Source organism: Hippocampus bargibanti, linkage group LG11, assembly GCF_051943395.1.
Source record: "Hippocampus bargibanti isolate YZ-2025 linkage group LG11, ASM5194339v1, whole genome shotgun sequence".
NCBI lineage: Eukaryota > Metazoa > Chordata > Actinopteri > Syngnathiformes > Syngnathidae > Hippocampus > Hippocampus bargibanti.
The window spans coordinates 20,273,341-20,398,902 of NC_142744.1; the positions used below are offsets into that span (position 1 = coordinate 20,273,341).

The following is a 125,562-nucleotide window of genomic DNA, read 5'->3' on the forward strand; positions in this document are numbered from 1 at the left end:
GATGGGAGCGGCGTTCGAAATCCACGCTGCCGAAGCTTGACGAGAACGCCGGCTCGCTTCCCCCTCCTACGCCGGCGTCTCAAAGCTCCGTACAGAGCTGCTACGCCGCTCGCGAGCAGCCCCGAAAAACCTTGTAGATTTTGGTGTGTCTGTGAAAATAGTCCAAGAGTGGATTCCCCAATGCTCAGTAATTCTTCCCTCGTGTAACTGAGTCGCGTAGGATCGCAAAAAACAAATGAAAATGACAAAACCAGGAACAATACTAGGGAGCGTGTGACCGAGGCTGCCATCCGCGGCGCCATCTTGGAAGGGGGGGCCTTCTTCTTTTCCTTTCGGCTTTTCCCCTCAGGGGGTCGCCTCAGCGAATTAATGTTCCTCCATCTATCCCGGTTTTGTGCATCCTCTTCTCTCACACCAGCTACCTTCATGTCCTCTTTGACCACATCCATAAACCTTCTTTTTGGTCTTCCTCTCTGTCTCCTGCCTGGCAGTTCAAGGCTCAGCATCCTTTTCTCGATATAGTCACTCTCTCTCCTCTGGACATGTCCAAACCATCTAAGTCTGGCCTCTCTGACTTTCTCTGCAAAGCCTCTCATATGAGTTGTCCCTCTAATATACTCATTCCTGATCCTATCCAACCTGGTCACTCCCAAAGAAAACCTCAACATCTTCAGCTCTGCTACCTCCAGCTCCGCTTCCTGTCTTTTCTTCAGTGGCGCTGTCTCCAGTCCAAACATCATGGCTGGTCTCACCACTGTTTTATACAATTTTCCTTTCATCCTAGCTGAAACCCTTCTATCACACATCACACCTGACATTTTTCTCCAGCCGCTCCAGCCTGCCTGGACACGCTTCTTCACCTCTTTTCAACACTCCCCATTGCTCTGGACAGTTGACCCCAAGTACTTAAAATCCTCCACCTTCTTTATCTCTTCCCCCTGTAGCATCACTCTTGCACTTGTATCCCTCTCATTCACACACATATATTCCGTCTTGCTGCAACTGATCTTCATTCCTCTTCTTTCCAGGGCATATCTCCACATCTCTAGTTTCTCCGCCACTTGTTCCCTGTTCTCGCTACAGATCACAGGGGTGTTGTACCATTGGAGGATGTTTGTGCTTTTCCATGAGTGTTTAAACACTGAAGAATTTGACCACGACTTGCAAGTTGACCTGGATTGTGATTTAGCCTAGATGATAAAGGCACTCAGAAGGAGGAGGAGCTCACTGTGGGATAAAATTGGCTTGGAAATTAGGCCTGAACAATTCTGAGAAATAATTTAACAGCTTTTTTTCTCCTTCATGTTTGTGATTGTGATTTAATAGACAACTACTTTATCTTGCATTTTTTATCAAACACAACCGAGGCATGAATATGCATAAAATAAACAATATCTGATTTGTTATAAAGAGTATGAAGTTTGGTCTTGGGACAATGTTAAAATCGTCAAATGAACCATAGGATGAAGAAAGGTTTAATTATCTACTTCCATGAGAGTTGTTCACTCACCCAACCCTTTAACTTCCAGTCTTTTCAGCATTCACTAAGGCAACTTCACAAAATTCAACCAAACGTGGGATCGTCTGAAAGGACAACCGACGTCTCCGGACAAGTTATGTCCATAATTTGTAAAATGGCTTCAAATGACTTCAACTGGGCGTATTTTAATAAGATTCCACCGCATATAGCTATATTTTACGTTTTAAGACTCGCGCTGAACATTCAGGAAGTCTTGTTTTTGAGTTGGTGACGAGTCCGTACGCGACGTCAGAAAAGGACCGCCTCCTCACCATAAAAAAGACGCAAAAAAAACTTTCACACACATCAATGTATTTTGCTGTACTGTTTTTTTTAAACCATGTCTTACACCCAAAAGCCGCCAGCAGAGGGAGGCAAACTCCATGGAAAGATAGTATCAGCCTGTCGAAACGAGCTGATTCATTCCTCACCGGAGCTGGTCGCCATTTTTCTGCCGTCTTATTGGGTGAGACATTACCCCCCGCCCGTTTGCCTCAAAATGGCCCAAATAAATTCTTTAATAGATTGCAAACCTGTATGCTTTGCTCATCAGGACTATTTGAATCATATTCATAACTGGATGTGTAACAAGAAAGCATATTCCCCGAATCTGAAGCCATTGTTTCACAAGCAATGCAAGACGTCTTGGCGTGACGTCACGAAAGGGGGGCGGGACTTTCTGAAAATGCCCAATTCACAGCTCATTTTTTTGCAGATTTTGGACACTTTCAGTCATTTTTATTGGTGTTTTGCATTTGACAAAAAATATCATACTGCATGTTTTGGGTATTTTAGATGCTATAAAACGTTTTTCTGGTGTCAGTTAAAAAACAAAAAAGTGACGTCGGTTGTCCTTTAAGTAATAAGTCCAAAATCAGATGTGGGAATTTGTCACTCTCTATTTCCACAAATGTGTACTGCGCTTAGTAAGGACCAAACATACTGAATGTGGCATACAAATAAAAGTGTATTGCATTGTACACAATCTCAGAATAAACAAACAAATAAAAGATGTTTATCCGTTGTTTGAAAAAAATATTGAGTGACTGAGATGAAGCTTGTTTTTCCAGATACCATCCTTAGCCACTTGCGATTTGATGAATTATTTAGCTCAAATGTAAAAGAGCCCCACTGTTACATAACGGATGACACTCTCCCAGACACATTTGCAGTAATTCCTCGATCACCAAAAGATTAACTTGGTTCTTTAATTTCACACTTCATAAGTGGGCAGGCACTCCATAGACCCAATTTTATACATGCAAGCCATTTTTTCTGTGTCCCTTTGAAATAGCAAGAAGGCTGTGGTCTCTTTTGCAATCACACATAATCTGTCTGCAAGTCTCCTGACATCAGTCAGCAGCTACTATTAGGATGTTGCCTGTGGTTTCAGGACATTACCCATTTCCTTCTCTGCATATCAAAGCCCACTCCATCCCACCTTCCCTCTGCACTAATTCACTCCAGATGAGCACAATGGGACATTTGATTCATAACGAACAGAGACACATGTATACAGCTGTGTCAGACATGCCTCAACAGCTGGTTCCACAGCCCCGTGCACCACTCTTAATCACACATTTGTTTGCGGCATTGGATGACTTTTAAGCGGATGCCCAAGAGACTCGGTAGGCCTTGTAGCAAAACTGATAATTGTTTAATCCTGTCAAGTGCATGATCTAAATCATGCGTAGAGGGATCAACCGCCTGAGCGAGTGTCAGAACAAATTTGCTCATTTTGTTGTTACTGAAAGACAATTCTTATCATTGTGCAATTGAGACTCAAATCATGGCCTGATGGAAAGACACGATCAATGTGAGTAGTCCCTCTGTATCCTTCTTGAATTTCACATATACATTTTAGGCCTGCAATCTTGCCTCTTAGCTTATAATGCCGCCTGCCTGGTATCCTGCCCTGCCGACGTGTCACAGGCCATGAAGCAAATCCTCATGTGACGTATGCATAGATTGAGTTTGGCTGCGAGCGCATCTTGGAGGCAGAAAACACACACTTTTGCATCATAATAATCTTGTCAGAATAAAAAGAAAACACACAGAGATCCAGTGTTTTATATAATGCCTGCTGGTAAACATAATTTTTTTTAAAAACTGCGAAAGTTATGGTCACAAGCTTGACGACGTGAGAATTGGATTGAGGCTAGGATGCCTGTTTTTGAAAACAATGGTGACGTCATGAAAATGTGTGTGCATCTTGGAGGCAAGGTTTGCAAACATTGAAACTCATACAACTCCACATTTTTAAAAAGTGGGAACAATAAAGAATGTTTGTGTCAGGTTTGTCCTCCTACAGAAACCATATTAATATATCGATAAAAAGCTTTCTTCAGTCGTCATCTGTACTTCCTGTCATATATCCCTAGTAGGGATATATACAGTAGGGATTCCCTACTGTCCAGACATGGTGGTGACGGACTCTGCTGTACGACTAAGAGCTTACACAGACGCATCTTAAAATTAAAAAAAATATTTGCCTCCCCATCTTTTTCCATTTTCTATATTTTTTGAAAAAGCCCCAGGGAGCAGCTATGTGGCCCTAAAGAGCCGCATGCTGCTTGGGAGCAGTGTCTTGGCAACACCCGGGTTATTCTGTCAGCCTCACAGTGCTGAGGTGCGCAGTTTGATTCCAGCTACTTCTTGTGTGGAGTTTGCATGTTCTCCCGATGCTGGTGTGGGTGTTCAACAGCCACTACAATTTCCTCGCACATTCTCAAAACATGCATAGCAGGATAATGCAATAGTTGAAACCAGATATGGGCAAACTACAGCCCATGGGCCAGATCAGGCCTGTTGGTCTTTTTAATCCGGTTTGCCAAACGGTTGGTACACAATTGAGGATTGATATGAATGATTGCATTCATTTGATTTGGACTATTAATGACAGGCATTTGATCTCCAGGTGACGCAGTTTCATTAAGTTGCCGAGCACAGAAAAGGAGGGTGAGAAAAAGCTAAAAGGAGAGAGATTGAGGAAGAAATCTTGTATAACACTTGCGGAACTTTTTTATAGACCCCATTTTCTAGTCCGCTTATCCTCACAAGGGTCATGGGGCATGCTGTAGCCTATCCTAGCTGTTTTCGGGCAGTAGGTGGTGTCCTGTACTATGCTGTAGTTTTTGGGCAATATATTGTTGCCCGTTGTTGCTTGCGTTGTCACACTGGGACGTTCATACATGACATATACTTGACCATCGCTGTTTCACGATTCTCATTATTGTATCATTATTGTATGTTAATAGCTTTATGGTTTTGTTCTGTTGATGTTTGTTATGTATTGTCAACATATGCAGTTTTTATATGTACTGTATCTTGTGCTGACCCAGCACACCTGTCATTTTTTTTAAATCAATGCGTCCCCAAGCCAAAAGGTTTACCCACCCCTGGCCTAATTGTCCATACAGTAGGTGTGATTGTGACCATGAATGGTTTGTCCATTGATCTGTCCCCTGACCAAAGACAGCTGGGATAGGCTCCAATACCCTCTGCGATCCCTGTGAGGTTAAAGGGGATGGATCGATGGATGGATATTTTTCAACATCATGGAAATGTTGCCCACCGGAAGGAAAAACCATCCCCTCTATAATTCAAGCCAATGGACAATATCAAGTCTTCCCCAAAACTAACATACATGTCTTTAAAATGTGGACAGACAGAAGACGAGGGAAAACATACAAAAAGTTTAAATTCAAACCCTGAATCTCAGAACTGTAAATTGGACGTGCTAACAGCTACTGCACCATAATGCGCTGTCTAAAAAGTGGGTTGCTGAAAAGTTTTCTTAAATATGTGAAATGTCTCGGGTGTTAGTGTAAAAAAGGGAGATACGTTTGAGGTTGGCAAAGTCATTCTCATCAATGATGCTGTTCAAAGCATTGTGTCGGTTGAAGAAATAATGGAGAGAGAAAGTCAGAGTGAGCAAAGATAGCTTCTTATTCATTCATTCATTCATTCATTCATTCATTCATTCATTCATCTGAGGGAGAGTAAGTCATTCTCTTTGAAGCATGGCCCGGCAAGCAAGATAGAAAAGAAAAAAAAAGAAACCAAATGGAGAGCAGCTGGCCAGCTGGGATGAAAATGACTTGTTGTTTACTGAAAAAGTAAACAGGAAGGAAGCTAAAACCAGGACATAAGAGTGAGAACAGATGCTTCGTGTAAGAGGTGATCCATGAATGGTGTCGGAAAATATATCCGTGTTTAAAATCCACACTACACAGTACAAGTTTTCTCCAAGTAAGTAATCATACTGGAATGTAATGCACTTTCCTTACATTCTCAGCTATGCCTTCATGCCGTCCAGGGAAAGAGTATTCCAGAATCCACTGAAGTTCCATCACCCATGTCTTCAAAACTGCTTTCCGAAAAGACTCCCCACCCCTTTTCTTTTGAAAGAGATAACCATCAGACGTATCAGGGATGGCTGATTGGGGAGGTTGCTCTGTGACACTGCTCCTTCTCAGTCATGAATTCTTTAATGATCCGAACATTGTGAGCAGCAATGAATGCCCCACCTCAATAGTCGCCTCTTCTCATACACTGAACAAAGCCACCTTAGGTTCGTTTTATAGATGTGCTGTTGCTCTTCCAGCCACAGAAGAAAAACTCCTACAGTTTGAGTTTGAAATACATATTTTGCCACACTAGTCCGAGAACAACTCTGACACATTTGATGTTCTGTTTTCCAATCTACTGTCTGGTATGCCTTTTTAATGGATAGAAAATCACAAGAACTCCTGCAGGCGTGCAAAAACAATGACACTTGTAATTGTAAATCTATCTTTCTAACGATCTCAGTATTTCAGTTGCAACCTAGCTGCTGATGACATTGTAACACTCAAAGCTCAATGGCCATTTCAATCTGATAAGTACTTTTTGAGGTATCACAATAGAAAGGTGTTGTTGATTGTTTGGTGTTGTCTTGGTTTTATGAGATCAAAAAGTGAAGAGCATGATGAGGACAGCTGCTTAAACACCACCTCGAATTGAATCAGGACGTTTATTGGTCGATTCAAAGATCAAACGCCTGCTGTGTATTTTATCGTTGAGTTCTTCATGAGAGAACAGCAACATGTGGAAAAAGTACTGAAACATTTAAGAGTTGATCGTATGAGTGCAAAAGCTTTAAAGATCACATTAAGTTCATCTGTAAAGGTATGAATGTATTTGAGACTCGTCCTGAAATTTCAGCTAAAAGCCAAATACTGTATGTCAAACTTTTTATGAGCTGTGTAACCTATGTAACTCTTCTTCTTTTCCTTTCGGCTTTTCCCTTCAAGGGTAACCTATGTAACTGCAGCTCATAAAAGCCACGTAGAATACTGTATCAGGATGGTGAACTGACAAAAACTACAATTGGGTTTTGGTTCACAATTGTACAAGAGAGATTTGCTGCTCCCTGGTGCAGAACCGAAGAATTACACCACCCGACGCTTGGTGGAATTTTGTGGAAAAGGGCCCAGTGTGGAAGACCAAAGTCCGCCCATCAATCCATTTTTTCCAAAGAACGGGTGATGATAACCAAAGAACATAGAATTGCATAGACCAGGCATAGTTACTTAAATCTTGGATGTGGGCTCCCCAATTCATCATCGATGACACTGTGGGGCCACATAGTATCATGCACTTTATTCACCAGATAGATGCATGACAAAAATACTATTGAAACGTGGACAAAATAGTTGCATACGTGCAAAATGCATGCACTTAATGAATGTCATTTTTGGTAATGCATACATAAAAATTCACTTTACTAAAAAAAAACAAAGGGTTTGAAGAAGACAACAAAATAACTGCACATTTAATGTTTTCCAGTGCAAAGAGTTTTCTTGCGTAAAAAAATAGATTTGATTAGCCTTTAATAGTCTCACACAGGAGAAAATTACATTTCACAGCAGCAAAATGATGAAAGGAAGAGGGAATGAAATAAAGGAAAATAGCCTTCAAGAATGGCACAAAACAAGAAACCAACATTAAATGCTAAAACTCTTGCAACCGGCTGGTGACCGCCTACTGTCCAATGACTGCTGGGAAAGGGATCAGCATTCCCACGAGCCGGATTAGAAAATCGGTGGATGTTAAGGACAAAAACTCATCAAAAAATAAGAAGGGCAATGAGCTAGTATGTATATACAGTAAAGTCTCGTTATATCGATATCGGATATATCGATAGTCCTGGTTATATCGATACTATTTCTATGCACGCACGGAGAAAATTACATGCAAACAGGGTCGGATATATCGATAGTCCCGGTTATATCGATATTCTTTCGGACTCCCTTGAATATCGATATAACGAGACTTTACTATATATATATATAAAAATCCTCGTCTCACCCACCATGGGTGGTGTCTGTCCCCATTTCAGCTCGGGTCCTCTACTAGAGGCCAGGAAGCTTGAGGGTTCTGCGCAGTATCCGTGCTGTTCCCAGCACTGCGCTTTTCTGGACCGAGATATCCGATGTTGTTCCCGGGATCTGTTGCAACCACTCGTCGAGTTTGGGGGTCACTGCCCCGAGTGCTCCGACCACCACAGGCACGACTGTCACCTTTACCTTCCAGGCTCTCTCCAGCTCCTCTCTGAGCCCTTGGTATATATATATATATATATATATATATATATATATATATATATATATATATATATATATATATATATATATATATATATATATATATATATATATATATATATATTGGTATATATATATATATATATATATATATATATATATATATATATATATATATATATATATATATATATATATATATATATATATATATATATATATATATCATCTCATTTTCCGTACCGCTTATTCCTCATTAGGGTCGCGGGGGTTGCTGGAGTCTATCTCAGCTGTCTTCGGGCACGCGGCGGGTGACACCCTGAATTGGTTGCCAGCCTATCGCAGGGCACACAAAGACATGCAGCAGTCACACTCACACCTAGGGACAATTTGGAGTGGTCTGCCATGCATGTTTTTGGAGTGTGGGAGGAAACCGGAGAACCCGGAGAAAACCCACGCAGGTCCGGGGAGAACATGAAAACTCCACACAGGGAGGCCGGACCGGGACGCGAACCGGCGACCTCTGCACTGTGAAGCCGGTGTGCTAACCACTCGACTACCGGGCCGCCCTTCTTCTTCTTCTTCTTCTTCTTCTTCTTCTTATTATTATTATTATTATTATTATTATTATTATTATTATTATTATTATTATTATTATTATCTTCATCATCCTCACCATCATTTATATTATTATATTAATCCAGCCCCATTCGTACAAAACATTGTTTAAATGTTATTTTATTTATTTATTTTTTCCGCGTCTCACCCACCATGGGTGGTGTCTGTCCCCCATTTTAGCTCGGGACCTCTACCAGAGGCCAGGAAGCTTGAGGGTTCTGCGCAGTATCCGTGCTGTTCCCAGCACTGCACTTTTCTGGACCAAGATATCCGATGTTGTTCCCGGGATCTGTTGCAACCACTTGTCGAGTTTGGGGGTCACTGCTCTGACCACCACAGGCATGACTGTCACCTTTACCTTCCAGGCTCTCTCCAGCTCCTCTCTGAGCCCTTGGTATTTCTCGATTTTCTCATGTTCCTTCTTTCTGATGTTTCCATCACTTGGGACCGCTATATCCACGACAACGGCTTTCTTTTCCCCTTTATCTATGACGACGATATCTGGTTGGTTCCCACAGGATCTTTGCTCTGTCATTCTCCACCACCTTGGGAGGTGTTTCCCATTTTGACATTGGGGTTTCCAGTCCATACTCCGCACAGATGTTTCGGTAGACTATGCCAGCCACCTGGTTATGGCGCTCCATGTAGGCTTTCCCGGCCAGCATCTTACACCCTGCAGTTATGTGTTGGATTGTCTCAGGTGCCTCTTTGCACAACCTACACCTTGGGTCTTGTCTAGTGTGGTATATCCCTGCCTCTATGGCTCTGGTGTTCAGGGCCTGCTCTTGGGCAGCCAGGATGAGTGCCTCTGTGCTGTCCTTTAGGCCAGCCCTCTCTAGCCACTGACAGGACTTATTGAGATCAGCCACTTCTGCTATGGTTCGGTCGTACATCCCGTGTAGGGGCTTTTCCTCCCATGATTGTCCCTCTTCCATCACCTCATCCTCTGTTCCCCATTGTCTGAGACATTCTCTGAGTACATCTCACACTCACTAGTCCCCGGCCTCCTTCCTTACGGCTTGTGTACAGTCTCAGGGTGCTGGACTTGGGATGGAACCCTCCATGCATGGTGAGGAGTTTTCAGGTCTGAACATCCGTGGTCTGAATCTGTTCCTTTGGCCACCTTATTATTCCTGCAGGGTATCTGAACACTGGCAGCGCATAGCTGTTTAGTGCCCGGGTCTTGTTCTTGCCATTGAGCTGGCTTCTGAGGACTTGCCTAACTCGCTGGAGGTATTTGGTCGTCGCCGCTTTCCTTGTTGGTAGTTCGAGGTTGCCATTGGCCTGTGGTATACCAAGGTACTTGTAGCTGTTTTCAATGTCTGCTATTGTTCCTTCAGGGAGTGAGACCCTTTCAGTGTGGACTACCTTGCCCCTCTTAGTCACCATCCGACTACATTTCTCCAGCCCGAATGACATCCCGATATCACTGCTGTAGATCCTGGTTGTGTGGATCAGGGAGTCTATGTCCCTTTCGCTCTTAGCATACAGCTTTATGTCATCCATGTAGAGGAGGTGACTAATCGTAGCTCCATTTCTGAGGCGGCCCCTGAACAATACCAGAGGTGCTATCAGATGTTTTTTCTATTTGGCCTCCAGAAAAATCCTTTTCCAAGTCAAAGGTCAGTTTTCGATCATTATCTGTTCCTATTTTAATCAATGCATGTTGTTTCTAATCGTGATTGAACAATACAAACACGCCTGCTCACAATAGAACCCTAAAGGAGTCGGTCACAATGCAAAGCGACACAAGAAAGTGACGTATGAGGAAATTGAGGGGAGTCCGGTGGTACATTCAGGTCCGCTTAGTTTGGCACTCTATTTGGTCCCAGACCCGTTTTCTTTTGTAAACCTTCCTGTCAAAGAGTGTCAGAGATATGACAGTCAGACACCGTGGACAGAGACTCAGAACCAGAAAGATTGTCCCCACTGCCGGCAGGAGATCCAGTCATCAGATGACATACGTCTGAATTCTGCACCCCTCTGCTCAGCTATTTATTGAGAGTATATGTAAATTAAAGTGATATATTAGTAAAACACAGTTTTCTTGATTATAATGCCACGCCTCTGGGCGTTCTGAGCACCAACAGCTGCAAGCAGTAAAACATAAAACATTTTCATTGGTTGACTTTTCCAAGAACTGATAAGTTTGTAATCTGCCGCTTGTGCAGGATGTTTAAGCCGTAAATAACTTTGGTGAAAAAGGAGTATCTCAAGCCCTAAATTCTGTGCAAGGCCGGACCTTCTAGAATCTAGATGGAGACGACAGTTCACCTTGCCGTGTCTGTTTCACTCAGATTTACTGTGGCCATCTGTGCTTTGACTGTAGGCCCATTGTTTAGTTGGTCAGCAAAGCACGGCACTTTTAAACATGATAAATTATTATTCTCCATCAAAAAGAGAACGGAATAATGGCAAAAAGGTTAGGTAAGAGGAAAAATTGATTCAGAAATCAGGGTATTTAACCTGCAGTGGACAAACGATTATTTTTATGTTCAATGCAAAGAAAAGGATGTTTGTCTCATCTGTCAACTTCAGGCGCTGGCACTATTCAAAGAATACAATCTTCGCCGAAATTATGAATCCTGTCACAAAGACAAGTTTGATAGCTTGCAAGCAATACGTCTGTGTAAGCTCTCAGTCGTACAGGAGTGGTCCATCGATGAAAAAGTTTCTTCAGCCGTCATCTGTACTTCTTTGAAGGTTTCGGATGTTTCGCTTCTTATCCAAGAAACTTTGTCAGCAGGAATTTTGCAGTAAGACTTTAGTTTGCTGACGAAGTCTCTTGGATAAGAAGCGAAACGTCCGAGACCTTCAAAGAAGTACAGATGACGTCTGAAGAAAGTCTGTCGGGGAGTACAACCACCAGACGCGGTGAAGAAATCGGGATTAATGTATATGCCCAGCTGCAGTAGAAGGTGAAAGAATGTGACTTTTTTTCATTAGCACCGGATGAGAGCACGGCCGTGCAAGACACAGCACAACTGCTCATTTTTATTTGTGGAGTTATCGTAAACTTTGAGATATGCGAGGAGCTGCCAGCCCTCCAAAGTCTCAAAGCGACTACCACGGGAGAGGATATTTTTGACCAAGTGTACCAAACCATGAAGAAGTTGGACCTGAGTTACAGAACTGTGATGTTCTGAAAGACGCATTCAAGCCCAACAGTCTCATTGACTTCTATGCCGCCCTCCCAAACGACATATATCCAAACATCAAAAAACACGCAATGAAAATGTCCACAGTTTTTGGCAGCACTTATATCTGCGAGAAAAGCTTTTCTCGCATGAAACTGCTGAAATCTCTGATGAGATCAAGACTGACAGATGAACATTTGCATCAATGCTTGAGACTGGCTGTAACTAGAATGGAACCTGATATTCAATTTCTGACCAGCCAGATGCAGACCCACAGTTCACACTGATGAACATACATAGGTAAGCTCACTTTTCTGACTTGAATGAGTCATTCTGAGCATAAACAAATATAATCATAATAAAATCTACTGGGATAAAATCCATCTTTACAGCCATACTGGTAGTGAAATGTATTGTGCTGTGTAGGTGCTGTATCACTTAGTTCACTTTCTCAACCTGCTTCCTCTGTGGTTTTCACAGGGACGTTGATGAGAGAGAGCTGCAAACAGCGGCGTCTCCAAGCCTACTGGAACCTACAAAAGAATTATAAGGAAGGAACACAAGAACTTTAAGAGACTGCTCTTATGTGTCAGAGAGATTCTGCTCTGACAACTGAGCTGAAGTTTTATCTGTTAAGATTGTGCATGGCACAACAGAAAGTTAATGTTCCATGGCTTTTTTTCTATGAAGAACCCAGAGAGAGTTATTTAGTTATTATTTATTTCATAAATAGTGTTATTTATTTGCTGATTTTTTTATGTGAAGAAGTCAAAGAGGGTTATTTAGTTATTATTTATTTCATTAATAGTGTTATTATTTGTTTCCTGACTTTTTTTCTGTAAAGAACATGGAAATGGTTATTTGGTTATGTGTGGCATTCTGGAAAACATTTTTTTAAGCTCCCTACGATCGTCACACTTTTTCTGTTACAAACTGACACCGGCCCCCCATCACAGAAGGGAAAAGTTATGTGGCCCTCACAGGAAAAGGTTTGGGGACCCCTGGTGTAGGGTGAGATCTTGCACAGCCACCTGCATCAGTGCTCGAATGGAAGTCATGTTAGCTGTCGGCGAAAATGTCTCTCTATAGTCAATTCCTTCCACTTGACAAAATCCTTTTGCCACAAATCTGGCTTTACAAGTCTCAGATCAATCTGGGTTTTCTTTCACCGTATTCACCCAGCGACCTCCCACTGCTTGTTTGCACTTCGGTAGCGGGGTCAGAGTGAAAGTCTCATTTTCTGTCAGGGATTCCATCTCCTCTTCCATTGCAGTAGCCCACATTTTTGACTTTTCAGATTGCATAGCCTCTTTAAAAGTCCTAGGTACACCATAAGTTACTTTGTAGAAATAGTCAATATTTTCGGTTTTGTCATCATCACACTTAGTTTTACATATGTACTCCTTTAAATATTCTGGAGCCCTTTTTTGTCTTTTAGGAAACTTCCTTCCCTGTTCAGTCTGAATATTGCCTGTTTCTACTGATTGTCCCACAAGTCACAACCCGTTTGAGTTTTACCATCTGTGTTGTTTTTCATTAAAAATTTCACCAGTCTATGCTTCAGGACTTTTCTTGTTTCGGGGTAGTACACATTATAGGCTGGACTATATTTATCATATCCTACGAAAACCCCCTTCTCACATCTGAAATCTAACTTCTTTTTGTCCTGTTTAAAAACGTAACATTCACAGTCAAATATTTGCATGTTAGAAAGGTTGGGTGCCTTTCCTGGAAAAGCCTGGTAAGGTGTCTGCTGTAGCCGCTTATTGTAGCATCTGTTGCGAATTTGAGCAGCCGTTTGTACAGTATATGTACATAATTTCTTGGGAACGTTACTTTCCAACAGCATGAATCTAGACATCTCAAATAGTGTTCGTCAACCTCTCTCGGCAGTACCGTTTTGATGGGGCGAATAGGGTGCCTTATCCCATTCTTTCTTTAAAGATTGAAACTCTTGCCCAGTGAACTTGGTGCCGTTGTCGGATCGGATGCATTTTATTTTTCCATATGGGGCTACATCGGCTATGAATTTTTTCGTAGCCTTTGTCGTGTCAGCCTTTGCCTTTATAAAATATGGAAAAATCATCCCGCTGTGGTCATCAGTGAATGCTATTGAGTACCTGGAGCCATTTCTATCTGTCGGTTCTATAGGACCGCACAGGTCTGTGTGCAGTAGCTGTAGCACAGTTGCAGCTTTAGCATCTGCATATCTGTTCCTGCTCTGTGTCAGCTTGCCCTGTGTGCATATTTCACAGTTTTGATTAGGCTCGTGTTTCCCTGTAATAGACATTCCTTTAACCACTTTTTCTAATTTAGCAACATCTTCTAAGTTAAAATGATCCAATATTTTGTGCCAAGTTTGGATATCATAACAACCATATGCTTCATCGACATTTTTCTCTTCTATTGTGTTTAAGTAATACATTTTACCAAATACCTCCATTTTGAATTTTGTCCCATCCCTGTCTTTGAAGCGGACCTCTGCTCCACTCGCTGTTGCTGCTTTGACGAAGAATATGTTCTGCGGTAATGCTGGGATGTAGAGGGCTTGCTTGAGTCTTGTCTTCACGCATCGTCCCTCGCTGTCCAGCAAGTAGACCTCAGCTTCTCCTCTCATCTTTGCCATTCCGCTCACCTTGGTTCCGTCTGCGAGCTCAATGATGTGGTCCTCAGGTTTGAAGCTCTTGTCGACTGTTTTGAACTTCGTTGCGTCGTTGACCATATGTGCTTTGGCGCCACTGTCGACCATAAAGCCTCTCTTGTTTCCACTTGGATTGGAATGGATTGGATTTGCCTTTATTACAGTGCTCTCACAGTGGAGAAATTTACATTTCACAGTAGCAAAGTGATGAAAGGAATGAAAGTAGAAAAACAAAATACATGAGCTGCTGGAAAGGCAGCCACTCTCGCCGTCTTGAAGTCAAAACAATGGATGGTCGGATGGTCATTTAGACTGAAGAAGAATGTGTGCTCTGACTCGATTTCGTCAGCAGCTCCCTTCATGATGTCGCAGCCTCGTCCTCGAACGCGTCGGCCTTGATGTGGCGTGTCCCACCTTCTTTCCTCTCTTCTCGGGTGGGAAGCGCGAGGACATGTCCTGGCTATGTGCCCTCTTTTACAGCAGGTGTAGCACTCGATATCAGCCAGGTCCATTTTCCTTCCTCTCCCTCTCCCATGCGGTTTTGTATTCCCGCTGGTTTTCATTACGTTGTCTTCGTTGGCACTCTGGTCACTCAGTTTTGAATTCGCCGAAAGTCATTCTGTCATTAGATTGGGTGTCGTGCACAACGAACGGTTTGTAAGAGTCAGGAAGCCCTTTTAGCACCATGGCTATCTGAAGCTCGTCGCTAGTGTGCTCTTCTGCTCTTCTTAATGAGGTGAATACAGCCTCTGCTCGGATAACATAGTCTGTGACTGTCTTGTAGCTACCTTTTAGCAGTGAGGAAAGTTTGCAATACAAACTCACCACCCGTGGTTTGTCCTTTCCAGCATAATGCTCACGGAGAATCTCCAGTGCTCTTCCCCCGTCACGTCCTCTCATGACCAGCGATAGGTTCTTATTGTCCAGACATTACACCAACTCTGCATATACCTCTCCATTCTTAGTCTGGTCTTCGGCGAGAGCTTCTTCGCTGTCTTCCTCAATGTTCAGGACACCCAAAATAACGTCTCTGATGCCTCGCAACTCCACGTGCGCCAGGAACCTCATCTCCCAGAGCTCGTAGTTTTTCTCATCGCCATCGAACAAAAGTCTAAACCATCTTTGTCCTGTGGTACTGGGACCATAACCTGTTGCGCTAGTCATTCTGGCAGCAGTCCTAGCGTTTTAATAGTAACAAAAATGGTAACTTTTCATAGAGATTGAAAGTACTCACGAGAGAAAAATGATGCACAGCCGTGTCAATCATTGGTTTGGGAACTCGACAAACATTTTATTCTGCGTATGCTCTTAAAAAGGCTTCACATTTTCCGGGTATCATCACATTTCCCCAATCGTGTCTTGGCCTCACACACACATTTACATACGCACACTCAACAAAAGTAATGTAGTTTATTCAATACATTGTAAAAATGAAAATTGTAAAGATCAATACATAGGGGAGACTAAACAAATTCTCAAAAAAAGACTATCAACATTGCAGGGATAATACTAGTGGGCCTCAATCGGCAGTACATATGCACATAAAAGCTAGCAACCACTCATTTGACGACAATGAGGTTAAAATCTTAGCAAAAGAAAATAGATGGTTTGAAAGTGGAGTAAAAGAAGCTATTTTCATAAAACAGTAAAATCCTTCCCTTAACCGCAATGGTGGGGTGAGGTTCAATTTGGATCATTCGTAAAATAGACTGTTTAGGCAAAATAGCATTAGTCATGCTGATGAGGTGATACCATGGCCAATTGGGCAATCAGGCCAGTCGTCAGTCAGACCAATAGAAGCTATCAGTGGAGCTGCTCCCCCCAACCTGAGAGCAGGGACCTATCATAGCAGTGTTTAGCACCGCCATGTCTGGACAGTAGGGATATATATATATATATATATATATATATATATATATATATATATATATATATATATATATATATATATATATATATATATATATATATATATATATATATATATATGTGACGGGTGTCACAACAGTGACTGTCTTCATCTCCACGATGCTGCCGTATTAATGAAGACGAGACGCGTGGATGTGTCTTTTTATTTCTTTTATTTCTGCAACACAGTATGGCAGAAGGGATGGGTGAAGTTGCATGGGTTTCGTCTTGTGATTAACCTGAATCTCCTCGAGATTGTTCTCAAATGCAAAACATTGTAGATAACAAAACAGAATTAACAACGTGTGATCGTATAGTGGTTATTTACAGAAAAAGAGAATACAACACAAGTTCATTGTTATTTACAAGATGTCCCTGAACGCATCATGGGCGGAGACTCGGCAGAACACGCGGTGCGCTTGTAATGGCTGGCGCACAGTTCAACCCGCCACGGACACTCACGGGCAAATGAAACACGACACAAGAAACTAAATATTGTTCAATAAAAACGAAATGAAACAATTATTACCTGCAACACAGTATGGCAGAAGGGATGGGTGAAGTCGCATGGGTTTCGTCTTGTGATTAACTGCGCAATAGAAAAGCACATGTGCTCCAAAGTTCCACTCGACAAAACGTGAAGTAAATAATGACACAAAAAGTAATCTGGACTCGAAATGAATAAGGGAACTAATTAGATGGAAACTATGGGCGGGACATAGTGCCACACTGTGCGCCGTTGCGTCACTTCCTTCATAATTTAATAATCTAAGCGCACAACTCTGTTATATATATATATATATATATATATATATATATATATATATATATATGTACTTCCTTCATAATTTAATAATCTAAGTGTACAACTCCGTTACACATATATATATAACGGATATATATATATATATATATATATATATATATATATATATATATATATATATATATATATATATATATATATATATGTTGTGCGCTTAGATTATTAAATTATGAAGGAAGTGACGCAACGGCGCACAGTGTGGCACTATGTCCCGCCCATAGTTTCCAGAACAATCTCGGAGATTCAGGGTGAGTCGCAATTTTCTGTTGGTCTTGATTAACGCGCATTTTCATGACAATATCTTATTTTGTTTCCCCTTTTTTACTGTCTAGTGTTATCTAATTAGTTCCCTTATTCATTCGAGTCCAGATTACTTTTTGTGTCATTATTTACTTCACGTTTTGTCGAGTGGAACTTTGCTTCACATGTGCTTTTCTATTGCGCAGTTAATCACAAGACGAAACCCATGCGACTTCACCCATCCCTTCTGCCATACTGTGTTGCAGGTAATAATTGTTTCATTTCGTTTTTATTGAACAATATTTAGTTTCTTGTGTCGTGTTTCATTTGCCCGTGAGTGTCCGTGGCGGGTTGAACTGTGCGCCAGCCATTACAAGCGCACCGCGTGTTCTGCCGAGTCTCCGCCCATGATGCGTTCAGGGACATCTTGTAAATAACAGTGAACTTGTGTTGTATTCTCTTTTTCTGTAAATAACCACTATATGATCACACGTTGTTAATTCTGTTTTGTTATCTACAATGTTTTGCATTTGAGAACAATCTCGAGGAGATTCAGGTTAATCACAAGACGAAACCCATGCGACTTCACCCATCCCTTCTGCCATACTGTGTTGCAGAAATAAAAGAAATAAAAAGACACATCCACGCGTCTCGTCTTCATTAATACAGCAGCATCGTGGAGATGAAGACAGTCAATGTTGTGACACCCGTCACATTGGTGCCGTGACCCGGATCACAAGTGACTCTCCACTTCGGACTGGGACCGCGATGCTGCACAATGAAGACGCTGTGCAGTCCCATCACTCGGTGGACGGTGTGTCGACCCCCGTTTTGGAAATACATGTAGTGTGTTAATTGTCTACCTGCTGTTTTGCAATTAGTGTGTTTTTTTTTTCATGTACGTGTTTTTGTGTGTTAAGGCTAAGAATGAGCTCCTTACATGTAACAAGTAGCACACCTTTGAATGAGTGTGTTGCTAGAGGTAGAGGCTTCCCAACCGTGTAACAGTTGTGTAGTGTAATCCAGAGTGGTGTAGGTTGTACAGAGGGGAATGGGCAGGTTCAAGCTGAGGCCACTTATGTTAGTGGGGACAGAGTTCCTTCCCAGACCCAGTGCAGTGCATCTACGACGAGCGCACAGACAACTGATACACCAGCAACAGATACCTTTCTCCAGTCTGTCACAGTTATGTAGTGCTATGCAGGGTGATGTAGTTTGTACAGAGGGGAATGGGCAGGTGCGAGCTGAGGCCACTTATGTTAGTGGGGACAGAGTTCCTTCCCAGACCCAGTACAGTGCATCTCCGACGAGCACACAGACCCTGACACACCGGCGACAGATCCCTTACTCCAGTCACCTGACGTAGTTGGTCAGATGAGTGACATAATTAGACAGCATTTTTGTACATCCTTGCCCGATAACCTTGTCTATTGTGCCTGTTGGTCTTTCTGTTGTCTTCCGTGTGTATGTTGCCTCACTTCTGCATAATTTAAGGGGGGTGTATGTAACGGAGTTGTGCGCTTAGATTATTAAATTATGAAGGAAGTGACGCAACGGCGCACAGTGTGGCACTATGTCCCGCCCATAGTTTCCAGAACAATCTCGAGGAGATTCAGGGTGAGTCGCAATTTTCTGTTGGTCTTGATTAACGCGCATTTTCATGACAATATCTTATTTTGTTTCCCCTTTTTTACTGTCTAGTGTTATCTAATTAGTTCCCTTATTCATTCGAGTCCAGATTACTTTTTGTGTCATTATTTACTTCACGTTTTGTCGAGTGGAACTTAGCTTCATAGTGCTTTTCTATTGCGCAGTTAATCACAAGACGAAACCCATGCGACTTCACCCATCCCTTCTGCCATACTGTGTTGCAGGTAATAATTGTTTCATTTCGTTTTTATTGAACAATATTTAGTTTCTTGTGTCGTGTCTCATTTGCCCGTGAGTGTCCGTGGCTGGTTGAACTGTGCGCCAGCCATTACAAGCGCACCGCGTGTTCTGCCGAGTCTCCGCCCATGATGCGTTCAGGGACATCTTGTAAATAACAGTGAACTTGTGTTGTATTCTCTTTTTCTGTAAATAACCACTATACGATCACACGTTGTTAATTCTGTTTTGTTATCTACAATGTTTTGCATTTGAGAACAATCTCGAGGAGATTCAGGTTAATCACAAGACGAAACCCATGCGACTTCACCCATCCCTTCTGCCATACTGTGTTGCAGAAATAAAAGAAATAAAAAGACACATCCACGCGTCTCGTCTTCATTAATACAGCAGCATCGTGGAGATGAAGACAGTCACTGTTGTGACACCCGTCACATATATATATATATATATATATATATATATATATATATATATATATATATATATATATATATATATATATATATATATATATATATATATATATATATGTTGTGCGCTTAGATTATTAAATTATGAAGGAAGTGACGCAACGGCGCACAGTGTGGCACTATGTCCCGCCCATAGTTTCCAGAACAATCTCGGAGATTCAGGGTGAGTCGCAATTTTCTGTTGGTCTTGATTAACGCGCATTTTCATGACAATATCTTATTTTGTTTCCCCTTTTGTACTGTCTAGTGTTATCTAATTAGTTCCCTTATTCATTTCGAGTCCAGATTACTTTTTGTGTCATTATTTACTTCACGTTTTGTCGAGTGGAACTTTGGAGCACATGTGCTTTTTTATTGCGCAGTTAATCACAAGACGAAACCCATGCGACTTCACCCATCCCTTCTGCCATACTGTGTTGCAGGTAATAATTGTTTCATTTCGTTTTTATTGAACAATATTTAGTTTCTTGTGTCGTGTTTCATTTGCCCGTGAGTGTCCGTGGCGGGTTGAACTGTGCGCCAGCCATTACAAGCGCACCGCGTGTTCTGCCGAGTCTCCGCCCATGATGCGTTCAGAAACATCTTGTAAATAACAGTGAACTTGTGTTGTATTCTCTTTTTCTGTAAATAACCACTATACGATCACACGTTAATTCTGTTTTGTTATCTACAATGTTTTGCATTTGGGAACAATCTCGAGGAGATTCAGGTTAATCACAAGACGAAACCCATGCGACTTCACCCATCCCTTCTGCCATACTGTGTTGCAGAAATAAAAGAAATAAAAAGACACATCCACGCGTCTCGTCTTCATTAAGACTGCAGCATCGTGGGGATGAAGACAGTCACTGTTGTGACACCCGTCATATATTTATATATATATATAAATGTGAACTTGATGAGTTTCACTGTTTGCAAACCTTGCCTCTCATATGCAATTATCATTTTTGGCACGAAACCAATCAAGCACCAAATAAAAACTATGGTAAACTCAATTGAAAGAGAAATACTATGAGAATTCGTTTCATGGATGTCCGTATGTGTGAGTGCGAGTGTGAATGGTTGTTTGTCTCCATGTGCCGAGATTGGCTGGCATCCAGAAGGAGCTACACAGCCATTCTACTCGTGTCAATAACAGTCTTTCAAAAGTGACGCCCGTTTCTCGTTTATAGAAATCGTGTTTATCAAATAGTGTAATCAACGCAACGAAAGTTAGTTGTGGCGTTTTTGACAGATTCTGGAATCGGAGGTTACAAGCTGGTCCGGCTCGACGAGTGGCGGGCGGTGGGAGCGGTCCGGGCGGGAGGTGGGCGACACCAGTGACCGCTAGCGTTAGCTTACAAGGCGAAGGGGGTCCCTTCCACGGGTTAGGGGGAAGACGCCGGGGCGACAGATGAAGAGTGACGGGCACAGTTGCTCGAGGACTTTGCTCTATTTTTGTCTGTAGCAGGAGAATATTTAATGAACACATTTCTATTTTGTTTGGGTACATATATTAAACGCGATCCGCGACTGCTATAGAGAAGCTAGCTATCAAGCTAGCTAGCCATTCGCCATCTCCCCTCTCTCTCTCTGTCGGGAGTGATCGGTCGTGTGTCTTCCGCTATGGGGAACGCTGCCACCGCCAAGAAGGGCAACGAGCTAGAGAGCGGTGAGTTCAGTCCGGCCAATGTTCGCCCTCGAGTGGCTGTCGTAGCTTGTTTCGTCCGTTAAGCACGAACCCTGGATGCGGAGCTATGTAGCTGAGCCTACTAGCCCATGGCGGCAAATAACTGTCCTGTTATGGCCAAGCAAGAAAGGGCCATATGTCACGCGTCACTTTTGATTAATATAACAGCCCAATCTGGAGTGCTTGCTATTTTGGCATACGCTTCCGTTAGTGTGATTTATTTGGTTACTCTCGCCAAGCCAGAGACAAGAGGACAGGTGAACCACAACAAAAATATCTCCCGTGAATGCAAGCAAATAGAGAATAATGACAAAAAATAATGACGCCATATTCAAAGGGTTGCTTTGCTTTTACATTGGCGTTAGAAGAGAAACGTGTCATTTCAGCCCCCTTGATAGTGTGAGGCCTTTCTTTCTCTGTATGTATGTATGTATGTATGTATGTATGTATGTATGTATGTATGTATGTATGTATGTATGTATGTATGTACGTATGTACGTACGTACGTACGTCCTTGTTGCTTCCTATTTGGTTGTTACACATGTATCACCTCATCGTCTCTATGTTGTAGATGGATTGGAACAGAAAAAGAAAAAGTCACGCTAATAATTGAATAAAACAGCTATAAACTTTCAGGGTGAGGTTTGGTGGTTCCACCCCTTGGGGCCCCACAAACAGATTTTTATTCTGGGTTACACAAACAAAGCCCAGGACTCAGTGCAGTGACCAAATATGGCCAAGAAAGCATTCATCAAAGTAGTGCTACATGGTGTCTCGCTCCCCTCCGCAGTTGTCCCCAATCTAGCATTAAGCAGGTTCAACATGAGGCTGGCACAGAAGTGGTCATTGACCAGAGCAGGCTCGTCATCAGGCCTTCGTCAGAGGATAAGGAGCATTACAAGCTTTGAAAGCTTTGACGTAACTTGGCAACTCATCATCATCTACATACACACACCTACACACGATTAGGAAAATAAAATATTTCTAATTTTTTGGGGTGTTTCAACTGAAACAAATTTTACAAGCGTGATGGAAAGTGAGGCACAGCTATTGCCTGATCCTATGGATGAGTATTAAGCAGTGGTAAAAATAACATAAAATCAACTTGAAATATTACAGTTTGTGCGCAAAATAAATTACAAAGGTGTAAAATAAGAAGAAAACCCTTTATTTGTCTTACAATGGAGAAATCCGTACTTTACAGCAGCAAAAACTATGACAAAGAGATAATAGAAAAAACAAATGTTTGCATGCACCCAAAAAAACATTATTTGAAAACAAAACAGTTTAAAAACGAATTGTACACAGTACAGAGTGAAAAAAATATGATAGTAATTTTACAAAGCTGAATTTTAGACAAATTAGTCATAATAGTATGATAATACATACAGTCACAATGTTCCAAAAAATGTCATCAAATTGTCGCAAGAATTACATTATTATGAGATATAGTGGCGATATTACAAGAAGTAATTGAAAAAGTATCAAGACAAAGTTGGCGATAATTAAATTGCAATCTACAAGTAAAAGTTTATAACGGTAGAATAATTTGTATTCTAGAAAGAACGTAGTTTTCATGTTGTGAGAATTAAGTTGTAACGTTACAAGAAAAATGTGGCGATTGTTGGAGCATGATGTCCTTTTGTCATGAGCATAAATGCCGACCTGCTGTTGTCATTATTCTTATAAACTTGACCAACGTGGAGTGAAATATCAGTATGAGATGTTAAATGTGAGATTTATGGAGACATTCACAACAGTCCACGTATCTGGCAGTGTTTGTTTCCCGGTAGTGTTGCTGGCTCCTTAATGGTTTTAAAGCCTTCTAAGATGACACATTCTGCTCCACGCACTCTCAGATTTGTCTGGAGGGCAGCCGCTCTGACGAGACACCCTTGTTACCTACATTGCTGAATACACACACAAGATTACCTTGTGCCTACATAGCTTGAAAACATGACACAGTCGCGGCGGATTACCAGATTGACATCGTCATCATCCAGTTACGCCGGCGATGTTGAACTCATTTTTGGCATGGGCCACATTAGAGGGACGTTAAGACAATGAAACCGTCGGAATGTTTATCTCATCTTGCTATTGCATAGACATGACCAAAAAAATTATGTATTACTATTATGTTAATCGCCCAAGTTAACTGTTTGTTGGTTGCTCAATTATTGTTCGAGTGTAATCAATGTGACAAAATGATTGCTAAATGTCAATGTTATTGAATACACATCACAATTTGACGACTATTTGCTCCGTGTTGTGTTGTATTATTTTATGTTCGTATGGCAGGCAGATTGACCACTCCAAATTGTCCCTAGGTGTGAGTGTGAGAGTGACTGTTGTATGTCTTTGTGTGCCCTGCGATTGGCTGGCAACCAATTCAGGGTGTCCCCCGCCTCATGCCCGAAGACAGCTGAGATAGGCTCCAGCAACCCCCGCGACCCTAATGAGGAATAAGCGGTACGGAAAATGAGATGAGATGAGATGACTTAAAGATTTCCTGTGTGACTGTCTGCCCTTACAGCAGCTCCTATATCTTTTGTGCTTCTACATTCTTCCTTTCATAACTTTGCGGCTTTAAATTGGAATGTCAAACAAAGCCATCATTACTGGCACAGTTTGTTTCCAATTCTACTGGCTCCCATTAATTGAGGCGCTCACCAAATGGATTTTGGCAAATGATATTGTGCGTATGTCTATTTTCAGTAGTGCACATTGAATTATTAATACTCTTGGTTACTCCTTTTGAAAAACAAGGTACTGTACAGTGATACCTCAGCTCACAAACTTCCCAGAAAGTGTGTGTAAGGCTAAAAGTTCGTCTGCCGAACATTTATTTCCCCTAAGAAACCATTACAAATAAGAATCCGTTCCAATGTCTCCATAAAACATAAATTTCTACGAAATAAGCCTTAAAACGACACAAAATATACCTTATTTTCAGAATCAGAATCTGAATCAGAATACCTTTATTCGTCCCACAATGGGGAAATTTGCAGTCCACAGCAGCAATTAAAAAGGGATGGGGTTGGGGTGTGGTGAAAGGATAGAAAATAAGATATTCTAAGCATAACAAAATAAAAATGTCAACTGTATACAGTGCAAATGTAAATGTGCAAAACCGTTCCATAAGAGAAAAAAAAACTGTACATAGTGCAGAATCAAGAAATGCATTTTGATATATTGCAACAACCCATATTTACAAGTGTCCAGTTTTTTTTTCCACATGTGATCATTGAGAATTGTGATGTGTGTTTATGTAAAATAAATGTGCTATTGTATTCTAATTAAAGAAATAAACTACTGTATAATGAAGCCGTTTTATTTACCTTTGTGTTGGTTGTTGGTGTAGTTGCCTCTTGAGGATATCCGAGTGAAGTTGCTGTGCTTTCTCTGCGATAATACCCTCACTCACACTGTCCCCTGCTAGCTGCTTTTCGTTACTCCAAATCAACAGAGGTTTTTCAACCTCTTCTATTGCATGAGACTTGCTTAGACAACACAGAAACACCCTTAGCCATACGTAGCAATGGTCGACTTAGCATACTGGTACTGGGACGCTAAGTCACCAAAACGCACACCTTGTTTGTGTTTTTCGATGATCTCCTGCTCGACCGTAATTTTCTTGTGTGTCACACTAGCCTGTGGTTGGGTTTTTTTCTGTCCCATAATAGATAAAGTACTCCACTCGATAACAAATCACGTCTGCACTCAAAGAAAGGGGGTGACAAAAACTTGTCCGCCAGCCACCGTGGCGCAGTTCGACCGTGTGGTTTGGTGTTCATCCGCCGAAAACTATTCCGCCAGCCAACTGTGGGGTTTGGTTCGTCCGCCAAAAACTAGTTCGTCAGCCAATACTATATGCTCGCGAATTTAATGTTTGTAAGGTGAAACTTTCGTGAACTAAAGTGTTTGTAAGCTGAGGAATCACTGTATATAAATTGCTTAACTTGTACCTCTCACTTCAGCGAGATGCATTCATATAGAATCGGAATTTTCTTGCTCAAACAGAAAATAGTGTATTCATGTGGATCCATCCTGAAGCCAAAATATTGGGATGCCAAACAAAATGAGTTTCCATATTACTCCAAAGCTTAAATAAGAACAAACATATTTTGGTGTCCTTAAGTGTTCCGTTCTGGATATAAATATAAATATCAACTGTGTGTATTTTTTTTATTTGCTGTTAAGTATTTACAATTTTTCAAATTGTATTTCTTCTTTTGAGTGAAATGATTCAATTAGTATTTTTATAATTATTTCAATTTTAACTAATAGTTGAACTAATACCAAACAAAACACATTTGAGCGTGTTTACCTAGCAGCTGTTATTTCACTGTTTTTTACTGCTTTTAATTTTTAACATTTTATTGGATTGGATTGGATTGGATTGGATTGGATATGCCTTTATTAGTCTCACAGTGGCGAAATTTACATTACATGTAATAATGTAATAATGTTTACATTATTGTTTCCTTTATTTTACTTAAAATGTATTTTTTTTTTACAAATCAGCTAGTTATGACTGTTTTCCTAATGCATAGCTGTCCAGCATTAAATCAACTTTATTTTCATTGTTGCTGTCACACCACATACTGTATGTTTGTTGCTGTTGCTTTTATGTTTTTGTCTGACATAAACACTTGTCTTTTCTCTTTCTTTTTCTTCCGTAACATTTCCATCCGTGTGTTGATGGGTAATTCTTCCTGTGAAAAAAAAAAAACACCTTCGATGATCAATAGAGACATTTGGTATGCACCAAACAAGGATGCCTGCAAATTTTTGGTGTGGGCCCCATTGTGCGAAACATGCTCAATGTGATTGGTGTTGTGTGCTTTGATGATACTGAGTGTTTTTTGTTTTTGCTTTTTTTGTCACTCACAATTTCCATCTGGATGTCTGCTCTTTTTGGGTTTGTCTTCACTTTTTTTCCTGTGTTTTTTAGCCTTCCCCTTGAAAACAAATGGTGCCCCAAGTAAAAATTTCCCATTTGAATGTTGTTTTTCCCTTGACTTGAGACCATGACAGAAAATCTACTCATCTGGCATGCATCGCTTGTCTGTTTTTATGTCCTTGTGTTTGTGTCATGTAATTAACATCCAAATAAGAGTTCCTCTTACAGCCTGACTTTACTGTGCCCCACTGATGTCCCTAATTTAGTCATTGTTTGCATTCCTGCCTAAAAAAAGAATAAATAATGTTTTCTAGCCTATTATTCTTGAATGAACATATGCTAATGTATGTGCGCATGTTTTCACCCTCCACAGTTAAAGAGTTTCTAGCCAAGGCCAAAGAAGATTTCTTGCGGAAATGGGAATGCCCACCACAGGTCAGAATACTTTTGAAGGTGGCATTTAACTAAGTGGTACATGCTTGCATATAGTGTAGTGTATTTCCGAATGTAGCATATCTTTTGGATTTTCATCTGGTTTGTTAAAGGTGAACATTTTCACAAGCCTTTCACTGTTTTTCTTTAGTTCAGAAGTGTCAAACTCAATTTGTTGCGGGACAGTTTGGGGTTATGGCTTCTCTCAGGGGCGTTACGGCATTTAAGCAAAAGAGATGTTTATATATTATTGCTTGTGAGCAACAATTTGCTGGATTACTATTTTCGAAATCAGTTAAATCAACTACAGGGGTTTGTCGATGAAAAGGTTTCTTCAGCCGTCATCTGTACTTCTTTGAAGGTGTCGGACGTTTCGCTTCTTATCCAAGAAACTTCATCAGCAAACTAAATGTTTACTGGTAGTTTAGGCCCTATATATACTGTCCAGACATGGCGGTGCCAGACTCTGCTATGATAGGTCCCTGCTCTCAGGTTGAGGGGAGCAAATGACTACTCCCTGCGGCTCCACTGATCGTTCCTATTGTTCTGACTAACGACTGGCCTGATTGCCACACTTCCTCCGGTATCACCTCATCAGTATTACTAATCCTATGTTGCCTAAGTAGGCTGTTGTATGAACGATCCAAATTGAACCTCACCCCACCATATCGGTTTAATGAAGGATTTAGCTGTTTTATCAAAATTGTTTCTTTTACTCCCCTTTCAAACCATCTATATTCTTTCGCTAAGATTTTAACCACATTGTCATCAAATGAGTGGTTGCTAGCTTTTCGGTTCATATGTACTGCCGATTGAAGCCCACTCGTATTCTTCCTGTGAAAGAATCTTAGCGGCACCGCCATGTCTGGACAGTAGGGATATATATATATATATATATATATATTGTGATATCATGAGAGGCTTGCTCTCAGCGGGACGGGACAAGAAGTGCAATGGACGACAGGTTTGGATGCAAAGAAAAAGGTTTTAATCACGGGTTCCGGGGGGAATTCACAAGCAACAACGGTTTGAATAGTGTCTCTTCCAATATTTATCAAAATAAAGTCTCTTCTGCTACTTAAATCCAAATAAAGTCTCTTCTGAGGTAAAAACTGAAGACGGGGTTCTTTACAAGAGTCTCTAGGCCTCACCCCTCTTGACGTCCTCGTCATGTAGCCTCGCCACCTTAGCTAGGTTCAAATCCAGTATCCAGTCGTGTGGTCCCAACTGGCAATGAGTTCCACGCAGCAATCAACTTCTCCACAGAGCACAGCAATCGAGCTTGTCTTTCCCCAAGCTGCACACTCAAAGGCTCTCTGCCTTAAGAGCCCTGCTTTCCAATCAAGCCCTGATCAGCCGCAGGTGTGTGGGTTTAATTGCTGCCTTCCACCAGGTGGGGCCAAGACTCTCTCTGGGTGGAGCCATCTTCGGGGGATGTATTTGCCCTCCAGGACACAGCCTCTCGTGACATCACAATATATATATATATATATATATATATATATATAGTAAAGTCTCGTTATATCGATATCGGATATATCGATAGTCCCGGTTATATCGATGCTATTTCTATGCACGCACGGAGAAAATTACATGCAAACAGGGTCGGATATATCGATAGTCCCGGTTATATTGATATTTTTTCGGACTCCCTTGAATATCGATATAACGAGACTTTACTGTATATATATATAGGGCCTAAACTACCAGGAAAAATTTAGTTTGCTGACGAAGTTTCTTGGATAAGAAGCGAAACGTCCGAAACCTTCAAAGAAGTACAGATGACGGCTAAAGAAACCTTTTCACAGATGGACCACTCCTGTACGACTGAGAGCTTACACAGACATACAATGGTTTGCTCAATTATTGTTTAAGTGAGTGTCTTCTTCTTTTCCTTTCGGCTTTTCCCTTCAAGGGGTCGCCACAGCAAATCAGTGTCCTCCGTCATTAGAGGTTTGATCCGCATGTTTGTTTTGGCCAAGCTTTTACGTCGGATGCCCTTCCTGACACAACCCTCTGTATTTATCCGGGCTTGGGACCGGCACAAGAAGACTTATGTCCCTTTGTGGCTACAGAACAAGCAACCCGCTCAGTAAAAGACTCCCGAACACAAAATGGTCATCAGCTAAACTGTAGAAATTTAGTTCATATACTATAAGCTTTTGAACACTTTAATAGTGATATACAGAGGGACAGCAATGCGGTCTCACTGCAGAGCAAGCCAGCACAGTTAGCATAGTGACATCCTAAAAAGTTTCAAACCAACACCCTAAATCACATTTTTAGGCCTGCAATCCCCTGAGACCAACGGCAGTGACAAAAAAAGAGTGTGAACTGAGTAAAAAAAATGTGCCAAATCTTAATGTTCTTTATGATATACGACAATTTGACATTTCAGTACAGATTTTAGGAAGGTTCATGGCACCCGTGATTTGTTTTCAGACATGTCTTTTTACCTAGACACAACGAGAAAAAAAAACATGTCTTTACGTAGGCCATATATGGCCTCTGGGCCTTGATTTCTCACCTGTGCTTTAACGGATCAAACTCTGAAAAGCATTCTCAACCCTCGCAAGCATTCACCACCCAATGTGACATGGGCATTTGAGTAAATAATACAGTATAGCAACATACTAACATGCAATTCTTTTCCTGCAGAGCACGACGTGCCTCGATGACTTTGACAGATTAAAAACTCTGGGCACAGGCTCGTTTGGGAGGGTCATGCTGGTGAAACACAAAGGAACAGAACAATACTTTGCCATGAAGATACTGGATAAGCAAAAGGTCTGTTTTAAAAATATACAACTTAGACAGAACACATGAAGCCATGGTCGTGCGCCAATCCCCAAATCGCATAGAAATAACTACGCAGGCGTCACACTAAGTAGTAGTCACAGCACATAACTAAATAATAGCATGCCAACAATGCAAATATGAAATGTTGCTGACCGTTGAGTCAGCCTCTGTGATTTCAAGGAGGATAATCTGTGTATCGTCCCTTTGTTTCATTGACCTTTCTCCTCATCGCTGAAAATGAATAGCGGCGATCGGTTTCAGCCCAAAGGCATTGGCTTTTGGTTAATATTGGACTGGCCCGCTAGCTTCCAATGTTCATGAGTGAGCGATGATGTCTTACACTGGCAGAAGAACACCATTTCTTGTCAAATACACTTAGCAATTGTCTATCAAGTATTTTTTGCACATTTTTACCTTTCTGAGCTATCTGACACAACCAACCTAACCATGTATAGTCCCGTGATTCTTAGAATAAAATACGAAAAATCTGTAATAGTTGGCAGCTTTGGTAATTCTTTTTAGTACCTGATGGGCTTTGTTGTTGTCACAGCTTTCCAGTTTAGCAGTAGTGTAAATGTATTACTGCGAGAGTTGTTTCTCTCATTTAGATGCCAATATTCCAAAACAGACTCAGTCTCCCTGACTTACTTTTTTCTTCTTTTATGTCAGGTGGTGAAACTTAAACAAATAGAACACACCTTAAACGAGAAGAGGATATTACAAGCCGTCAGCTTCCCCTTTCTTGTCAAACTTGAGTATGCCTTTAAGGTAAGGTAAACACCTGTGTTGCATTGTTTTCTGCTTTCATACATGATAATAATAATAATACATTTAATTTCAAGCGCCTTTCAGAACACTCAAGGACACTTTACAATCACACACACACATACATATATATATATATATATACACACAGTAAAGTCTCGTTATATCGATATTCAAGGGAGTCCGAAAAAATATCGATATAACCGGGACTATCGATATATCCGACCCTGTTTGCATGTAATTTTCTCCGTGTGTGCATAGAAATAGCATCGATATAACCGGGACTATCGATATATCCGATATCGATATAACGAGACTTTACTGTGTGTGTGTGTGTACTCTCAAGTATACTCTACAGTCACCGTATAATGTAAGTTTACCTTTTGTAGCGACACAAATTTTGTTAGCTTCTTTTGAATCTTTCTTCTGGGGCTGAGGTTCTGTGCATCTACTTTGGAAAATGATATGCAAATGCATGACCTTATAACGCTTGGGAAAGTCCGAAGCACGAAGCAGGCTTCTGATTGGCTGCTGTGCTGAGTATGCAAATTTCAACTGCCGGTAGCATATGTCTGTGTGCTTGGCAACGATCCACGTGTACTGTTCGCGCGTGACGGCGAGGGCGTCCGTGGCGAGTTTGTAGAGCGCGCGGTAAGGATAATCCATCCATGATTTTGCGGAATTTAACACAAGTAGGTATTATTGAGCTTGAGTATTTCGTTGTGTGATAATATGTTTTGAATGTTGAAAGTGATTCAATTTTTCAATAAATGTTGATTTCTTTAAAGGACAAGCGACGTCACTTTTTCGTTTCTTAACTGACATCAGAAAAACGTTTTATAGCATCTAAAATACCCAAAACACGCAGTATGTTATTTTTATTCAAATGCAAAACACCAATAAAAATGACTTAGTGTCCAAAATCTGCAAAAAATTGAGCTGCGAATTGGGCATTTTCAGAAAGTCCCGCCCCCAGTTCGTGACGTCACGCCAAGACGTCTTGCATTGCTGCAGAATCAAAACAATGGCTTCAGATTCGGAGAATATGCTTTCTTGTTACACATCCAGTTATGAATATGATTCAAATAGTTCTGAAGAGGAAAGCATACATGTTTGCAATCGATTAAAGAATTTATTCCGTGCCATTATGAGGCAACATTGAAGGTAGATGTCTCAACGAAAAAGATGCACAAAATGGTGACCTCCTGTGGCCACCTCCGTTTCCACAGTCTGATAAATTCCTTATATGGAGCTTGGGCGCCCTCTTCTGGCTGCTTTTGGGTGCAACACGAGGTCCCCAGACCAAACAAGTACAGTGAGACCTCAACTTACGAACTTAATTGGTTCCCAGACAGAGTGTGTAAGGCGAAAAGTGTGTATCTAAAAAAAATGTCCCACAGGAAACCATTAAAATGGGAATAATCAGTTCCCGGGTTTCCATAAAATATACTTTTCAACTCAATAAGCCTTAAAACTACACACAACATACCTTATTCTATGTATAATAAATGTACTATTATATTGTAATGAAAGAAATAATCTGCATTGTATCATAAAGTCACTTTATTTACATTTGTGATGGTCATTGATGGCTTGATGGAATGGCGTTGGATGTCAAAGGTCAAAGGGAATTGCTGTTTGGAAAGAGAGGCACATTACATGAGGACTGTAATTAAAGAAATAAACTGCTGGTAGGTAAAATAAAGTTTTAAAAAGGTTTTAATCAAGGGTTCCAGGGGGAATTCACTCGCAACAAAGGTTTGAATAATGTCTCTTCCAATACCTAGCAAAATAAAGTATCTTCTTGTACTTAAATCCAAATAAAGTCTCTTCTGCTGTAGCCTCGCCACCTTAGCTAGGTTCAAATCCAGTATCCAGTCGTGTGGTCCCAACTGGCAATGAGTTCCACGCAGCAATCAACTTCTCCACAGAGCACAGCAATCGAGCTTGTCTTTCCCCAAGCTGCACACTCAAAGGCTCTCTGCCTTAAGAGCCCTGCTTTCCAATCAAGCCCTGATCAGCCGCAGGTGTGTGGGTTTAATTGCTGCCTTCCACCAGGTGGGGCCAAGACTCTCTCTGGGTGGAGCCATCTTCGGGGGATGTATTTGCCCTCCAGGACACAGCCTCTCGTGACATCACAATATATATATATATATATAGTAAAGTCTCGTTATATCGATATCGGATATATCGATAGTCCCGGTTATATCGATGCTATTTCTATGCACGCACGGAGAAAATTACATGCAAACAGGGTCGGATATATCGATAGTCCCGGTTATATCGATATTTTTTCGGACTCCCTTGAATATCGATATAACGAGACTTTACTGTATATATATATAGGGCCTAAACTACCAGGAAAAATTTAGTTTGCTGACGAAGTTTCTTGGATAAGAAGCGAAACGTCCGAAACCTTCAAAGAAGTACAGATGACGGCTAAAGAAACCTTTTCACAGATGGACCACTCCTGTACGACTGAGAGCTTACACAGACATACAATGGTTTGCTCAATTATTGTTTAAGTGAGTGTCTTCTTCTTTTCCTTTCGGCTTTTCCCTTCAAGGGGTCGCCACAGCAAATCAGTGTCCTCCGTCATTAGAGGTTTGATCCGCATGTTTGTTTTGGCCAAGCTTTTACGTCGGATGCCCTTCCTGACACAACCCTCTGTATTTATCCGGGCTTGGGACCGGCACAAGAAGACTTATGTCCCTTTGTGGCTACAGAACAAGCAACCCGCTCAGTAAAAGACTCCCGAACACAAAATGGTCATCAGCTAAACTGTAGAAATTTAGTTCATATACTATAAGCTTTTGAACACTTTAATAGTGATATACAGAGGGACAGCAATGCGGTCTCACTGCAGAGCAAGCCAGCACAGTTAGCATAGTGACATCCTAAAAAGTTTCAAACCAACACCCTAAATCACATTTTTAGGCCTGCAATCCCCTGAGACCAACGGCAGTGACAAAAAAAGAGTGTGAACTGAGTAAAAAAAATGTGCCAAATCTTAATGTTCTTTATGATATACGACAATTTGACATTTCAGTACAGATTTTAGGAAGGTTCATGGCACCCGTGATTTGTTTTCAGACATGTCTTTTTACCTAGACACAACGAGAAAAAAAAACATGTCTTTACGTAGGCCATATATGGCCTCTGGGCCTTGATTTCTCACCTGTGCTTTAACGGATCAAACTCTGAAAAGCATTCTCAACCCTCGCAAGCATTCACCACCCAATGTGACATGGGCATTTGAGTAAATAATACAGTATAGCAACATACTAACATGCAATTCTTTTCCTGCAGAGCACGACGTGCCTCGATGACTTTGACAGATTAAAAACTCTGGGCACAGGCTCGTTTGGGAGGGTCATGCTGGTGAAACACAAAGGAACAGAACAATACTTTGCCATGAAGATACTGGATAAGCAAAAGGTCTGTTTTAAAAATATACAACTTAGACAGAACACATGAAGCCATGGTCGTGCGCCAATCCCCAAATCGCATAGAAATAACTACGCAGGCGTCACACTAAGTAGTAGTCACAGCACATAACTAAATAATAGCATGCCAACAATGCAAATATGAAATGTTGCTGACCGTTGAGTCAGCCTCTGTGATTTCAAGGAGGATAATCTGTGTATCGTCCCTTTGTTTCATTGACCTTTCTCCTCATCGCTGAAAATGAATAGCGGCGATCGGTTTCAGCCCAAAGGCATTGGCTTTTGGTTAATATTGGACTGGCCCGCTAGCTTCCAATGTTCATGAGTGAGCGATGATGTCTTACACTGGCAGAAGAACACCATTTCTTGTCAAATACACTTAGCAATTGTCTATCAAGTATTTTTTGCACATTTTTACCTTTCTGAGCTATCTGACACAACCAACCTAACCATGTATAGTCCCGTGATTCTTAGAATAAAATACGTAAAATCTGTAATAGTTGGCAGCTTTGGTAATTCTTTTTAGTACCTGATGGGCTTTGTTGTTGTCACAGCTTTCCAGTTTAGCAGTAGTGTAAATGTATTACTGCGAGAGTTGTTTCTCTCATTTAGATGCCAATATTCCAAAACAGACTCAGTCTCCCTGACTTACTTTTTTCTTCTTTTATGTCAGGTGGTGAAACTTAAACAAATAGAACACACCTTAAACGAGAAGAGGATATTACAAGCCGTCAGCTTCCCCTTTCTTGTCAAACTTGAGTATGCCTTTAAGGTAAGGTAAACGCCTGTGTTGCATTGTTTTCTGCTTTCATACATGATAATAATAATAATACATTTAATTTCAAGCGCCTTTCAGAACACTCAAGGACACTTTACATTGGTAAATATCCGTGGCTGAAGATTTTGCTCCAGTTGTCGTTTGCCATCATTGTGCACAATGCATTGTTTGAGCTGCGTTGTCTCCTACAAGCCACTGAGCGCCTTTCATAACTCTCAAGTATACTCTACAGTCACCGTATAATGTAAGTTTACCTTTTGTAGCGACACAAATTTTGTTAGCTTCTTTTGAATCTTTCTTCTGGGGCTGAGGTTCTGTGCATCTACTTTGGAAAATGATATGCAAATGCATGACCTTATAACGCTTGGGAAAGTCCGAAGCACGAAGCAGGCTTCTGATTGGCTGCTGTGCTGAGTATGCAAATTTCAACTGCCGGTAGCATATGTCTGTGTGCTTGGCAACGATCCACGTGTACTGTTCGCGCGTGACGGCGAGGGCGTCCGTGGCGAGTTTGTAGAGCGCGCGGTAAGGATAATCCATCCATGATTTTGCGGAATTTAACACAAGTAGGTATTATTACCTACCTTTTTGATGGTCGTTGATGGCTTATGGAATGAGAGTCACCTTCCATAAGGACTGTTGGTAACTTAACCTCTTGTGTGTCTTCTCTTCTTTTTTCTTTGGAGACTCCTCATCATTTTTGCTGATAAAAAAACCTCTTAATTGACACCTGTTGGTTTCTGACTTCTAAGGTCTTACAAAGCTGAGGCATCACATTATCGTTCATCATGTTTATGATTGTCATAGCCACAGTCTTTTCTGGATGGAACTGTTCGGTAAAAGACTGCACATCATTCCACTTTGCCCACATTGCCTTTATGAGCTCACTTGATGCTGCAGCCATCTCCTCCTCGCCCGCAGATGTTCTCGAACCATCCGTTACTGGCTTTAAAATCCTCAATAAGCGCCAAACTTCCAGGTTGGCGCATGGCGATATCGGCGTGAATTAGCCGTGCTTTCTCGCATAAAATAGCTTTACTCACGCTGTCGCCGGTTCGCTGCTTTTCGTTAATCTAAATTAACAGTTTTTCAACTTCTTCGATTGCCCGAGACCGTCGCTTTGAGAGCACGGAAACACCTTTTGCAAGAGACGCACCTTTGATGGCTTTTCTATTCCGGAGAATGGTAGCAATGGTTGACTTAGCATAGCCGTGCTCGGCCACTAAGTCAAGTTACACAAACGCACACCTCGTTCGTGTTTTTCAATTATCTCTTTCTCAGCTACGCTGATTTTATTTTGTTTCTTCTTGGGCTGAACACGAGCCTGTGGTGTTTTTTTTTTTTCGGTCCCATCATAGTAAAATTATCCGCAAAAAGCTCCAAGTAGGCGATCGACGTGTGCTTTCAATGAGAGGGGGTGTGGAAAGTAGCGCCGGCTGGAGCGCTGTTCAGTCGTGTGCTTCCGCCGAAGATCACTCAGCCAGATCCGAAGGTCGTGTGCTTTGGTGTTCTTCTGCCGAAGATTACTCCACCAGCCGTGGTGGGTGTGTATTATGAAAATAGTGCTTATTATAAGGTTTAATTTTCATAAATTTGACGTTCGTGAGACGAAAAGTTCGTAAGATTAGGTGTTCGTAAGTTGAGGTCTCACTGTACAGCAAAACACATTGACGTGATGAAATGACCGCTACAATGTGTCTCTTTTACGGTCAGGGGCGGTCCTTTAGTGACGTCACATACGGACTCGTCACCAACTCAAAAACAAGACTTCCGGAATATTCAGCGAGTCTTAAAACGTATAATATAGCTATATGCCGTGGAATATTTGTAAAACACACTCAGTAGAAGTCATTTGAAGCAATTTGACAAATTATGGATACAGCTTGTCCAGAGACGTCGGTTGTCCTTTAATGCTTTAGTACAGGGGTCGGGAACCTATGGCTCGCGAGCCATATATGCCTCTTTTGATGATTGCATATGGCTCGCCGCTAAAACTAAATACATATTCTCGTTTTTTTCGCCGTTCATTTCTCATTGGGGCTGCAGTTGGCGGAAAGCGCAATTTTGATTGGATGATACTGGCCGTCATGTTGAAACAGGTAAACGGCCCTTTAAATGAGCCCAACGTGTGCACTTCAGCTTGAATGCACCGGAGCATTAGCCTTTGAGGAGAGAAAATGTTCTGATTCTAATTTGTAATGAAACAATACCATCGATGAAACAGTCGAATGTCAGTGACATTTTAACAAGCCCCATGTTAACGTTCGCATCAACATACTTCTGCGAGAAGTATATTGCAGATAGCAAGTGCGGAAGCTTATGAGCCGTGTGTAGGCTAGCTAGCAGTAACTTCCCCTCTTGACCGGCAAGTTGAATTTCATTCTGATCGTTTGCCTGGATTTTTACCAATCACGAGGAACGGAAAACCATTCATGTTAACGGTGAGTACTTTCACAAAGTGATTTTAAGTAATACATTCTGATATTTTATTGAAAATTGGCCGTGCGTGCGTGTGCGCGCACGCCTGTGTTTGTGTGTGCTCGTGCGCACGTGCGGGTGGCTCTCACTGAAATACATTTCTAAATATTTTACTTTTATGGCTCTCTTAGTCAAAAAGGTTCCCGACCCCTGCTTTAGTATATCCGGCCCAAAGACTCCCTCCAAATGCTCCTGGCCCAGCCCCTCTGTCAAATTTTAGAACCCACTGTGGCCCGCGAGTCCCAAAAAAACTAATGGGGTTTGAGGTGAGATTTGAAAGTATGGAAGGATTCAATATTGGGTGGAAGTGAGTTCCAGAGTTTGGGAGCAGAGCGGCTGAAAGCTCTGCACCCCATTGTGGTGAGACGGGCAGAAGGGAGGATGAGGATCTGAGGGACGAGAGGGAACGTAGATTTTAAGCAGTTTCAGACAGATAGGGGGGGCAAGGTTATGGATGGCTTTGAATGTAAAGAGAAGTATTATGAATTCAATCCGAAGTTTAACAGGGAGCCAGTGGAACTGCTGGAGGACAGGGGTGATGTGGAGAAAGGAGGGGGTTTTAGTGATGATCCGGGCTGAAGAATTTTGGACTAGTTGGAGTTTATGGAGACATTTTGATAGACACTGAAGAGAAGTGAGTTACAATAGTCGATGTGGGAGGTGACAAGACGGTGGATAAGAATTGCAGCGTTGTGAGGGGTGTTTTTACGGTCAGGGGCGGTCCTTTAGTGACGTCACATACGGACTCGTCACCAACTCAAAAACAAGACTTCCTGAAGATTCAGCGCGAGTCTTAAAACGTAAAATATAGCTATATGCGGTGGAATCTTTGTAAAATACGCTCAGTAGAAGTCATTTGTAGCCATTTTACAAATTATGGACACAACCTGTCCGCAGACGTCGGTTGTCCTTTGAAGTGTGCTGAAACTGCAAAAAATCAAAACCGGAAGTGGCCAGTTTCAGAAGGTCTCGCCCCCTTGTTCGTGGTGTCACGCCAAGACGTCTTGCCTTGCTCGAGAATCAAAACAATTGCTTCAGATTCGGAGAATATGCTTTCTTGTTACACATCCAGTTATGAATATGATTCAAATAGTTCTGAAGAGGAAAGCATACATGTTTACAATCGAATAAAGAATTTATTCCGTGCCATTTTGAGGCATGGGGGGGGGGGGGGGGTGTCGCAACCAAAAAAAGGCAGAAGATGGTGACAAAGCTCCATGTGGAAATGGGTCAACATTTTTGTCACACCACACAAGGATTCACCATCGCGTTATTTATGTTTTCCTTCTAATTTCGCCATCAACACGAAGTTTTCAGACTAGACAAAGTACCGCAAAGTACATTGACGTGATCAAAGGACTGCTACAGTGTGTCATTTCTCGGTCAGGGGCGTTCCTTCAGTGACGTGACGTGAGGACTCGTCACCAACTCAAAAACAAGACTTCCGGAATATTCAGCGAGTCTTAAAACGTATAATATAGCTATATGCCGTGGAATATTTGTAAAACACACTCAGTAGAAGTCATTTGAAGCAATTTGACAAATTATGGATACAGCTTGTCCGGAGACGTCGGTTGTCCTTTAATGCTTTAGTACAGGGGTCGGGAACCTATGGCTCGCGAGCCATATATGCCTCTTTTGATGATTGCATATGGCTCGCCGCTAAAACTAAATACATATTCTCGTTTTTTTCGCCGTTCATTTCTCATTGGGGCTGCAGTTGGCGGAAAGCGCAATTTTGATTGGATGATACTGGCCGTCATGTTGAAACAGGTAAACGGCCCTTTAAATGAGCCCAACGTGTGCACTTCAGCTTGAATGCACCGGAGCATTAGCCTTTGAGGAGAGAAAATGTTCTGATTCTAATTTGTAATGAAACAATACCATCGATGAAACAGTCGAATGTCAGTGACATTTTAACAAGCCCCATGTTAACGTTCGCATCAACATACTTCTGCGAGAAGTATATTGCAGATAGCAAGTGCGGAAGCTTATGAGCCGTGTGTAGGCTAGCTAGCAGTAACTTCCCCTCTTGACCGGCAAGTTGAATTTCATTCTGATCGTTTGCCTGGATTTTTACCAATCACGAGGAACGGAAAACCATTCATGTTAACGGTGAGTACTTTCACAAAGTGATTTTAAGTAATACATTCTGATATTTTATTGAAAATTGGCCGTGCGTGCGTGTGCGCGCACGCCTGTGTTTGTGTGTGCTCGTGCGCACGTGCGGGTGGCTCTCACTGAAATACATTTCTAAATATTTTACTTTTATGGCTCTCTTAGTCAAAAAGGTTCCCGACCCCTGCTTTAGTATATCCGGCCCAAACACTCCCTCCAAATGCTCCTGGCCCAGCCCCTCTGTCAAATTTTAGAACCCACTGTGGCCCGCGAGTCCCAAAAAAACTAATGGGGTTTGATGTGAGATTTGAAAGTATGGAAGGATTCAATATTGGGTGGAAGTGAGTTCCAGAGTTTGGGAGCAGAGCGGCTGAAAGCTCTGCACCCCATTGTGGTGAGACGGGCAGAAGGGAGGATGAGGATCTGAGGGACGAGAGGGAACGTAGATTTTAAGCAGTTTCAGACAGATAGGGGGGGCAAGGTTATGGATGGCTTTGAATGTAAAGAGAAGTATTATGAATTCAATCCGAAGTTTAACAGGGAGCCAGTGGAACTGCTGGAGGACAGGGGTGATGTGGAGAAAGGAGGGGGTTTTAGTGATGATCCGGGCTGAAGAATTTTGGACTAGTTGGAGTTTATGGAGACATTTTGATAGACACTGAAAAGAAGTGAGTTACAATAGTCGATGTGGGAGGTGACAAGACGGTGGATAAGAATTGCAGCGTTGTGAGGGGTGAGATAGGGACGGAGACGATTGATATTACGGGGTTGGAAAAATGCAGACCGTGTTATGAGATAATAAAGTGATTGTTTACTCTTTTTAGGACAAATCCAATTTGTACATGGTGATGGAGTATGTTCCCGGAGGCGAGATGTTCTCACACTTGAGACGAATTGGGAGGTTCAGGTGAGGCCCTCAGGAATAAACACTGTTCGTATCTTTAATTTGTTTTGTTGTGATCATTGGTATAGCAGGCATTGATTTATGTTTTTTCCCCTCTGCTTCCTCTCTAGCGAGCCGCACGCACGCTTCTATGCCGCCCAGATTGTGCTGACATTTGAATATCTCCATTCGTTGGATCTCATCTACAGAGATCTGAAACCTGAAAACCTTCTCATTGACCACCATGGCTACATTCAGGTAAATGGCATCATAGTTTCACTGCAACTCTTTTTGTGACTGCAATATCCTCACATGATCAATTAAATTTCAAGGTGACTGACTTTGGATTTGCCAAGCGAGTAAAAGGCAGAACCTGGACGTTGTGCGGAACACCAGAGTACCTGGCCCCAGAAATAATTCTCAGCAAAGTATGCCATTTCAGTACATTCTTCAAACTCTCCCATCTTTATTTGAACTCTCCAGCCATTTTCTAATAATCTAACCTGTACATCTGCACTTACTGTATAGACAAGCATGAGGTTTGACAGTTTACTTTGAGTCTAATATTTCTGCAAAAAATGTCCAAAGAAAATACTCACCATTTAGGACATTCACCATTCGAAGCTCAGGTCCGTGTAACTTATTATCATCTAGTACATTTGAGTCGACTGCTTGGATCAAGTTTGAGTGGTAGATTTTATTTTGTTTTATCCCTTCCAATGAATCATTAGGTGTGATGCCTCTTTCAGGGCTACAACAAAGCTGTGGACTGGTGGGCCCTAGGAGTCCTCATCTATGAAATGGCGGCCGGCTACCCTCCGTTCTTTGCTGACCAGCCCATTCAGATCTACGAGAAGATTGTCTCCGGAAAGGTAGCAGCATGTGTCATCAAAGTCGGGCAGTGTGATATGGCTGAAATGTAATATCCCATTAAATAATTTTGCCAAATATCTCGAGAACGATACAGTAACGGTCTTCCTCTGGGTCCAGTGAAAACTCGGCATTAGAAAATAAATATAAAAAACAAATATCAATCCAAAAAGGAGATGTGCAGAGTTGTACTAATTAAAGAGGAATTAAGTTGATGAGCCATACAATGAAACTCTGGGAAAGAGTAGTTGAAGCTAGACTAAGAGCAGAAGTGAACATTTGTGAGCAGCAGTATGGCTTCATGCCAAAAAAGAGTACGGCAGATGCAGTGTTTGCTTTAAGAATGCTGATAGAGAAGTACAGAGAAGGTCAGAAGGAATTGCATTGTGTCTTTGTAGATCTGGAGAAAGCGTATGACAGGGTGCCCAGAGAAGAGCTGTGGCATTGCATGAGGAAGTCTGGAGTGACGGAAAAGTATGTCAGAGCGGTGCAAGAAGATGTATCATGACTGTAAGACAGTTGTGAGGTGTGCTGTCGGTATGACTGAGGAATTCAAGGTGGAGGTGGGACTCCACCAGGGGTCAGCTCTGAGCCCCTTCTTGTTTGCTATGGTGATGGACAGGCTGACAGACGCTATTCGACAAGAATCTCCTTGGACCATGATGTTTGCAGATGACATTGTGATCTGTAGCGAGAACAGGGAACAGGTGGCGGAGAAACTAGAGCTGTGGAGATATGCCCTGGAAAGGAGAGGAATGAAGATCAGTCGCAGCAAGACGGAATATATGAGCTCGACAGCGCTACAGAGTAACAAATGACACGGTGGAAAGTGGATGTTTTTTCCAATTGGTTTGCTCCAATAATATGGTGATTGCTCTCTTTCACCAGGTGAGCTCACAGTTAGCATGCAGTGTGACTAAATGAATAAACATGCATCAAACTTTCGCTATCCAAGCGCCGAATCGCTAACTCTGGTTAACTTCCTCGTTCGCCTCTGCTGGTACTCTACTGCTCTGGTCCGTGGTAAATGGCTGTTTTGTCCGCTGGGAATTTGTGTAAACTTACACCTTATTTATGCGTGTTACCGCAATTGGCTGCCACACAACGATTCACCATCATATTATTTGTGTAGTTTTCCTTCTAATTTCGCGATCAACACACTGTTTTCAGACGAAAAAAGTATCCAAAATGCACTGTGTGTCGCTTTGTCAGTCAGTGGCGTACCAAATGTGACGTCATGTCCGGCATCGACATCAACTCGAAAACAAGACTTCATGAATATTCAGTGTGACTTTTAAAAAGTAAAATATAGCTATATGTGGTGGAATCTTTGTAAAATGCGCTCAGTATAAGTCATTTGAAGTGATTTTACAAATTATCGACGCGACTTGTCGGGAGGTGTCGGTTGTCCTTCAATCACTTTTTCTCATCTTCTCAGGTGCGCTTCCCCTCCCACTTCAGCTCGGATTTGAAGGATCTGCTTCGGAACCTGCTGCAAGTTGACCTGACCAAGCGCTTCGGTAACCTGAAAAACGGTGTCAATGACATCAAGGGCCACAAATGGTTTGCCACAACAGACTGGATTGCGATCTACGAAAGGAAGGCAAGACTTTGTTTTCTGCCATGATAGCATTATTGCTGATCTGAAGAAATTGCTAATTTTATCACAATAGTCAGTAGTGCACTTTTATCTGCTTTAATTACATCATATGTGATCCAAAGCGCTTTTTGCAAAGAAATACCAACATGGAAACAACCAAGCTGACGATAACATCTGCAGCTGCTACAATGTACTTTACAGAACACTGAAAGGGCCACGTCCAAGAAATCATAACATTTATCCATTTCAGGCACTTCGGATTATGTGGTTCACGTTCAGCTTTTGATGAAAACTAAATGCTTCTCAATGCCACTTGTGGTGTGGAAGATACGGTACTTCAACCCCCAGGATCCCCAACCGCAAACCGCCGAACAGTCTGTTTTTCCATCCATCCAATCTTTATCTGTCACATTCATCCTTTTGGACTTATTTTACATCACTTTGCTTGTCTTCAAGCTGCTATCTTGTACTAAGCTTGTCAAAGTATTTTCGTTTCCTCCCCTGCATAAAAATTGCCAAACTCCATTTGTATGTCGCTGATAGATGCCAGTAAAGATGTTCAGACACTCTCACTCGCATCAGTGACAGCTTAAGAGTTGCATTTAATGCTGAATGGATGGCAACAAAGAGTAAGCTTGCTTAAATGTAGCCACTAGCCTGGCTTCACACAGCATATGCGATCTTTAGATTGTTTCTTTTCGGTTTTAACTCATTTAATTCATGTTCTGAATCTGATTTTGACTCAGATTGGTTTGTTACCAAAAAAATCACACTGAAGGCATCATCAGCCTATCCATCAATATCTATGCGTTGACGGCTTGATTTTTCTCAGTCATTACCAGCCATGTAGCCTTTCTCAATGTTTTGCAAGGCTCGGCAACTTGTTGTGCTCTTGCTCAATCAAACGATCAAAAAAAAAGTTACCAAATTGCAGTCGTTGCATCTGTTCAACCATGACTGTTGCCCCCCCCCCCCCCCCCCCCCCAGCCTTTAGGTCAGTACAGGACATCCCGGCAGCCTAGTGAGATGGATGAAATGGTTGGATTGCGCTACTACAGTAAAGTCTCGTTAGATCGATATTCTCGGGAGTCTGAAAAATATCGATATAACCGGGACTATCGATATATCCGACCCTGCGCGCATGTAATTTTCTCCTTGCGTGCATAGAAATAGTATCGTAATAAGCGGTACTATCGATATAACCGATATCGATATAACAAGACTTTACTGTATATCATATTCACTTGGTGCAATATTACCGTAATTTCCGAACGACAGAGCGCACCTGATTATAAGCCTCACCCAGTACATTTTTAAAGGACAAACCATTTTGTACATACATAAATCGCATGTTTATTAAGAAAGACGGGACACAGAAAATGTTTTCAAAGTTTTAATGGTATATCTTAAAGGACAACCGACGTCTTCGGACAAGTTGTGTCCATAATTTGTAAAATGGCTTCAAATGACTTCTACTGAGCGTATTTTAATAAGATTCCACCGCATATAGCTACATTTTCCTGAATATTCAGGAAGTCTTGTTTTTGAGTTGGTGACGAGTCCGGATGTGACGTCACTAAAGGAACGCCCCTGACTGAAAAAAAGACACATTGTAGCAGTCCTTCCATCATGTCAATGTATTTTGCTGTACTTGTTTGGTCTGACAACCTCGTGTTGCACCCAAAAGCCGTCAGAAGAGGGCGTCCAAGCTCCATATAAGGAATTTATCAGCCTGTGGAAACGGAGGTGGCCACAGGAAGTCGCCATTTTGTGCCTCTTTTTTTGGGTGAGACAGTTCCCCCCAAAGTTGCCTCAAAATGGCCCGAAATAAATTCTTTAATCGATTGCAAACATGTATGCTTTCCTCTTCAGAACTGTCACGTCCACTCGAGGAGTGGTGACAGGACTCGAGGCACGACGAAAGATAGTTAAGGTCGGACCCAAAATACACGGTGGAGACCGTGATTCCTAAAAAAGTCTTTACTGAGACACATGTGGCAAAAAATAGAAAGTCAGGTAAGGTAGGAGAGCAACGACAAAACAGACCTGCGTGCGGTTGGGTGACAAGAATACACCAATAACAACAGAACGGTAAGTGTGGCTTTTATAGCCAGAAGGTACAATTAAGGAAATGGGGAACAGGTGCGTGAGTCCGGAGAGCCGGGAGGGGAGCGGCCCGCTCCAGGAGCAGAGGAGGAAGAGACAGGAGGGGAGGGGCACGCTCCTGGCGTCGACGAGGATGTGACAAGAACTATTTGAATGATATTCATAACTGGATGTGTAACAAGAAAGCATATTCTCCGAATCTGAAGCCATTGTTTTGATTCTCCAGGAATGCAAGACGTTTTGGCGTGACATCACGAACTGGGGGCGGGACTTTCTGAAAATGCCCAATTCACAGCTCAATTTTTTGCAGATTTTGGACACTTTAAGTCATTTTTATTGGTGTTTAGCATTTGAATATAAACATCATACTGCATGTTTTGGGTATTTTAAATGTATAAAACGTTTTTCTGATGCCAGTTAAAAAACAAAAAAGTGACGTCGGTTGTCCTTTAACTTAACTCCCTTCAAAACAGTGCCTGTTACAGCAACACAACATGCATTACGGTAGTAACACAGCCCGAACAATGCTGGTAAAAAACATACCAAGTCACTGGGACACGGAAGAAATACGTTAGCAAAAGTTGCTCTTCGTTTTGGTAAACGATTTCCCGCCGCTGGATATCCAAGCCTCCGATTCAACTCGGAGGGCCACTTTAAATGCACGATTCACACGCGTAGTTACCGTAGTTACATTAACTTGGGTCGTCCTCGGCACATATGTCTCACTCTTAACTTTAGTGCTACGTGCGGCCCATGGCGGCCGTTACAAAAATGCGTAAATTGGCTGCATCGTTGCATAAAACGCAGGGTTGAAAGCTTGTGACAAAAGTCGCGTCTTATTGTCCGATTTTACAGTACTCAGAATGAATGAATGAATTCTGTTGACACTTTTTACTTTGCTGTATCAGGTGGAGGCCCCTTTCATACCAAAGTGCAGAGGCCCTGGGGACACCAGCAACTTTGATGACTACGATGAAGAAGAAATCCGTGTTTCCGTCACCGAAAAATGTGTGAAGGAGTTTGCTGATTTTTAAGGACCGAACAGAACGGGATCTGCCACAACAAGATATGTCAGGGAAATAAAGGGATCTTTGCACTCTTCTGAGGACTTGGAAATTAAGCAGAGATGACATTTCATCACCCCGTCCTATTGTTCCCACTTGTACCACACACCGCTCAACGAGGTTGCCATGATCTTTTGGTGCCGATAAACTCTCACTGTTACCTACGTCCGCACATTAAAGCAGACTCACCACCTTTTTTTTCTTTTCTTCAGTATACTTTGTATTTTGTTCTTTTTAAAAGGAGAGTATTGGTCATCACCCTCTTTTTAAATAGAAAAGGAGTAAGGTGACATAGTAGATGGACTCGTGTTACATTAGTGGCCCGGAAAGGGGAGGTAACAGATGTTATTTGTCCTGTTTTGTGAGATGCAAAGTTTTTAAGAGGGTGGCTGAGCAGATTTTCTTTTCTTTCTTTGCTTTTTGCCCCATAAAGAATGAGAGGGAAAGCATCAACCTCAGTTTTCCCAACCCCTGGCACCGAGAAAAAAATCTTATGTTATTTACACATACATTGTCACTCTGGTTTTTGTCCCAGTGTATACTACATATGTATTTACTCTTCCCTAGATTTCAAGTCTGTTTCAAACAGACTCTGTTACAATGCAATCTGACTGGTCTACATTGAAAGAGTGAAAAAAATTCCGTTTGAGATTTTCTAAATTATGTCTAGTATGATGTGAAAAGGCCGACGTGAATCGGTGCGCCTCGGCGTGTTTAGTGCAAGAAATACAGACTCCATCATTTATAGTTTTAAACTTTGTTTTAGTTAACACAACATGTTAACCCAGCTGGATTTATTTGTTACCAACCATGAAGGGTTGATTTTGTTTCATTCAAATGTTATCAAGGACAGTGGATTGCAAACTTATTCTGTGTGCATATTTGAATGCCTGGATTTCGAGGTACTGTTTTTTTGTCACCCAATACACTGTATCACAAAAAGCCCTGTTCATGTTCAGCTCCTCACATACGTATATGCGTTGTTTCATATGTTTTTATTTATAAACATTCGAGATGCTATTAAATTTTATTTTTAAAAGTGTTAAATTTGTGAAAGTGCCCTTCGATCTTCTTCTTTTCCTTTTGGCTTTTCCCCTCAGGGGTCGCCACAGCGAATCAATGTCCTCCATCTATCCCGGTTTTGTGCATCCTCTTCTCTCACACCAGCTACCTTCATGTCCTCTTTGACCACATCCATAAACCTCCTCTTCGGTCTTCCTCTCGGTCTCCTGCCAGGCAGTTCAAGGCTCAGCATCCTTCTCTCGATATAGTCACTCTCTCTACTCTGGACATGTCCAAACCATGTCAGTCTGGCCTCTCTGACTTTCTCTCCAACGCCTCTAATATGAGTTGTCCCTCTAATGTACTCATTCCTGATCCTATCCAACCTGGTCAATCCAAAAGAAAACCTCAACATCTTCAGCTCTGCGACCTCCAGCTCTGCTTCCTGTCTTTTCTTCAGTGGCACTGTCAAACATCATGGCTGGTCTGACCACTGTTTTATACACTTTTCCTTTCATCGTAGCTGAAACCCTTCTATCGCACATCACACCTGACATTTTTCTCCAGCCGCTCCAGCCTTCCTGGACACGCTTCTTCACCTCTTTTCCACACTCTCCATTGCTCTGGACAGTTGACCCCAAGTACTTAAAATCCTCCACCTTCTTTATGTCTTCTCCCTGTAGCATCACTCTTGCACTTGGATCATTCACACACATATATTCCGTCTTGCTGCGACTGATCTTCATTCCTCTCCTTTCCAGGGCATATCTCCACATCTCTGGTTTCTCCGCCACCTGTTCCCTGTTCTCGCTACAGATCACAATGTCATCTGCAAACATCATGGTCCAAGGAGATTCTTGTCTAATATCGCCTGTCAGCCTGTCCATCACCATAGCAAATAAGAAGGGGCTCAGAGCTGACCCGTGGTGGAGTCTCACCTCCACCTTGAATTCCTCAGTCATACCGACAGCGCACCTCACAACTGTCTTACAGTCATGATACATGTCTTGCACCGCTCTGACATACTTTTCCGTCACTCCAGATTTCCTCATGCAATGCCACAGCTCTTCTCTGGGCACCCTGTCATACGCTTTCTCCAGATCTACAAAGACACAATGCAATTCCTTCTGACCTTTTTTTAGTCCGGCCCGCCGAACTTGTCCAAATTACATTGATACCTGGGTTTACGAACTTTTCGGTTTGCGAACGTTACATTTATGAAAATTTTACCTTGGCATACAAACTTTTTTTCGGGATACACACGGAGCTGCCACAATGAGTGATGTGTCTTTTGCGAACGAGCCCGTTCTTCTAACAACAAAATGGCAGTCGGCTTGTTTGGTCCTCTATTCCCGCCCCCAGTCTTCGGTTAAAGACACATGATTGGTTAAGAACGCAGTAGTGAGGGGAGGTGGTTTAAACATTAAAGAGACAGGCAGACAGTGAGAGAGTTTCAACTTTGATAGTTCAACGGCAGAGTGTAGGCTGCAAGGTTAAAATATCCCATCAATCAGGCTCCACAACAACCCGCACAAGCCATCTGTAATCTTGATGCAAAAAGCTATCAACCCAGCTAAACAGATCACAATTGATGAACTAGATGAAATTATCACAGAGAAAGCACCGACAAGGGATCATTCCTCAAGATGGTGAAATAAGAAGGCTACGTTCCTCATCAAGTGTTTAATGCTGATGAAAGCGGCCACTCCATTCCATCGAGCCATCAACGACCATCACAAAGGTAAATACAATGACTTTATTATACAGTACAGTTTATTTCTTTAATTATAATACCATAGCACATTTATTATACATAAAATAACGTATATTTTGTTTATTTTTAAGGCTTAGAAAATTAAAGTAGAAAATTATGTTTTATGGGGACCTGGGAACGGATTATTCTCATTTTGGTAATGGCTTAATTTATTAATTTTTTCGTAAGCCAAGGTAACACTATAGTAAAAACAGTATCTGAAACTCATGACACAAAGTTCGCGGACACAAGGCAGGCAACTTTTAAGAGACCCCATTTTTTACAAATTGAAACGCAATAAGACGACTGTTGGGGTAATTCGCCATACAAACATCTCTAAGCATCGCTCTTTAATCTTTGTTTACATTTTGGACTTCCTGATATGTCATATCCTGCCTTCCTTTACATGATGTCGCATTTACATTACGTCACATCCTATCGCGTCACACACTGTGCGCCGCATAAATACTCCCGCAGTCTCACTCTCTCACGCTCTCTTCAAGAGCTGTCTACGCTGTCTTCATGATTTATCCATCCTCTTCCATCAACACCTGTCGAAGCAATGAACCAAGGGCGAACGATGAAAATAATCCAACAACGACAAATAGCAAAAAAAAAAAAAAACGGCCACAAAGATGCCTGCCCCATTTTTCACATCTTGGAACACAATAAGATGACAAATGGCAAATAAACCATTGTTGCAAAGTATATCGGATTGTTTAAAAATTAAGGATGTACCTCCCACAAATGCTCCCTTGCTTAATTTACATTAAATATCCCTTGCTGAAGATTTTGCTCCAGTTGTCGTTTGTCCGCAATGCAAAGTTTGAGATGCGTTCTCTACTACTGTCACGTTTTGCAAGGTGGTGATGGCGGGTGCGGATCCCAAAAAGCAGGCAGGAGGGAGCAGGAGGTTGTTTGACAAATTGTATTAAAATAAAGGTCAGCAGGAACAAAATGTAAAACATCAGTATCAAAAGAAGACCAAAAGTAAAAGTCCGCCAAGGTTAAACAAACACATGCACAGCATACACAATGCATGCAACAAACAGCAAACGATGAACCGACACTGGATGGTCGTGCCGGGTGTCCTTTTAAGTGTGATTAAAACGACCAGCACCTGCGAGGCTGCAGGCAGGGCTGACGTCGCTACCCGTTGGTCGCCCATCTGATCGGGACGACCAGCACCTGTGCAGGTGCAGGCGGGGCTGACAGCGCCCCCTGTTGGTCGCCAACCAGATCATGACAGCTACAAGCAGACTAAGCGCCTTTCAAAACTCTCAAGGACACATTACAGTCACTGTATAATGTATGTTAACGTTTTGTAGCGTCATAAATTTTGTTAGCTTCTTTTGAATCTTTCTTCTGAGGCTGAGGTTCTGTGCATCTACTTTGAAAAATGATATACAAATGCATGACGTTATAACGCTCGGGAAAATCTGAAGCAAAAAGCAGGCTTCTGATTGGCTGTCGTGCCAAGTATGCAGATTTTAGCTGCAGGTAAGGATATTTAATACAGCCGAAGTCTGTGTGCTTGCAACGATACACGTGTACTGTTTGTGCATGAAGGCGAGGGCGTCCGTGGTGAGTTTGTAGAGCGTGCGGTCAGGACAATACATCCATGATTTTGCAGAGTTTAACACAAGTAGTGTGATGTCACGAGAGGCTGGGTCCTGGAGGGCAAATACATTCCCCTAAGATGGCTTCACCCAGAGAGAGTTTTGGCCCCTTCTGGTGGAAGGCAGCAATTCAAACCCCACACCTGTGACTGATCACGGCTTGATTGGCAAGCAAGGCTTTTAAGGCAGAGGGCCTCTGAGTGTGGAGGCCAGGGAGACAAGCTCCATTGCCGTGGAGAAACTGATTACTGCATGGAACTCATCGCCAGTTGGGACCATATGACAGAACACTGGATTTGGACCCTTGCTAAAGGTGGCTAGGCTACCTAGGAAGGACATCAAGAGGGGTGAGGCCTAGAAACACACGGAAAAGGACTCCGTCTTCAGTTTCACCTCAGAAGAGACTTTATTATGATTTAAGTATTGGAAGAGACACTATTCTTGCCTTTGTTGCTTGTGAATTCCCCTTAAACCCTTTATTAAAACCTTTGTTTGCATTCAAACCTGTCGCCCATTGCGCTCCTTGTCCTGTCCCGCTGAGAGCTAGCCTCTCATGACATTACATATTCTGGAGAATGTGGGCACTGGACAAGCGTTAATAAGTGCATGGACATAGATGGTTTGTGTTGAGTTTTTTTCCAAATTGAAAATATCTTCAATTACAGACAATGCTAGAGATGCGGAGAGACGGGACACATCTCATGGCAGTGTGAAAAACCAACAGAAAAGTCCATGCTGACCGCTGACTCTTCCAGTGCCCACCCTGCTCATTATGCGTCCCTCCTGGGGGGGAGTGACAGCTCACTAACAAGACCCCCACCTGTCCAGTGACAGTGAATCAACAGGATGTTGAAGCCCTGCTGGACTCAGGAAGCCTGGTCACCTTGGTACGCCAAACGCTGGTGGATCCAACCAGGTTGTCTCCAGAGAAAACCCTTCCAGTCTCCTGTGTCCATGGAGACATGACCACAACCAAGTGGTTGACTCTCTCCCTGTCCCCCTCCTGATTGGACGCGACTGCCAGGCCTTTCACCCACTGTGGAGAGAAACACAGGAAAGACTGGCCCGACTACCTCGAAAGGGGAGAGGTAAGACGCGTGTAGTGAATACTCAAGTGTACCCCCCTGATTCACTCTCCCCAGCCTGTGCTGTCTTAGGGACAGCAAATGCACCACCGGAGACGGAATCTGGCCCAGAGACAGCCGAGGAGACTTCAGCCCCAGAAAATCTCTCGGCTTCCAGTGTTACTGAGAAACCAGGGACCCAGAAGCTGCCTCCTCTAACAGGCGGGTATGGTACAGCCCAGTTACAGGATCCTACCCTTGCCAACGCCATGAAAAATGTGCAGGTTTTAGACGGTGTCGTACTGGGGGCAAGGACAAGTCCCATATACCCCCATTTTGCTGTTGACCGGGCGCTAATATACAAGGTAACGAAGCAAAATGATGAAGTACGTGAACAACTTCTCGTGCCACAGCCACACCGAGCTACAGTACTGGACTTGGCACACACATACCTGCTAGGGGGACACCTAGGGGTAGAAAAGACAAAAATGAGAATCTTGCAACGGTTCTTCTGGCCAGGGGTGCACAAGGATGTGGAGAACTATTGTCGTTCTTGCCAACAGGTGGCGCCAAATCCCACATACAGAAACCCGCTCATTCCCTTACCCATCATTGAGACCCCTTTTCAGACGCTTGGGCTAGATATAGTCGGACCTCTACCAAAATGTGGTAGGTGACACCAGTATATTTTAGTTATGGTCGATTATGCCACTCGGTTTCCAGAGGCTCTTCCCATCAGAAAGGCTACCACTAGGCAGTTTGTAAAGGAACTGTTTGCTCTCGCCAGCAGGGTGGGAATCCCAAACGAGATACTGACAGACCAAGGAAGCTCCTTTATGTCCAAGGTCATGAAGGCCCTATGTGCCCTGCTCAAGGTCAAGCAACTGAGAACTTCCATCTACCACCCACAGACGGATGGGTTGGTAGAACGGTTCAACAAGACACTCAAGGCCATGATGAGGAAAGTTATCGAAGAAGATGGCCGAAACTGGGATCGACTGCTGCCGTACTTGTTGTTTGCTGTGAGGGAAGCACCACAGTCTTCTACCGGTTTTTCACCCTTTGAGCTGTTGTATTTTTACAGACCCCGGGCACTGCTGGATATCGCCAAAGAGGCTCGGGAAGAGCAGCCGTGCCGACAGCGTACCCTCATCGAGCATGTGGGAGACATGAGAGAAAGAATGAAGGCCATTTATCCTATCGCGCTGTTCAGTTGTCTTCCCTCCAGCAAAACTAAGGAACCGGCAAGAGAAGAAGTTCAGATGGGTCCAAGTTCGTCCCCACACCAACGCCAGCTGACCCTCGCATTGGTCGAGCGTAACCAAGACATCTTCTCCTCCATACCTGGGCACACAGAGGTGGTGCAACATGAGATATGCAACATACCTGGAAAAACAGTACACCAGCGTCCATACCGTGTGCCGGAGGCCCGTAAGGTAGCTATTCAGGAGGAGATAAGGAAGATGCTGGAACTTGGAGTAATTGAGGAGTCCCAAAGTGCCTGGGCAAGTCCGATCGTATTGGTTCCCAAGCCAGACGGGTCAATACGATTCTGCAATGAGTATCGGAAGTTGAATGAGGTGTCTAAATTTGATGCATATCCAATGCCTCGTGTTGATGATCTCATTGAATCCCTGGGACAGGCACGCTTCATAACCACTCTCCACCTCACAAATGGTTATTGGCAGGTGCCCCTGACCCCGGGCATCAAAGGAGAAGACAGCCTTCGCCACACCAGAGGGACTCTACCAGTACACCAGGCTCCCATTTGGTCTCCATGGAGCACCTGCCACGTTTCAGCGCCTGATGGATAGGATTCTCACCCCCCACAAGAGGTACGCAGCAAACCCGAAAAAGTGCAGGTTGGCATTTGACAAGACCAACTACCTGGGCTACACTGTAGGCTGGTGAAGCCTCAAGAAGCAAAACTACGGGCTATACAAGATTGGCCCCAGCCCCTTTCCAAGAAGCAGGTGAGGTCGTTCTTAGGCCTGGCTGGCTACTATTGACGCTTTATTGCTGACTTTGCTACTATAGCAGCCCCCATGACCGAATTGACGACCAAAAAACACTCCCGGTTGGTGAAATGGAGCCCAGAGGCCGATATGGCCTTCATCAATCTAAAACAGGCGCTGTGCTCGAGTTCGATCCTGGTGGCACCAGACTTCAGCAAGGACTTCATAAAGTGAGCCTCCACCTCAAGCAGACCTTTGAGGCCGCTGTGATGACGCAGCTCTATCCGTGCTCTCAGATCGACATTTACGTCAAGGTAGTCCAGTTGGATGTTGTTTTGTATTTTACTTGTAAAGGTGACATGTACATTTTTTTCATTGTTGTATTATGTATTGTGCATGTTCGTAGGAATCTGTATTCAGACCTCACTTTGACAGAGTTACATTTGAACTATATGATGTAGAAATAGAGTAAATATATCTTATCAATGTATACATACTTAAAAGACATTGCAGCTCACATACTTGACCACCCCTGGTCCAAATAGTTCTAGTCATAATACGCACAGTTATGCGTCACGTTTAAATACAGTGAGACCTCAACTTACAAACTTTTCGTCTTACAAACGTCAAATTTATGAAAATTAAACCTTATAATAAGCACTATTTTCATAATACACACTCACCACGGCTGGCGGAGTGATCTTCGGCGGAAGCACACGACCGAACAGCACCAGAAGTTAAGTTACCAACAGTCCTTATGGAAGGTGACTCTCCTTCCATATGCCATCAACGACCATCAAAAAGGTAAATAAAACTTTATTTTACAGCACAGTTTATTTCTTTAATTACAGTCCTCATGTAATGTGCCTCTCTTTCCAAACAGCAATTCCCTTTGACCTTCGACCTCCAACGGCATTCCATCAAGCCATAAATGACCATTACAAATGTAAATAAAGTGACTTTATGATACAATACAGTGTATTCCTTTCATTACAATACAATAGCACATTTATTATACGTGGAATAAGGTATGTTGTGTGTAATTTTAAGGCTTATTTAGTTGAAAAGTATACTTTTTGGAAACCCGGGAACGGATTATTCTGATTTTAATAGTTTCCTATGGGAAACTTTTTTTGAGATACACACTTTTCGCCTTACACACTCTGTCTGGGAACCAATTAAGTTCGTAAGTTAAGGTCTCACTGTACTTTGATTGTGCGTGTGTGCGCGCGCGCGCGCGTGTGTGTGTGCACGTGCGTGCGTGTGTGTCTGTGTGTGTGTTTTCTACGGATTTTGACCAATCACGTGCGACTTTAACCAAAGGAGTTGCGGATTCAGCTCCTATAAGCGGCTCCCTAATAAGAGCTGCATCCAGTCGTTCACTTCGGAGAGTCGTCTTGAAGAGCCGGTTCGTTCGCGAGCGACACCTCACTAAACCTTTTGCATTTTGGTTCAGTGGAAACATGGCAGGTTTGGAGCTGTTGTCTGACCAAGGCTACCGTTTGGATGGACGCAAAGCCACCGAACTTCGCAAGGTTCAAGCCCGCATGGGGGTCTTCGCTCAAGCCGACGGGTCTGCATATTTAGAGCAGGGAAACACCAAAGCTTTAGCTGTCGTTTACGGTCCACACGAAGTAAGTAGCACTGGATATTAGCCCGATGCTAACTTACACCAACGGTAAATCTTAGCATATGGTTAATTAGAAACTTTAAAATGTTAGAAAGATTTATAAAACGCATACGTTTTTCATGACGAAGTAACTAATAACATACTCTTGCAATCCGAAAATATCGATGTATGTTACATTTAAAATATGTTTAGATAGTTATCCTGGTTTTGTACTAAGAAAGAGTTAAAGTAAGAAGAACTGAGACACCGAGATGACCAAACAAAGTAGACAGGAGTACAGGGAGATAAATGGCAGGGTGAAAGTCTCTGGTGGGGAAGGCAAACAAGAAGCCTACGATGATTTGTATGCTAGGCTGGCCCGCAGGAAAGTAGTTATTGATCTGTTGGCAAAACAGATACTGAGATGGTAAGGACGTGCAGCAGGTTAGTGTGATTAAGGATCGAAATGGCAAGAGAGTTGATGAATGAGGAAAAGGAGAAAGAACAAAGAATAGAAGATGTGACTGTTGTGGACTAGGACGCAGCAAGATGAAGATTATCAAGAATGAAGAGTGGAAAGGCACTCGGGTTCGATGATTTACCATTAGAGGTATAGAAGTGTCTCGGAGAGATGACAGTCGTGTTTGCTGGGTTCAACAAGATCTTAGATAGTTTGAAGATGCCTGAAGAGTAGAGAAGTGTACTGGTGCCCATTTTTAAGAACAACGGATATGCGAAGAGTTGTAGTGGTGTGGAGCTTAGACAGGCGAAGAGTTGTAGTAACTGCAGAGGAATACAGTTGATGAGCCATACAATGAAATTATGGGAGAGAGTTGTTGAAGCTGGACTTAGAGCAGACATGAGCATTTATGAGCAACAGTGCCACCAAAGAAAATATAGGTGGCAGTGCAGGGGGTAGCAAAGATGAAGATGTTGAGGTTCTCTTTGGGAGTGACCAGGTTGGATAGGATCAGGAGTGAGTATATCTGAGGGACAACTCATATTAGATGTTTTGGAGGGAAAGTCAGAGGGGCCAGAATGAGAAGGTTTGGACATGTCCAGAGGAGAGAGAGTGACTATATCGGGAGAAGGATGCTCAGTCTTGAGCTGCCAGGCAGGAGACTGAGAGGAAGACCAAAGAAGAGGTTTATGAATGTTGTGAACGATAGCAGGCATGAGAAAAGAGGATGCACAAAACAGGGTTATATGGGGGCAACTGATTCGCTGTGGCGACCCCTGAAGTGAAAAGGAAAAAAATGGTTCATGTTACAAATAATACTTTTATTGTATATTTCCATATCCAATCCAATCCACCTTTATATGCTTATACATTATACTGTAGAATTGCACCTGTCTAGATTTATTTCATCATACATAAGTATTCAAATTTGTTCTAAATATTGTATGACAGCTATTTGCAACTATTATGTACATAATATACTAAGTTGATATCTAAAATTATCAGTCACTTTTATAATTAATCAAATATGCATAATTGTGTGTGTGTGTGTGTGTGTGTGTGTGTGTGTGTGTGTGTGTGTGTGTGTGTGTGTGTGTGTGTGTGTGTGTGTGTGTGAGGTAATTCGAGAAATTTTCCATCTTTGGAAGTGTACATAATATAGAGTACTCATGCATCGTTGTCCTTTAGATGCGAGGCTTCCGCAGTCGAACCCTTCACGACCGGGCAGTCATCAATTGCCAGTACAGCATGGCTACTTTCAGCACGTCGGAGAGGAAGCGGAGGCCGCACGGCGACCGTAAGTCCACCGAGATGAGCCTCCACCTCAAGCAGACCTTTGAGGCCGCTGTGATGACGCAGCTCTATCCGCGCTCTCAGATCGACATTTACGTCAAGGTAGTCCAGTTGGATGTTGTTTTGTATTTTACATTTTTTTCATTGTTGTATTATGTATTGTGCATGTTTGTAGGAATCAGTATTCAGACCTAACTTTGACAGAGTTACATTTGCACTATATGATGTAGAAATAGAGTAAATATACAGTAAAGTCTCGTTATATCGATAGTCCCGGTTATATCGATACTATTTCTATGCACGCACGGAGAAAATTACATGCAAACAGGGTCGGATATATCGATAGTCCCGGTTATATCGCTATTTTTTCGGACTCCCTTGAATATCGATATAACGAGACTTTACTGTAGCTCATCAACATACTTAAAAGACATTGCGGCTCACATACTTCACCAATACTTTTAATTTTCCGAAATATATATTTTTTTCTGAACAGATCCTCCAGTCTGATGGAAGCAACTACAGTGTGTGTGTGAACGCAGCCACCCTGGCCGTGATCGACGCGGGCATCCCCATGTTGGACTACGTGTGCGCCTCCACCGTGGGGTTCGTGGATGAGACGCCGCTGGCCGACTTGTGCTATGCCGAAGAGAGTGGCGGTGTGAGCTCCTTGGCGTTAGCATTGCTGCCCCGCGGCGGGCAGATTGCACTGCTGCAAATGGATGCCAGGCTGCATCAGGACAACCTGGAGGCTTTGATGGACGCCGCCATGACTGCATGCAAAGGCGTGAGCAAAGTGCTGGACCAGGTAGTACGTCAACACCTACAAGAGGCTTCGCTGGCCACTGGAGACTGACATATGCCCTTGATCAGTTATTTTGAAATTACAATACTATTTCCAGGACTCAACAAGTGGAGGATCGCACGCTTTTCTACATGTATGACATTGTTTTCCACAAAATATCATGTACATTATTGTGTATATGTAGGAAACAATAAATATGTGTGCTGTCTAAGATAGGTTGCTTGTTAAATTGGAGTCACACCTATCGATTTGTAGTTTTCAATCAGCCTGTTTTGGGAATGTGGGAGGAACCCAGAGAAAACTCGTGCAAGCACGGGGAGAACATGCAAACCTCACATGGGTAGGTCAGAGCTGGAATTGAACATTGAATTGTACCTCTGCACTGTGAAATTGACGTGAACATTCGAATCCTGTGTGTGTGTTCCCTTGCAGTGAATTCATTCAAAATTTTCCAAAAGTGTGAGGGTACCCACAGTTAGTGAGTGCTCTCCTTCTTGGATTGTAAAGTAATTATAAAAGAGGACAGAGCGCTAAAAACAGAAGTCTGTAGGAAGGCTACGCACACTGGCCAATACTTACTTTTTGACTCTAGCCACCCTTTACAACACAAATTAGGAGTTATCAGAACCCTCCAGCATAGGGCTAAACTAATACCAACTAGCATTGAAGGTAGAGAAAAGGAGTCAAAACATATCAGGAGAGCACTCACTAACTGTGAGTACCCTCAGTGATCATTCAACAAATGTCAGAAAGAAAGAATAGGGAATGAAACCAATAATTCTCAAGATACAAAAAGGAGAGGAGTAGCAGTACCTTACATTGCAGGAGTTTCGGAAAAATTACAAAGGGTCCTTTGGCAACACAAAATTCCTACTTATTTCAAACCGATAAACACGTTAAGGCAAAAATTAGTGCATCCAAAAGATAGGCTACCAAATGAAAAACAAAGTAATGTAGTTTATTCCATACATTGTAAGAATGAAAATTGTAAAGAGCAGTACATTGGGGAGACTCAACAAATTCTCAAAAAAAGACTTCATCAACATTGCAGGGCTAATACTAGTGGGCCTCAATCGGCAGTACATTTGCACCTAAAAGCTAGCAACCACTCATTTGACGACAATGAGGTTAAAATCTTAGCGAAAGAACATAGATGGTTTGAAAGGGGGGTAAAAGAAGCGATTCTTATAAAACAACAAAATCCTTCATTAAACCGGTCTGGTGGGGTGAGGTTCAATTTGGATCGTTCATACAATAGCCTGCTTAGGCAAAACAGGTTAGGCAACATTCGTCATGCTGATGAGGTGATACCGGTGGGAGTGGGGGTAATGGGCCAGTCGTTAGGAATGTAGGAACAATCAGTGGGGCCACAGGGAGTGGTCCTCTGCTCCCCCCAACCTGAGAGTAGGGACCTATCATAGCTGTGTCCGGCGCCGCCATGGCTGGACATTAGGGATATATAAATAGGGCCGATACGACCAGTCAGACTTTAGTTCGCTGACGAAGCCTCTTGGATAGGAGGCGAAACGTCCGAAACCTTCAAATTTGTACAGATGACGGCTGAACAAACCTTCTCATCGATCTCTATCCTTAATTACCCGAACCTGCTGCAGGTCCTTACCATCTTTGTCTCTCTGTCTCGCCAGCCTGTAAAGATCAGTCTCACCTTCCTTGCTGTCCAGCCGAGCATACAAGTCATCATAGGCCTCTTGTTTGGCCTTTGCCACCTTTACTTTAACCTTGCGCTGCATCTCCTTGTACTGCTGTCTACTCTCGTCCGTCCTTTCAGTGTCCCACTTCTTCTTTGCTAACCTCTTTCTCTGTATACACTCCTGCACCTCCCCATTCCACCACCAAGTCTCCATATCTACCTTTCTTCCACTCGATACACCAAGTACCTTCCGACCTGTGTCTCTGATTATGTTCGCTGTAGTTTGCCAGTCATCTGGAAGGACCTCTTGCCCACCCAGTGCTAGTCTTACCTCCTTCCTAAATGTCACACAACATTCTTCCTTTTTCAACTTCCACCATTTTGTCCTCACTTCAGCCTTTGGTTTCTTCATCTTCCTCACTGCCAGCGTCATCCTACACACCACCAACCTATGCTGTCTGGCTACACTCTCACCAACCACTACTTTGCAGTCACTGATTTCCTTTAGATGGCGCCGTTGACACAAAATGTAGTCTACCTGTGTACTTCTGTCTCCACTCTTATAGGTCACCCTATGTTCCTGTCTCTTCTGAAAGAAAGTATTCACAATAGCCATTTGCATTCTCTTAGCAAAGTCAACCACCATCTGTCCTTCAGCGTTCCTCATCTGGAGTCCAAACCTGCCCATCACCTCCTCATCATCTTTGTTTCCTGCGCCAACATGTCCATTGATTTCTCCACTAGTTACAACCCTCTCACTTCTCGGGATGTTCTGTATGACTTCATCAAAGTCCAACCAAAATTTCTCCTTCTCCGCCAGCTCACATCCTACTTGTGGGGCATACCCACAGACAACATTGAACATCACGCCTTCAATTTCTAGCTTCAGACTCATCATTCTATCTGATACTCTTTTTACTTCTAAGACATCTAACAAACTCCTCTTTTAATATAACCCCAACTCCATTTCTCTTTCTGTCTTCACCATGATAGAACAACTTAAACCCTGACCCTAAACTTCTAGCCTTGCTCCCTTTCCACCTGGTCTCCTGGACACACAGTATGTCTACCTTCCTTCTCTGCATCATGTCAACCAGCCCTCTACCTTTACCTATCATTGTTCCTACATTCAAAGTTCCTATTCTTAGATCTATACTCTTGGCGTTCTATTTCTCTTTTCCTCCGGGCACACCTCCCTCCAATAGCACATTTATTATATTAAAAACATATTTTGTGTAGTTTTAAAGCTTATTTAGTAGAAAATTACGTTTTATGGGGACGTGGGAATGGGTTATTCTCTTTTTTTAATGGTTTCTTGTGGGAAATAAATGTTTGGCAGATGAACTTTTCACCTGACACTTTCTGGGAACCAATTAAGTTCGTAAGCTGAGGTATCACTGTACTCAGTTCATTTGCAAGGTGAAGCGAGCAGTTGAGGAAGGAGAACACACGATCGACTGGAGTACGTCTTTATTCCAACTGCTAACAAGTGGATCTAACTCAAACAGACAATGCAGTGCAATATTTGTAACATAAACCCACCCCCTCCCGTGCACGTGCTGGGTGATGTAATGATATGAGCAAATCGTATTTGCATGTTCTACTAGTGATGCCTGGCTATAGATCAAAGGAGCATGCGCGCTGCTGCAAGTCAGTCTGATGAGAGCCACACATGTCAATTGCCTTCTCCCTCCAACCAACACAGCCGTCCGAATAAAAAACCTCAACTCTATCCAGAAGTTGTATCATTTACCGAACCTGCTTACATAAAGCAACACATGATGTCAGAATCAGTCTGGAAGACAAGAGGACGATAAAAGGACTTGAAACGGAAGATTTCACGGAGGAAAGACATTGAGCACAACCCCCGGCAGAAAACGACAAAAATGGAAGCTTTACGTCGACCCACAGCTCTGCTAACAGGTAACGTGGCTGAAAACTGGAAGATTTTTTTAATCAACATTTTGAACTGTATTTGTCTGCAATTGGAGCTGATGAAAGCCATTCAAAGATGAAAGCATCCATGTTTTTGCACGTTGTGGGAGAGGAAGCTCTAGAGGTCTACAATAACTTCACATTTGATGCTGAGGATGACAAGATGAAGCTTTCAAAAATAATGGAAAAGTTTGAAGCTTACTGCATTCCGAAATGCAATGTGACATTTGAAAGGCACAGATTCTTCACATGTGTACAGACAGTTGGAGAAACTATTGACCAATATGCAAATGAGCTAAGAAACAGATCAAAGACATGTGAGTTCGGTGGATTAACAGAATCACTGATCAAAGACAGAATAGTGTGTGGCATTACAGACAATAAACTGAAAGAAAGGCTTCTCAGAGAATCAGATCTGGACCTGGAAAAAGCCTTAGCACTGTGTAGAGCCGCTGAGACTGTTAAATCACAGGCTAAAAAGCTGCTAAATGATTCTAGCTGCAATGTGGATGCAGTGGAAGGAAATGCACACAGATTCGACAAAAACAAGACTGCTGATATGAAAGCAAGAGTGAGACAACCCAACAAAAATAGGACATTCAAACAAAAATGTTGTACTCGATGTGGTACGCAACATCTCCCAAAGCAGTGTCCAGCATATGGGAAAATATGTAAAAACTGCGACAAAGCAAATCACTACGCTCGTTGCTGCAGGAACCAAGAAATGAAAGGCAAGGTAGATGCAGTAGATGATCATTATGAAGTGGAGGAACTTTATGTGAATGCTGTAAAAGATGAAAGAGAAGAAAAAGATTGGATCACTACATTACATAAGCTATCTTTCATCATAGTTCCAAGGGATGTACAGGGTCTACTAGGATTGGATTGGATTTGCCTTTATTAGTTTCGCAGTGGAGAAATTTACATTTCACAGCAGCAAAGTGATAAAAGGAATGAAAGTAGAAAAACAAAATACATGAGCTGCTGGAAAGGCAGCCACTCTCGCGGCGCCGTCTTGAAGTCAAAAGAACAAAAAGAAAATATGACAACACAAAGACAATATAACATACAAAGACACAGAGAGTCATTCATTCTTTAGCACTTTCTGTACCCTCTTTGTTACATAAAGCAGTTCTAGATGAAAGAGGAGAGATCAAAGCATCTTTTCACCAGTGGATCAGGGACATCATGGTGGAATGTGCACGTTGACTACATATTACTATTAGAAATCTGCCTTAATACTACGTATTTTCAATTCCGGGAAAATTTTTATAAACAAATTCATGGTTGTGCTATGGGCTCACCAGTTTCACCCATAGTGGCTAATCTTTACATGGAAGAGATGGAGAAGCAGGCCCTCGCATCCTTCCCGGGGACAAAACCTAGACACTGGTTTAGATATGTGGACGATACTTTTGTCATAATTAAGAAACAAGAAATTCAATCCTTCACAGATCACCTCAACTCTGTAGACTTCAACATTAAATTTACTAGTGAGGACATTCAAGAGAACCAACTAGCCTTCTTGGATTGTAAAGTAATTATAAAAGAGGACAGAGCGCTAAAAACAGAAGTCTTTAGGAAGGCTACGCACACTGACCAATACTTACTTTTTGACTCTAACCACCCTTTACAACATAAACTAGGAGTTATCAGAACCCTCCAGCATAGGGCTAAACTAATACCAACTAGCACTGAAGGTAGAGAAAAGGAGTCAAAACATATCAGGAGAGCACTCACTAACTGTGGGTACCCTCAGTGGTCATTCAACAAATGTCAGAAAGAAAGAATAGCGAACGAAACCAATAATTCTCAAGATTCAAAAAGGAGAGGAGTAGCAGTACCTTACATTGCAGGAGTTTCTAAAAAATTACAAAGAGTCCTTTGGCAACATAAAATTCCTACTTATTTCAAACCGATAAACACGTTAAGGCAAAAATTAGTGTATCCAAAAGATAGGCTACCAAATGAAAAACAAAGTAATGTAGTTTATTCCATACATTGTAAGAATGAAAATTGTAAAGAGCAGTACATTGGGGAGACTCAACAAATTGTCAAAAAAAGACTTTATCAACATCGCAGGGATAATACTAGTGGGCCTCAATCGGCAGTACATTTGCACCTAAAAGCTAGCAACCACTCATTTGACAACAATGAGGTTAAAATCTTAGCGAAAGAACATAGATGGTTTGAAAGGGGGGTAAAAGAGGCGATTCTTATAAAACAACAAAATCCTTCATTAAACCGGTCTGGTGGGGTGAGGTTCAATTTGGATCGTTCATACAATAGCCTGCTTAGGCAAAACAGGTTAGGCAACTTTCGCAATGCTGATGAGGGTCGTTATGCTGATGAGGTGATACCGGTGGGAGTGGGGGTAATGGGCCAGTCGTTAGTCAGGAATGTAGGAACAATCAGTGGGGCCACAGGGAGTGGTCCTCTGCTCCCCCCAACCTGAGAGTAGGGACCTATCATAGCTGTGTCCGGCGCCACCATGTCTGGACATTAGGGATATATAAATGGGGCCAATACGACCAGTCAGACATTAGTTCGCTGACGAAGCCTCTTGGATAGGAGGCGAAACGTCCGAAACCTTCACTTTTGTACAGATGACGGCTGAAGAAACCTTCTCATCGATGGACCACTCCTGTACGACTGAGAGCTTACACAGACGTTGACTACAAGCTAAATGTTGAAAGCAAACACGCAGCTGTAGCATCCATTGACAAAAAGAGATTGTCTCACATTTCCTGTCCCACATAAATCTGCTTCAATTCCAAGCCGCAACAGTTCCACACACACGCATCGTCGCTCGGCGCTGACGCTCCTTTCTTCTTATCGCGGGCTCCTCAAGCCATGAATCCATCCAGCCGCAGATTGTCCAACAGCCCCGACCTTCCGTTGAACAAAGCGGGGCTGTGAAGATGCTGCCCATTACAGGCGCAAAAAAGCACAATGGCCGCAGAGCTGTCCAGCGAAGCCAGTCGAATAGCACCTCTCATTCAAAAACAGTACTGGTATATTCATGCTGCCGAAAAGGCGAAACCGCTCAGCACAGTCTCCTCCTTGTTGCTGAAAAACAATCCATATCCATTCCACACGACGCACAACAGTACAAGGTGACAAAAGAAAACAAAAATTTCTCCATAAACTCCAACTCGTTCAAAATTCTTCAGCCCGAATCATCACTAGAACCCCCTCCTTTCACCACATCACCCCTGTCCTCCAGCAACTCCACTGGCTACCTGTTAAACATCGTATCAAATTCAAAATACTTCTATTTACATTCAAAGCCATCCATAACCTTGCCCCTCCCTATCTTTCTGACCTGCTTCAAATCTCTGTTCCCTCTCGGTCCCTCAGATCTTCATCCTCCCTTCACCTCTATGTGCCCTCTGCCCGTCTCACCATGATGGGTTGCAGAGCTTTCAGCCGCTCTGCTCCCAAACTCTGGAATTCTCTTCCACCCAACATCCGCAATATTGACTCCCTCCCTATTTTCAAGGCTCACCTCAAAACCCACTTGTTTAAAATTGCTTTCAATGTATAGTTCTATCTGCTATTTCATTATGTATCATTTTACTTATGGTTTTATTGTTATGTGCTTTGTTTTGTTGTTTTTATTGTAAAGTGTCCTTGGGTGTTTTGAAAGGCGCTTGAAATAAAATGTATTATTATTTATTATTAAAATAGACAAAAACAACAAAACAAAGCAAGGCTCATGAGAGCACCTGCTGACGGCTGCCTACTCGGGCACCATCTTGGACTTGGATTGAAAGACTACACCTAGTGAAGAGAGTTTTTGTCGTGGACAGACAAAAAGAGACAGTATATGATCAACTGATGTAGCAGTACAAAGACTTGTTTCAAGGGTTAGGCTGCCTACCAGGAGAACACACAATCAGAGTGGACAAAAGTGTGCCACCAGTCATACATCCGAACAGGCATGTGATAAAGAAAAGTGACATGATCACCAGTGCATTGCCAGTTGCAGATGCAAAGATGGAGCTTATACGGATGGAAACAAAGATGAGTGCCACTTAGCAGTTTTTTTTTTTGACGACGATACTAGTGCAGCGTGTTCTACCGGAAACAAATTCCTTGTGTGTTCTACATACTTGGCAATAAAGATGATTCTGATTCTGATGAGACACTGAAACAATTCAAACAAATCATCAAAAATTGATGGCCCAAAGGGGAACAAAATTGTTTACCAGACGCAGCAGAATATTGGAACTACAGGATGGAGTTATCTGTAGTGGATGAAATCATATACAAAGGCAGTAAGATTGTCATTCCAAAGATCTATGAAGGACATCTGGGAATTGAAAAGTGCAGGAAAAGAGCACGACAACTGATGTTGTTGCCTTGAATGAATCAAGACATCACAGATCAAGTGTCGAGATGTACAATTTGCCTCAAATATCAAGCAAATCAACCGGCAGAACCACTACAACCACACAGAGCACCAGAAAGACCATACCAGAAGGTGGGTGCTGACCTGTTTTCGTGTCAAGGTAAATTATCCTTTGATCACAGACTACTACTGCTTGTATCCAGAAGTTTGCAGACTGCAAGCTACAACATCAGAAACATGCATGAAGGCCATATTTGCTCGAAACGGGATTGCAAACCAAGTGTTTTCTGATAACGGTCCAGAATTAAAAAATAAAAGTTCAGAAACTTTGCAAAGGAGTGGGACTTTAAACACATAAACTCAAGTCCACATTTTCCACAATCCAATGGATTGGTGGAAAGTTCTGTCAAGACTGTGAAAAGGCTGATGTACAAGGCAACAGACAGTGGAACGGATTTCTACCAGAGCTTGCTAGTGTATCGCACAACGCCGCTCGAGTGTGGTATGTCCCCGGCCCAGCTACTCATGGGACGCGTGCTGAGATCCAACTTACCCATCCCGGAAAACCTGCTAAAGACAACGGAAGGGGAGAAAGTGAGGAAGAACAACAGAAACAAAAAAGTTCTAACCATGACAGAGGAACACGGAACCTACCTGAACTACCCACCGGTGACCAAGTACGGTACAAAGACAAAACAGACACATGGTCACAGAAAGGGACTGTTCTGCATCAGGTCCAACCAAAGTCATACAACATTCAGACAGAGGAAGGTGCTGTTTTAAGAAGAAACCGCCGAGATCTTCTCATGGAACCAACCACAGCAAGTCAACAAACAGAGACTGTAACAGAGACTGTTATAACCCCTCTAAATCCAGGACATCCATCCATCCATCCTCTGCCGCTTATCCGGGGTCGGGTCGCGGGGGCAGCAGCTTCAGTAGGGAAGCCCAGACTTCCCTCTCCCCAGCCACTTCTTCTAGCTCGTCCTGGCGGATCCCGAGGCGTTCCCATGCCAGCTGGGAGACATAGTCTCTCCAGCGTGTTCTGGGTCGTCCCCGGGGTCTCCTGCCAGTGGGGCGTGCCCGGAACACCTCACGAGGGAGGCGTCCTGGGGGCATCCTAATCAGATGCCCAAGCCACCTCATCTGGCTCCTCTCGATGTGGAGGAGAAGCGGCTCGACTTTGAGCCCCTCCCGGATGACCGAGCTTCTCACCTTATCTCTAAGGGAGAGCCCGGACACCCGACGGAGAAAGCTCATTTCGGCCGCTTGCATCCGGGATCTCGTTCTTTCGGACACAACCCATAGCTCGTGACCATAGATGAGGGTTGGGACGTAGATCGACCGGTAGATTGAGAGCTTTGCTTTTTGGCTCAGCTCCTTCTTCACCACGACAGATCGGTACAAAGTCCGCATCACGGCAGACGCCGCACCGATCCGCCTGTCGACCTCTCGATCCCTTACACCCTCACTCGTGAACAAGACACCCAGATACTTAAACTCCTCCACTTGAGGCAAAATCTCCTCCCCGACCCGGAGAGGGCACTCCACCCTTTTCCGACTGAGAACCATTGTCTCAGATTTGGAGATGCTGATTCTCATCCCAGCCGCTTCACATTTGGCTGCGAAACGCTCAAGCGAGAGTTGGAGAGCTCCACTTGAAGGCCCCAACAGTACAACATCATCTGCAAAAAGCAGAGATGCTATACTGAGGCCACCAAAAACGGAAACCTTCAACGCTTCGGCTGCGCCTAGAAATTCTGTCCATAAAGGTTATGAACAGAATCGGTGACAAAGGGCAGCCTTGGCGGAGCCCAACCCTCACTGGAAACGATTCCGACTTACTGCCGGCAATGCGAACCAGACTCTGATATCGGTCATATAGGGACCGAACGGCCCGTATCAGCCGCTCCTGTACCCCATACTCCCGAAGTACCCTCCACAGAACTCCACGAGGGACACGGTCAAACGCTTTGTCCAAGTCCACAAAACACATGTAGAGTGGTTGGGCGAATTCCCATGCGCCCTCGAGGACCCTGCTAAGGGTGTAGAGCTGGTCCACTGTTCCGCGGCCGGGATGAAAACCACACTGTTCCTCCTCAATCTGAGGCTCGACTTTCCGACGGACCCGCCCCTCTAGGACCCCTGAATAGACCTTTCCAGGGAGGCTGAGGAGTGTGATCCCTCTGTAGTTGGAACACACCCTCCGGTCCCCCTTTTTAATAAGGGGGACCACCACCCCGGTCTACCAATCCAGAGGCACTCTCCCCGATGACCACGCAATGTTGCAGAGGCGTGTCAGCCAGGACAGCCCCACAACATCCAGAGCCTTTAGGAACTCCGGTCGGATCTCATCCACCCCCGGGGCCTTGCCACCGAGGAGCTTTTTAACCACCTCGGTGACTTCAGTCACAAGGATCGGAGAGCCCACCTTGGAGTCCCCAGACACTGCTTCCTCCAAGGAAGGCGTGTTGGTGGAGTTGAGGAGGTCTTCGAAGTACTCTGCCCACCGGTTCACGACGTCTCGAGTCGAAGTCAGCAGCGCCCCACTCTCACTGTACACAGTGTTAGTGGTGCACTGCTTTCCCCTCCTCAGACGCCGGATGGTGGACCAGAATTTCCTCGAAGCGGTCCGGAAGTCGGCTTCCATGGCCTCACCGAACTCTTCCCATGCCCGTGTTTTCGCCTCGGCGACCACCGAGGCTGCATTCCGCTTGGCTAGTCGATACGTGTCAGCTGTCTCAGGAGTCCCACAGGCTATATAAGCCCGGTAGGACTCCTTCTTCAGCTTTACGGCATCCCTAACTACTGGTGTCCACCAGCGAGTACGGGGATTGCCGCCACGACAGGCACCAACCACCTTACGGCCGCAACTCTGATTTGCCGCCTCAGCAAGGGAGGTACGGAATATGGTCCATTCGGACTCAATGTCCCCCACCTCCCCCGGGACATGTGTATAGTTCTGCCGGAGGTGGGAGTTGAAACTCCTTCTGACAGGGGATTCTGCCAGGCGTTCCCAACAAACCCTCACAACACGTTTGGGTCTTCCAGGTCGGACTGGCATCTTCCCCCACCAACAGAGCCTACTCACCACCAGGTGGTGATCAGTTGACAGCTCCGCCCCTCTCTTCACTCGAGTGTCCAAAACATGAGGACGCAAATCCGATGATACAACTATAAAGTCAATCACCGAACTGCGACCAAGGGTGTCCTGGTTCCACGTGCACATATGGATACCCTTATGTTTGAATAAAGTGTTTGTTATAGACAATCCGTGTTGAGCACAGAAGTCTAATAACAAGACACAACTCCTGTTCTGATCGGGGGGGCCATTCCTCCCAATCACGCCCTTCCAGGTCCCACTGTCATTGCCCACATGAGCATTGAAATCGCCCAGCAGAACAAGGGAGTCCCCAGGCGGAGCGCTCTCCAGCACACCCCCTAAGGTCTCCAAAAAGGATGGGTACACTGAACTGCTGTTTGGTGCATATGCACAGACAACAGTCAGAACCCGTCCCCCCACCTGAAGGCGGAGGGAATCAACCCTTTCGTCTACTGGGGTGAATCCCAATGTACAGGCGGCGAGTCGGGGGGCAATAAGTATGCCGACACCTGCTCTACGCCTCTCACCGTGGGCAACTCCAGAGTGGAAGAGAGTCCAACCCCTCTCGAGAGGGCTGGTACCGGAACCCAGGCTGTGTGTGGAGGCAAGCCCAACTATGTCTAGTCGGAACTTTTCAACCTCGTGCACCAGTTCAGGCTCCTTCCCTGTAAGAGAGGTGACATTCCACGTCCCCGGAGCTAGCTTCTGCAGTCGAGGGTCGGACCGCCAGGGTCCCCGCCTTTGGCTGCTGCCCAGCTCACATTGCACCCGACCCCTCTGGCCCCTCCCATGGGTGGTGAGCCCTTGAGAAGGGGGACCCACGTTTCCTCTTCGGGCTGAGCCTGACCGGGCCCCATGGGGGTAGGCCCGGCCACCAGGCGCTCGCCAACGAGCCCCATCTCCAGGCCTGGCTCCAGAGAGAGGCCCCGGGACCCGCGTCCGGGCAAGGGAAAACCAAATCCATTTGTCTTTTTCATCATATGGGGTCTTCTGAGTCGTACTTTGTCTGGTCCCTCACCCAGGACCTGTTTGCCATGGGTGACCCTACCAGGGGCATGAAGCCCCAGACAACCTAGCTCCTAGGATCATTGGGACACACAAACCCCTCCACCACGGTAAGGTGACGACTCATGGATCCAGGACATGCTATCCGAAAATCCTCAAGGAAAGTGAAACCACCTCAGAGGCTGATTGAAATCATTTAACATGTTTTCTAAGTGATCATGTGGTGAAAAGAGGATGTGAATGTTTCATGTGAATGTTTCATTTATTATTGTAAAATTTGCTAAGACTTTATTCAAGTTTAAATTAGCTAATTCCTGACATAATTAAATTCATTACATTTGTTAAAAGTAAATTTTCAATTAAGAAAGGGAGATGTAATGATATGAGCACATCATATTTGCATGTTCTACTAGTGATTGGATTGGATTGGATATGCCTTTATTAGTCTCACAGTGGAGAAATTTACATTTCACAGCAGCAAAGTGATGAAAGGAATGAAAGTAGAAAAACGAAATACATGAGCTGCTGGAAAGGCAGCCACTCTCGCGGCGCCGTCTTGAAGTCAAAAGAACAAAAATAATAATAATAACAAATAATATGACAGCATAGAGACAATATGACAAAACAAAGACACAGAGAGACATTCATTCTTCAGGACTTGCTGTACCCTCTTTGTGATGACATGAAACAGTTCTAGATGAAAGAGGAGAGGATCAAAGCGTCTTTCCACCAGTGGATCAGGGACATCATGGTGGAATGTGCATGTCAACTACAAGCTAAATATTGAAAGCAAACACGCAGCTGTAGCATCCATTGACGAAAACAGATTGTCTCACATCTCCTGTTCCACATAAATCTGCTTCAATTCCAAGCCGCAGCAGTTCCACATACGCATCGGCGCTCTGCCTGGCTATAAACCAAAGGAGCATGCGCGCTGCTGCAAGTCAGTCTGATGAGAGCCTACGAGAGCCACACATGTCAATTGCCTTCTCCCTCCAACCAACACAGCTGTCCTAATAAAGAACCTCAACTCTATTCAGAAGTCATATCATTTACCGAACCCGCTTACAAAATATATTTTTATACTAATTGAATAGATAAACAATGAACGCATTTTTTGTGTTTTATTTACTTGTAATTTACACTTTTGTAACGCTCACATTATTTTAACACGCCCCACAGTCACAAGTCCGAAAATCTCCCGATTTATGATTTGTGAAACTTAACTTTTATCGGATGGAGAAATATTTTTAGTGTTAAAATTCAAATGAATGAGTCATGTTGCGATTTAAACACATTCAATAAAATGATTAAACACTATTGACATTTTCATGACACCAAGCAATAATAAATACAGAGGGTTGTGTCAGGAAGGGCAGCCGACGTAAAAGCTTGGCCAAAACACTCGATTACCGGAAGTAGGTGCACAATGTTACTGCACCGAGTAGAAACAACGAAAATCCAAACTGCTGTGTTCTTCCTTGTTCTGCCCGGCATTCATGATTGGAAAAGGGTATTTTTTCTTCTGAGCACTTCATTACTTAAAACCATACAGGTTAATAATTCATTGTTGTTTTGTGTCCGTGCTTGAAAAAATAAATCTGTTGGCGTTTTGCTGAAATTAGCTCGTTAGCTGAGTGCGGAACGGTCTCAGTTGTTAAGTGAGCCTTTGAGAGCAGGTATCGAAAGAAAGCAATGTGTCACAAATGTACTGTCTATTTCACATCTATATCTGTGTGTTGATTTATATGTTTTTATATTTGTTCAAGTTTTATTCCCGATCACCATGGGACTTCTGTCTGATCCCAGTAGAAGAAGGCCATTGATCCGCCTGCTCACGCGCCTCAATACTCCAATCTGGTGTGTTCATTTTGTTCTTATATTCATGTTCTCAACATTTACTCATATCATTCTTAAAACAACGATAAACGCCATTAAAAAAGAAAGTACACATTTACTTTTTATGCTTAACAATAATGAAACAAAATAAACAAGGATGGGGTTGATAGAAAGATTTGTGGCCAGGTCTTGTAAACTCTGAGTACAGCTTGGTCAAAATGGTTTTAAAGAATGGACTTCCTTCAAATGCTCGCCTTCTTTTAATTGGATAATTCTGAACGTCCGTCTCCAATACTCTTGATGTACATCCATGCGTTTTCCGTACCGCTTATTCATTATGGTCGCGCGGGGGGTGCTGGACCGTATCCCAGCTGTCTTCGGGTATGAGGCGGGGGACACCCTGAATGGGTTGCCAGCCAATCGCAGGGCACACAAAGACAAACAACAGTCACTGTCACACTCATACCTAGGGACAGTTTTGTAGTGTTCAATCTGCCTGCCATGCATGGTTTTGGAATGTGGGAGGAAACCGGAGGACCCGGAGAAAACCCACGCAGGCCCAGGGAGAACATGCAAACTCCACACAGGGAGGCCGGAGCGGGACGCGAACCGGGGACCTCTGCACTGTGAAGCCGGCGTACTACTCTTGATGTACAGTATTTCCTTGTTTCATCACAGTTATATCATGTGACTTAAAAATGTGACTACTTTCCTCCACTTTCATGTTAGCTCAAAAAGCATCTTAGTATATAGTATTCATAGGCAAATGTTTAGAAGTACAACCAATGCATTCTTGGTTTAAGATAAGAGAAAAACAATATCTGCGGTATTCCAAGTGAAACAGGACTTGGGCTTCGACTGATGATGTCTCACAAGATCACAAGCATGGAGCTATATTCACTAATGCAAAGGTTGATAATACTTTGTTAACAATTTTCCAACCTTGCCCACAATGTACCATCAAAGTCACAAGCGATGTCAATTTATATTTAGGAACAGGTTTCAGGAGCAGAGTAAGCCTGACACTGTTTTCCATACAACTGAAGAGTTGGAACCCTCAGTCTCAGTTCATTACTTTTGGTTTTGTTTTCACATAAACTGTCAGAATGTTTTTAGTTTACATTTTTTAGAAGGCAATGCCAACATTTTTTGCAGTAAAATTGTCTGATGATAAACATTGTGAAAAATACAATTTACACAATCGTCTTTGTTTAATCTGGATTTTATGCACTGAATTCAGTTTTGAGCAGTATTGTCATCTGTGGAGGAATTGATAATGCGCTGAAGTTTGTGAAAAGTGAAATATTCTTCAGGTCGAAGCCAAAACGACCGTGATAATAACAAACATTACATACAAGTTAATGTGATGTAGACTTGTGTTTTTTAATATTCTCTTGCGGAACTTTTTTTTAATGACAAGAATATACTTGGAGGTGACGTCCGTATATGCTTCTTGCTGTCTTCATCTTCTTCACTTTCCCCTTGCACCCCCTCCAGTGTCATGTGCTACGTGGCAGGTGTGGCCTGGCTCATGGGTTTGGCTTTTGAGCCCTTCACCTTGCGCATGCACATGTCTGAGAATGCCATGGGGTCCACCATGGTGGAAGAGCGCTTTCAGGCTGGGGAGAGGTCGCTGTTCACAGCTAAGGAGTTTGGCGTACAGAAGAACAAAGCAGGGTAAGACTGATGACATTCAGATGGATGGCAGACATTTTGAACACAAGGATTTTGCGTCCAGGGGGATGCCGGTCGACTGGCTGGTGAAAGCCATGCAGGATCGAGGCCTGGAGGTGTTCACGCAGAGCTTCTCCCGCACACTCCCCTTCCCGGATGAAATCAAAGAGAGATTTGTAATGCAACCCATCCCACTCGTTGTCTGATTCCAACTCCTCCGCTCACCATTTCTGCCAACCTCTCCTACTCCCAACCCCCTCAAGATGGTGAAAGGGACAAACGTGTACGGCATCCTCCGCGCCCCTCGAGCCCCGCGAACCGAAGCCTTGATGCTGACCGCTGCGTGCAGTCAAGGAAATGACAACAACCAGGCTGTTGGACTGCTCCTGGTTTTGGCGCAGTACTTCAGAAGTAAGTTTTGCATACACCCGGAAATATCACCATCTCAAGATTGGTTAATTGTTCTGATCTTCCAATTGCCTTTTTGAATTGCAGTTACAGTAAAGTCTCGTTATATCGATATTCTCGGGAGTCGGAAAAAATATTGATATAACTGGACTATTGATATATCCGATCCTGCGTCGATCTGCATTAAAAGTGGGCAATAAATGGGGGATCTTTGATGTGGCATGTAATTTTCTCCTTGAGTTCATGGATTGCATATCTAGCATGCTTTTTTTGTACTGTACGTCATGACACTTTTTTACTGACTATTTCTTTTCTAAAATTCAACCAATGCAAAATCCTCTCGTTGTTCTATACACACAAGAGAAACCACGAACGCCAGCATGTACATACTGCATGAAAAATAGTGATTATTGCAAGCAATAAAGATATCTGAATACAACACAATTAAATAAATGTATGGTAAACAAAAACTGCAATGTTTACATTACTTACGTTGATAAAGTATTCTGCGGCACGTCGAACTCTTTCTCCTCCACAGCCACTATTGCCTTGTACTTCGTTCCGATATCACAATTGTTACGTTTCCCCATGGTTGAAATTGGTGTTGAACAACTGTATATAAGAAAAGTACAGTATGTTTCAGATGCGATTTCAGCAGTAATGAAAGATGTGAGCTCTGCTACACGAAAGCTGGTCACGTGACTAACGGTGTTACAGATACAGATTTCGCTAATGGTGGTACTGTATTGAAATCCTGGAGCAAATATCGATTTAGCTTTAAGCTGCTTTTGTATCGATATAAGCAGACCAAATTGGCTGGCGGGAGATGGAAAGGGCATCGTAGCATCCAGAATATCGCAATCACCGGGTATCGTACTAACCGGAACAAATTATATCATAAGATTTGTAGATTTGTTTTCTCAGTATATGTAATGGATCATTGCCAAAGCAGTTGAACATTTTCTTTCATTTGTGTTTATGTATTATGTTTTCCAAACAGCAAACAAGGACATGATAAAGCAGCTCTAGGAAAAAAAAGACAATTGTATTTTTGTACTTATTTAAAATATCTTCATTAACTTCATAGAGTTGCTTGTTCTGTAGCCACAAGGGGACACAAGCCAGTGTCTTATTGTGCCGGTCCCAAGCCCGGATAAATACAGAGGGTTGTGTCAGGAAGGGCATCCCACGTAAAAGCTTGGCCAAAACAAACATGCAAATCAAACCCCTGAACATGGAGGACACTGATTCGCTGTGGCGACCCCTTGAAGGAAAAAGCCGAAAGGAAAAGAATATTTAAAATGGTATTGTTAAAACTGAAAACCATTCAACAAAGGAAGTCAGTTATGAGAGTCCCTGTGCAAAGACAACAGTCCAAAATAATACATTTATTTTTTTGTTTATCAATTTTATTGTCATTGTTTTTTTTCTGATATTTGTATTTTGTTACATTCTAATTAAAAAAAATGCCATGAACATAACCAACTATAAAATTGTAAAATCAGTCATTTCTTGATAAAAAAAGAAATTAATTTAATGACTTAGGTTATTATTGTTTTTAATGTGCATTATTACCGAGTACCATTTCCCATCAGCCACATGTTTTGTTCTCTTGGTAAATTATGACCCGGCTTGAACTCAATTTTGGCAGAGCGCAACATCATCAAATGAAAATAAAGTCCTTATACTTGCCCACGGTATTGACTTGCTGTGTTTGTAGGTCAGCCATACTGGGCCAAGGACATCATCTTCCTGGTCAATGAACACGATCTGATCGGAATGCAGGCCTGGCTGGAGGGATACCACCACACCAACATCACAGGTGCCCAACTGCTCCTCGCTCACACCTGCGATCCGACAAGCTGGTATCACTGATATCTTTCTTTGCGCAGGGATGGAGTGGTCGCCACTCCAAGGTCGCGCCGGTGCCATCCAGGCGGCGCTGTCCCTGGAGCTCAGCAGTGATGTGGTGACCAGCCTGGACATTGTGTTAGAAGGGCTCAATGGGCAGCTGCCCAACCTGGACCTAATCTACCTCTTCAACGCTTTCTGTCAAAAGTTTGATGTACTTTGCACATTCCAGGGCAAGGTAAGGAAGCTACAAATTATATTATTGGCACGTTTTCCACATTATGTTACTCAGAATTTTTTGATGGATATTTCCATGTGTAATCTTGAAGAAAAAAAAAGCGAAATGTGATTGACTTATATCTTGAAGATACTTTTTTTCCAGTGTATCGTACGTTGTGTGTGTGTGTTTTTTTTTTTTTTACTCATTCACTGCCAGATGTCCAAAAATGTGTCCACTCCAGTGTCAGCGTTTTTGTCATTGTCACTCGAATTAGAGGACCTACATAATATTCAGTTTTAGGACTGCATAAGTCAGTCAAAAGTGCCTAGTGCCTTCAAAAACAGAACTCCAACACACATTCCACATCTGCTCCTTCACCCATCCACTGAAAACAAAGCACCATTTATACTGATTAACTCACTATTTTAATATTCATCCTACAATGTTTAAAATGGCTAACTAAATGTATTTATTTCCTTCACTGTAAAGATCAAAGTCAAAGTCAGCTTTATTGTCAAATATGCTAATATGCATGACATACAGCACAGATGAAATGACTGTCCTCTCGGACCCAGCATGCAAGGCACTTATAATGACTTTAACAAACATAATAAACATGAAAACGCCAATTTGCCGGGAGAGGGGAGCCGCTGCGTGTTCACGCGCCGCCATCTTGGGAAAAATTAAAAAATGACATGACAACACAAAGACCCAGAGAGTCATTCATTCTTAAGCACTTTCTGTGCCCTCTTTGTTGCACAACGCAGTTCCACATGAAAGAGGAGAGGATAAAGCGCCTCATATTAACCCTCATATTATGTTAAGGGGTCAATTTTACAGATTTCCATTTTCTCATTTTCCATTTTTTCATTTGCATTTTCATAAACATTCAATGCAGCATAAGAAACCTTAGACTCTCTTCTTTCATCAGAAAAAAAGAGCTAATTCCCAAATTATATGGGTCTGGAGTTATATGAGTTTGAAATGATTGTGACTGTCCAAAATACAATGCAGTACATACAGTGCCTTGCAAAACTATTGGGCCCCCTTGAACCTTGCAATTTTCGCCACATTTCGGGCTTCAAATATAAATATATAAATGTGATTTTTTTTTGTCAAGAATCAACAACAAGTGGCACATAATTGTGAAGTGGAACAAATTTTTTGGATAATGTAAACTTTTTTGAACAAATAAAAAACTGAAAAGTGGGGTGTGCAATATTATTCGGCCCCCTTGCGTTAATTCTTTGTAGCGCCACCTTTTCCTCCAATTACAGCTGCAAGTCGCTTGGGGTATGTTTCCATCAGTTTTGCACATGGAGAAACTGACATTCTTGCCCATTCTGCCTTGCAAAACAGCTCGAGCTCAGTGAGGTTGGATGGAGAGTGTTTGTGAACAGCAGTCTTCAGATTCTCAATTGGATTCAGGTCTGGACTTTGACTGGCCATTCTAACACCTCGATATGTTTATTTTTGAACCATTCCATTGTAGATTTGGCTTTATGTTTTGGATCATTGTCCTGTTGGAAGATAAATCTCCGTCCCAGTCTCAGGTCTTGTGCAGATACCTTCCAGAATGTTCTTGTATTTGGCTCCATCTATCTTCCCGTCAATTTTAACCATCTTCCTTGTCCCTGCTGAAGAAAAGCAGGCCCATACCATGATGCTGCCACCACCATGTTTGACAGTGGGGATGGTGTGTTCAGGGTGATGAGATGTGTTGCTTTTACGCCAAACATACCGTTTTGTATTGTGGCCAAAAAGTTCAATTTTGGTTTCATCTGACCAGGGCACCTTCTTCCACATGTTTGGTGTGTCTCCCAGGTGGCTTCTGGCATACTTTAAACAAGACTTTTGATGGGATATCTTTGAGAAATGGCTTTCTTCTTGCCACTCTTCCATAAAGGCCAGATTTGTGCAGCGTACGACTGATTGTTGTCCAGACTCTCCCACCTCAGCTGAGGATCTCTGCTGTTCATCCAGAGTGATCATGTGCCTCTTGGCTGCATCAGTTTTCTCCTTGTTTGAGAAGAAAGTTTGGAGGGACGACCGGGTCTTGGTAGATTTGCTGTGGTCTGATGCTCCTTCCATTTCAATATGATGGCTTGCACAGTGCTCCTTGAGATGCTTAAAGCGTGGGAAATGCTTTTGTATCCAAATCCGGCTTTAAACTTCTCCACAACAGTATTTGGGACCTGCCTGGTGTGTTCCTTGCTGTTCATGATACTCTCTGCACTTCAAACAGAACCCTGAGACCATCAAAGAGCAAGTGCATTTATACGGAGACTTGGTTACACACAGGTGGATTCTATTTATCATCATCAGATCATTCAGAGATCCTCACTGAACCTCTGGAGTGAGTTTGCCGCACTGAAAGCGAAGGGGCCGAATAATATTGCACGGCCCACTTTTCAGTTTTTTATTTGTGAAAAAAGTGTAAATTATCCAATAAATGTTGTTACACTTCACAATTGTGTCCCACTTGTTGTTGATTCTTGACAAAAAAAATACATTTCATATCTTTATGTTTGAAGCCTGAAATGTGGCGAAAGGGTGTAGGATTCAAGGGGGCCGAATACTTTTGCATGGCACTGTATATCACCTGGAGTTCTAACCAGATATCGTCTGTAATGAACATTTGGAAGCATTTTATATTGAAAAACAACCAGATCGGGGAGTGCATTCAACATTATCAGAAGATAACAAATGAAATGAGAAGTGAAATGTAAGTTTGAAAGAGGATATGAAAAAGGATTTTGGTGGGGAAATGCAGAGAAACGTTTAGAATCTACAAACACTGGGCGTAATCAAAATCTTGGCATGTGCTTTAAATAAAATGTTTTGGTGTAGCTGCAGAGGAATGACTGGGACAACCCTTCGGGCTACAGCCACGCTGTGCAGACGATGATGCTGATGATGCTCAAGCAGGCGAGCGGCCACTCTTGGGGCGACCACGGGCTTTTCCTGCGCTACCAGGTGGAGGCGGTCACCATCAAAGGCATTAACAGCTACCGCCAGTACAAGACCACCACCACCACCATCGGCAGGTTTGTTTTGGAATAGGTGGAGAAAGGTTTGGTTTGATGGTTGAGCTGGGAATGTGTAAAAAAGGGATGTGGAGGATCCATTTGAGCAACTATCAACTAAATTATTAATCCATGGAAAAAAATGTGCAATATAAATCATCAGAATCAGAATCAGAATACCTTTATTCGTCCCGCAATGGGGAAATTTGCAAATCATTTGCACAAACTAAGGCACAAGTGTCAAAATCAAGGCCCGGGGGCCAGACTTGGCCCGCCACATCATTTCATGCATCCCGCAAAAGCAAATCCCGCATATCAGTTCCGCATATAAGTTCCATTTTATTTGCTAAAGTATGAAATCAAATTTTAAAATTGCCATGTAATCCACAACAACAGTCATTATTCTTGGCCTCGAGTTGTTCATCGATTTGCGGTGTGCTGTCTACGTAATATTTCCACAAACTCATAACAGCCTCAAAATAGAATGTGGCTCCGCGACAAAAATGAATTTGACCCCCTTGATCTGAGGCATGACGTTCACAAAACTCTCCTGAATAAATAATAAATAAGATGCCACATTTTTCTAATGTAATTAAACTACAGTAGTACCTCGGCTTACGAATGATTTAGCTCACAAACTTTTCGCCTTACGAACATTAAATTCACGAGAATATAAGAACTAGCTTTCGGCAAATGAACCAAACCACACGGTGGCTAGCAGACTCGTTTTCGGCGGATGAACACCAAACCACACGGTCAAACAGCACCACGGTGGCTGGGGACTAGTTTTCCACACCCCCTTTGAGTGCATGTGATGTGGTTTGTTATCGAGGGGAGTAATTTTGCTATTATGGGACCGAAAAAGACCCCACCACAGGCTCGTGTTAAGCACAAAAAAATTACTGTCGATCTCCTTCTTCTGAGAAGGAGATCATCGAAAAACACGAATGAGGTGTGCGTTTGTGTGACTTAGCGTCCCAGTACCAGTATCCTAAATTGACCATTGCTATTATTTATATTGAGTAGTTGAAGGGATGATCTCATGTATGTACTGTACATGCACACAAACGACTAAATACTACTACAACTCATAAATAGCATGCAAAGTTTTTCAAATATCATTGGTGATTGTATATTATTATTGTATGTACATAAATCTTCATTAGTCATGTAACCGTTGGCAAAATAGATATTTTCACAGAGCTAATTATTTATTTTTGTGGTGTCCGAATCTCTGGATTTGTGTGAAACGGACCCATGTTTTACTTCTGGTACTAAAATGTATAGGATAGAGACAACCTTTTTGTGTGTGTGATGAAAGGAGGCTCCAGTCAAATCTTTTATTTGATACTTTCTGTTTATACATCGCCTTTAAACGCAATATTCTGGAACCTTGAGGATTAATCAGAATGCTCTACATTGCGTTTGTGTGTGAGTGTTTGTGTGTGTGTATTATTATTATTTTTTATTTACATGTGCGTGTGTGTGTTTGTGCGCGCTGCTAGGCTGCTGGAAGGAATGTATCGCAAGCTGAACAACCTGCTGGAGCGCCTGCACCAGTCCTTCTTCTTCTACCTTTTGCCCTCGCTGTCCCACTTTGTCTCCATCTGTCACTACATGCCAGCCTTTGGTCTTCTCGGCGTCATCCTGCTGCTGCGCGTATCCTTACTCTCATGCCCAGTTAAACAAAGTTACAAAGAATGCACGGTTTGACTCTTGACTGAAATGCAGGCTTTGAATCTGTGGGTTGAACTCTCGACTCCTCCGGTGGCAGAAGATGGCGTGGCCAATCTGGAGCAGGTGACTACGGTTTCACGCACGACAGCTTTCTCAACTGTGTGCGTTGGCATTTTAATCCACGTTGTTCCCCACTCAAAGCAGTCCAGTTCTGGCGTGCTGTCTGTGGTGACTCCTTTGGTGATCAGCCACCTGACCGGAGTGGCTCTCTACACACTACCCGTCCGCTTTCAGGAGATGGCGGTGGAGCACTTCCCCGTGTCTGAGACCGAGGCTGTGGTGTTGACAGCGATTGCCGTGTACACGGCCGGCCTGGCTCTGCCTCACAACACACACAGGTAACACAGAGATTTGTGACTCTCACCGCAAAAATCCGTCAATACATAACAATATCTAATATTGACATCGACATCTCCAGAAATGGTGAATTTTATTGAGCGCATTTTGAAACTATATATGATTTGTGTAGTATTTCTGTACCTATTGTCTCATCTGACAAAAAAAAAGATTATTAACTTATTCACTGCCATCCCCAAATTTATTTGGGAATTGAAAATATCACTTGGAGCGCCGTTCTCGAATTTGTTCCGATTTCCTTGCGGGGGTGCTGATAAAGCGCTGGTCAGACCTCCGGCAATGTTTTTTCCCTTCCACAAGGGGTCGGCATTTTCGACCCCTTGTACAGCCCCCCCCCCCCCCCCCCCCCCACTTCATATTGCTCCAGACCCATATAACTTAGGAATTAACTCTTTTTTTTTTCTGATAAAAGAAGAGAGTCTAAGGTTTCTAATGCTATGTTGAATGTTTATGTAGTCCTAAAACTCAATACTCTGCAATTAGAGTGAAAATGACAACAACCTTGGAACTGGAGTGGACATATTTTTTGCACATGTCTGATAGTGAATGAGTTAATGTTGTACCAAAAAACTCAAAAACAAGCGATATTACACATAATGATATCAGGATCCTCAATCTACGCTCAAACCATAGAGGAACAACAAAGTGTACCCCCTCCCTCGTGCTATTAAAACTGGCATGAAAGTGGAGATGGTGTGGTGTCCTTGTTGTAGATTTGACAAGGGTGAAAATAAAGTAACAAGTACGCCATGCTCAAGCGTGCAATTGGCCAGTCATGGATGAGTTTCAAAGCAAATAACGGTGGATATGTCTCACCTCCCCCAAAAAGATAGAAAAAATAGATGTATTTGCAAATGCCAAATTACATAATAATAATAATAATAATAATAATACATTTTATTTCAAGCGCCTTTCAAAACACCCAAGGACACTTTACAATAAAAACAATAAAAAAAGCACATAACAATAAAACCATTAGTAAAATGATACATAATAAAATATAGATACAGTGATAATTCTTAATTACAAAACTTAATTGGTTCCCAGAAAGTGTGTGTAAGGCGAAACGTTCGTCTGCCGAACATTTATTTCCCATAAGAAACCATTAAAATGAGAATAATTCGTTCCCAGATCCCCATAAAACATAATTTTCTGCTAAAGAAGCCTTAAAAACTACACAAAATATACATTATTTTATGTATTATAAATGTGCTATTGTATTGTAATTAAAGAAATAAACTGCACTGTATAATAAGGTTGTTTTATTTACCTTTGTGATAGTCGTCGATGATCCAAGTGAAGTTGCCGTGCTTTCTTGGCAATAATACCCTCACACTGTTCCCTGCTAGCTGCTTTTCATTAATCCAAATCAACAGAAGTTTTTCAACCTCTTCTATTGCTTGAGACCATTGCTTAGACAACACAGAAACACCATTAGCCACACATAGCAATGATCGACTTAGCATACTGGTACAGGGAAGCTAAGTCACACAAACGCACACCTCGGTCATGTTTTTCGATGATCTCCTTCTTCTGCTCGACCGTAATTTTCTTTTGTGTCCTCTTCGGCTTAACACTAGCCTGTGGTGGGGTCTTTTAATAGAAATCCCATAATAGCAAAATTACTCCACTCGATAACAAACCACGTCTGCACTCAAAGAAAGTCGGTGACAAAAACTAGCCCGCCAGCCACCGTGGAGCTGTGTGGTTTGGTTTGTCCACCAAAAACTAGTTCGTCAGCCAAGACTATATGCTCGCGAATTTAATGTTCGTAAGGTGAAAAGTTCGTGAGCTAAAGCGTTTGTAAGGTGAGGTGTCACATGCTTTCCGTAGATCAAACATTGCAATGCGACTGCTTTGTTCTCATGTATTCTCCATTCCAGTTTCCTACCTTTAAATTTGCTCTGTGTATTCTGTATGTGTGAGACAGATTTGTGTCCGGCGAGGGGACGGAGAAAGGCTGGAGAATTCTAAAGCTGGTGGCCTTGCTGTACTTGGCTGTGCTGCTGGGCTGCACCGCCCTCCTCAACTTCTCACTGGGCTTCATCCTAGCCCTCACGCTGGTGCCCGTGGCTGCCGGTGTCACACCTCACATGCCTAAGTATAAAACGACCACAGTTCGCCTGGCCTCCCTTCTCGACGCTGACAGTTTGCCGTATTCCTCAGGTTCCTGACAGCCTGCGTCATGGTGGTCCTCAGCCCGGCCTGCACGTTGCTCTTCTCTGTCTTTGCCTTCCACGAGCTGCAGGAGATGCCTCTGAGCTTTCAGGAAACTTGGCTGCTCTTCCTGTCGGTCATTTCGCAAGGCATTCTGGACCACACATTGTTTGGTGCGCTGGTCTTCCCCCTACTGGCGTTATTGGTGTACCCCTGCTGGCTGCTTTTCTGGAACATTCTCTTCTGGAAGTAGCCCATGAACAAGACTTCAACAAAGGAAATCTCAGGTTCTTCTCCCACCAAGGACTGACAGTTACTCCAGTGGAGTTAAGACTGTACTTTCTTTCAACTGTGATTTGGGATTGATATCACGTCAATTGATTGCAGAAACGGAAGGCAAAATTTAGTGCACGACTTACCGACAACCAGATTTGGTCTGAATAGCTGGTTTTCTGTTGTTTTTTTTTTTTATTTTAAAGGGAAGATATTCATTTTACCCCTTTACTCTCCTTAGCCATTCAAGGAAATGTACTTGAATGCCCATCCTTAATTTGTAGTAACAATTACATGGACTGATCTCCAACACTGTGTATTTATGACAAAAAAAAAGTTACTGTTATGCATTTGGATTTAAGGAGAAAGATCCATTGTGAAGTGGTTTGTTTTAAATTATGAATTTGTTGTTGTTGTCCAACATTTAGAATCTTGAAAACAGGAAATGTTTATCCATTTTTTGTTCAGTTTTCTCAATAAGACAACCATGGTGGTATGGTATTTGTTTATTCCACTTATGTTTATTCCACTTTTTTAAGTAATCACAGTAATCTTGACTGATAACCATTCCATCACAATCTCAAAAGAGGAAATCAAATAAAATCAAATCATACCCTAAAATTTACATCAATCATGAATCATTTAGAAGGAAAAAAAGTTAAACGTCCATTAAAATATTTGTAAAGAGTAAAAGCACTTGTAACCAACCCTGTAAACAACCTCTTTCATCTCCAACAACCAACTTTAGTTCTTATGTTCTCCTCCCCTCCAATAAATAACCCCCACCTCCAAAAAAATAAAGATACATTGAAAGAAAGGAAATGAGGTGTTACCCACATACACTCAGTGTATGTCCGTAGAAAATGGCCAAACTCTCTTTTCCGGCGTTATGCTACAGTGCTTCAAACGTCTCCAACAGCCAATCAGCCGCAAGGACTCCTCTCAGTGCACTTGACAATCACTGTGTGAGTGTATGTGTGCATGTGTGCGGCAACACTGGCAAAGATTGTGGATGACTGCATGTGAGGGAGGAGATGGCGGCGACAGGCGGTCAGCTGCTGCTCAAGGCCAGCTCGTCGTGCGTTGTCTGCTGGAGGGCATTGGTGACGCATGCGTCGGGTTTGGCTGTCGCGCAGATCTCGCAGCCCGGACGGGAAGGCTTATTGATGAAAGTGCATGAAGGACAAGCCCACTCCATCTACAGGAAATGGAATAGCAGGACGTTTTATGTTAGCACAGACTGTCCCAATTGTCCTGTGCAATGTCGGTTGTTGTTGGCGCCAATATACTGTACTGAAAGTGCTACTAAAAATATCAGTAATCACAAATATGCTGCTTTTTTTGGTCAGTGAAGTAGCTTCGGCATATCCATCTATCCATACAACATTTTCCGTACCGCTTATTCTTCATTAGGGTCGCGGGGGGTGCTAGAGCCTATCCCAGCTGTCTTCGGGCACGAGGCAGGGGTCACCCTGAATTGGTTGCCAGCCAATCCCAGGGCACACAAAGACATACAACAGTCACACTCACCCTCACACCTTGGGACAATTTGGAGTGTTCAACCTGCCTGCCATGCATGTTTTTGGAATGTGGGAGAAAACCGGAGAACCCGGAAAAAACCCACGCGGGCCCGGGGAGAACATGCAAACACCACACAGAGGCCGGTCCGGGACGCAAATCAGCGACCTCTGCACTGTGAAGCTAACCACTCGACTACCGGGCCACCGCTTTGTACGTACGTATGTATGTACGTATGTATGTATTTATTTTGTCTCGCTTCCGCTCACTTTCACATTTGTTCTCACGCATGCTCTCGACCAATGACAGATCTAGCCTGCTGTCATTGGTCGATGTCGTGCTGGGAACGAATCATGCAACAACTATGTACAAACCCTTTGAGTCAATCTGCATATTTTTTTTAATACAGTAAGCAATGTACAGACTGTACATTGCATTGATAAATGCATTGTCTGTACATTGCATTGATAAATGAAGCGTGATACAGCAAGCAACAGTATAGTAAATATTTTTTTTTCATGATGAATGATGATTTATTTTTTTTAAATAACTCCCCAAAATTAGTCACGCATCTTTTTCTTCGGCAGGAATAGAGTTTAATTGTGAGAACACGAACATTGTCATCATATCATACGAAGCGTTTTTAACTCATTCACTGTAAGACGTGCTAAATTTGTCCACTCCAGTGCCAGGGTTTTTGTCACTCAAATTCCAGGACCCACAGAATATTGAGTTTTAGGACTACATAAACATTCAATGCAGCGCAAGAAACCTTGGACTCTCTTCTTTCATCAGAAATACTTAATACCTAAGTTATATGGGTCTGGAGTAATATGTGGGGCAAGTGGGGGCGGCTGTACAAAAGGCAAATGTTGTCCCCTCATGGAAGGGAGAAAAAACAATGTCAGAGGTTTGACTAGCGCTTTAGTGGCAACCCCCCCTTCCACGTCATATTTTCAATTCCTGAATAAATGGGGGAATGGCAGTGATTGAGTCCATACAAAAACATTAAATAAAGAAAAATGATGAAATGAAACAACGGCTAATTTAAAAAACATTGCAATAATGGAACACAAACAATTGAGCAATATTATTCCTCAGAGAGAAAAAAATATGCTGATTTTCACACAGAGGATGAATCCATAAGGTGCGATTTTGACAGTTACCTTTGTTCTTGTAGGTTTGGTGCTCAAATGCAGATTCTCCATGTCAAGCACAACCTGTAGGTCAGCTGGTTTATCGCCACCCCCTGCGATGGACATTCATTAAAATTCACACGGGATATAAAGTCACATCAACGTATTTTTCCCCCTTGTAATTTCATGAGTAGAAACAATAACACAGCTAAAATGAAGTGTGAATATTCAAGCTCAGTTGTGTTCTGAAAATGCAGTAGGTCCTGTAAGATACTGCAGTTTATTTAATCAAAAGTCTAAAATTATATTATAGTAATTCATGTAGCCATTCTTTTTTATGCTTTCAAAACTCAGCCAAACACACACCTATGCTTTTGTTTACTGTTAATATTTACCCGGTCCCCGTTAAGTTGCACACCAGTAATTAAAGGACAACCGACACCATTTTTGTTTCCTAACTGACGCCAGAAAAACGTTTTATAGCGTCGAAAATACCCAAAACACGCCGGCTGATATTCTTAGTCAAATGCAAAACACCAATAAAAATGACTTAAAGTGTCCCAAAACTGCCACAAATGAGCTCGAAGCTGGGGAGATTCAGAAAGTCCCGCCCCCTTGTTCGTGACGTCACGTTAGGATTGGCCCACACACAACCTGCCTTGCTCCAGAATCAAAACAAAGACTTCAGAGTGTTCAGATTTGGAGAAGATGCTTTCTTGTTACTCATCCAGTTATGAATATGACTCCAATAGTTCTGAAGAGGAAATCATAAATGTTTGCAAACGATTAAAGAAGTCCTTCCGTATCAATTCGAGCCGTGGGCAAGTGATGAAACCGGTGAAGATCTGCACTCAGATGAAGAAGCCCAGAAAATGCACAAGATGGTGCACAAGCGGCGTTTCGTCCAGTATATGGAGCTGCTTATAAGAGCCGACCTTTGGTTAAAGCCGCCCATGATTGGTTAAAATCCGTGGTAGAAGACAGAGGGGTGGGTTTCACGCAGACACACAAAAGACAGCGACACAATTTGAGCAGCACACGAACATCAGAGATGTTAAGACGAGAGAGAGAGCTCGACAGCGCTACAAAGTAACAAATGACACGGTGGAAAGTGGATGTTTGTCCAATCGCTTTGCTCCATTAATATGGCGATTGCTCTCTTTCACCAGGTGAGCTCACAGTTCGCATGCAGTGTGACTAAATGAGTAAACATGTATCAAACTTCCGCTATCCAAGCGCCAAATCGCTAAATCTGGTTAGCTTCCTCGTTCGCCTCCGCTGGTGCTCTACTGCTCTGCTTCGTTGGAAATAGCTGGTTTGTCCGCTGGGAATTTGTGTAAACTTACACCTTCTTTATGCGTGTTACCGCAATTGGCTGTGACACACAACGATTCACCATTGCGTTATTTATGTAGTTAAAAAAACAACAGTACCCAAAATGCATTGTGTGTCGCTTTCTCGGTCAGGGGCGTACCGAATGTGATCTCACTTCCGGCATCGACATCAACTCGAAAACAAGACTATGAATATTCAGCGTGACTTTTAAAAGTAAAATACAGTTCTATGCGGTGGAATCTTTGTAAAACGCGCCCAGTAGAAGTGCTTTTACAAATTATGGACCCAACTTGTCGGGAGGTGTCGGTTGTCCTTTAAGCAGCTTTTTAAAAAAATGGTAATGCTAGATAAATAATTTAATAGTATTAATTAGCTCTGTTTTTATCTTCAGTATTTTCTACAATTGGAGGAAACGGTGTTGAACGTGTGACGCACCCTGGCCGGAGTGGGGTAACCGTGGCGGCAGTGTGCTGTAGCCCCGACGGTCTTGGCTGACGGGGCCATTGCCGGGCGGAAGGGCGAGGGCGGACAGGGCGCCCTCCAGATCCTGCTGGAACAGCTGTCGCGTGATCCGGGCCTGGCGGGCCGAGATCAAGTAGAGGTACGCCGTGTCGCCGTCGCGCTGTACGCCGTAGGATGCCAGTGAGCGAGGGTCCGTGCACAGACACTGACCCATCACCCAGCGCTGCACGCGTGGGTGGAAACCGTACTCCACAAACACCTGGTTGAGGTAATGGGTTCCGCTCAGTGATTTTCGTGTTGTTTTTTGAACCCACCTTTGATGTATTTTAACCTGTTGTTTGAGCGCAGCCACCGTCATGTAAGGGAAGACTTTGACTGTGAAGCAACAGGAAGAAGAGACGTCCTCCACCACTACAGACAGGCTGGAAGACAATGACATGTTGAAATGACGCTATAGACCAAGATTTCATTGTATGATTACCGGTAGTCTGAATCAATGGCAAGGAATTTTAGGCATAGTGATGTCATTTTCGGCAGACAGCAAGTTGCAAAATGGCCGCCCAATGAGATGGATAAAACCAGTGGGATTTTTCAGACAACTATCATGAAAGGAGCAATACGCTTTGCGAGGTTTTATTTTAGCCAGCTGCCCAAAATGAAAGAAGCTGGATTTAAAAACGGCACCAATTTCAAGTTTAAAATCATTGTCCAGTTTAAGACCCGAGTTTGAGACTGTTGGCATAAGATAAGCAGACAGGGAGCCCAGGTCTACAGAATGGGATATACACTGGCCACTGGGACCAAACACTATCACCTCTGTCTTCTTTTCCTTGAAGTTCAAGAATGTTTGTGATGTAATAAAAAAGTGTTTGCTCAGTGGGACATAGATTTGACAGTGATCTGCAGAGCTGTGGAAGGACAAAACCCAAAACATGCAGGCTGATATTTTAGTCAAATGCAAAACACCAACAAAAATGACTTAAAGTGTCCCAAAACTACTTCAAAATGACCTCAGAAAGTTTCAGTTTCAGAAGGTCCCGCCCCCTGGTTCGTGACATCACGCCAGGACATCTTGCCTTGCTCGAGAATCAAAACAATGGCTTCAGATTCGGAGAAGATGCTTTCTTGTTACTCATCCAGTTATGAATATGATTCAAATAGTTCTAAAGAGGAAAGCATAAATGTTTGCAATCAATTAACGAAGTCCTTCCGTCTCATTTTGACGCGTCTGGACTCCATTGTAGCGCCCAGAAAATGCACAAGATGGCGCCCAAGCTCCGTTAGAAATGGGCTGATTTGTCTGCTGGGAATTTGTGTCAACTAGTATCAAATAGTAGTCTTGGTGCAACACACAACGATTCATCATCGCGTTATTTATGTTTCTTCCTTCTAATTTCGCCATCAACACGAAGTTTTCAGACCAAACACAGTACCTCAAAATGCATTGTGTGTCGCTTTCTCGGTCAGGGGCGTTCCTGACGTGACGTCACGTCAGGCATCGTCATCAAAAACAAAAACAAGACGTAAAACGTAAAATATAGCTCTATGCCGTGGAATCCTTGTAAAACACACTCAGTAGAAGTCATTTGAAGTGATTTTACAAATTATGGACACAACGTGTCCGAAGGCGTCGGTTGTCCTTTAAGATGGAAGCCAATTGTCGCAGGTATACTGAGAACAGCAAAGGCCCCAAAATTGACCTCTGTGGCCCACATGAAAGAGGGGCGGCACATGAGTCAGAGCAACCAAGGCGAACATAAAAGCTCTGTTAGCTAAATAGGATCTAAACCAGTCGAGAGCACTATCAGCAATGCCCACCAAGTACTGCAAACGAGACAGCAGAATACTGTGATCCACTATCAAATGCTGCAGTCAAATTCAATCAAACAAGACACACATATTCTCCAATGTGATTTGCCAGGAGGATGTCATTGGAAACCCATAACAGGGATAATTCTGTGCGTTGCATCATTGGAAACCCATAACAGGGCTAATTCTGTGCTGTGCATCATTGGAAACCTGACTGGTTCAACTGCACATGCACCACTTTTGCAAGCATTTTTGAAATTAAAGGCAGTTGGGAAATGGGCCTAAAATTTGACAGTACATCTTGATCAAGACCAGGTTTCTTGATCAAAGGTTGGACAACAGCATGTTTAAACTGTTGGGGCACAATACCAGAAAAGAGGCTGCTGTCGATAATGGCTAAGACCGATGTGCCAATACTCGGGAGAACCTCCTTAAAGAAGTGCGGGGGAAGGGAGCCAGATGGCTTAGACTGGCGAGCCACAGATTTCTATTTTACTGTAAATTCCGAACTATAAGCCACTACTTTTTTTCCAAAACGTTCAACCCTGCGGCTTATTCAGTGATGCAGCCAATTTATGTAATTTTTCTAATGGCCGCCAGTGGGGCTCGAGTAGAAACGGTAAGATTAAGTCAGGTGGAATATATGCGTCGAAGAAGACGCAGCTTCCAAGATAAAAGCAATCGAGATGTCTGATGAAGAAGGAAACAGAGCTGCTGCATGTAAACTTGGTATAAACAAATCGATGGTGCGATGCTGGAAACAGCAGTGGGAAGAACTGGAGCAATGGAAAAAGACGATTTGTCTCAGGATGAGAGTGCCAGCGGGGGAGTGTGTGACAACGTCTATATGACACTCATTCCAGACTTCGATGGCTTCAGTTCAAAGTAGTAAAATGAAAACGGTTTACCGTGATTTTTACCAGTATGTTCTTTTACCAGACCTGTTATAGTGGGTTGCTATTGTATTGCTAGCGTGTTGTTACGATATTGCTACCGTTTTACTGCCGCGACGCAGGCACCGTTTGGGTAGAAAGTTATTATTATTGTTAAGTTATATTATTAAAACTTTGAAAACTCTCTCTGTGTACTGTCTTTCTTTGTTTACATGTATAATGAGGTGACATCCTTTTTCAATTGCTGCTGTGGACTGCAAATTTCCCCATTGTGGGACGAATGAAGGTATTCTGATTCTGATTCTGACATGCGGCTTATATACAGGTGCGGTTTGTGTATGTACAAAATCGGTTTTCCTCTAAAAATGTAGTGGGTGAGGCTTATAATCAGGTGCGTTCTATAGTCCGGAAATTATGGTAAATGTAAATCTCGAAATGAAATGCTCATTGAGAAAAGTTTTCATGTTCACTCATGTCAATCTAAGTCAAACCTGATGCGGCTCATGTACAATATGTGACAGGGTGGTCAAATTAGGTGCACTTCAAGCAGGGGGAAAATTGAAATTCAAGTCGTAAGGGTGTACCTGATCTCCCCGCTGGTGTAGTTCTTCTCTGCCAGTTGGATGCTCAGAGTCGCTTTTTGTTGGGCCAATGCAGATGCGTGCTGGGCGGCGGCGTGAGCGTCGCCGGACTCCACCGCCTTGACGAGCTCCACGCAAAGCTCCTCTAAAGCAAATTAAGGTGGCAAAGTGAGTCAGTCTGTTTGTTGCGTTCACGGAGGAGTGAGGAAACCCACCGACGAGCGGTAGCGATGGCTTAATCGCGGCTGCGGCGGCAGCCTCTGTTTGCTTGCCACTTCCCTCGTAGGTGGCCATGTTTGCAACTGGAAGACATAACATTTTTATTTTGAAAGTCAGTTGCTCTTCGATGTACCTACGTGACAAACAAAGTGAAAACTGACCCCGCTGGGCCTCTCGCAGTGACGACATGACCACAGTGGCCCACTCCTCAGCCTCGCGGTCACAGCGGAAGGAGAAGCGAATAAAGTCGTGAGGGGGCGTCGTTAAACGCATCTCATGGCAGCGTGCCGACTTCACCTCGTAGTGCACAGAGCGTAGGTCGAACTCTACCAACTGGATGGAGGGAATAACATACAGTTATGCCATATAAAAGTGGACAGGGGTGTTAACTATATGCCTAACAGGCTATTTTACATGTTTTGGTCCAAAATACAGCTGAGTCGGTTTTTGTGACAAACAATAACATTTTTATGAGTAGAAGTAGGTGTCCCTTCAATCAAAAAATTCCCAACCAATGTGTCGTGAGAGATCATCAAACGTGCCACGGGAAATTATCCATCCCCACTGAATTGGTTTTGAATTAACTATTGACGCTCTCCCCCAAAAAGGCTGAATAGCCCGCAGGGGCTGCAAAATGGGGACATTGCGCTTCTTTTCATTGCACTCCAAATGAAGCTCCTCACTGCTTGTTAACAAAGCTCGTTGGCATCAGAGAGGTCTTCAAAATGAGCCAGATGATGCGCACCAGACATGAAAGACTGAATTGCAGCGTTGCTTAACAAAAAGGTATTCAGCCATAGTGGCTGGTAAACGGTCACTCCCATGTGGTATTTTTTAAGATGACCGCAGAGATGTCACAAACAACAATAAGCATTCCGGTAGGCTCTGACAAAGTCGCTCGCCAATGTTGTGCACCTCCAAGTTGACGCCACATATCAGTTCGGGCTGATCTGCCTCAGTTGCCTGCTGTTTCTCTCCAGTTTTAAGTGGCTTTTAATTTGTAATATGCATCCGACATTGTAAAACACAATTGCAAAGTCCTTGGAGGAGATTTATTATATACAGTAAAGTCTCGTTATATTGATATCGGATATATCTATAGTCCCGGTTATATCGATACTATTTCTATGCACGCACGGAGAAAATTACATGCAAACAGGGTCGGATATATTGATAGTCCCGGTTATATCGATATTTTTTCGGACTCCCTTGAATATCGATATAACGAGACTTTACTGTATATGGAAATTTATTACAGTATACTGTATATGGTGACTCAACCATGTTCGGGTGAGTCACCATTGTAGCAGATACCCAATTTAATAGCTGTCAGCAAGTAAACAAATCCAAGAAACTATGTTCAAGTGAAACTCTCTGCTGTTGATAACATGTAATTAGTTTAACCACATTTCACATTGTCACTTGTATTATGATACCAATTACAAATATTGACTGACACAAAGTACGGAAACAAAGCAGACAAACTACTGACGGACGCCATTGTTTAAGCGACTAGGCCATTTCGATTACTTAAACGTGTTTAAAACACTTGTCATAATTGTGACACTGTACAAATTCAAGTGTCCTCTGACTGAAGGGAACTCATTGTCAACCAAGGGTTTACTAATTTGTTGGGCTTTTAAGAGAGCCTTAATGTTATCATTGGATTGGTTGACCGTTATTCATCTCGCAGAGGAGAAATTTACATTTCACAACAGCAAAGTTATGAAAGGAAGAGGAAAGGAAAGAAAGAAGTAGAAAACCAAAATACAGGAGCTGCTGGAAAAGCAGCCACTGCTGTGGCGCCATCTTGAAGTAAAAAAAATAAAGACTAAATAGCAAATAATATGACAACACAAAGACATAGAGAGTCATTCATTCTTCAGCACTTTCTGTACCCTCTTTATGACATGAAGCAGTTCTAGATGAAAGAGGAGAGATCAAAGCATCCTTTTCAGCAGTGGATCAGGGACGTTATCAAAGCCAAAGTCAGCTTTCTTGTCAAATATGCTAATATGCATGACACACACAAACACACACATGCATATATATATATATATATATATATATATATATATAGATATATATATATATATATATATATATAAGTGATGTGCGGTGAGGTTCATGGCTGGTGAGGCACTGACGTCATCATAGCCAGATTTACAAACATATGAACTCTACAGAGTAGCGTATTCACCATTTGATTGGCAACAGTTAACGTGTTTTGTTTAAAATTTCATGTCAGCATTCTTTATATATACAAACTGTAGCATAGAAAAAAATAATTAAAAAAACGTTTTTATTGCGTTACCTTTACTTGTAAATGAAGTCCATGCGAAAGCATGTAATAGTTCAACATAGTTGCCACGATGAGCAGAGCCTTTACTTTCACCATTTCCACGAAATGCCAGCTGTTGTTTGGCAAGGAAGCAGGTGGCATTGATGAGATCTTTTAAAATCTCCCGGTTCTCCTTTACCTTAGCATTGTGGATGCTGATGTTGAGTCTTCACTCATTTTTGATGAGGCTCCGTTGTAAATTTTTCAGGTCACAATATCCCATTTGAGTCCAGACATTGTCACAAGTTGAGAACAGTAGGCAGGAAAGGCAGAAAAGGCGGTTTCTTGCTGGACATCCACACAGCCAGCCTTTTCGTGTGTACCAGTCCGCCTGAAAAGAGCGAGTATTGTGTCCCGTTGTCTGAAGCAAACCTTTTAGCTCCGGTGTTGGTATTCCTTTAATTATTACCTCCTGCTTCGATTGAAAGTCCAGTTTAGAAAATTCTTTCAATTTAGATATGTAATCCTCCATTCTGAAAGTTGGGCCAAGCAACACGAAAAAATGACTGCAGGGTTGCACTTTACTTGCTAACTGTTTACTGTAGCTTTCTGTCTCTAATTTTATTATTCTGCAGACGTGGAGTCGGAAGTATCTCTGGAATCACAAGCGCCCCTGTCATGAGGCGGGAGAACTGTTTGCCTCACCTACGCACAGCGTTTTGATAAAAATAAAACAAAATAAACACTGTAGTACAGTGTTTATAATGTACAATGACTCTACATTATGTACACCAGCTAAACTGTAGAAATTTAGTTCATATACTAAACGTGTTTGAACGCTTTAATAGCGATATGCAGAAGGACAGCAATGTGGTCTCACTGCAGAGCAAGCCAGCACAGTAAGCATAGTGATTGCACAATCCATCTTGAGGCTCAGCCGGCTGCTGCCTCACCGCTCGTGTCTACTTAGTATTTGAACGGTAAATGTGAAAATTCTGCGATTTTGAAAAAAATCCTAAAACGGTGAAGTTAAATGGACAAGAACTTTAAAGTACAAATCACTAAATACATATAACTGTTTAATTTATTTTTTTATTTGATATTTGATATATATGGCACGTCACTGTGTATATATATATATATATATATATATATATATATATATATATATATATCAGTGACGTGCGGTGAGGTTCATGGCTGGTGAGGCACTGACGTCATCAATGACGTCACCGCTCGTCTCTACTTAGTATTTGAACGGTAAATTCAGCGATTTTGAAAAAAATCCTAAAACGGTGAAGCTAAATCTAGCTAAATCTAGTTAAATCTAACTGTTTAATTTATTTTTTCATTTGATATTTCCATGACAGCTTTCCATGATGACAGGTGAGGCAGTGCCTCACCTGCCTCCACTGACTGCACGTCACTGATATATATATATATATATATTCTGTTTGTGATGTAATGTAAGGAAAGAGATGTGATGTAATGTAAGGAAAGAGATCTTACCATTTCACGGTAAGATCAGAGCATTTCACATTGTCATCATCAAATGGTGAGTATAGTTTTTGATTTTTTGAATGTTGCTGTGCCAATGACCATTTTGTGTTTGGGAGCCTTTTACTGAGCGAGTTGCTTGTTCTGTAGCCACAAAGGGACATAAGTCTTCTTGTGCTGGACCCAAGCCCGGATAAATACAGAGGGTTGTGTCAGATAGGGCATCCGACGTAAAAGCTTGGCCAAAACAAACATGTGGATCAAACCTCTAAAGATGGAGGCCACTGATTTGCTGTGGCGACCCCTTGTAGGGAAAAGCCGAAAGGAAAAGAAGACTTAGGAAGTAGAGTGAACGCTGGCACGAATGGCTGCCGCTGCTCACCCGCACAAAAATTCCTGTCACTGTAAGTGTCCTTGAGAGTTTTGAAAGGCACTTAGAAATTAAATCGATTATTGTTATTATTATTGTTATTACATTTATTTTATGTATTAATAAATAATAATAAATAAATAATAATAATAAAAATAAAAATAATAATAATAATAATAAATGGTGAGTATAGTTTTGCTTTTATCATTGTTGCTGTGCCGATGACCATTTTGTGTTTCGGAGCCTTTTACTGAACGAGTTGCTTCTTCTGTAGCCACAAGGGGACATAAGTCTTCTTGTGCCGGTCCCAAGCCCGGATAAATACAGAGGGTTGTGTCAGGAAGGGCATCCGATGTAAAAGCTGGGCCAAAACAAACATGCGAATCAAACCTCTGAAGATGGAGGACACTGATTCGCTGTGGCAACCCCTTGAAGTGAAAAGCCGAAAGGAAAAGAAGAAGATCCTCGTCTCACCTCCCAAAGGTGGTGTCTGTCCCCCATTTTAGCTCAGGTCCTCTATCAGAGGGCAGGAAGCTTGAGGGTTCTGCGCAGTATCCGTGCTGTTCCTAGCACTGCTTTTCTGGACCGAAATATCTGATGTTGTTCCCGGTATCTGTTGCAACCACCCGTCTAGTTTGGGGGTCACTGCCCCGAGTGCGCCGACCACCACAGGCATGACTGTCACCTTTACCTTCCAGGCTCTTTCCAGCTCCTCTCTGAGCCCTTGGTATTTCTCGATTTTCTCATGTTCCTTCTTTCTGATGTTTCCATCACTCAGGACCGCTACATCCACGACAACGGCTTTCCTTTGCCCTTTATCGATGACCACGATATCTGGTTGGTTGGCCATCGCCATCTTGTCAGTCTGTATCTGGAAGTCCCACAGGATCTTTGCTCGGTCATTCTCTTCTACCTTGGGAGGTGTTTCCCATTTTGACCTTGGGGTTTCCAGTCTATACTCCGCATAGATGTTTCGGTAGACTATGCCAGCTACCTGGTTATGGCGCTCCATCTAGGCTTTCTCTGCCAGCATCTTACACCCTGCAGTAATGTGTTGGATTGTCTCAGGTGCCTCTTTGCACAACCTACATCTTGGGTCTTGCCTGGTGTGGTATATCCGTGCCTCTATGGCTCTGGTGTTCAGGGCCTGCTCTTGAGCAGCCAGGACGAGTGCCTCTGTGCTGTCCTTTAGGCCAGCCCTCTCTAGCCACTGATGGGACCTCTTGAGATCAGCCACTTCAGTTATGGTTCGGTGGTACATCCCGTGTAGGGGCTTTTCCTCCCATGTTTGTCCCTCTTCCAGCACCTCATCCTCTGTTCCCCATTGTCTGAGACATTCTCTGAGTACATCATACGTTGGCGCCTTCTCTTTGATGTATTCATTGAGCTTGGATGGTTCATCCTGGACAATGGCTCTCACACTCATTAGTCCTCTGCCTCCTTCCTTACTTACGGCTTGTGTACAGTCTCAGGGTGCTGGACTTGGGATGGAACCCTCCATGCATGGTGAGGAGTTTTCGGGTCTTAACATCTGTGGTCTGAATCTCTTCCTTTGGCCACCTTATTATTCCTGCAGGGTATTTGATCACTGGCAGGGCATAGCTGTTTATTGCCCGGGTCTTGTTCTTGCCATTGAGCTGGCTTCTTAGGACTTGCCTCACCCGCTGGAGGTGTTTGGTCATAGCCGCTTTCCTTGTTGCTAGTTCGAGGTTGCCATTGGCCTGTGGTATACCGAGGTACTTGTAGCTGTTTTCAATGTCTGCTATTGTTCCTTCAGGGAGTGAGACCCCTTCAGTGTGGACTACCTTGCCCCTCTTAGTCACCATCCGACTACATTTCTCTAGCCTGAATGACATCCCAATGTCACTGCTGTAGATCCTGGTTGTGTGGATCAGGGAGTCTATGTCCCTTTCGCTCTTAGGATACAGCTTTATGTCATCCATGTAGAGGACGTGACTGATTGTAGCTCCATTTCTGAGGCGGTATCCATAGCCTGTCTTGGTGATTATTTGGCTGAGGTGGTTGAGTCCTATGCAGAACAGCAGTGGGGAGAGTGCATCACCTTGGTATATGCCACATTTGATGGACACTTGTGTTAGTGGCTTGCCATTGGTTTCAAGTGTGGTTTTCCACAGTCAGCAAGTGCTCTCATGAGCCTTGCTTTTTTTGTTGTTTTTGTCTTGTTTTGTGTTTTCTTTTGTCACTTTGTGTTGTTGTGCGTCGTGTGGAATGGATATGGATTGTTTTTCAGCATTTTTGACCACTACACTCATCAAGGAGGAAACTGTGCTGAGCGGTTGCGCCTTTTCGGCAGCATGAATATGCCAGTACTGTTTTTGAATGGGAGGAATGTCTGTGCCATTCGACTGCCATTGCTGGACACCACAGGGGCCATTGTGCTTTTTTGCGCCTTTGATGGGCAGCATCTTCACAGCCCCGCTTTGTTCAACGGAAGGTCGATGCTGTTGGACAATCTGCGGCTGGATGGATTCATGGCTTGAGGAGCCCGCATTAAGAAGAAAGGAGCGTCAGCGCAGAGCGCCGATGCGTGTGTGTGGAACTGTTGCGGCTTGGAACTGAAGCAGATTTATGTGGGACAGGAGATGTGAGACAATCTGTTTTCGTCAATGGATGCTACAGCTGCGTGTTTGCTTTCAACATTTAGCTTGTATTCGACATGCACGTTCCACCATGACGTCCCTGGTCACTGGCGGAAAGACGCTTTTCTCCTCTTTCATCTAGAACTGCTTCATGTCATCACAAAGAGGGTACAGCAAGTCCTGAAGAATGAATGACTCGCTGTGTCTTTGTTTTGTCATATTGTCTTTGTGCTGTCATATTATTGTTTAGTTTTTTTTTTGTTTTTTTGACTTCAAGACGGCGCCGCGAGAGTGGCTGCCTTTCCAGCAGCTCATGTATTTAGTTTTTCTACTTTCGTTCCTTTCATCACTTTGCTGCTGTGAGTTGTAAATTTCTCCACTGTGAGACTAGTAAAGACAAATCCAATCCAATCCATATTCATATATACATACATATATACAATATTAAGCAGATTCTTTACTTACAGACAGTGTAGGTGTTCAATTAGCTGACATGTTTCGGCGACTACTTCCGCCTTCGTCAGCTAATTGAACACCTACACTGTCTGTAAGTAAAGAATCTGCTTAATATTAGAGGATGAACTTAGTACAACGATACATATCTGCTTGCTGCTGTGAAATGTAAATTTCTCCACTGCGAGACTAATAAAGGCAAATCCATCCATCCATCCATCCATATACATACATACATATATACACACACACACATATACACATACACACACATATATATATATATATATATATATATATATATATATATATATATATATATATATATATATATATAAGATTTTAAAGATTTAAGATTGCATATTCTTGGTGGACTTAATAAAACTTTGTGGACAAATGATTTTAAATTTCCTTTTATTTTTAAGTGTTTGCAGTATCACGTATAGTGACAAGTTCTAATTGCTGATGCAGATTTATTGATGTGTAATTGCTACGGAAAATAGCCTGTGTTGGAGAAGATTAAGGTGATGATATATATATATATATATATTCCAGAGATATAAAATCAGTTTTTTTAACGCAAACTCACCACATTGCGGTTCCCACTCGTGTCCCGCAGGGCCAGTCGAAACTCTCCGGCCCGGCTGGGATCCATGCTGAGCTGGAGGCGCAGAGCCTCGCTGTCGGTTCCGGGTAGGCACAAGGGGCGAGCACCGGAGTAGGATACTGACACGCGGACGGACATCAAGACCGTACCGCAGCAAGCCGATGACCGAGCGAGCCCGACGTCACAAGCTACAGACTGGGAAGCCCCGAGCAACGAGACCTGCGGAGCCCAGCCGCCAGAGCTGAGTGCCATGTCGCCCCGCGGACGTGTGGGGCTTAGGAAGCCCCGCCGGGAAAGCGTCAGCGACGACGATACTGCTTAGAAGGTCCACCGATGGGAGATAAAATGGCGTGTGCTCGAGAGCCACTCGTATATGTCCACCTGCCCGAATAATTGTTCCATTTCGACTTGAACCGAGCTACAACAAGGTAGGGAAAGGAGAGACGAAACAAAACAGGAAGTAGACGCAAAGAACAGACGTTCGTGAAAGATTTCACTCCGTCAGGAAACAACGCGAGATTCTTCAGCTATGTTTTTGCGTTCGAGTGCCTCTCATTGCATGGAAATGAATATTAATCGAGTCAGTCATTTTGAGAACATTAAATTCAACAAAATTATGTAAATATTTGAAAACATTTACTTAAGGATTTTTTGGTGTGTGTGGATCTGCTTCAAACAGAAAATGCAGTTGGACACGCCCCTGCTGTACACCTGCTGGGTGAGATACATGGTCCTACAATATATTAATTAATCTCAAACAATGAATAAGAAAATACTATATAATTACCCCTTGTAAACATGCGAATCAAACCTCTGAAGATGGAGGACACTGATTCGCTGTGACGACCCCTTGAAGGGAAAAGCTGAGATATATAAAGATATAGAATATAAATAAAATAAATAAATAAAATATATAAAGATAAGAAGATTGTGTTCGAAAGCGATTCCCATCTGTTGTGAACCTGAACATTTGGGAACGAACACAATACAGGGGTGTCTGTTTATAATTTAACCATTTAAGTGCCCAAGTAGAAAAAATGCACCAATATTGACAGCATATCTTTATCTCTGACCATTTTAAGTGTTTGGGAGCCTTTTACTGAGCCACAAACAGACATAAGTCTTATTTAATTTTAAGCAGATTCTTTACTTACAGACAGTCTAGGTGTTCAAATACTTGACATGTTTCGGCGACTACTTCCGCCTTAACATAAGTCATAAGTCTTCTTGTGCCGGTCCCAAGCCCGGACAAAGTAAAAGGGTTGTGTCATGAAGGACATCCGATGTATTGTAAAGTGACCTTGAGAGTTTTGACAGGCGCTTAGAAATGAAAGGTATTATTATGATAAAAGCTTGGCCAAAACAAATGCGCGGATCAAACCTCTAAAGATGGAGGACGCTGATTTCCCTTGAAGGGACAGCCGAAAGAAAAAGATTTTAAAGATACAGTAAAGTCTCGTTATATCAATATTCTCAAGAGTCCGAAAAATATCGATATAACCGGGACTATCGATATATCCGACCCTGCGCGCATGTAATTTTCTCCTTGCGTTCATAGAAATAGTATCGTAATAAGCGGTACTATCGATATAACCGATATCGATATAATGAGACTTTACTGTACATGTAAGTATTTTAATGAATAAACATTGGCAACAATAACATGCTTTAACGCAGTTTCATTTCAGAAGGAGGGATAAGAAATGGAAATAATAATAATAATAATAATAATAATAATAATAATAATAATAATAATAATAATAATAATAAATTTAATCACAAGGGGGCACAAGCCCTTATTGTGCCGGTCCCAAGCCCGGATAAATACAGAGGGTTGTGTCAGGAAGGGCATCCGACGTAAAAAATGTTGCCAAAACAAATATGCGATGCAATGTTTGCTTTAAGAATGCTGATAGAGAAATACAGAGAAGGTCAGGAGGAATTGCATTGTGTCTTTGTAGATCTGGAGAAAGCGTATGACAGGGTGCCCAGAGAAGAGCTGTGGCATTGCATGAGGAAGTCTGGAGTGACGGAAAAGTATGTTAGAGCGGTACAAGACATGTATCATGACTGTAAGACAGTTGTGAGGTGTGCTGTCGGTATGACTGAGGAATTCAAGGTGGAGGTGAGACTCCACCAGGGGTCAGCTCTGAGCCCCTTCTTGTTTGCTATGGTGATGGACAGGCTGACAGACGATATTAAACAAGAATCTCCTTGAACCATGATGTTTGCAGATGACATTGTGATCTGTAGCGAGAACAGGGAACAGGTGGCGGAGAAACTAGAGCTGTGGAGATATGCCCTGGAAAGGAGAGGAATGAAGATCAGTCGCAGCAAGACGGAATATATGTGTGTGAATGAGAGGGATCCAAGTGCAAGAGTGATGCTACAGGGAGAAGAGATAAAGAAGGTGGAGAATTTTAAGTACTTGGGGTCAACTGTCCAGAGCAATGGAGAGTGTGGAAAAGAGGTGAAGAAGCGTGTCCAGGCAGGCTGGAGCGGCTGGAGAAAAATGTCAGGTGTGAAAATAATAATAATAATAATAATAATAATAATAATACATTTCAGATACAGATATAAATAGCCTGATCTCTTCCTTTTTCAGTGTTGCCAAGTCCATCCACCTGAGGCACCTTGAAGGTATATTGCAGGGTCATTTGGCCCCGCCCCCTGAACAATACCAGAGATGCTATCAGATTTTTTCCTATTTGGCCTCCAGAAAAATACATTATTTTACAAGTCAAAGGTCGGTTTTCGATCATTATCTGTTCCTATTTTAATCAATGTACGTTGTTAATAATCGTGATTGAACAATACAAACATACCTGCTCACAATAGAACGCTAAAGGAGTCGGTCACAATGCGACGCGACACAAGAAAGTGACGTATGAGGAAGTACTTGGGGTCAACTGTCCAGAGCAATGGAGAGTGTGGAAAAGAGGTGAAGAAGCGTGTCCAGGCAGGCTGGAGCGACTGGAGAAAAATGTCAGGTGTGAAAATAATAATAATAATAATAATAATAATAATAATAATAATACATTTCATTTATAAGCGCCTTTCAAAACTCTCAAGGACACTTTACAGTCACAGATATTATACAGATATAAATAGCCTGATCTCTTCCTTTTTCAGTGTTGCCAAGTCCATCCACCTGAGGCACCTTGAAGGTATATTGCAGGGTCATTTGGCCCCGCCCCCTGAACAATACCAGAGATGCTATCAGATTTTTTCCTATTTGGCCTCCAGAAAAATACATTATTTTACAAGTCAAAGGTCGGTTTTCGATCATTATCTGTTCCTATTTTAATCAATGTACGTTGTTTATAATCGTGATTGAACAATACAAACATACCTGCTCACAATAGAACGCTAAAGGAGTCGGTCACAATGGGACGCGACACAAGAAAGTGACGTATGAGGATTGGAGGGGAGTTCGGTGGTACATTCAGGTGCGCTCTATTTGGTCCCAGACCCGTTTTCGCTTGTAAACCTTCCTGTCAAAGAGTGAACGGAATAATGGTGAAAAGGTTAGGTAAGAGAAAAATTGATTCAGAATGCAGGGTATTTAACCTGCAGTAGACAACCGATTGTGTTTATGTTCAATGCAAAGAAAAGGCTGTTTGTCTCATCTGTCAAAAGGTAAAGGCGGTATTCAAAGAATACAATCTTCGCCGACACTATGAATCCCGTCAAGACAAGACAAGTATTGTCACGTTTTGCGAGGTGGTGATGGCGGGTGCGGATCCCAAAAAGCAGGCAGGAGGGAGCAGGAGGTTGTTTGACAAATTTTATTAAAATAAAGGTCAGCAGGAACAAAATGTAAAACATCAAAATCAACTGAACAGAAAAAATACAAAGTATCAAAAGAAGACCAAAAGTAAAAGTCCGCCGAGGTTAAACAAACACATGCACAGCATACACAATGCATGCAACAAACATGCAGCAAACAATGAACCGACACCGTATGGTCGTGCCGGGTGTCCTTTTAAGTGTCAGTGATTAAAACGGCCAGCACCTGCGAGGCTGCAGGCAGGGCTGACGTCGCTACCCGTTGGTCGCCAATCCGATCGGGACGACCAGCACCCGTGCAGGTGCAGGTGGGGCCGACAGCGCCCCCCGTTGGTCGCCAACCAGATCACGACAAGTATGATAGCTTGCAAGGCCAAATACGAGCAGACAATCTCAAAGTGAAAAGTGGACAACTATCTCAGCATAATACATTTGTACGCCAAGCTCAGCCGAAGAAGGCATCAATTCGGGCCCGCTTTCGGTTGCTAAGCTGATAGCAAGCAGCGGTAAGCCTTTCACGGACGGAGAGTTTGTTAAGGAATCTATGGATGCTGTCACGGAGGAGTTGTGTCCCGAGAACAAAGATGCATATAATGCCGTAGGTCTGTCGGCGAGTACAATCACCAGATGCGGTGAAGAAATAGGGATGAATATATATGCCCAGCTGCAGCAGAAGACGAAAGAATTTGACTTTTTCCATTAGCACTGGATGAGAGCACGGACGTGCAAGACGCAGTGCAATTGCTGATTTTTATTCGTGGAGTTAGCGCAAACTTTGAGATATGCTAGGAGCTGGAAGCCCTCCAAAGTCTCAAAGGGACTACAACGGGAGAGGATATTTTTGACCAAGTGTACCAAACCATGGAGAAGTTGGACCTGAGTTACAGAATTGTGATGGTCTGAACGACGCATTCAAGCCCAACAGTCTCATTGACTTCTATGCTGCCCTCCCAAATGACATATATCCAAACATCAAAAAACAAGCAATGAAAATGTCCACAGTTTTTGGCAGCACGTATATCTGCGAGAAAAGCTTTTCTCGCATGAAACTGCTGAAATCTCCGATGAGATCAAGAATGACAGATGAACATTTACATCAGTGCTTGAGACTGGCTGTAACTAGAATGTAACCTGATATTCAACTTCTCACGAGCCAGATGCAGACCCACAGTTCACACTGATGAACATACATAGGTAAGCTCACTTTTCTGACTTGAATGAGTCATTCTGAGCATAAACAAATATAATCATAATAAAATGTACTGTTTTTGAATGGGAGGAATGTCGGAGCCATTTGACTGTCATCGCTGGATAGCTCTGGGACCATTGTGCTTTTTCGCGGCTGTAATGGGCAGCATCTTCACAGCCCCGCTTTGTTCAGCGGAAAGGTCGGTGCTGTTGGACAGTCTGCGGTTGGATAGATGCATGGCTTGAGGAGCCCGCGATAAGAAGAAAGGAGCGTCAGCGCAGAGCGCCGATGCGTATGCGGAACTGTCGCGGCTTGGAATTGAAGCGGATTTATGTGGGAGAGGAGATGTGAGACAATGTCTTTTTGTCAATGGATGCTACAGCTTCGTGTTTGCTTTCAAAATTTCGCTTGTAGTAGATGTGCAAATTCCACCATGACGTCCCTCATCCACTGCTGAAATGGATTCTTTGACCCTCTCCTCTTTCATCTAGAACTGCTTCATGTCATCACAAAGAGGGTACAGCAAGTCCTGAAGAATGAATGACTCTGTGTCTTTGTGTTGTCATAATATTTGTTATTTTTGTTTTTCCCAAGATGGCGGCGCGTGAACACGCAGCAGCTCCCCTCTCCCGGCAAATTGGCGTTTTCATGTTTATTATGTTTGTTAAAGTCATTATAAGTGCCTTGCATGCTGGGTCCGAGAGGACAGTAATTTCATCTGTGCTGTATGTCATGCATATTAGCATATTTGACAGTAAAGCTGACTTTGACTTTGATCTTTACAGTGAAGGAAATAAATACATTTAGTTAGCCATTTTAAACATTGTAGGATGAACATTAAAATAGTGAGTTAATCAGTATAAATGGTGCTTTGTTTTCAGTGGATGGGTGAAGGAGCAGATGTGGAATGTGTGTTGGAGTTCTGTTTTTGAAGGCACTAGGGGGTCAAGGGGTCAGCTGGTCCTCAATCACCTCAGGAAGTAGAAAAGTTACGACTTGGCCAACGCTGCACAAAGGAGGTAAAAGGTTACGACCTGACCAAACGCTGACCTCGCAGGAGCAACTCGAGACGTCTCCACAACATCCCACCAAAAGGATGATGACATCAGAGGAGAGGGATCCAATCCACTGCTGATTTCTTTGTTTGAGCCAAATTTGAATATGCATGTAGCACACCTTTAAATCTGGGCTCCTCAGTCTTAGTCTTCGTCTTTCGTCTCTCTAACTGATTTGGGGCACACAAATATTTTCTGTGTCAGGGAGCTGAGACCCAGAATTCTGCATTAGATCAATTTGTTAGGAATAAATCATCTGTGAGTAACTTGCCGGCTTCTTTGGTGATCTCTCTCACAACGAACATGCCAATTGTTAGGTTATAACGTTGCGCAATAAGGTAAATATTTAATTCCGTTCATAATATTTACAATTTTAAAGATAACCGTAAAATGCTAATATTAGCTTGTAATATTTTAACCTAACAACAGTCATACTGGTAGTGAAATGTATTGTGCTGTCTAGGTGCTGTATCACTTAGTTCACTTTCTCAACCTGCTTCCTTTGTGGTTTTCACAGGGAAGTTGATGAGGGAGATCTGCAAACAGCGGTGTATACAAGCCTACTGGAACCTACAAAAGGATTGATTATAAGGAAGGAACACAAGAACTTTAAGAGACTGCTCATATGTGTCAGAGAGATTCTGCTCATATGTGTCAGAGAGATTCTGCTCTGACAACTGACCTGAACTTTTATCTGTTAAAATTGTGCATGGCACAACAGAAAGTTAATGTCCCATGGCTTTTTTTTCTATGAAGAACACAGAGAGAGTTATTTAGCTATTTATTTCATAAATAGTGTTATTTATTTCCTGATTTATTTTCTGTGAAGAACTCAGAGAGGGTTATTTAGTTATTATTTATTTCATTAATAATGTTATTATTTGTTTCCTGACTTTTTTTCTGTAAAAAAACTGGAAAGGGTTTGGTTATGTGAGGCTTTCTGGAAAACACATTTTTTTAAGCTCCCCTACGATCGTCACACTTTTTCTGTTACAAATTTGACACCAGCCCCCCATCACAGAAGGGAAAGGTTATGTGGCTCTCACAGGAAAAAGTTTGGGGACCCCTGGTATATTGGGTAGTGATGGGAATTCCGGCTCTTTTCAGAGAGCCGGTTATTTTTTCCCCGGCTCACTAAGAAGATCTGGCTCTTTTGGCTCCCAAATGGCTCCTCTTTTTTTGTGTTGTTGCTTAAATTAATTACCTACCAAAGATCGTGTAAAATTATGTGGAAAACAAATTACTCATGTAAAAAAATACAATATAGCAAATATGTTTTATTTATATGGCTTTATTTATATGTGCACACTAACTTTCACTTTCCCTGTGGTTACTGTGGTCCGATGATCACCTGTCACTAATTTGTCCACCGACTCGACTCGTCTACACTGATCTCCAGTGTCCTGCAGTACCTCCCCAGCCCCTCTGCTAAGTTCTTATGTGTCTTTCATTGAACTCAAAACAATCCAGCAAACAGGTCCCCACTATAAAACTTTCAATAAAGTGGCATGTAACTGACATGAAGGATGTCGTGGTTCAGGATGTCCAGCAGTCAGTTGTTAGACAAACATCTGTGGCTTTTTTGACCAATTCTTGGACTCCAGCACATTCTTTTTCATATATGATTCTGGTATGATTCTTTAAGAAAGTGTTTTAAGAATCATAATCAGAAAGCCTTTAATAGCCCGACAATGGGAACATTTCCTGCTTGGAATTGCATACATTGGGTTGAGAGCGTGAGTGTATTTTCTGAATCCTTTGTCATCCACAATTGAAAATGGCTGAAAATCGCTTGCTATCATTTTACCCAGTTTCTCATCAATTTTATTGTGTTTAGCTGGGTTTATAGTTTCATTGCATAAAGTGTCTCAAGGAGATCTTGGTTGTACATCTTGGAAGTTGTGATATCGCAGCAGCAACAGATGCAGACAGACACACTAGAAACTTCATTAATAACCGGTTCCATTGCTTGTCTTTTCTCTTCAAATTGTACAGATGGGTTGACTGTTATTATGCATTGGATTCTCGCAGTGGAGAAATTTACATTTCACAGCAGCAAAGTGATGAAAGGAATGAAAGTAGAAACACAAAATACATGAGCTGCTGTAAAGGCAGCCACTCTCGCGGCACCGTCTTGAAGTCAAAAGAACAAGAAAAACTACATAACAAATAATATGAAAAGCAAGATGACAACACAAATACACGGAGAGTCATTCCTTTTTAAGCACGTTCTGTTCCCTCGTTGTACATGAAGCCGTTCTAGATGAAAGAGGAGAGGATCAAAGCGCCTGTGCCTGTGCAGGTTATTTGTGGAGCCTGATTGATGGGATATTTTAACCGTGCAGTCTGCACCTGCCTTTGAACTATCAATTAAGTTGAAATTAGTCTAAATTTCACTGTTTTCTATCCATTTTTTCACCTTTTCACTTTTGTTTTTTTTCTTTGTAGTGCTATAAAGCTCTGTTGTCTCCCTTTCCTGTTCCATGTGCTACTCACAGTGTGCTGCTGTTTCTCTAACCCCTCTTCCTTCTCCTCACTGCTGCGTGTAGCTGTTATTCTCCCCTCCCTCCTCTACCACGGATCTTGACCAATCACGTGCGGCTTTAACCAAAGACTCGGGGCGGAGAATAGAGGGGAAAAAAGTGAGTTCGCATTTCCGGCTCCTTGTTAGGAGACGACTCTCTTCGTTCACTTCAGAGATCCGGCTCTAAGAACCGGCTCGTTCGCGAACGACAGATCACTAATATTGGGGTGGAGGAGCTCATAGAGGCGACATGGGTGAAGACAGTGAAAACTTATGTGCACACTCCTACGAGAGAAGGTGAACAGCAGCATTCTGGACCAACTAGAGTTGCGGTAGAGTGAGAGGACCAGCTCCCTCCCTACCAAAGTGGATGTCACTACCAGTGACGTGCAGTGAGGTTCATGGCTGGGGAGGCACTGACGTCATCACAGTCAGATTTACAAACATATGAACTCTACAGAGTAGCTTATTCACCATTTGATTGGCAACAGTTAACATGTTTTGTTTAAAATGTAAAATTTAAAAAAACGTTATTATTGTGTTACCTTTATTTATAAATGAAGCCCATGCACCGCTCCTTCTGAAGAAAGGCAACGATAACTTCTTTGAAGAAGCCTTCCTTATCTTTCTTCAGTTTTAAAAGTCTCTCTCTCTCAATGGAGATCACTGCCAGTGAAGAAAGTCGTCCTTGATCAGTCCTGTTCCAACTGTATGTTTTCAGTCTTTTCAGTGCTGAGAATGACCGCTCCACTGATGCTGTAGTAGCTGGAACAGTGAACACGAGCTGGAGCAACTTTGTCGCCTCAGGAATAGTTTCTATTAAATCCTTCTGGGCCAAACAGCTGACAAGCTGTCCAGGAGATTTACATCCATCCCTCACTGTTTGTGAGCTATACAGTCCGGTGTTGGTCTTCCTTTAACTATCATCTCCTGCTTTGATTGAAAGTCCAGCTTAGAAAATGCTTTTAATTTAGATATGTAATCCTCCATTCTGAAAATAAGGCCAAGCAACACGAAAAAATGACTGATTGGTTGCACTTAACTTGCTAACTGTAGAGAGAAGTATCCCTGGAATCACCAGTGCCCCCTGTCATGAGGCATAAGAACTGTGTGCCTCACCTATGCACACAGTTTTGATAAAAATAAAATAAACAGTGTAGTACAGTGTTTATAATGTACAGTGACTGTACATTATATACACCAGCTAAACTGTAGAATTTTAATTCATATATTAAAAGTGTTTGAACACTTGAATCGCGATATGCAGAGGGACAGCAATGCGGTCTCACTGCGGAGCAAGCCAGCACAGTTAGCATAGTCATTGCGCAATCCATGGTGAGGCTCGGCCGGCTGCTGCCTCACCGCTCGTCTCTACTTAGTATTTGAGCGGTAAATGTGAAAATTGTGTGATTTTGAAAAAAAATCAAAAAATGGTGAAGTTAAATAGAAAAGAACTTTAAAGTAGAAATCATTCAATAAATATAACAGTTGAATTTATTTTTTCATTATTATTATTTCATTATATTTCCATGATGACAGGTGAGGCACTGCCTCGCCTGCCTCCCCTGACTGCACGTCACTGGTCACTACAGTACTCGTGAATCTGTTGCGTCACACGTGTTTATGATTTTGAAGTGCGGCTTTCAACCCTTGCATGTCTTTCAATTCCTTGATCTCCTTGATGTGCGTCTCACCCTGACGCATATCACACGCTTGAAAATGGTATAAAAGGATGGGGCGAACCACGGAGCAGAATCATCTCAGACTCATCTCGGACTCACAGCCTCAAAGAGACACAGCTCGCAGAGATCTACTCAGCATCGCACGGAGTCTCACGACATGACTTGCTCGACTCCACGCCACGATCAAGCTCTGCGCGTCACCTGCCTGGGAGATCTGACAACGAACCTACTTACAAATAAAGAGAACCATCAAACTCTTTAAATCCACCCGAGATGTAAGGAAGGCATGGATCCCAGTTTCTAAGTACTGTTGAAAATGAAATTAAGCCCGGAGAGTCGAAAGGTCGGGAACCTGAGGTGGGGCGTCTGGTGAACGTGCCATGGGGTCATCGGGACATGCCTTTGCGCCGGAAGTGGTCCACCCTTTCGTAAAGGGGAGGAGGGGACCAACTTACAGAGGGGCGCTCTCAGCTCGAAAGTCGTTGAGTGGTCCCGGGAGTCTCGAGTCACTGAGAGGACGTTGGATTGGGCGCGAAGGGGACCAGCTAACCCTGCCGGTGTCGAGCATGGAATGCAACCACGTTAATGTTGTGGACGCAACGTTTGCGGTCTGGGTTGGGATCACGATTCGTGATGTCATGGGACTGGCTGCTGAGGCCTCTCCCAAGACGATGTCGGTCTTGGTGCTGATCCGGTGTGGATCGTTTAGTAAGGGCCGAGTGGTCATCGATTGTTCAAACTTTGCAGATTTCTGCGAGCGCTGAAGGTCAGTGGGTCCATGGTTTCCTCGAGAATGTTCATGTATAGGAGGATGGTCCGCGAACTGCATTAGCTTAAGGATGCTAAGGGTGGGATCGATCACATCGACACGCTTGACTGACAAGCTCTGTCGAAAGGTGTGCAGAGCTTCTCGGGTCATTGAGATGGTCCTAATGGAGGAGTCCAAGACGGTCGGTCATGTGAAGGAGAGTCGAAGTTCAGGTGCGGGTCTGGATGGGAGACTCTACGATCGTGTCGGTACTGAACATGGTGCAAGAAGTTACGCGACTGACCGCTCCGTCGCCTCATGTAGGCTCGTTCTGTCACTCAATCGGGGACCGCAAGACCCGATGAGCGTTCCCAAGTCGGGATGGATCCCTGATGCCTACTAGAGAAAGGTAGTCGATGGGTGAATCGAGGACCTTCCCAATAGAATGCCCGGGATGCCCGGTGCATGTTGGAGGAGGGCAGGATGAGGCTCGCAGCCCGACGTGAGGCTAGCCTCACGGCGAACGCTCGAGAGCTAGCATACATGCTGGAAGCGGTCCCTCACAGGATGCAAAGCGGATGGGAGTGGGCCAGAGATCCGGCCTTGCGATAGGGCGGATGACTCATGGATGTAGCGACGATCTGCTCATCGATGTGGAAGACGAGTTGGCACGCTTATTCGAGGAAGACGTCTGGTGTTAGATTCGACGGGAGGCTGGAGGCTGTGGGAGCAAGTGGCAAGCTGTTGGATTGTTCGGAGAATGTACTTCAGGTGATCGGACCCGCAGGATGATTCGTCTACATCGGATTTGCTCGGACTTTGATGCAAGTAGGGAGAGTGAGGTTAAAGAGGTTAAGTCTATGGTCCGACTACGCACCGCAAGTATAGGAAGTACGTGGAGGAGAGTTAGGGATAGCTCGAACGTAGGTACAGAGGGAACGAGTCATGAATAGAACCATTCGGGTCTAGGAAATCGATAAGGGTAGGACGTGATCGGAGCGGAGGATTGCTGAGACAAGGATGGACTTAGGAGGAAAGGAGTAATTGTAGAGGACGGGAGAATGATGCAGATCGGGGATGAGATCGTTGGAAGCAGTTTCGACTGACGCAGACAAGATGGCAATGAATCAGCGATGAACGATCGAACAGTAGAAAGAATACGAGCTATGGATTGCAGAAGACGTTGAGCATGTCTCGGAGCATGCGGTCACCCCATGTGACATCAAGCGAGAAGTAGGTAAAGAGAATAAATGATAGAGCACATTAGCACAACCATGAGAGTCATTCATGTGAGTTCCGACTTGGACCTGACAGTGTTACTGGTAGACATGCAAGGCAGAGCATTCAAGTGGACACCGCATTGAATACCTGAGAAGCCAATTCAGTCTGCCCATGGAGAAATGAAACTGGATAGAGGATGGATAGAACAATAAATCGTACACGAATGAATGACGCTGAATTAGCAATCATTTACGATGAGCAACTGAAGTCAAACGGAATTCAAATTATTTTAAATAATGTATTAGTCACAAAAGATGAATAGATGAAATTATGAATACCAATGAAGTAAAAAGGTTCATTGGATCTGATCTAGGATGCGAACCGATTGAGCATATGCAATAGATCATTGTCAAATGCAGTGGAGCAGCAGATCACTTAAAGTATCCTGGAACTTGACAGATCGCCAAAGCTTATGCGTGTACGATCAGGGCCAGGAGACTGACTTCCTTACGTGGACGGGCATCCCGTACTTCTGACAGACACGTGATGCAATTCGCGAGCTTGAGCACCGACTGCAGCCGTTGATCGCGTACAGTACTCCTGAGTATATCAACAAAATCAATGAATAATAGATAACGATCGATAGCCGATATGATTCACTTAAGATCACTTCGTCTCTGTTCATCCAAGCATTCAAGAGAAGGGTCGAAGATCATAGGCGTTGAACACTCTTGACCGTGATGATGAAGAACAACATTGAGATGAAGCAGCACTGAGATCAAAGGTTCTGGAGCAGCAGAGCTGACTTCGTCCGATCTGTGCCTATACTGAAGCTTAAATGACCGACATGTGACAAGTCTACAACTAGCAGGTAGCACAGGCTCACTCACTCGCTGTCCCCATCGGCTACTGTGAGTGAAGCAGTTCATCGGACCTTGGTTCTCGTGTTTCCAGCATCCATAACTGTCAATAGATTGTCGACGAAAGCCCTAATCTGGGATGACAGTGACGTGATGCAACTTGGCTGCGATTGCGACATGGCAAGAGGTCCCCTCGTGCGGACACTTGCTAGATAAGAGCCATAACTGTGACCCGAATGAGATACACAATAGGAACGTATTTGATTGACGCAAGATTGGTATTTCTGTCTCAGTTTTTCGACTACAGCTGGCCATACTAATGATTATGCAATTCAACGACTATGCGAGCATCTAGGTTTGACCATGATTCTAAAAGCCATTACCTGTCGTCGAGCATATGTCGATTGGTGAACTACTGTGTTAGACTCTGTATATGGGCAATTCAAACATTGGACCTGCTCAGAGTAGCATATGTTCAAACATACAATATTTCATACCCCTGTGCAAGATACCATATTAGTCGTGCGAATCGTCTGATCTCACGGTTGCGGAATTCTGGATGCTGCAGTCCTGGAAAAGCTCTTAAATGCATAGTATCATGTTGTCATATGATGTTATCAGAATTATAATTACTATAATATAATAAATATGGACGCGATGTAAATACGTCCAAAAGCTCCAATGCGACAAGTGTTCAGCACTGGACGCATGCCGTAGTGTTGCAACTGTCGAACTGGCACCCAATAGGTGCTCGTCAGCTGTAGCCGATCAGTTCGATTGGCTTGTCATCCCAGGTTAGGGATCCATTCGAAACAATAAGAGAATGACATGGGATCATTCCGAATTTAGAGTGTCACTTACATGCCGAAATGCCAAGCTTTGGAATCGAAATGCCCAATCAGCTGCGGCTTCAGACCACTAGTACCTCGCATGCCGGTGATGAGTTTGATGTCAGATGCGTGAGACTAGAGTCAATTTGAAGACGGCATCAGTGACATTCGTCGAAAACTTACACAATTGCAGTACTTCGCATTCCTGCTTAAAATGAAGGGCAGCCTCGTTTACGGATCCTCAGTCGTAAGCTAGCTGCAATTACATGGTAGGTAAACTTAGTAGTGACGGGCTTGATATGCATTGTCGAGATTAGGAGCAATTGTCAAACTTCGACCCACTGCAACCATGCCTTGAACTTTAGTCAGCCCGTAAGGGTTTAGGTAGCTTGCCTAAGTGCTCGAACTCAGGGCGAATAGCAGTTCGATGAGAGATGGGCTAATGGTGTTACGTGCGCAAGAATGCTCCCATGCCTGACGTGGAATACGAGGCATGCAACGAACTGGTCCAAGGCCCGTGAACTGGAGCCCAAGATGCCATACTCAGTTTAGGAAGGCTGTGAACTTGTAGGCTCCGAAACTGCGGCAGTGATTCCTCCGTGCGTGTCGTCGAGACGAACGAACAACAACTGCGCCGTCGAAGACTTGTCAATCAGTGTCAAATGAACTTATGTGGACTGACCTGGTAGCAGCAGACTTCAGCTGGCAATATGTGATGTACATTGCATACTGCTAACCCATAGCGGTAAACATCCGACTACGTAGCTCAGAAAGTACGCGTCAATGTGAAAAGACTCTGGATAAAGTAGCTTGACTGCACGGCCGTAAGTCTTCGAAGTGCTGCCTCCTGTGGCAAAGAGCCATCGGAAGTCTACCGTTAGTCTGCACGGGCCGTTAGCGCATCGTGGCCTGGAAGATCTGGCTGTAGCATGTCGTTAGGAATCCTCTCAGGACACTTTGGGGATGCATATTGTCATAGTCACTTTTCGTCGCGGTCGGGATCAGGGAGTGGCAGCTGTCCCAGACGATAAACAGATAGCGGGTAGAGTATAGCTGGCGCGATACTGGCTCTGTAGATGGACGTAAGCTGCGCAGATCCGATAGTCGTACATTGAGGAAATCATGCAGTCGATGCATTGCAGTCGAGTGGAAAACGCTGCGCTTGACTGCGTCTGCATTACATCGGCATCGGAACGAAGGCAAGTAATGTTATGAACGTGAATGCGACATGACGTACCGATACTGGATGACGCAATTAAACAAGAAAAAGGCATGACTGTTTAATCGTGAAACTGCAGTGAAAGTCTCTTCGCATGGCATCTCCGTGGACTAAACGCGGCCAGATCTTGGAACGTTGCAATCATACGGTCACCGATTCTTACAGCTCGCTGGACACTACATTTAATGCTATGGTCCAGTGAGAAATCTTAGCATTGATCTACTGCAGGTCGAATTTGAACTGGCCTCGAATGTGCAAAACTAACGTTATGTCAAGGGTACCAAGAGACTTCAAGCAGCAGTTACAACGGATCTTCTGAGAGTGAACGTAGATAGAAAGGTGTTAATGTCCTAGCATGGTTCCGAAATTATCTGCCATAATATCTGCTGTCATAAAAGCGGCTCAGGCTGACAGCTTGACGAACAACTGCTACTGACCATAGATATTCCAAAACGCTAGTGAAAGCAGTGATGACTACGGCAGTACCAGTAACTATTACGTCAAATGTTGCGTAGGTCATAGTGAAAGCTTGAGAACGCCGACATCTTCATCTGACATGGCCTTTCCATCGAGCGTCAGCCTGAGTGACATTGAATAACCACTGACAGTCCGTATTTGTCTGCTCAAGTGCAGCTTCAGGTTCGAGACTCGAAGCTGGATCCTCCTGTCACCTTCCTGGGTGGATCCTGACATGCTGAATATTCTATAACTCTGTCACAGTCCAAGCTTGCGTCTCGGAGCCTCTCACGATCCAGATCCGCTTATTCTCGGACGAGTAGCACACATGTCAATAAAGTTACAACTCAATGGAAATTACAGTCCAGTGATCAACACGAGCATGTCATGCAGGTCATCACAGAGCTCAACGGCTAATAAGTAGACATATAGCAAGAAAATTGCATTCGTACAGATACATGCAATCAGTGAGCCATAGGGAGACTATTCACCAGAGCAGACGGTAAATAGAAAGTATTCAAGCAGTCAGCCTCCCGCTCCAGATTTATGCAAGGACCTATTGCAAGACAGTTGTTGCAGCACCTTCAATTATTAGACAAGGTTGATGAATCATACTAAAGGATTACTCACACGATGAAGTAAGTAAAATATGATCTAGAATGCTTATCTAAGTAATTGCGTACATTGATTCAGATGTTGAGATCAGAAGTTCACATTACAGAGTAGTCTCAGCTTCTAGAGTCCTCATCGCCATAGGTCATTCGAACAAATTGTTTGGATGAGTGGGATCACTAGTTTCAGGGCTCAAAGGGTCATTTCAATGCTTTGAGGGTAATTCAAGCAGGTCATTTCTAAATTTTTAATGGTAAGACCAAATCTCATTTAAATTGGAATGACCCCAGGGTTCGCTTGTGAGCAGCATTCCAGAGTGACATGTTTCACAACATGTTCCAACATTCACTCTTTGACAACCTGCAACCTGAACTTTGTTTTCCCATAACTTTCTCAAGCTTAACTGTGAAAAAACTGAACTTTGGTGAACTCCTTGTCGGTACCAAATCCACCCTCCACAAAACTAAGTTTCTCTCTCACCATTGACAGTTCAACTGTGTCCCCCTCCCCTCAGGTCAAGAGCCTAGGTGTCATCCTCGATAGCTCACTATCTTTTCAATCCCATATAAATAACATAACTCGGTCTGCTTATTTCCACCTCCATAATATTAACCGTCTCTGTCCATCGCTCACCCCTCACTCTGCTGCTATCCTTATCCACAGTCTCGTCACCTCCAGCATCGATTATTGTAACTCACTTCTCCATAAATTTCTCCATAAACTCCAACTTGTCCAAAATTCTTCAGTCCGGATCATCACTAGAACCCCCTCCTTTCACCACATCACCCCTGTCCTCCAGCAACTCCACTGGTTCCCTGTTAAACATCGTATCGAATTCAAAATACTTCTGTTTACATTCAAAGCCATCCATAACCTTGCCCCTCCCTATCTTTCTGACCTGCTTCAAATCTCCGTTCCCTCTCGGTCCCTCAGATCCTCATCCGCCCTTCACCTCTATGTGCCCTCTGCCCGTCTCACCACAATGGGATGCAGAGCTTTCAGCCGCTCTACTCCTAAACTCTGGAATTCACTTCCACCCAACATCCGTAATATTGACTCCCTCCCTATTTTCAAGTCCCAGCTCAAAACCCATCTGTTTAAAATTGCTTTGAATGTCTAGTTCAGGCGTGTCAAACATACAGCCCGCGGGCCGGAACTGGCCCCCAAGGAGGTTCGATCAGGCCCGCAGGATAATTTGAAAGTGGAAAAATGCATAAAAGACATAGAATTAATATTTTTAATTGACTGCAATTCATCGATTATCCGCTAAGGGGCTCACTCTTCCCATCAGAGTAGAAGACACGCCACATCACTGAGACAGACTGAAAACAGCAGACTGCTTGTTACGACGTTGTTAATACCTTGGTCTCTACCTTTCCGCTACACCCTCATTAGCCAAAATGTCGTTATCCAAACGGAGAAAAGTAGATAAGGAATGTAGAATTTTCAAAGAAAAATGGACCACGTCCTATTTATTTACAGAGATTCACGGAAAACCTTTGTGCTTGGTGTGTTTGCAACAAGTTTCGGTATTGAAGGAATATAATATTCGACGCCACTACGAGACTCATCACAGCGAAAAATATGACGGGTTGCAAGGACAACTGAGAAGAGAAAAGATTAACGAATTGCTGGCGGGTCTGAGGAAACAGCAGTCAACTTTCATCCGGAGCCGAGAAGTCAGTGAAGCAGCGGTAAAAGCCAGCTACCTAATTGCTAGCGAAATAGCATTAGCATCGAAGCCGTATTTCGACGGTGACTTTGTTAAACGATGCATGATGAAGGCGGCTGAACTAGTATGTTCCGAGAAGCGACAAGCTTTTGACAATATTAGCCTGACGAGGAATACTATGGCAGAGAGGATTTATTGCATTTTCCGTGGCAATTGACGAGAGCACTGACATCACAGACGTGGCCCAACTGGCCATATTTATTCAAGGAGTTGATGAGACATTGACTGTTACTGAAGAGTTTCTTGAGTTGGTGCCAATGATGGACACCACAACAGCCGAGGACATTTTCGGCTCTGTCGTTGCTGTATTGGACAGAGTTGGAGTGGACCGGTCCCGCGCTGTCAGCCTGGCTACAGACGGCGTGTCATCCATGGTCGGAAAGAAAGCAGGTGTCGCGACAAAGTTCAAAGACAAAGTACAAGCCCTTAATGGACGACAAAGTTCAAAGACAAAGTACAAGCCCTTAATGGAGGAGATCGTTTCTGGACATTTCACTGTATTTTGTACCAGGAGGCATTGTGTTGCAAGTCGCTGAAAATGCTGGCAAAATAGTAATATTTGTATCTTTTTGTAGAGTAGTTAACACCTTTCTCTCTTCTAATGTTATGTTGGACGGAGGTGATTTGGCACTTCTAAGAAGGGCTGATATTTTAATGCGCAGATCATCTGCCTCTGCATGGAAAGTTTGTTATTTTTAATAGCTGGTTCAGTAGCTGTGATGTAGTCTATTGTAGGTATTGTTTTAGGAGTTACTGAGAAATTTAGCTGTGATTGTTTCTGTAAAAGTAATTTTGGAAATTTACCCTTTTGCCTCTCTTTGGTTTTGCTGTGGTGCCTCATGTATCCGGATTTGGTAAATTTGCATACTTCCTGATATATTTTGTGGGGAAATTCAGTTTGTAATCGTTGATAATAAGTTTCTATTTCTGACTGTTGGTTTTTCATCTCTATGTTAAGTCTCTTAATTCGCAAATTTAATATTTTCCTAGTATAATTTTGTTGCATTTTATCGGCCAAGTATCCGGGTTCCAGGGGTGCTTGCTTCAAGCATTTAGGAATTAACCTCTGTCTACATCGAAGATTGAATCTGAGGTGGTTCTTGAAGTCAGCTAATTTAAAAGTGGCCTTTTCTAAGTTACGTACCAGCAGAAGGATGTATCTCCCAAAGTTGGCAACAATACGTCTGTGTAAGCTCTGTCGTACAGGAGTGGTCCATCGATGAAAAGGTTTCTTCAGCCGTCATCTGTACTTCTTTGAAGGTGTCGGACATTTCGCTTCTTATCCAATAAACTTTGTCAGCAAACTAAAGTCCTACTCGTAGTTTAGGCCCTTTATATAACTTAAACAGGACCACATCTGCCAATTATTGGAAATCTGCCTTAATACTACATATTTTCAATTTAGGGAGAAATTGTACAAACAATTTCATGGTTGTGCTATGGGCTCACCAGTTTCACCCATAGTGGCTAATCTGTACATGGAAGAGATGGAGAAACAGACCCTCACATCCTTCCAGGGGACAAAACCTAGACACTGGTTTAGATATGTGGACGATACTTTTGTTATAATTAAAAAACAAGAAATTCAATCCTTCACAGATTACCTCAACTCGGTAGACATCAACATTAAATTTACTCGTGAGGACATTCAAGAGAACCAACTAGCCTTCTTGGATTGTAAAGTAATTATAAAAGAGTACAGAGCGCTAAAAACAGAAGTCTTTAGGAAGGCTACGCACACTGACCAATACTTACTTTTCAATTCCACCACCCTTTACAACACAAACTAGGAGTTATCAGACCCCTCCAGCATAGGGCTAAACTAATACCAACAAGCGTTGAAGGTAGAGAAAAGGAGTCAAAACATATCAGCCTCTCCCGGCCGTTCTCCACCTGCTGTCAATTCTGTAATCACGGACACGGGGCATTTATACGGTTCGCGATCACCTCGCCAATGCCAGATGATTGACTCAATTCGCCACTGTACCTGGACTCTTCCTTCGATGCGCGAGTGTATCCGGTCCGAGGTATTTTCCCTGCGTCCCGTAATGTCATCTTCCGGGATTGCTTAATTTTGCACCCTTGTGTGCCATTTGCTTTTTGGCGTAGTAAGCGGGTCGGATCACCCCCTGCCTTCTTCCTCGCTGTGTTTTCTTTTATTTGTGAATAAACATCTTGGTTGGGTAGTATACGTCTCTGCCGCCTGCTTTCGGATCCCAAACATTCCACTACGTTCCAACGAGTCAGCTGCCGTCACTCTCGCTCGGAACGTGACAGCTACGGATGACTCGGCTACAGGATGTTCTTTTCTCTTAAAATATCTATCCAATGACACTTGCTCTCACTCCCACAGCCACATCACGAGATTTAACAGCCTCCTTATTCTTTAATATCATACTGATCACAGATTTCGCCATGTTGTATTCCCTAGCCAGATCAGACACTCGTACACCTTCATATTTTGCGATTATTTCTTTCTTAAATGCAATAGTTGTATGCACTACTTTTCTTTTGTCACTTTTAGCAGCACTTACTTTCTTTGGAGGCATGATTAGGGGGTAAAACTCTTCGTACACCTATATTAAACGCTAGAGCAAAACGCAGCACAAGCGACAACAGTTGGTCACGGAGAGAGCGATACACCCGTACGCCGCTCAGCACCCCACCCTCGCGTACGCACTCATGCGTCATATTGGCGTTCGAACGGCGAAGCAAGAATATCTCGAATATTTTGTTCGAACTCCGATTTGATCGAACTGTGAGGCGTTCGAGAACCGAGGTACCACTGTACTAGTGGGCCTCATTCGGCAGTACATATACACCTAAAAGCTAGCAACCACTCATTTGACGACAATGAGGTTAAAATTTTAGCGAAAGAACATAGATGGTTTGAAAAGGGAGTAAAAGAAGCGATTTTCATAAAACAACTAAATCCTTCATTAAACCGGTTTGGTGGGGTGAGGTTCAATTTGGATCGTTCATACAATAGCCTGCTTAGGCAACATAGGATTAGTAATACTAATGAGGTGATACCAGTCGAAGTGGGGCAATCAGGGCAGTCGTTAGTCAGAACAATAGGAACAATTGGTGGAGTTGCAGGGAGTAGTCCTCTGCTCCCCGCAACCTGAGAGCAGAGACCTATCATAGCAGAGTCCGGCACCGCCATGCCTGGACAGTAGGGATATATATATATAGGGCCTAAACTACCAGTAAGATTTTAGTTTGCTGACGAAGTTTCTTGGATAAGAAGCGGAACGTCCGACACCTTCAAAGAAGTACAGATGACGGCTGAAGAAACCTTTTCATCGATGGACCACTCCTGTACGACTGAGAGCTTACACAGACAGACTGCTATTGTGGTTTACATACGACAATTTGAAAATTTGGTATGGACTTTAGCAAGCATCATGGCATTTGACATGCTTGACTTGCTTTCGCAAATGATGTGGCAGTCCAGATTTGGCCCACGGGCCGTGACTCTGACACCTGTTATTTAATGATAATAATAATAATACATTTAATTCATAAGCGCCTTTCACAACTCTCAATGACACTATGACACTGTGATAATAATAATAATAATAATAATAATAATAATAATAATAATAATAATGCATTTTATTTTAAGCACCTTCCAAAGCTCTCAAGGACACTTTACAGTCACAGACAAGCATACATTACAAATATAATACAATAAATAAAATACAATTATGAATAGAAACAAGAGAAAGAGCTACACACAAAATGCAATTTGAAATGGGTGGTGTTCGGTTCTAATTCTTGTTTCTCATCTGGTTCGGTGTTCAACGAAGTTCTGTGATGAAAATATCAGCGAGGACGATCGATGGTGAACAAAAAGCTACTTTATTCTAGTGAAACAAAAAGAAGCACATCTCTCGTCGGGACGGGAAGCCTAGAGCACACACGAACAAAAGAAGAACAAAAGCACAAAGAGCAAGAGCCCTCCCGCTCAACCTAGTTTTGAAAAGACACAGCAGCGATCTGTTGTCCAATCAGCTGCGGACAAGTATTGGAAGTCACACAGCAGCGATCGGTTGTCCAATCGGCTACGGACAAGTTTGTTGGGAGAACATTTTAGACTGAAACTTGATACTTGTTACTTTCTGCTTTCACAACTATTCAACTAATAAATTTCGTAAAACCATGTAGACTAGACTAAACATGCAATAACATAATATGTACTAAGCTAAACATGGAATAACATAATATGTTTACTAATCTAAGCATGAAATAACGTAATATGTTTACTAATGTGCATAAGAACTCTATCAGCTGGGGTTTAAGATGGGATTTGAAGGTGGGAAGAGAATCAATGTTACAAATGTTGGGAGGAAGTGACTTCCAGTGTTTGGGGCAGAAGAGCTGAACGCTCTGTCCCCCATTGTGCTGAGACGGGCTGGGGGGCACACAGAGGTGGAGGATCTGAGGGAACGAGAGGGAAAAGAAATTTGAAGAAGGCCAGATAGGTATGGCGGGGCAAGGATAGCTTTAAATGTAGAAAGTAGAATTTTAAAGTTGATTCTATATTTGAACGGGAGCCAGTGGAGCTCTTGGAGGACGGTGGTGATGTGGTGAAAGGATGAGATTCTGGTGATGACCCGGGCTGAAGAAGTTTCTGAGGGACAACAAGTTGAAGTGAATTGCAATCGTCAATGCGGGAGGTGACAAGACTATAACGAGGATAGCAGTGGTGTGAGGGGTGAGAGACGGGCGAAGACGATTGATATTGCATAGGTGGAAGTACGTCTGTGTAAGCTCTCAGTCGTACAGGAATGGTCCATCGATGAGAAGGTTTATTCAGCCGTCATCTGTACAAATTTGAAATATAGGAGGCGACTCAGAAGACCCCATATGATGAAAAAGAGAAATGGATTTGGTTTTCCCTTGCCCGGACGCGGGTCACCGGGGCCTCTCTCTGGAGCCAGGCCTGGAGATAGGGCTCGTTGGCAAGCGCCTGGTGGCCGGGCCTACACCCATGGGGCCCGGTCGGGCTCAGCCCGAAGAGGAAACGTGGGTCACCCTTCTCAAGGGCTCACCACCCATGGGAGGGGCCAAAGGCGGGGACCCTGGCAGTCCGACCCTCGAATGCAGAAGCTAGCTCCGGGGACGTGGAATGTCACCTCTATTACAGGGAAGGAGCCTGAGCTGGTGCACGAGGTTGAAAAGTTCCGACTAGACATAGTTGGGCTTGCCTCCACACACAGCCTGGGTTCCGGTACCAGCCCTCTCGAGAGGGGTTGGACTCTCTTCCACTCTGGAGTTGCCCACGGTGAGAGGCGTAGAGCAGGTGTCGGCATACTTATTGCCCCCCGACTCGCCGCCTGTACATTGGGATTCACCCCAGTAGACGAAAGGGTTGCTTCCCTCCGCCTTCAGGTGGGGGGGACGGGTTCTGACTGTTGTCTGTGCATATGCACCAAACAGCAGTTCAGTGTACCCATCCTTTTTGGAGACCTTAGGAGGTGTGCTGGAGAGCGCTCCCCCTGGGAACTCCCTTGTTCTGCTGGGCGATTTTAATGCTCATGTGGGAAATGACAGTGGGACCTGGAAGGGCGTGATTGGGAGGAATGGCCCCCCTGATCATAACAGGAGTGGTGTCTTGTTATTAGACTTCTGTGCTCAACACGGATTGTCTATAACAAACACTTTATTCAAACATAAGGGTATCCATATGTGCACGTGGCACCAGGACACCCTTGGTCGCAGTTCGATGATTGACTTTATAGTTGTATCATCGGATTTGCGGCCTCATGTTTTGGACACTCGAGTGAAGAGAGGGGCAGAGCTGTCAACTGATCACCACCTGGTGGTGAGTAGGCTCTGTTGGTGGGGGAAGATGCCAGTCCGACCTCGAAGACCCAAACGTATTGTGAGGGTTCGTTGGGAACGTCTGGCAGAATCCCCTGTCAGAAGGAGTTTCAACTCCCACCTCTGGCAGAACTATACACATGTCCCGGGGGAGGTAGGGGACATTGAGTCCGAATGGACCATGTTCTGTATCTCCCTTGCTGAGGCGGCAAATCAGAGTTGCGGCCGTAAGGTGGTTGGTGCCTGTCGTGGCGGCAATCCCCGTACTCGCTGGTGGACACCAGTAGTAAGGGATGCCGTAAAGCTGAAGAAGGAGTCCTACCGGGCTTATATAGCCTGTGGGACTCCTGATACAGCTGACACGTATCGACTAGCCAAGCGGAATGCAGCCTCGGTGGTCGCCGAGGCAAAAACACGGACATGGGAAGAGTTCGGTGAGGCCATGGAAGCCGACTTCCGGACCACTTCAAGGAAATTCTGGTCCACCATCCGGCGTCTCAGGAGGGGAAAGCAGTGCACCACTAACACTGTGTACAGTGAGAGTGGGGCGCTGCTGACTTCGACTCGAGACGTCGTGAACCGGTGGGCAGAGTACTTCGAAGACCTCCTCAACTCCACCAACACGCCTTCCTTGGAGGAAGCAGTGTCTGGGGACTCCGAGGTGGGCCCTCCGATCCTTGTGACTGAAGTCACCGAGGTGGTTAAAAAGCTCCTCGGTGGCAAGGCCCCGGGGGTGGATGAGATCCGACCGGAGTTCCTAAAGGCTCTGGATGTTGTGGGGCTGTCCTGGCTGACACGCCTCTGCAACATTGCGTGGTCATCGGGGAGAGTGCCTCTGGATTGGCAGACCGGGGTGGTGGTCCCCCTTTTTAAAAAGGGGGACCGGAGGGTGTGTTCCAACTACAGAGGGATCACACTCCTCAGCCTCCCTGGAAAGGTCTATTCAGGGGTCCTAGAGGGGTGGGTCCGTCGGAAAGTCGAGCCTCAGATTGAGGAGGAACAGTGTGGTTTTCGTCCCGGCCGCGGAACAGTGGACCAGCTCTACACCCTTAGCAGGGTGCTCGAGGGCGCATGGGAATTCGCCCAACCACTCTACATGTGTTTTGTGGACTTGCAGAAAGCGTTTGACCGTGTCCCTCGTGGAGTTCTGTGGAGGGTACTTCGGGAGTATGGGGTACAGGAGCGGCTGATACGGGCCGTTCGGTCCCTATATGACCGATGTCGGAGTCTGGTTCGCAATGCCGGCAGTAAGTCGGAATCGTTTCCAGTGAGGGTTGGGCTCCGCCAAGGCTGCCCTTTGTCATCGATTCTGTTCATAACCTTTATGGACAGAATTTCTAGGCGCAGCCGAAGCGTTGAAGGTTTCCGTTTTGGTGGCCTCAGTATAGCATCTCTGCTTTTTGCAGATGATGTTGTACTGTTGGGGCCTTCAAGTGGAGCTCTCCAACTCTCGCTTGAGCGTTTCGCAGCCGAATGTGAAGCGGCTGGGATGAGAATCAGCATATCCATATCTGAGACAATGGTTCTCAGTCGGAAAAGGGTGGAGTGCCCTCTCCGGGTCAGGGAGATTTTGCCTCAAGTGGAGGAGTTTAAGTATCTGGGTGTCTTGTTCACGAGTGAGGGTGTAAGGGATCGAGAGGTCGACAGGCGGATCGGTGCGGCGTCTGCCGTGATGCGGACTTTGTACCGATCTGTCGTGGTGAAGAAGGCGCTGAGCCAAAAAGCAAAGCTCTCAATCTACCGGTCGCTCTCCGTCCCAACCCTCATCTATGGTCACGAGCTATGGGTTGTGTCCGAAAGAACGAGATCCCGGATGCAAGCGGCCGAAATGAGCTTTCTCCGTCGGGTGTCCGGGCTCTCCCTTAGAGATAAGGTGAGAAGCTCGGTCATCCGGCAGGGGCTCAAAGTCGAGCCGCTTCTCCTCCACATCGAGAGGAGCCAGATGAGGTGGCTCGGGCATCTGATTAGGATGCCCCCGGGACGCCTCCCGCGTGAGGTGTTCCGGGCACGCCCCACTGGCAGGAGACCCCGGGGACGACCCAGAACACGCTGGAGAGACTATGTCTCCCAGCTGGCATGGGAACGCCTCGGGATCCGCCAGGGCGAGCTAGAAGAAGTGGCTGGGGAGAGGGAAGTCTGGGCTTCCCTACTGAAGCTGCTGCCCCCGCGACCCGACCCCGGATAAGCGGCAGAAGATGGATGGATGGATGGATGGATGGATGAGGCGAAACGTCCTAAACCTTCAAATTTGTACAGATGACGGCTGAAGAAACCTTCTCATCGATAGGTGGAAGTACGCAGTTCGGGTTAGTTATTAGTTATTTACATGGGAGTGGAAAGATAGTGTGCTGTCAAGGATGACACCGAAGCTTTTGACCTGATGGGAGGGAGAAACGGTCGAATTGTCAATAGTGCGTGAGAAATTGTTAGCTTTGCTCAAGGTGGATTTGGAACCAACGAGGATAATTTCAGTTTTTTCGCTGTTAAATTTGCGGAAATTATGGCTAATCCAGCATTTAATTTCAGAGAGGCAGAGTGAAAGGGAAGAAGGTGGAAGAGAGACGTTGGGTTTGTTGGAAAGATAGAGCTCGGGGTCATCCGCAAAGCAATGAAATTGTATACCAAATTTACGGAGAATATTGCCAAGGGGAAGAAGGTAGGTATAAAGAGGAGAGGTACCAGGACAGAGCCCTGGGGCACACCAGAAGATACAGGAGAGGACTGTGAAGTGAAGGAGTTAATTTGGGTGAACAGCATGAAAGCGGCCAGAGAGATAAGAGTGGAACCAGCGTAGAGAAGTAGAGAACAGTGAGTCTGGTTCTCCGATAAAGTCTTTCAAGATGGCGTGTTTTCGATTTCATGGAGCGGAGATGAACGTTGAACCAGGGTGCAGAACGAGTAAATAAAACAGAGCGGAATTTGACAGGAGCGAGCGTGTTGAGAATATTTTTTCTGCGGGTGAGCAGTGGCAGCCACACGCGCCAGTGTTCACTCAACCCGGAAGTAAGTAACAAAGTAAAAAAATAACAAAAAAATGAATAAATAACAAATATGACAACACAAAGACACAGAGAGTCATTCATTCTTCAGCACTTTCCGTACCCTCTTTGTGACATGAAGCAGTTCTATATGAAAGAGAGGACCAAAGCGTCCTATTT

The 125,562-nt window shown here is 43.3% G+C and overlaps 5 protein-coding genes and 1 long non-coding RNA gene across 12 annotated transcripts; 5 read left to right on the forward strand and 1 right to left on the reverse strand.

Annotated features, from left to right (window-relative positions):
• The first annotated feature begins 20,807 nt into the window (after positions 1–20,807).
• LOC148891892 (cAMP-dependent protein kinase catalytic subunit beta-like) lies at positions 20,808–30,524 on the forward strand. Of its 2 annotated transcripts, none has more exons than XM_089007916.1 (4): positions 20,808–21,487; positions 26,788–26,843; positions 29,499–29,627; positions 30,309–30,524. In XM_089007916.1, exons 1-4 carry the CDS (start codon positions 21,442–21,444, stop codon positions 30,414–30,416), a joined length of 339 nt encoding a protein of 112 aa, XP_088864042.1. In that variant the 5' UTR covers positions 20,808–21,441; the 3' UTR covers positions 30,417–30,524. The 2 variants fall into 2 exon arrangements, with proteins under 2 accessions (XP_088864042.1, XP_088864041.1); XM_089007915.1 differs by having other exon boundaries at positions 20,868–21,487; positions 26,782–26,843; positions 30,309–30,522.
• Positions 30,525–33,716: 3,192 nt separating this feature from the next.
• LOC148891893 (cAMP-dependent protein kinase catalytic subunit beta) lies at positions 33,717–46,790 on the forward strand. The gene is made up of 8 exons (XM_089007914.1): positions 33,717–33,842; positions 34,524–34,622; positions 40,049–40,131; positions 40,239–40,365; positions 40,440–40,535; positions 40,857–40,979; positions 42,416–42,580; positions 45,592–46,790. The coding sequence occupies exons 1-8, from the start codon at positions 33,780–33,782 to the stop codon at positions 45,715–45,717; spliced, it is 882 nt and encodes a 293-aa protein (XP_088864040.1). The 5' UTR covers positions 33,717–33,779; the 3' UTR covers positions 45,718–46,790.
• A 7,773-nt stretch (positions 46,791–54,563) lies between these two features.
• exosc4 (exosome component 4) lies at positions 54,564–57,520 on the forward strand. The gene is made up of 3 exons (XM_089008262.1): positions 54,564–54,774; positions 56,398–56,604; positions 56,999–57,520. The coding sequence occupies exons 1-3, from the start codon at positions 54,604–54,606 to the stop codon at positions 57,356–57,358; spliced, it is 738 nt and encodes a 245-aa protein (XP_088864388.1). The 5' UTR covers positions 54,564–54,603; the 3' UTR covers positions 57,359–57,520.
• A 3,225-nt stretch (positions 57,521–60,745) lies between these two features.
• Positions 60,746–83,258, forward strand: gpaa1 (glycosylphosphatidylinositol anchor attachment 1). Of its 6 annotated transcripts, XM_089008258.1 has the most exons (14): positions 70,817–70,868; positions 70,981–71,034; positions 71,125–71,215; positions 72,692–72,871; positions 72,933–73,044; positions 73,132–73,279; positions 74,997–75,098; positions 75,169–75,365; positions 78,198–78,394; positions 79,879–80,032; positions 80,105–80,173; positions 80,252–80,448; positions 82,398–82,568; positions 82,634–83,258. In XM_089008258.1, the coding sequence occupies exons 3-14, from the start codon at positions 71,142–71,144 to the stop codon at positions 82,875–82,877; spliced, it is 1,845 nt and encodes a 614-aa protein (XP_088864384.1). In that variant the 5' UTR covers positions 70,817–70,868; positions 70,981–71,034; positions 71,125–71,141; the 3' UTR covers positions 82,878–83,258. The 6 variants fall into 6 exon arrangements, with proteins under 6 accessions (XP_088864380.1, XP_088864381.1, XP_088864383.1 ...); XM_089008254.1 differs by lacking the exons at positions 70,817–70,868; positions 70,981–71,034 and adding an exon at positions 60,746–60,881; XM_089008255.1 differs by lacking the exons at positions 70,817–70,868; positions 70,981–71,034 and adding an exon at positions 60,746–60,881 and having other exon boundaries at positions 80,255–80,448.
• Positions 83,259–83,398: 140 nt separating this feature from the next.
• Positions 83,399–99,149, reverse strand: LOC148891896 (ranBP-type and C3HC4-type zinc finger-containing protein 1-like). The gene is made up of 8 exons (XM_089008260.1): positions 98,641–99,149; positions 91,012–91,183; positions 90,847–90,933; positions 90,635–90,776; positions 87,680–87,770; positions 87,322–87,607; positions 85,582–85,664; positions 83,399–84,095 (listed from the first exon to the last, which is right to left on the reverse strand). Exons 1-8 carry the CDS (start codon positions 98,908–98,910, stop codon positions 83,949–83,951), a joined length of 1,278 nt encoding a protein of 425 aa, XP_088864386.1. The 5' UTR covers positions 98,911–99,149; the 3' UTR covers positions 83,399–83,948.
• On the forward strand, positions 98,965–101,576 carry LOC148891897 (uncharacterized). The gene is made up of 3 exons (XR_016116432.1): positions 98,965–99,086; positions 100,620–101,177; positions 101,264–101,576. It is a non-coding gene; the product is annotated as an uncharacterized LOC148891897 (long non-coding RNA).
• The last annotated feature ends 23,986 nt before the right edge of the window (positions 101,577–125,562 follow it).

Coding starts and splice junctions, on each gene's coding strand:
- LOC148891892 (XM_089007915.1), top strand. CDS start 21,442: ATGGGGAACGCTGCCACCGCCAAGAAGGGCAACGAGCTAGAGAGCG. Junction 26,844..29,498: donor AATGGGAATGCCCACCACAG/GTCAGAATACTT, acceptor CTTTTCCTGCAG/AGCACGACGTGCCTCGATGA. Junction 29,628..30,308: donor AGATACTGGATAAGCAAAAG/GTCTGTTTTAAA, acceptor CTTTTATGTCAG/GTGGTGAAACTTAAACAAAT.
- LOC148891893 (XM_089007914.1), top strand. CDS start 33,780: ATGCTGGTGAAACACAAAGGAACAGAACAATACTTTGCCATGAAGATA. Junction 34,623..40,048: donor AACTTGAGTATGCCTTTAAG/GTAAGGTAAACG, acceptor TACTCTTTTTAG/GACAAATCCAATTTGTACAT. Junction 40,132..40,238: donor AGACGAATTGGGAGGTTCAG/GTGAGGCCCTCA, acceptor CTTCCTCTCTAG/CGAGCCGCACGCACGCTTCT.
- exosc4 (XM_089008262.1), top strand. CDS start 54,604: ATGGCAGGTTTGGAGCTGTTGTCTGACCAAGGCTACCGTTTGGATGGA. Junction 54,775..56,397: donor TCGTTTACGGTCCACACGAA/GTAAGTAGCACT, acceptor GTTGTCCTTTAG/ATGCGAGGCTTCCGCAGTCG. Junction 56,605..56,998: donor AGATCGACATTTACGTCAAG/GTAGTCCAGTTG, acceptor TTTTCTGAACAG/ATCCTCCAGTCTGATGGAAG.
- gpaa1 (XM_089008254.1), top strand. CDS start 60,845: ATGGAAGCTTTACGTCGACCCACAGCTCTGCTAACAG. Junction 75,366..78,197: donor TTTGCACATTCCAGGGCAAG/GTAAGGAAGCTA, acceptor GTTTTGGTGTAG/CTGCAGAGGAATGACTGGGA. Junction 80,174..80,251: donor GCGTGGCCAATCTGGAGCAG/GTGACTACGGTT, acceptor CCCCACTCAAAG/CAGTCCAGTTCTGGCGTGCT.
- LOC148891896 (XM_089008260.1), bottom strand. CDS start 98,910: ATGGCACTCAGCTCTGGCGGCTGGGCTCCGCAGGTCTCGTTGCTCGGG. Junction 91,184..98,640: donor CGAGTGGGAACCGCAATGTG/GTGAGTTTGCGT, acceptor CCCTCCATCCAG/TTGGTAGAGTTCGACCTACG. Junction 87,608..87,679: donor TGGCTGCGCTCAAACAACAG/GTTAAAATACAT, acceptor TACCTCAACCAG/GTGTTTGTGGAGTACGGTTT.